General features: G+C 53.5%; 25 protein-coding genes across 25 annotated transcripts; 9 read left to right on the forward strand and 16 right to left on the reverse strand.

Moving 5' to 3' along the window:
* Positions 1-3,522: 3,522 nt before the first annotated feature.
* BDP55DRAFT_375850 (uncharacterized protein) lies at positions 3,523-4,781 on the reverse strand. The gene has a single exon (XM_060567129.1). The coding sequence runs from the start codon at positions 4,503-4,505 to the stop codon at positions 3,765-3,767; it is 741 nt and encodes a 246-aa protein (XP_060433395.1). The 5' UTR covers positions 4,506-4,781; the 3' UTR covers positions 3,523-3,764.
* Positions 4,782-8,560: 3,779 nt separating this feature from the next.
* Positions 8,561-11,230, reverse strand: BDP55DRAFT_651285 (threonine synthase). The gene is made up of 4 exons (XM_060574042.1): positions 10,827-11,230; positions 10,321-10,693; positions 10,014-10,219; positions 8,561-9,947 (listed from the first exon to the last, which is right to left on the reverse strand). The coding sequence occupies exons 1-4, from the start codon at positions 10,917-10,919 to the stop codon at positions 8,970-8,972; spliced, it is 1,650 nt and encodes a 549-aa protein (XP_060433396.1). The 5' UTR covers positions 10,920-11,230; the 3' UTR covers positions 8,561-8,969.
* Positions 11,231-12,476: 1,246 nt separating this feature from the next.
* BDP55DRAFT_691194 (uncharacterized protein) lies at positions 12,477-14,474 on the reverse strand (the record flags this gene model as incomplete). Its single annotated transcript, XM_060576939.1, has 1 exon — positions 12,477-14,474. The coding sequence occupies one exon, from the start codon at positions 14,472-14,474 to the stop codon at positions 12,477-12,479; it is 1,998 nt and encodes a 665-aa protein (XP_060433397.1).
* A 384-nt stretch (positions 14,475-14,858) lies between these two features.
* Positions 14,859-17,664, reverse strand: BDP55DRAFT_691195 (uncharacterized protein; the record flags this gene model as incomplete). The annotated part of the gene is made up of 3 exons (XM_060576940.1): positions 14,859-16,999; positions 17,053-17,465; positions 17,522-17,664. The coding sequence occupies 3 exons, from the start codon at positions 17,662-17,664 to the stop codon at positions 14,859-14,861; spliced, it is 2,697 nt and encodes an 898-aa protein (XP_060433398.1).
* Positions 17,665-20,395: 2,731 nt separating this feature from the next.
* On the forward strand, positions 20,396-21,964 carry BDP55DRAFT_725137 (uncharacterized protein; the record flags this gene model as incomplete). The annotated part of the gene is made up of 2 exons (XM_060578976.1): positions 20,396-20,706; positions 20,767-21,964. The coding sequence occupies 2 exons, from the start codon at positions 20,396-20,398 to the stop codon at positions 21,962-21,964; spliced, it is 1,509 nt and encodes a 502-aa protein (XP_060433399.1).
* Positions 21,965-27,141: 5,177 nt separating this feature from the next.
* Positions 27,142-28,379, forward strand: BDP55DRAFT_376045 (uncharacterized protein). Its single transcript, XM_060567130.1, has one exon. The coding sequence runs from the start codon at positions 27,531-27,533 to the stop codon at positions 28,218-28,220; it is 690 nt and encodes a 229-aa protein (XP_060433400.1). The 5' UTR covers positions 27,142-27,530; the 3' UTR covers positions 28,221-28,379.
* A 9,688-nt stretch (positions 28,380-38,067) lies between these two features.
* On the reverse strand, positions 38,068-39,097 carry BDP55DRAFT_376245 (uncharacterized protein). Its single transcript, XM_060567131.1, has 2 exons — positions 38,440-39,097; positions 38,068-38,385 (listed from the first exon to the last, which is right to left on the reverse strand). The coding sequence occupies exons 1-2, from the start codon at positions 38,902-38,904 to the stop codon at positions 38,326-38,328; spliced, it is 525 nt and encodes a 174-aa protein (XP_060433401.1). The 5' UTR covers positions 38,905-39,097; the 3' UTR covers positions 38,068-38,325.
* BDP55DRAFT_544927 (helicase associated domain-containing protein) lies at positions 39,064-41,659 on the reverse strand (the record flags this gene model as incomplete). Its single annotated transcript, XM_060568528.1, has 3 exons — positions 39,064-39,180; positions 39,390-41,259; positions 41,325-41,659. The coding sequence occupies 3 exons, from the start codon at positions 41,657-41,659 to the stop codon at positions 39,064-39,066; spliced, it is 2,322 nt and encodes a 773-aa protein (XP_060433402.1).
* A 907-nt stretch (positions 41,660-42,566) lies between these two features.
* Positions 42,567-45,068, forward strand: BDP55DRAFT_725140 (PRMT5 arginine-N-methyltransferase; the record flags this gene model as incomplete). Its single annotated transcript, XM_060578977.1, has 4 exons — positions 42,567-42,680; positions 42,744-43,326; positions 43,383-44,818; positions 44,889-45,068. 4 exons carry the CDS (start codon positions 42,567-42,569, stop codon positions 45,066-45,068), a joined length of 2,313 nt encoding a protein of 770 aa, XP_060433403.1.
* Positions 45,069-45,443: 375 nt separating this feature from the next.
* BDP55DRAFT_725141 (LSM domain-containing protein) lies at positions 45,444-45,986 on the reverse strand (the record flags this gene model as incomplete). The annotated part of the gene is made up of 4 exons (XM_060578978.1): positions 45,444-45,513; positions 45,595-45,750; positions 45,870-45,907; positions 45,981-45,986. The coding sequence occupies 4 exons, from the start codon at positions 45,984-45,986 to the stop codon at positions 45,444-45,446; spliced, it is 270 nt and encodes an 89-aa protein (XP_060433404.1).
* An 890-nt stretch (positions 45,987-46,876) lies between these two features.
* BDP55DRAFT_691199 (lariat debranching enzyme domain-containing protein) lies at positions 46,877-48,672 on the forward strand (the record flags this gene model as incomplete). Its single annotated transcript, XM_060576941.1, has 2 exons — positions 46,877-46,930; positions 46,990-48,672. The coding sequence occupies 2 exons, from the start codon at positions 46,877-46,879 to the stop codon at positions 48,670-48,672; spliced, it is 1,737 nt and encodes a 578-aa protein (XP_060433405.1).
* Positions 48,673-48,834: 162 nt separating this feature from the next.
* BDP55DRAFT_651317 (Skp1 family protein) lies at positions 48,835-50,153 on the reverse strand. The gene is made up of 3 exons (XM_060574043.1): positions 49,805-50,153; positions 49,363-49,502; positions 48,835-49,276 (listed from the first exon to the last, which is right to left on the reverse strand). Exons 1-3 carry the CDS (start codon positions 49,978-49,980, stop codon positions 49,254-49,256), a joined length of 339 nt encoding a protein of 112 aa, XP_060433406.1. The 5' UTR covers positions 49,981-50,153; the 3' UTR covers positions 48,835-49,253.
* Positions 50,154-50,494: 341 nt separating this feature from the next.
* On the reverse strand, positions 50,495-51,282 carry BDP55DRAFT_651318 (uncharacterized protein). Its single transcript, XM_060574044.1, has one exon. It carries the CDS (start codon positions 50,916-50,918, stop codon positions 50,748-50,750), a length of 171 nt encoding a protein of 56 aa, XP_060433407.1. The 5' UTR covers positions 50,919-51,282; the 3' UTR covers positions 50,495-50,747.
* Positions 51,022-52,077, forward strand: BDP55DRAFT_725144 (ras family protein; the record flags this gene model as incomplete). Its single annotated transcript, XM_060578979.1, has 3 exons — positions 51,022-51,303; positions 51,407-51,610; positions 51,700-52,077. The coding sequence occupies 3 exons, from the start codon at positions 51,022-51,024 to the stop codon at positions 52,075-52,077; spliced, it is 864 nt and encodes a 287-aa protein (XP_060433408.1).
* Positions 52,078-52,998: 921 nt separating this feature from the next.
* Positions 52,999-54,228, forward strand: BDP55DRAFT_628271 (uncharacterized protein; the record flags this gene model as incomplete). Its single annotated transcript, XM_060571879.1, has 1 exon — positions 52,999-54,228. The coding sequence occupies one exon, from the start codon at positions 52,999-53,001 to the stop codon at positions 54,226-54,228; it is 1,230 nt and encodes a 409-aa protein (XP_060433409.1).
* Positions 54,229-54,334: 106 nt separating this feature from the next.
* Positions 54,335-54,805, reverse strand: BDP55DRAFT_725146 (DASH complex subunit Dad1; the record flags this gene model as incomplete). The annotated part of the gene is made up of 3 exons (XM_060578980.1): positions 54,335-54,472; positions 54,555-54,617; positions 54,698-54,805. The coding sequence occupies 3 exons, from the start codon at positions 54,803-54,805 to the stop codon at positions 54,335-54,337; spliced, it is 309 nt and encodes a 102-aa protein (XP_060433410.1).
* A 490-nt stretch (positions 54,806-55,295) lies between these two features.
* Positions 55,296-57,147, reverse strand: BDP55DRAFT_544850 (histidine phosphatase superfamily; the record flags this gene model as incomplete). The annotated part of the gene is made up of 2 exons (XM_060568523.1): positions 55,296-56,568; positions 56,630-57,147. The coding sequence occupies 2 exons, from the start codon at positions 57,145-57,147 to the stop codon at positions 55,296-55,298; spliced, it is 1,791 nt and encodes a 596-aa protein (XP_060433411.1).
* A 1,751-nt stretch (positions 57,148-58,898) lies between these two features.
* BDP55DRAFT_544795 (uncharacterized protein) lies at positions 58,899-59,915 on the reverse strand (the record flags this gene model as incomplete). Its single annotated transcript, XM_060568516.1, has 2 exons — positions 58,899-59,482; positions 59,564-59,915. 2 exons carry the CDS (start codon positions 59,913-59,915, stop codon positions 58,899-58,901), a joined length of 936 nt encoding a protein of 311 aa, XP_060433412.1.
* A 69-nt stretch (positions 59,916-59,984) lies between these two features.
* On the forward strand, positions 59,985-61,747 carry BDP55DRAFT_651326 (aminotransferase class I and II). Its single transcript, XM_060574045.1, has 3 exons — positions 59,985-60,615; positions 60,670-61,480; positions 61,557-61,747. Exons 1-3 carry the CDS (start codon positions 60,316-60,318, stop codon positions 61,670-61,672), a joined length of 1,227 nt encoding a protein of 408 aa, XP_060433413.1. The 5' UTR covers positions 59,985-60,315; the 3' UTR covers positions 61,673-61,747.
* A 739-nt stretch (positions 61,748-62,486) lies between these two features.
* BDP55DRAFT_544651 (hydantoinase B/oxoprolinase) lies at positions 62,487-66,841 on the forward strand (the record flags this gene model as incomplete). Its single annotated transcript, XM_060568497.1, has 9 exons — positions 62,487-62,555; positions 62,611-62,773; positions 62,832-62,923; positions 62,983-63,199; positions 63,255-63,726; positions 63,782-64,159; positions 64,222-65,233; positions 65,293-65,773; positions 65,832-66,841. The coding sequence occupies 9 exons, from the start codon at positions 62,487-62,489 to the stop codon at positions 66,839-66,841; spliced, it is 3,894 nt and encodes a 1,297-aa protein (XP_060433414.1).
* Positions 66,842-68,640: 1,799 nt separating this feature from the next.
* Positions 68,641-71,903, forward strand: BDP55DRAFT_628276 (uncharacterized protein; the record flags this gene model as incomplete). The annotated part of the gene is made up of 6 exons (XM_060571880.1): positions 68,641-68,891; positions 69,449-69,619; positions 69,655-69,804; positions 70,071-70,417; positions 70,474-70,507; positions 70,559-71,903. 6 exons carry the CDS (start codon positions 68,641-68,643, stop codon positions 71,901-71,903), a joined length of 2,298 nt encoding a protein of 765 aa, XP_060433415.1.
* Positions 71,904-74,601: 2,698 nt separating this feature from the next.
* On the reverse strand, positions 74,602-75,084 carry BDP55DRAFT_725152 (uncharacterized protein; the record flags this gene model as incomplete). The annotated part of the gene is made up of 1 exon (XM_060578981.1): positions 74,602-75,084. One exon carries the CDS (start codon positions 75,082-75,084, stop codon positions 74,602-74,604), a length of 483 nt encoding a protein of 160 aa, XP_060433416.1.
* Positions 75,085-85,381: 10,297 nt separating this feature from the next.
* BDP55DRAFT_651347 (uncharacterized protein) lies at positions 85,382-88,106 on the reverse strand. Its single transcript, XM_060574046.1, has 2 exons — positions 85,690-88,106; positions 85,382-85,588 (listed from the first exon to the last, which is right to left on the reverse strand). Exon 1 carries the CDS (start codon positions 86,017-86,019, stop codon positions 85,732-85,734), a length of 288 nt encoding a protein of 95 aa, XP_060433417.1. The 5' UTR covers positions 86,020-88,106; the 3' UTR covers positions 85,382-85,588; positions 85,690-85,731.
* Positions 88,107-92,591: 4,485 nt separating this feature from the next.
* On the reverse strand, positions 92,592-92,897 carry BDP55DRAFT_628278 (uncharacterized protein; the record flags this gene model as incomplete). The annotated part of the gene is made up of 1 exon (XM_060571881.1): positions 92,592-92,897. One exon carries the CDS (start codon positions 92,895-92,897, stop codon positions 92,592-92,594), a length of 306 nt encoding a protein of 101 aa, XP_060433418.1.
* A 10,310-nt stretch (positions 92,898-103,207) lies between these two features.
* BDP55DRAFT_651360 (uncharacterized protein) lies at positions 103,208-104,346 on the reverse strand. Its single transcript, XM_060574047.1, has 3 exons — positions 103,947-104,346; positions 103,732-103,818; positions 103,208-103,671 (listed from the first exon to the last, which is right to left on the reverse strand). The coding sequence occupies exons 1-3, from the start codon at positions 104,156-104,158 to the stop codon at positions 103,641-103,643; spliced, it is 330 nt and encodes a 109-aa protein (XP_060433419.1). The 5' UTR covers positions 104,159-104,346; the 3' UTR covers positions 103,208-103,640.
* Between the last annotated feature and the right edge of the window lie 3,359 nt (positions 104,347-107,705).

Genomic DNA, 107,705 nt, shown 5'->3' on the forward strand with positions numbered 1-107,705 from the left:
GTTCGCCGACTACGTGCCTCTAGCGTAGGAGTCCTTCCGTTTATGCTAGTCACCATCCTCGTACCTCGTTCACGTTCAGACACGGGATGTCCAGGGCGCGTTTGTGCTCTTGGAACAAACGAGAAAGAAAGCATTGCGTGTTCTGCCCAGGCATGTAGATCCTCTTATGAGCCCTTCCAAGTTTCGAGTTCCCACAAGGCTTCCAGACATTCTTATTGTTCGGGGGTCGGATCCGGTCGGCCCACTCCCCCTCGCGTGTGACTCGGCTTCCGGCGGAATATCGGGCATGCAAGCGATGTGTTGATTTGTTCTGCAGCAGGAAAGTTTGAATTGTCTCTGAAAAGTCTCGATTCGACAGCTCAGTTGAAAGATGGAGTGTAGGTACATGGGGTACGAATCTCGCCTGGGAGGATGTATGCTTGGTACTTTTTTACATTTGCCTCGGCAGACTGAGACTTCTGCTGTAATTTTGTCATTCTAATTATTGCACCTTGTTATTTTCATCTGGATATCAGCACAGAGATGTTGACTTACAACAATAAACGACACGCGCGTTCTCGTATTCTCACAGGTTGGCGGGCTCCAGTCTTATGTGGTCAGCTCGCCTACCTTAGGGAGAAACTATCATTTAATCAGGGCAATATGTTTGATGATTCGATACCTCAACACACAGAAGGGAGAGAGAGATTATTGCTACAAAAATAAAGTTGTCTCCCATCATGCCCCGTAGTCCCAAAACGTACGCAGTCGGACCTCGTCATACTAAAGCGTCTGCTGTGTCTTGTCTTCGAAGCAGAGAGTAGAAATCAACGGCTAGAACGGAAGGGAAAGAAAGGTGGGAGTATTGTGGAAAGCGAAGTGACTTTGATATTCCCCGGGTGCTTTGGAGGTATTGGAATTTCCAATTCGCTTTAGAACTCTGTGGAAGTGGAGGGACGGGGAAGACGGACGGCAGGAAAGGTGTAAGTTGATTTGTCGACGGAAGCAAAGTGGAGTGCCGGGCAGCCTTGACCCCCCCCCCCCTGCCTGCCTGGGGAGCCCATGGCGGTACGTACTTGGGGTGTCCACTAAACGTTTCCCATCTGCCCACAAGCGATGAAGATGGTGAAGATGGCTGCCTATTTTGTCTTTGTCACCTTTCAGAACATCCGTCTTCGGACTTTGATGTATCGACCACGCAAGGCCGCTATCTACCAACATTATGGCTCTCGGCGGGTTTTGGTCTCTGCATCGGCTGTCATCGAAAGAGAACCCACATCCAGCAACTACATCCCTCCCAACCCGGTTGTCCGTCCTTGACATGGGAGGTAAGCGGGAGGGAGCCCAGCTGAACGTCTGCTCTTCAAACAAAGCCAGGAACAGACATGAGATACCAAATAGAAAGGAGTTGAAGGGGTTCGTTTCCTCAGCCGCAGACCATTTTTGGGTGCTTATCTCACTCACCCTCCCTCGGCTGCACCCCTCCCATGTTGATTCTGTGCCTCGCGGATTACCTCCCACTTCTGGTCCTTCACGCGCTTGCTGAAGCGAGAGACGAGCGTGTGATCTTTTTGCAGGGAAGTTTCGATGGTTCCGATGTACGGCTGCGGCTGCGGCTGAAGCCCCAAGGATGACCGAGTACGCTCACCTCGGTGTCAGCACTCTGGCAAGGTGAGGGGGGTAAATTCACGACCGACGCACTCGGGCGCATAACTTGAACTGGAATACCCTACGCAACCCCGAGTACACCCCGAATACCTACCCATCTACTTACCTCTGTTTGTATTCTATTTCCTACCTTATCGTTGATTGCTCGTGCGTAGGGCGGTACTCGGTACGTCTTCCACATTGTGTTTATACATGATGGGTGGATGCTTCCGCTGTCTCGATAAAAGTACTCTTTTTGGGGTTGTTGACACCTGTTTGGCCCCTTCTTCCCAACTACGGATCAATCCTGTCGACGCTTCCTTGTGAACCTGCGCCTGCCTACCTCTATAATTCAAAATTCTGTTCAATACTATCACCAAGGCCTGTGACGTAGCGGAGAATGTCTCTTTGACGGAATAGCCCCGCACTCATAGGTCCCGGGTTCGAGTCCCGTATATCTTCTTGTAACAATCCTTGCATCGCTACACCTGAGGCTGGTAAGAGTCTCCTCGGATCTTTCGTAGGTTCCCTAGTATGGAGGCCGAGCTTTTTGCACTTTTGGCAATCTATCTTATCTGTCTTATCCTGCGTCGTGGAAGGATTCACCTTACTGCATTGGGAGAATGGTCTCTTGAAAGAAAGGGGAGGTCTAGGTGAGGCCAACAACAAGGATATCGATCCTGTGCCGTATGTAGCCCGTTGCAGACTCGCATACCTGGTTGTGCGCAACGCCTTTTTTGCGCAATCGCGCATTCGCGCGCTGCCACGGCTTCTGTAACGCCAGTTTCCTTTGCCTCCCCCCGGCGCCAGGGTTATGCTGCAGCCTTATGCTGCGCACCATTACGTCTGTTTTGACGTGGCCATGGGGGGGGGTTTACAGCTACAGCCTACACAAATTGAAAACCCTTGCATTTTGACAGGACTTTCCTTCGTATCCCCCAGAGTGGTATCCCGGGCTGTTGGCTGTACCTAGGTACTCCGTCCTGTATTAGAGAGTTGCGTGTGCCAAATTTGGAGGTAATCTTTGGAGGAGGGACGAAAGAAACGGGATGGCGTCATGGGGTCTAGTCTGGCCCATTGTCTCGGTTCGAGACAGCTGACTTGGTGACCCGGTGCCCGTCGTTCGTCTCACCCCCCGACAGCCACCGCCGCATAATGAGATTGTTTTTTGAGAGACTCTTGGTTGATTGTTCAATTCTATCGTTGATAGTGATTCTCATGACAGCGTAAAGTGAAAATGGCATATGCCGCGGTAATTGTTCTTCCACCTAATCCATCGACCCAAGCCTAGAGATCTAGGACGACAAACTCAAATCAAGATCTCGTTAACTCTCGAATAAATCAAACCATTCAAAATTGTGAAGTTAGTAGTGGAAAATATGTGTTCATCTCAAGTGGCTCCAAATATCGGATGAGGCGCAACGCCGGTTTATTTCGGTGCAGAGAGATTCGGCCTAGGCTGAAGTGGAACATGGTAAAAAGTGTTGGAGAGAGTTCTCGGCTTTCATGCTTGGAAGATGAAAAGAAAAGGCTTTGGGTGATTGAGTGATGTAGCTAATACGGGCATAACTACAACATAAATTGAAGAGCAGTGTGAGATGACAATCTATCTCTCCATTTGTCCATCATCCACCTCAAAAATACCCTTGATAAAATATCTCCGAGCTCAACCCCGTGTAACCATGCCGGTCAAGCCGTTGTCAACAAATGAAAGGTGTCATGAGCGAATGTCGGGAACTGCGATGCTCCAATAAGCGTACCCGATAGCCATCTTGCAGTGCCTGCATGACGGAGTATCCAATGAAGCATCGTCAGCAAAAGTCTATCTCGAATCGCAATCCAATAAGAATGATGCCCTGCAATTTCTGATGAAAGCCTATGAAGATGCAAACGTCAGTACTCTTTTCCAAGGCATGATATCTCGAAGAGAGGGAAAAACTTACAATGAGGCTTCCTCATGAAAGATTACCCAACCAAATGGTCCTACCAAAGAAAGAGACTCTCTTCCGACTGTTGAAGACACTTATTCTCAACCGCGCTCAAAGTCCACATCTCCCGGAGAGACGGAGAAGAAGAAGAAGAAGAAGAAGAAATCCAAAGGAGAAAAACGTATATCCCTCACATCCATCCCATCCCCCTCATTCATACCGTATAAACCCATGCCTCCTCAGAATCCTCTCATACTCCCTGATCCTCTCATCCCGACTCGCAATAACACACCGCTGCTCATTCAAATCCCTCCTCAACCGCTGATTCCGCTCCTCCACAACATCAAACTTGCCCTCCCACGCCCGCACAACCCTCTTCAGCTCCTCAATCCGTTCCGCCACCCCGTGACCGAGCCCATGATGATGATGATGCAATCCATGCCTCAACCTCGCCGCCAGCTCACGCTCCACCTTTTGCAGCTTATGCTTCAAGCGCTCCACCTCGCGCAGGTACTTGCCCGCGTTCCCGCCCGAACTCTCTATAGTGCGCCGCAAGCTGTCGTTGTCCTCACGCAGGAGCTGGTTCTCCGCCTGCGACGCGATGAGGAGGGCCGAGAGGCGGCGGCCTTCAATGTCGGAGGCTTGGAGGCTGCACTTCAGGGCATAGTTCTCGCGGGCGAGAACGTCGTTGGATTCGCGGAGCTTGCGTTCGCGGTCTAGGAGGTCGTTGTACTCGGGCGCGGTGATGTGTGCGCAGTCGTCGCGGCAGCAGTGGTGGACTGGTGGTGCTGGTGTTGGGGTCGGACACGGAGCTGGGGCAGGGGCTGGGGCTGGTTCTTCATGGTGATGATGGTGATGGCGGTGGTGATGGTGGGAGCGGGAGCGTTTGAGGGAGACGAATTGGTATTTGCCGTCAGGAGAGGTCTCGAGGTACCACCGGCGGGTGGCCATCCGGTCTACGGGGACTTGTGGCCGCGAGTTCGATGTGAGGCTGTTGGTGCTGCGTTCTTGAAGTGGTTGTTGAGAGTGAGAGAGACTAGGGTGAGTGTAAGTCGTCTGTGTAAGTCAAGGTTTGTTGTGAGGCTGTTGAAGTTGAAGTTGAAGTTGGACTAGAATGTTTCGTAAAAGCAGTATCGAGATTTCGGTTCAGACTATTGACAAAGACGAGAGAAGGCCGGAAAACCGACGGGAGTTCAAGAAGGGCAGATCGAGGCCTTGATATGTAGATTTGTGGGATAAAGACAGCAGACCACGAGAGCTTGGGCGACATGCAGGTGATCAAAGCAGAAGACTTTCCGTCTCGCAAACCCAAATGAGGACCGGGTGAGACGGGCTGCATGGCGGAGCGGGAGCGGGTAGGGCTTCGTCTTGCCTTTGGTCTATCTATCTAAAAGAAAGGGGAGGCATCCTGTCAAGGAAGACCGTTTCTGTAGAGTGTGCCCTGGCATAGGACTCGGGATCCCAGAGCTCTGGGTACGTTCGTCACTAGACTAGATTCTCTCTCACACACTCTCTCTGTTTGGATACATTTCGTAAAAAGTAGGCGCAGGGAAGAGGCAGGAACGGCTGCGAGTCATCGAGAGAGGAGGCAACAGGGCACGAGTCTCAAGCGCGTGGGCAAGAGAAGGGGATGAGCGGCGACTCGGTGGCTGACGCGCTTCCGTTTGGAAGGGGTGCGGCACGATGATGAGACTTGGTACGAACTGGACCCTTTTGAACGGGTAGTAGGCATCACAGACAATAGCACCTAGCACGTTTGTGTCTTGGCTGTGGAATGGACGACTTTCTTTCTCCCTTTCTCTTGGTTTGTTCATACTAAGGCAAGGTACCCTGCAGGGCAGAGTATGGGGACCAGGGAAGAGAGAGGTGTGTGTACAAAGTTGAGGCGCCCCTCGCCGACCTGACGTTGAAGAGGTTTAGAGGTTGTCGGGTGCCCATTTGGCTGACCTAGGTGTGAGTCCGAGGCAAGGTCATGTAGACGGCCTCACAAGTTGTGCGCGGTGAGACTTGGGTGGTCGTTTGTAGTGAGCGCATGAGTGGCATGTCTCACGCGCCAGAGCCAGAGGGGGGGGTGGACGATGGAGGAGGAGGGGTCATTCGGGGCCAGCTCCGGGGGGCAGGGGGCTGTGCTTTGACCCGGCGGCGGTTCATCCCGGGGGGTTTGCTTGCGGGCATTGCGGAATACTTTACTTAACTAAGTCAAAAGGCAGAGTCTGAGTCTGGCTGCCTGTACGTTGCATGAAACGGAAAAATGGCACGGATTGAGGAGAGCACATCGGCGCGGTTGGTTCTTGGTGGTCTAGATGTTGATCCTTGAATGATGTCGTGTTGGAGGTGTGACAGTTGGGGATGGGAATTGGAGATCGTAGAGGCACGTGGAGCAGGCGCATTGCGGTAAACAGGCGCCGTCATCGGAGGGATACAGTGCTTAAAGCGCCTATCTACCAGCACATGTACCGGTGTCAGAGCACTGTACGACCCCTGTTAGGTCACCGCGGCTGCGCTTGGGCTGCCTCTCCACATCCCACGTCCGCCAAGCCCCGGGTCCCGGTACGTATCTATTCTTCATGACCACCACCACGAACAACCTTCTTTGATAATGGGCATAAACGTCTTACACGGCCGTATACACCGCCTCCACGAGGCTGCCACATTGAAACTCGCGAATTTGGTCAGGCACCTTGTATTAGGATTGTACACTTTGAAGCTGGTTGGTCAGCCTCTTCCTTGACTTGTCTTTCTTGCCAGTCATGCCATGTCTCAAAAGCAGTCAGGAAGGATGCTATTCCTGTAACTTTGCGTGAAGAGTTCAAGTCATCTGCTCTTGTTTTTCGAGTGAGGCAGCCAGATAATAGCATTCTCTTCTGTTGCCCTGTATAATGTTCCTTTGCTTTCCCCTGTCCTGAGTCTCGTTGCCTGGCGCTGAGATCCTGCTAGTCCGTGGCCTTATTGGCGGTGGCAAATACACCGTGACAAGTTCCTACATATTTGGGGGCCGTACACGGCTGAAAGTACCCTACTGGACGCGAAGAAACTGGTTCCATGCAGAGGGGGGGAAGCGAACATGTGGTTATTGCTCACTTTTCTTAGAAACCTCCACGCAGGATAAGATCTCGTCTTCGCGATGATGTCGGGTCCCTTTGCATAACTTGAGCCACTTGAGGCATAAGTATTAACCGTCAAGTTTGTATCTGCCTCCAGCTTAATCCTAGGTTGAAAGTGAAGTATCCCCAATTTGACCAAGTTGTGGGTTGCCTCTTCCTTGATAAATCCATGAGAGAGTAGAAGACGAAAGGATTTTACTCTCAGGCAAGCTCGATCGGGACCGGGTCACCACAAATCGTTTCTATCATTCACCACTGGGAGAAGAGTGGAAAGGGTATCTTCATACACAAAAGTCCAGCCGCCTCAATGTCGCCAGGTCTCTGATTGCAGAAAAGATATCCCATCGGCTCTTTGGCCTACCCATCCCCAGAGCACGGTAGAAAAGGATGCTCTTCAGACATGTACAATTCACCGGAATAACAGTGCTATTTCTCAAAGTCCACTGCATGAAACAGCCTCTCTAATATATCACGTCACATCGTCTCGGACCGCCAAATTTCCTAACTCCAATCTTATTTAAGAGCTAGGTAGATAGATGAGCCATACATGTAACTTCCACTATTCAAACGAGTGTCGAGAATAGAAATAAGGTGCCCTTCCCAACCCCTCCTCGGCCACCTGAACCCCTTGGAGCAATCGTTTATCCGTGAGAGGCCGTCCTACTTCTTCGCGCCAGTCTGCTGACCTCCCTGACCGCCGCCCTGACCGCCGCTCTGTCCATGGCCACCGAGCCCAGCATTGGCGTTTCTGTCGCCCGCGCCCTGGGCTCTGGCGGCGAAGCCACCGGACGACATGTCCTTCCCGCCTTTGGCCTACATAGAAAGTGGTGGTGTCAATATCGGGAGAGACAGCCTTCACTGAGATCATCTACCCAGCTCATCTCTCTAATCATGCAAAGAGTAAGGGAGAGATCAAGGGGGGAAAGTGACGAACCTGGGTGCTCTGGATGGTAGACGCGGCCTCTTTGGTCATCTGGTTAGGCATGATGAGGAATGTTTCGTGAAATCGCAACGTTGAAAGGTTGATTGGGATTGTTTGAGTTGAGTGCGAAGACGAAGTGTGTGATGTCTGGATAATGTTTCTAAACCCTCCTTCCGTTGGCGAAAGAACCTCCTTCTTATAGACTTTTCGTCCGCCTATTATCACATGATATCTACCTCAAGCACCCAAGTCCCCAGCACTATCCCGTCACCGTCATCGCCATCACCATCCCATCATCATCGGCATCCCAAACCAAGTCTCAACACAAACGCAAACAAAAAGAAACGAAGAAGTCGTCCACCGCCCCTTTACTCCGCTCCCCCTCCTTTCCCTCAACCCCGCTCCTCCTCCGGACATGAGGATCCCAGATCGACCGTCTGGCTCCGGGAGTGCCTTCCCCTCCGGCGTGACGCCACCACGGTGGCCTCCGGCGTCTCAACGAAACGCCGTCCCGCGATCCGTTTGGCCACTAGGAAACACAACTTCCCCAACGGCATCTCATATCACACAAACAATGTCGAGACGGCGGAGACAAGGTTGGAGCATGCGAGACAAAAAAGCCCCAAAAGGACCTCACGATAGGGTTTGACATGTGCTGTTGGGCCTTTACGGTTTGGATGGCAACACTTCCGACGGCGGGCATCTAAACCTACCTTAGATACCTACCACGCCTACCGACCTACATACCTTACTCTCCCCCGTTCGATAGCCCACCCAGACGTCGTGTTGCCATCAGAGCAAGGTATTCACACAGCAAACCTTCAAAACATTGCCCATACTTCAAACGGAGTTATCCGCCACTCGAACGAGCGCGAGCGTTCTTTGGTTTGCTTTTGTAAATATTGTTCAAACATTTAGTGTGGGAAGGCAATGGCTTTCAGCCAAGGCAACGCCCAATGCAAGTACCTAGTGCGCGCCCACTCTCTTGCTCTCTCTCTCTCTCTCTCTCTCTCTCTCTCTCTCTCTCTCTCAACCCTTTTTGCCATCCGGACGACACCACCGCTTCTTTCCCCCCCTCTCCAGCATCCATGCCAGTCTCTTTAACCCCCCCTCTTCCTCTATGGGCACGACGAAAGAAACTAAATCAGGAGAGACATCAATGCCGTAACCGAAATGCCCCAATCGCAAAACCACAGTAAACCATACCGAAAGAAAAAGCGCCTTCTCTTGTTTTGTTTGTGCCTGCCTTGTATGCTCTGGCTTCCTTCCCAACAAATCTTTTCATCCCTCCCTTACGGAAAGAGGAAAAGCCCGAGGGGAAGTCAGGCCAACAATCTGCATGCTTCTAATGCTGCTTTATGTGCTCCCATTCATTGGTATTCCAAAACTTCAGCTCTCGGCGGCCTTGAGCTCCTCGTCGACCTGCGCCCTGACAACCTCCCGCACCTTTTGCCAGTCGTTGACAATATCCGTCACCCTCTTCTCCTTCTCCTCCAAGCCGATGAACTCTGACGGCAGGACCTTGGCCTTGAAGTCGAAGCCCTCCTCCTCCTTGAGAGCCAGGTCAACGGCGCCGGCAAACTTGGCAGGGTGGGCCGTGGAAAGCGAGATGTGCGGCACCTCGGCGCCCGCGCGGCCGATGGATCGCTCGGAAGCAGACACGCCAATGGCGGAGTGAGGGTCCAGGACGTAGCCAATCTTGTTGTAGTAGCTCTTGATGGTCTCGACGGTCTGGGGATCGCTGACGCGCTCGCTCTCAAAGTCACGACGGGCCGAGTTGAGCACGTCCTGGTAGACGGGGCCGAAGCCGCCCTTTGTCTTGAGGTCCTTGAGCCAGGAAGATACCTCCTGGCCAGCCTGTCTCTTGTTCCACTCGTCGTCCATGCCGGCGCTAGAGGCGAACTCGTAGGCCAGGAACCACAGCAGGCGCTCAAAGTTACTTGAGACGAGAATGTCCATGGCGGGGCTGAGAGTCTCCTTGACGCCATCCTCGTGCGCCTTGACGCCGTCCTGAGCCAGGCCGCCGGCGGCTTCCGCGGGGGAAGCGGGCTGTTTCTCGTACTTGCCAGTCGTCCAGAATCTGTGCAAGATGTCGTTCTCGTTGGTCGCGATGACGAGCTTGTCGACGGGCAGACCCATGCGGTAGGCAAAGTAGCCGGCGAGGATGTCGCCAAAGTTACCCGTGGGCACGACGAAGCGGACCTTGTCGCCGAGCTTGAAAGTCTCGGAAGACTTGACGAGGGAAAAGTAGGAGTGGAAGTAGTAGACGATCTGGGCCAGGATACGCGCCCAGTTGATGGAGTTGACGGCACCGAGGTTGTGGGTCGAGTTGATGTCGGAATCGGCGAAGAGAGCCTTGACGATATCCTAGGTCACTCGGGGTTAGGGAATGCCATTCGGCAGGGGGTGTGTAGGCGCGCGGGCGAGACTTACTTGGCAGTCGTCAAAGGTGCCAGTAACAGCAAGGTTGTGGACGTTGTCGTCCAAGACGGTCGTCATCTGAGCCTCCTGGATGGGGCTCACACGGCCCTTGGGGTGAAGGATGAAGACGGAGACATCCTTCTTGCCTCGCAGACCGTAAATGGCGGCAGAACCGGTGTCACCGCTCGTGGCACCGACAACAGTCAGATGATGTCTGTCTGCGCAACGTGTTAGTTAGTCCCACATATCCCAATTGGCACAGCATAGTATCTTTGAGGCCGTGGCCCGCATGGTCCGGAGACGAAGGCGCATAGCATACCCTTTCCTGTCTTGCCCTCATTCTTGCGCACTAAGAAGTACTCAAACAGGTTGCCGAGGAATTGCAGGGCAACGTCCTTGAAGGCAAAGGTGGGGCCGTGGAACAGCTCGAGGAGGTAGAGGTTGTCGTTGAGGTGGCGGAGGGGGGTGGTCTCGGGAGCTCTGAAGGTGGCGTAGCTTCGGTCGATGATGCCCTTGAGGTCGGCGGAGGGGATCTCGGAGGGGGAGATGTAGAGAGACAGGATCTTGTGGGCGAGGTCGGGGAAGGCCAGGTCCTTCCAGGACTGCCAGTCATCGACCTGGGGGATGTGCTCAGGGATGAACAGGCCGCCGTCGCTCGCGAGGCCCTTGAGGACGACCTCTTCGAAGGAGAACTGGGGTCATGCGGTCAGCAATTGCGTGGCCTCGAGTATGGCATCCAAAAATGCGCGCGCGCGCCAAGGCTTTGGCGGCTTTCAAGGGGAGACACATGCGCAAGCGACAGTGGGGAGAAGGGGGATATCATACACCGCTGTCCTCTCCACGGGTGCTGAGATACCGCTGGGAGGTAGTGTGGGTGGTGTCGGCGACGGCCTCGCCTTTGGTACCGTTGGTGGCCATGGTGATAGCTGCGTATGCGGTATGCGGTATGCGGTATGCGGTATGCGGTGAAGGAGGGGAGTTGAGGTGCAATGGGCAGAATCACAGAGAGGGGGATGGAAGAAGCCCAATTGCAGCACAGGCAAAAGGGGAAGAGAGGGAGAAGACGGCAAGAGAACGTCGTCTCTTGTCTCTGCAAAAGAATGCAAGATCTCTGTTAGCTAGAGTGAGATAGAAGAGAGGATGGCGTCGAGATCTTGGAGTAATCGGACGAAAAGGGCAAGAAAAAAAAAGAGAGAGAGAGAGAGGGCGAGTCACACACACACACACACACACACACACCAGTGGCAGCGGCACTGCGGCAGCAACAGCGACAAGCGGCCGAAGGTCGGTCTCGACGAGTCGGTCACCCCTCAAAGTGGCCCGGTGTTGTGGGCGGTCCCGTTCTCCTCCTCCTGCTGCTCCGACGGGAGTCCACCTCAGTGTAGGTACCTTAGGTAGGTAGCTAAGGTGCTGTGGTACTGTGACTGTGTGCCCCTCCTCTCGTTCAATTGTGAAAATTTGCCCCGCACCAAAAATGAAAAGAGCCAAAGGGGCGCGGGGTTGCCCATGTCCACACCTCTGTCACCAGGTAGTCGCTCCGTAGCGACCGCCGACTGACATAATTCAACGATGACGGGACGCCAAGGTGCCGGGATTGGTGGGTTGTGGGATGCTCAAATCGCGTAGTCTGATTGGCCAATGACTACCCTGTCGTTCCTTTCTAGATGGCGCCTTCATCTTTCATATTCGACGGGGACCAACCGCTGGCCGTGCGTGATCCTGAACATCCAATTTCGGTCCTGCCCATCACGTCGACCATCCGCACGCTCCCAAGAGACTAGAAGCATTTTGCCTTTGAAGAGTGGCATGTCGGCGCCGCGGAGCCCACCCGTGCCACATCCCGCCATGCAATCAAACTGCAACATGCAATAGCTTATGCCAAAGGGCGGCGACTACTGAGTCCTGACACTTGTACCCCTCCACCAGACTGGATGCCCCTCCAGCACCCCTCTTTCCCAATGGGGCTCATGGCATGTCAAAAGTCGATAGAGCAATCGCCCTGCTGCACGGCGGCTGATGCTGCCATGGCTTTCTGTAAAGGTGACTCAGCTGGTATCGCAGCCACACGTACCTATCCGTACCCCGTACCTTACCGCAAGTTGTATTTGCAAAAACGTTGATGAGGCCTTTGGAGCACTCCGGAAAGGCATATTCATTGCTTCGTTTTGTGATGCTCCAAGACATCGTGTCTCACTATCTGGTACTCGACTGCGCACTTGCCCTTTACATCACCAAAGGCGTGCCGCATCACCCGATAATTAGCCAATCGGCCTAATTGACCTTGACGAATACTCCCGATCAATAAGGTACTGCGTGTCATCCGGATACCATCCGAATACCCATCATATCGCTTGCCTGCTAACGCCTGTTGCCCATGTCATTGGGTATCTCGTGAGAAAATGAGTAAAAATGTCACACACCATGGCGCCGCCCATCCAATTCAGTCCAGGACCCCTGTAGAACTTCCATCACTAGTCATTTCTTCAGTGACTTGAGCAACGGCGCAATCCTCGACCTCTTGCTGAGTCCCACCCGATAAATAGGCTTCGTCGCCGAGGAAGATGCAGGCGTCGACAACCTCTGTTTCCCCTCACCTTTGCCTGCCATCCCAGACTTGTCGCCATCTGTCGTCGACGCTACTTTCCCCTCTGCTGCTGCCGCGCTCTGCGGTCCCAGTCCGTCGGAACCGGACTTGCTGAGCGCCGCATTAGGCGTCACTGGCTGCAGCACCCGATCGTTGCTGCCCTTCTCTCGGGGGCCGCTGCCCGCGTCTGCTGTGCAACCTTGCTGGGTAGCGACGTGCTCGCCCTTGCTGCGCTTTGCCGCCTTGCCCGATGAGGCATCGCCCGCATGTTTCCCCTCCGTCGTAGGATGCTCCACTTCAGGTGCATGATGTGGCTTTTCAGTCGCTTGCCGCACGCTTTCTACTGCGTTCTTGTCCGCCTTCTTTGGCCGCCCGCGCTTCTTCTTGGTCGATGGCGTAGCCGCCGTTGCAACTTCTGTTCCTGTAGAATCCTTCACGACCTCGCTTGCGTCGGTGGTCCGTGGCGTGGCCGAGGTCTCAGTGGGTGCCGGACTTTCCACTACAGCGGTGTCCGACTTTCTCGGCCGTCCCCTCTTCTTTGGTTTCGTTGTGCTCGTCGAAACGGGCTCCTCCAAGAGCAGTTGCGCGGCTGGGCCCATATCGGCGACAGGAATCTCGGCGCTTTCTAGAACCTTAGCGTCGTCCTGCCGGCTAGTGTCACTACCTCTGCGTCGGCTAAGACGAGGCTTGTATGATTCTCGAGGGAAGCCGATGGCGTCTGAATCCCAGCCGTCGTCTTCTTGGCGAGACTTTGTCGTCTTTGGGGATTCCTCCCTCAAGTTCTTCCTATTCCGACGTACTGATGCTGCAGATATTATATCTGGTGAAGATTGTATCTCTATAGTCGCCTCTGGATCGACTGACACTCCGAAACCTTCCTGAGCTTGCTCGTGCACTGTGTCTAGTGTGAGATGACCTTCGGCTGGTGCCGGAGGCAAGCCAATCACTCGAGTCTGGCTCGGCGTGGAATATGCAATAGTCGTAGCCCCACTTGACCTAGCCGCAGCTTGAAGAGTCGAGAATGGCTGAGTAGGAGTGAGTGCTGGATCCTCTGGAGACGGGCCAACTGAGTGATATTCATATTCCAACTTTTGACTCGCACTCAGTGTTTGGGACTCGATGTACATCGAGACAGGCTTCTGACCAGAGACGAGGTCGCCAAATGAGGGTACCACAGCTGTATGTGGTACCACCACCATATCAATGTCGTCCTCCTCGGCCGATAAAGATAAGTCCGGGTTCCTGAGTCGAGCCCTCTTCCCGTTCTCCATCCTCGCTGCAGGGGTAGCGTCGAATGGTTGCGTGGAGCCCTGCGAAGGCACTTCGATAGCCACCGGTGATGTGAATTCCACATTGTTCGATCGCTTCCTTTTCGTACCACTGGTTGATGCTCTGCTCTTCGCGAGGCTGGCCAGAGGCGCTCGGCCGCCGACCGGGCTGCTGGGAACATCCCACATGTCGTCGGGAGTCGCATGGGCGGCGAGCATCTTAGGCGATGCGACTTCCGTGAGGTCCACCACCTCTGGTTCCTGTCCCTCGGGACTGTCCAACCCTGCGATCAGATCGCTGGCTGAGGTGAGCGACGAGGTACCAGTGTCGCTCCTCTCCATTTGCGCTTTGATCTGTGCTGGCATGGAGCTGAGCGCTGCACCGTTTGATGCGGATGATCCGTCTGGCCTTGGTAATGTGTCGTTGGCTGCCGCACGCTGCTGCTCGGTGTAGATCGCTTGAAAGAACTTGGGGTCTGTCGAGTTGGTCGCGACGCTCACGGGGTCGGAGGAGCGGCCTTGGCTCGGTATCACGGAAGTCGTAGGTTTCGGGGCAGTGTCTCGTGAGTCGAAATCGTCGTCGGAGTCATCCGAGTCCGCGATGATTCGAGCCGGCGCCATTGTCGCGGTGTGGCGAGTAATTCGCGACGTGGGGAAGGTCGAGGCACGCGCCTAGCTCGGGGGCGAATTATGAAAGGTACTGTTGTGTACATGAACGGGTCCCCCAACAGGTTAAAGTGCCTATCGTTGTTGCGCGATGCAGTAATCGGATAACGCGATATCACGTGATTCATTAAAGTATGTATTATGTTCGTATGTGAGCTCCGTAAGTCGGGTGTCCGGTCCCACTATTTTAACCGGTGTGGCCCGGATCGAATAAACACTTGATCGAAACTCTGAATAGGGTCTTAAGATAGAGCAAGTCCGAACCGCTCAACAGGTCATTCAACACGTGATTATTCCTTTTGTTCAAGGAGTAGTTAGTTTGGGAATCCCCTGACTAAACTACTCAATTTCTTCTATTCTAGGACGCTTCGTATTGACAGAAGGTAGTGATCGGTTTTGGTCAATGGTCAAGCCTGCCAATCGTCCAATGCTTGGTTCTCCGGTATTGACTCCCGAAGCGACCATTGAAGACAATTGCCAATTCTCCAAACTCTCAATCACATCTCGAGCGTGCTGCTGGACTAGACCGTCGTTGTCCGTGACTGCGACGTACTTCAGGGTCCTAGTGATATCCTCCCGACTCTGGTCAGTTAATCCGAAACCGAGCTTCCGACCAGATTGCTTGGCAGAATCAAGTGCCTTGACGAATCCTAGAACAACCAAGATTGCTGCACGCCGAATGATGCCCTTTTCGATTTCTCGCTCCAACGTTAACACATTGATGCAGAGATCCACCGCAATGGAAACGAGGTCCGGCCCAATGCCCGCAATATTGGTTTCGAGACCGACGGAGAAGATTGAAAGAGCAGATGCTCGCATTCGAACGTCTTCGCTGCCTCTCTTGCTTTCCCAACCCTCGACAATCTGGGTCAGTATCTCGCTCTTGGCCAACTCTTCTTCGGTCATATCATCACTAAGATCTGGAACATCTCCTCCCCAGGCGTCTTCTGCCTGCTTCTTCTTCATGTCCTGCAGTCGCTTCTCCCGGGACTGCTTTGCCTCCGTCTTTGGTCGATGACCTCGCCTTCCAGCAATCGACAGCAAAGTTTCAGACACGCGCCTCGCAACGTCACCAGCAAAAGTCTCGCCGAGGCGCTCAATCACTTGAACCAAGGCCTCTCCGAAGCGCAGACGAACATCTGTTGACGATGTTTCCTTCGAATCCAAGTAATACTCAAGGATCTCTTGTGTGGTTGCTTTAGGGTGTTTGTTTGCCAGCTGGGTAAGAAGCTTCACAACCCTGAGATTGATGAAGTCCTCGCTGTCTTGAAGGAGAGACGAAAGGAGAACGAGAGTGGCTTGTACGTCCAAGACGGAACTATCAGAGGCCACTAGGCCGGATAAAAGATTGATCCCCTCGGAGCGGATCGGCGGAGGATTATCTGCTTGAGTGATGTACTCCAGCGCAAGCTTGTACGTTCTCCTGTCCTCAATCTGCTTATCGCTGGGCACAAATGCACCCTCCTCTGTGGGATCGATAGCCTCACGGTATCTCAGCAAGAGCGTTAGGTTCTTGGCCGTAGGGGAAACCTCAGGGCGTCCCGCCGCGCCAAGTTTGGCAAGGGATGTTTCAAGAGCTTGTAGAACCTCAGCTTTCAGACTTGACTTTTTGAAGCTCGGGGCTGTGATGACTAAGTTGAACAAGCTTAAAGCAACCGCGATGATATCGTCAGACTGGTCCTGGAGGCCGCTGGGATCCAGGATCTGAGCCACAAGCTCCGTGACTTGCGTTACACGACTGATCAGCTTGTCTGGGATTTGTTCAAGCATTTTCTGCAAGATTGTAATCTCGAGTAGTTGCTTGATATCATCCTGAGCCTGGCTGTCTTCCATTTTGGCGAGAATCTCTGGCCTTCGGGCTGTGACTGTTGACTGGAACCATCGGCCGAGGAGTTCCAGAAAGAATGTCGATGTCTCTTCTGGTGTGCAACTCGCCGTCAAGAGACGTATAAGGGCTTCGGAGCGAGTCTGGATTTCGGCCCAGTCGAGTTCTGGCAACTGTGATCCCTGGCCAAGCGGGATGGCACATATTTGAAGGTCACCATCAGGGGTTGACTGATACCGCCACTGTGGCATTTTCGTATACTCTCCTTGATACAGCAAATTTTCGACAACCTCATGTAGCTTCGACACCGAAACACTCAGTTTCAGAAACGTATGAAGCAATGATCTCGAGGTCTTCGAGTATCGGTCCTCGGTCCTTTTGTTGCCCTTACTCTGACATGAAAGAGCCCAGAGCTGCGCGAGAACCGGGTCAAGGATTCTTTTGGTCTGTGCTGGGTACGGTGTGGAGTTTATCATCGATGACATGCGGCGCAGTGTTACGAAGAGGTCGTCGGCAGTAACCAGGACGGCCTTTTTACTTAAATCAACAATCTCGGTTTCTTCAGCTTTGATGTGGGGCGTAGCACTTTTGCTGTCGCGAGATGGATCCAAGTTGTGCAAGAGAGGCTCAACGAAGACATTCCAACCGGGTGTTCCTAAAGCAGCGTCAGCATGGCTCCTGGTTTCTGAGTGAAAGCACAGTTGTTACCAGGCGCGCCAAACTGCTTTCTTCCCAGTACCCCAAACATAATAATCTGTGCCGCTGCTACACTGAGCTCTGCGCCTTCGGTTCCATCCAACAGCACGATCAACTGGGGCGCAACCTTTGAGAACCAATTTTCAGGTGATACAATTGCTGGTGGGGAAGTGAGAATGCGGGTGACCACGGCCATGGCCTCCTGCGTGATGTTGGCGCCCCGTTTCTGGGGAGTGGCTGCCTCAGATACTTTGAGGGTGCTGCTCGGGTGCACTGAGAAGATGAACTCCATGGTTCCCCTCACGCCGTCAGGCCGAAGGGGAACCAGGATCAGTATCTTCATGAGCTCCGGACGTAGCCATGCTGGCGCGATTTTCGGCTTGATCAAGGCGTTCAAGACAGGGAGCAAATTCCAAGAGCCGTTCCTAGTACCTCCGTCAGAAGGATTCGCCTGATATGGTGCCGCACAGCACCCACGTACCCGTCGATGAGCTTTTGAAAGTCTTCTTGAGCGGCTGCTCGAGAAGCAGCGTCGGATGATGGATCGAACGCCCGCTTACCGACGCTGAGAACTTCGTCAGCTAATTTGGAGCGAGGGTCCTTTTCGGGTGTGTTCGGTTCCATCGTTGCTGGATGCAGAGTTGAAGATCGTGGGCTTACACTTGCTTTAGTAATTCAGCTTTGAGGACCGAAAGAGATGTATACAGTGTGGCGAATTTTCTCACTGTTCTGTCAATTCCATGGCGATGTCACGTGCCTCCGCGTGCGCGAACACACCTCAAATTGGACGCGACGTGTCAGCGCTCCTTCCCCTTCGCCTGTATCCAGCGCGACCTCAGATTTCCACCTCACCCTTACAGCTTGGTTCCTTCTCAACACCTGCTGAAAAACCTAGCGTGGCGCGTCTTCGACAGCAAGAATCACCGCCGGATATGCAGCTTCCAGAGAACCATTCGAGATACGACATTGGAAAGCAGCTGCATGCGCCTCGCCGCAGTCGGCAAAAGGAAGCCCTCTCGCCCGACGTTCACTGTCTCTGGACAAGGGCTCGCCTTTGCACGACACCTCTCTCTCAGTTCTCCGACTCTCATTTTCCTCGGAATGTCTATCGTAGACCTCTCATTTAGGCCTGACAGCCCGTGATGCGTCGCACCTCAGCCTGCATCAGGACATTGAGCTTGCCGCGGATGGAATCATCATGGCCTATGGTTGTCTACACCAGACAATTCAGTCCAGCTGAGAGAATGAGCTTCGGAACTTAACCCTAAGTATTCTTTTGGTTCAAGTCTTGCGCCCGCAGTCGTCGAACCTGTCTTTTAAATCCGCCCTGGTTCTCGATGTAACGCCGCTGAAAAGTGGTATCGTGCTCGAGGACCGCGGTGGATGGACTGGCAGGGAACACATTCCAGTCATCATTTGGTGCGCGAAAGGGGGTTACTATGAGTCGTATGGGTAAGAGCCTCTGGTCCGAGGCCGCTCGTCAGGACCTATCCGCTGGAACCAGAACTCTGGCCAAGAATAGGTCGCCCGGAGAAGATGGCAGACATGGCTTGCAGGGTCGAGTTGGCAACAAGCTGCTATCCTGGGGTGTTGCTACGGACAAGTGGTAGGAGCATTGCGTTTGCCACGAACGGTCAACATCGAAGTTTCAATCCACCCACAATCTGCCTTGGACTCGACTCGCCGGGTCGTACCACAGTACTGCGATGTTTCCAGGCCTACGAACAGAAACTTTTCGATCTGACGAATCCCATCGCCACGCTCAGCTCTCGGTACCCACTTGTCCAGTACACCACCCCCGGACTCAGTTCGCAGCTAAGAAGTTGCCAGTATCGGACTCGGCAGCCAGTCGGCTTCTCTCCGAGCCACACCCACGGCAATTGCCACGGATGTGACATGTCCGCATGTGATCTGGCCAGGCGCATCAGCCTCCGGTCGTGAGTTCTGTCCCATGGCATTGGAGGACGCCAAGTCCACGTTGATCCCACTGGGAATCAACACTTGCCCGGTGATCTCGCCCCAGCGAGAAGCACCGGATGAGAGCGCGATTTTTCATGGATGTTTTTTGTCCGCGCGGAATGCCCTCCACTGCGTCTTGCGAGCAAGGAGAGGAAACAAAAACTAGTCCAAGGAGGTCGTGCGATTCAAACAGAGAGAGCTTCTTCGAGTGCTCGAGAGTACGCAGACTGGGATCCAATTCGCCGAACTCCGGATGGCTGTGTAAGTGAAGGCTGTGGCTCATAAGCGGGAGACAGCTCAGGCGACACGCACGCAAAGGCTCCGGGTGGAAGGGCCAGACTGGCTGAACAGGTCTGAAGCGATGCCGGGACCCATCTCGTGTTGGAGTCAAAGTTTTGTGCTTGACCGGGATCGTGAAAGACCCAAATTGCTGGCCTATCCCCTGCCACCGTGAGCCTCGGCGCTCGTTGGACAAAAAAGGGCAGGCCTATGGGCGGCAGTCCTGGTTGCCATCTTTCCAGAAATGGCGAGATTGGCAACCCCCTAGCGACTGGGGATAAGTCTTACCAAGTTCCCCCAAGAATCACTTGATATGGGTGCTAACATGGCTCAGGTAGCGGGCGGATGGGCAAGGAGTGGATGCACTGGATGGCAAAGCAGTTGAAATGACAGTTGGTGGATGCTGTGCGCTTCGGGGTTTGATGGTTGACCACAAGAAACAGAAGATTGGCCTAGAACACGGCGCACATGCCTCAATTCAAAAAGTTGTCGAAATATCACAGCAGAAGCTTCACAGGCAATCCTTGAAACAGACGCACTGCCCGAAGAGAAGCATTTTATCTGACCAAGGGGCACCCCAAATGTTCCCGTAGGTTACGCGAAGCTATTCGCTAGAGCATGTGCTTGCAGCCCCACCTAAGAAGCTTGATTCGCTGCCCCGTCGTAGATCTGAAACCCACCAATGTGTCAATCCCGGACTATGCCTCTTCCCAGCCTCTTGACGTCACAATCTGCAAGCTAACCAGAACAGGGTCATCTCACAGCCAACTCAACTAGGAATCTGGGACAGGAGAAACAATGGGCTTTGCTAATTAAGCACGGCCAGCACGGCCAGCACGCCCAAAAAGACTAGCCGGGAGACAACGACCGTCGATCCTGACATTTCTCCCACCCTTTTCCTCTTTCTCCTCTTCGCGCCACAGCCGTTTCTTCCGGACAACCTCAGAAGCCGATTTTTGTTTGCTGGTTCTGGGCTGGTGCCTCGAGGCATTGCGTGTTCATTGTTGCTATTGTTACATATCGAGTCGCTGTCAACGCTCGGGACTGACATCATCGTCACTTCCAAACGCTGTTCTCTATCACAACAACATCACACAAACCACAATCTCGTTCCGCCATGGCCCTGTTGCGTACAGCTCTGCTGCCTCTGGCGATCCTCCCAGCCATTCTGGCTGCACCTGCACCTGCACCAGTCGATCCCGCCCATCCCATGATCACAACCCCGCCGACGCGTGTGAAGAGAGAGCCTAGCTTGACGGACGACATCGACAGCTACGTCCATAGTATTATCGGCGATGCCTCCTCGTGGGTCGCTTCTGGCATCCCTGCATTCTTCCAGGGCTTCCCCACTGGCACCGCGGTCCTCAGTACTCTTGGTATAAGCGATGGTGACCTTGATGCAAAGCCTACCCAGATTCTGAATCTGCCGTGAGTACCGACTTCAATATCAATGGGGTTGTTTACACGAACTAATCTTGGGGTTTGCAGGGCCTACGGAAACTGGACCGACGAAGGCTGGAATGTCCGCATTCACGGCAACGTCTTCAAACAGCCCAATATTAGCCAGTCCAAGGTCGACGACTTGGCCAATGTTTTCCTCATCGATGTCGACATCAAAGATCTACCGGCCGACCAACAAGCCCAGGCTCGCAATGTCACCGAGTCCATTTTCGTCGTACAGCAAGATGACCAAAACGTCACGATGAACTTTGTCAACGATGTTACCGTGAGACCCGGAGCCAGCGGAGGAGCCGTCAATGCTCGCGGCGGCGCACAATCGATCAACTTGCCCTACTTGACAACAGCCGAAGGTGACTTTGACGCATTTGTCAAGTTGCAAAACACCACAGGCTCGACTGGCGGCCACATGTTGCCAGGCAATGCCACATCATCGATCCAGACTCTCAACATGTACGCCAACGGCACATTGACGGGCAACGCGACAGCGTATCTTGTCCCTCCCACGGGTTTCACCATCATCTCTGACATTGACGATATTCTCCGTGTGACCAAGATCTATGAGCCTAAGGAGGGTCTGCTCAACTCCTTTGCGCGCCCTTTCACGCAGTGGGAGAATATGCCCCAGATCTACGCCAACTGGTCTGCGTCCATTCCTGATTTCCACTTCCATTACTTGACTACGACCCCCGAGCAGGTCACACGCAACTACATGGAGTTCATCTACAAGACGTACCCCTTGGGCAGCTTCGATACTCGTCCTCTCAACTTCTCTGACGTTTCAGCGACGCTGTCCATTCGAAGATTCCTGCTCGATAAGATTTTCCAGACTTTCCCGCAGCGAAAGTTCGTCTTGGTAGCTGATACGACCAACTCCGATGTCATGAAGGCATACCCCGCGTTGTACAAGGACTACCCGGGTCAAGTCCAGTGCATTTTCTTGCGAAACACCAGTGCCACTGACTCTGGCAACAAGTTCCCTTATAATACCGCGGGCTTCGAAGGCATCCCTCAAAACAACTACATGTTCTTCAGGGTGCCGGATGACCTGACAAATTTGGATATCGTTAATGGGCAGTGTTATAATGCCACCATCCCGCAGAACGTCACCTTCAAGACGCAGGGTCTGCCGTTTGGCTTGGGCAACGCAGCTGGATCTCTGGCGCCACCGAGCACTTGGGCGGTGGCCGTCGTCATGTGTGGTATGAGTTTGGCTGCCTTCTTGTAGCGGTAAGAAAGAAAGAGAGAGAGAAACGAACACGAGTAATGTTTCAAGATCAAGAATTCTGGTTTCATCATGTTGCGGTCTAGGCCTTTCTTTCTTTGGGATATGCACCATCATGACACGAGCGCAGGCCTGTCTTTCCCCCCAAGTCAAGCTGAAGGAGTGGCCGTAAACGTCAGTCTGCCGCCAGTAGCACTCTTCGGACTTCAAGCCGGGCGATGTGAGGGGACAGTTCTACCAGCCGTATGGCACATGTTCCACGGCCCGGCCGAGGAGCTGCAGATTTTTTTTCGAAGTCCCGGTTAGGAGGAAAACGGTGCTAGTTGAGTGGACGGATCGAGACCCGCATGGTTTTTGTGCGAGAGTCCGACGACTAAGCATCAGGCTATCTGTCACTGCCTGAGAGGGAACCCTTCCAGGGCCTTCCAGGCTGCAACTTTGCGCCGTCGTGTGATTCGCATTTCCGTGGTAAGAGTCCTGCGGGCCTGTAGGTCGAACCAACGCACATATACGTGCATGCATACAAACTCCATAGACATACATGCGACACCCTCTAGGATATCGTTTCCTTTTGCCTCTTGTATGCCTCCCTATAGACCCATGCGTAGCTGATGCTTACTCCCTTACTCCTCCTTTGGCTATATGTCGCCCCCATTCTCATAACAGAACCAATGAAGGTGCACGCGCAACTCTCTCAATCCATGGAAACAAACCCTCGACACTCTGCTGACCTACGTGCCAGCGAATACCTGGTTTTTTTTATTTTATTACTAAACATTGGCGAGGCTGCGTATAATACAGTAATACGATGTTGGTTTTCTTTGCGCCGAGGTCACTTTTACCCGATATCCTTTTTTTTTTCCTCGGCGAGCCACATGTGAAAGAGGGGAAAGACGCCCGAAAGGGATTGAAGGCGCGTCCAGTCCAGCCCAGAGAAGCGATAGCTGCTTTGAGGATGAAAAGCAGCATTATCCATTCCGAGCGAGATGCCTCGGGCCATATGCTCCGGGCCGATAAAATCCACTTGTAATCCCGGGGGAGTTGATTCGGGACGAGGGGAAAAGACCAATGTGGAAGCAGGATAAACGGCCTCGCATATCGCCGCCACCTCCACCGACGCGATTCTATTATGTCAGTGGAATGAGATTAGTCAGGCGGTAAAAAGAAAAAGAGGCTGACAAGCATCAGCTGGGTAATTGAGGGCAACTGTAGACGACAAAAAAGGTGGAGAGACCTTTCCGTCCAGGTTGGGGCGGGATAGGATGTCATAGGTTGGATTGAAAGATGTACGTAGGGTTTGACATCAGATGAGATTGTGAAGGAGGCGGAGTCCGGATACCTCGTCCATTCCCTTTTGCCTGTCCAGACTCCCATCGAGAGAGAGAGAGAGAGTCATGTTAGTCATCTGGTAGACTGTAGACTGTTAGATGTATGGTGCCTTCCATCCATAAGGCACCATCCATCGCGTACACGTAGACCGCAATGCGAACGAAGCCCGCCTCGTATAGAAACGAAAACGACGTTGCCGTCATCGATAGCGTCAAGTGGCTGCTGGTCATCGCGCGCATCTCACCTCACCTTTCGCCTCTGCCTCGTGGCCGCACAGTATCGTGGCCCCGCGCACGCGTAGCCCGCCCCCCTTCACCTCCCTTTCTTTCCCCTTATGATCTATCACAGCCACAACGCGCGCTGACATGGCTGTCTGTACTGCGTAAAAGTTCACCGCATCTTGACGTCCCACCTGACCTTATCGCGATTCAAGTACGTGGTTTGCGGGTAAGATTAAGAGAGAAAGAAAGAGAATGCTTGGCCGCCACCCGGGGTCCTGGTTTTGCCATGTACATACCATACAATTTGACAATGTCTGGGTACGGTACCTTTGATGGAAAGGTACACAACCGTACCTTCGTACGGATACACACGTACACACAGATACCACCAATGGGCCCCGCCTTACGGAAAGGCGGGTACCGGGCGTGGAACCATTTCCTAACGGTCGCGCCCAGACCAGACGAGATGCGCGCAAGGGGGGGGGGGGTGTGGTTGAACAAAAGGTACGGCGAGGGAGTGGAGGGGAGGGGAGCAAATGCTTGACGGAAAAGGGATATCAGGTCGCAACCGAAAGGGCGGGTTCCGGGGGCCTTGCGTTGGTTGCGCGTGCTGCCGTGTACTGTTATAGAAATGTACGGATTGTGTGTGTGTGGGAAAATGGGAAACTTGGGAGGGAGAAAGAGGTTACGGAGGGGTCCAGGAATCTCGGTCCAATTGTGAGCTCCGTTGACATTGCGGGTCCGGGTTGCCGACCCCACCCGGCCGCATGTGGTCTGTGTCACCTCAACTTCACAGTTCCACCGTTCCGTCTCGTCGTTTCTTTCCCAGGAAACGTTGAAACAAACCACCAACAACCACCAACAACCACCACAAAGTCTCTAGTCCAGGACCTCTCCAGACCAGTCTACCACGTCCATCACCCTCCACCGGACCCGGCTCCTGACCCCCCCTTCCTCGAATGAACCCCCGTTGCGTTCTTTTGTGGCTTGGCCAAGCCCAGCAAGCCCAGTTACGACCTGCCCTTGCAACCCCCTTCCCTGTTCGGTCTCTGCCTGCTGGGTGGTGGTGGGTAGTTGTAACTTGTAGCTTGCGCGAGTCGATTATCTTGCGGAGCTATCCAAGCCGCACTTGAGGGTCTTCTCCAGCATCCTTGCTCGTCACTGTTGACGATGTCAGTTGAGAACTTGAAAGCGGAATGGCGCTGGCTGTGCGCATCAAGGCGATGCCGATACAGCGTCACTGATACCAAAGAGACCCAGTACAGTACAGCACCTGAGCACCTACAGTCTGACAGAGTCGTCGGACTTGAGCGCATAATTGTTGCTGTCCATCCCTTTCGTCCCTTTCGTCGCTGTCGGTCCCTCACTGCATTAGCATCCGTACATGAATACATACCCCTGCTTGTGTCACCATAACAGTGTTACCGCCTTGAGTGTGAAGGAAGAAGCAGCCCCCAAGGTCCGCCCTTCTACAGGTATCTGGCCACCTGGCGCATCCAGTGACATATCGCTAGTCGACTTACCTAAGTCGGTAGCGATCGGCTTACTCTAGTCTTTGCTGTTCATGAACATCATGTCTTGGCATGACTAGATGGCTTCCCTACTGTTATGAGTCGCTCTGCTCTTCTCAAGCGTTATTTTTTTCTGATATGCATGGTCAACGGGCTGCAAGCGCCTCCTCAGATACCAAGGTAGTCTTTCTGATTCAGAAGGCAGGTGATATCGGTGGGCAGGTCTCACAATGCATAGCGCTCGCTTGTCTCTCGTCTACGCGCAAATTTGCCCCTTGATATCTCTAATCTCCAACTCTCAAAGGGCAAGCGAGACCGAGACGTAAGCGTAACAAGGAAGCAAGACTCACTAACAGTTTCCGAAATGGATACGGGTTTAAGACAATAGTACCTGAGGCCACAGATAGCAAGCATCCTGAGGAGTGAGCTTGGCACCTTCCGTGCCGCCCTATCCTTGTCGTCTTATTGCATTTCTGTCATCCATGGATGCAGTGCAGTTCTTGTCCACTGCCCAACTCCAACTCCAATCCAACACCAACACCAACAACAATGCCTGACGTCGAAACGGCCAACACAAACCCGTTTTTAGCCCCGAATCGTCGTCCATGCCTTGCCTTGCCATCTTCTCTAGCATCAGCATGAGGCAGGCGATCTGTCACAATCCATGACTTGTTCGCCACACCAATAACCTCGGACATCGCTCGCATATACTGCAGCTGCGTTAGAGGCCAGCAAGCTAACGAGCATCAGCATGACCATTGCGACGACGGCAAGGAAAGAAAAGAAAAGAAAAGCGGTAGCCTCGGAGGCAAAGTTTCTTTCACGAGCAGACTCGTTCACTGGTCGGCCATCTCCAATCACGTCTTGGCCATTGAGCATATCCCATCGGCAGGCCGACTTCTAACACACACGGTCATGCCATCGAATGACTTGCCTCACCGTTCAACCCTTTGCCACGAGATACACGCCACCGAGCTTCCGCTGCAGGTGCTCTGATGAGATCATCCAGCCGGACCAGCCCAACTGAGCTCGAGTCGTACAAACTTGCCGAATTCGGCACCAGCCTCGGCTTGTATTGGTAGACGACAACGACAACTTGCTGTGCAATTCATGGTTCCCAGGCGAAGACCCTGGCTTTGCTAGCCTGCCGGCATGAGTTGGGATCCTTCGCCTGCTACCTACCTACCTATTACCACCCACTCGTCTTGGGTAGTGCCCACCCGCCGCGAACGTTGGTTATGGTTTCACTGGCGATTTGGTTACCCATTCGCAAGGCTCGAGTCGGGCCAATGCAGGCGCCCGTTGACCGCTGATGTCCGTTTTGCTCGAGTCGCAACGGGATGCGCTGACCCCGGCCCTGCTGACACCGACGCCGCCTATTTCCGACTTGAGAGACGACATCCGATTCCAGAACCCCGCTTACCCGCGAACCTGGGCCCATGGCATTGGCTGTCTTTGCGGTATTGGAGTAGTTCTTGTCTGTCCAATCAAGACCCTCTCACTCCACAATCGTAGGGCCAGGATCACGGCCACGATCGTTGCCCATGCAAGGCCGCACCCCAGTGCCTGCGCGCATGCCTTGTCCTGGTCGTTGCCACAGAGTGGCGAGCTGCTGCTGTTGCTCTTGGCCGTTAGTAGGAGTTTCAATCGGTCTCACCTAGCTTCCAGAGGGCCAATGTCCCCGACACCAGTCCTCTGGCACTGCTTTATCGGTACAAGGCCGACTTGACAGGTCGCGGACCGCTAGGAAAGGCCTGCACTATTGAGCATATCCTCGGGCGGTACCACATGGCTTTTTTCCCGACTCATGTTCGACATGGAAACAATCAGCCACACGCCGGATCAGGCATACACATTTGCATTAGTCTCGTCGATCCGAGAAACATCCAAGAGAAAGAGCGTTTATTGCTGGCTACTGATGACCACTCATTATGCTTTCAAGCATTGGAAACTCCTGTCGATGCCAAAATTTACTAGGAAAAATTCAGACTGGCCGAAGGCCTTGCTTGAGACCTGCCACGCCTGCGTCTACGCCGTCCTGTCAATTGCCGATCGCCTAGTCTGTTCCATCGGCTTTGCGACAGCCTAGACAATGGTCGAGACCGTCCATTCGGGCCCACACTCGGTGGTGGCAGACTTTGTGGCCTTATTGCGGCTCTATTTCTGGAATATCCATACTTCGTCGAGCATGACGGGGTGAGCTTTGAACCGACTCGGAGTTGACGATCTACCGGTTGTACTGAGAGTTTGTCAGACGTTGTTTCCATATGCATGGTTCCTCTTTGACTCACGACGACACAATCTTCGCAACGTGCTCCATGGACGTTGACCCAACCAGGGCAGTCGACGCCGTGCTTGTATCTGTTGACGCAGGGGTATCGGTCCATACTGAATGATTCTTCGGAGACGTTCGAGCCTGAGAGTGTTCCCGGAACAGCTGAGAGTTGTTGGTACTGAAATCTGGCAGAAGCCCGAGTCGTACTGCTGGATGTTTTTTTGTGATTCGAAATGGGCAAGCCAAGTTCAGCAAAGAGTTGCGAGAGGGTCCTCTTTATACTTTCGAGGTCGGACCGTCGGCTTCTGGAAACCACCCAAGGTCTTCTAGTTGCCTACGTCTGCCTTGCACACTTGCAGGATCATCTTCACAAGAACATCGAAATGGTTGCAAGATGCATGCTTACTGCAAGCAGACTGCTAATTACGGCAGATTCTCATATGGATGTAGAAAAGTCAATGACCCTCGCCTTGGAGCGCCCTACTCCTAACCCACTTGATACTATACACCCGCACGAGGCGAAGCATGACTTCAACCGTGGCCCATGCTTCCAGCGAAAGCAAATGTCGCGGATTGGCTGCTTCATCGACGTGGCTTGCAGAGAGCAGAAGAGGAAAATGAAAACTGACAGGAGAGTTACAATGTCAGTCAACAGCTTTCGCTACCCGGGTTTCCCGGTGGAGGGTAGTCCTATCCCCTCCTCGGCGACATGCTGGCCCCTCAACCTTCTGGGTGGATACGCCAAGTATGTCTCCCAAGTCAAAGTCAGACAGGAAACTGCAATATACGCGAGCTCGAAAGAATCCTGGCCGCTGGATCTCAATTTTCGGCTTGCTGCAGGGTATCGTCCTGAGCGGACCCCGGAAGCTTCGTGCGACATGAGACGCATCCGGACGCCCATGAGGCTCAAAGGGGTGCAGTGATGGGCATCGTGATCTGCAGGAGCCCGCGACCTGACAGGCGGGGAGGGACGGATGTGAGCCGTTGGCACCACCAAAGACGCGGGCCAAGGTGTATAACAAAGTCGTCTTACCAAGCACTAAATCAACCTTCGACAACGTTCACGCGGTCATTCTAGGGGTCCTTTCTGAACTATATCCCATAAGAACTCAGCCACTGGACGCCGTCCCGAATAACCGCAGGTTTGGATGGTATGCTGCGGTACGGTACAAGGACGATGCGGAGTGACGGGCGGAGGGGTACCGGCGGCATATGCAGAGACTAATGTACTATCTTCTCCATGGCACCACAGCAGCTGCATGCCGGCCTTTTCAGTCTCGCTGACCATCCCGGTTATTCAGCTAATGCAGAGTCGTCCCGAAAGAGTCGAGCCGTCGAGGATCCTTCGCAAGAAAACCACGCGCCACGTTGTATCAGACAAGGCAACGCCGCCGTACTTCCCCTCATTCAAGGTTTGGAGCACGCAAACGTATGCACCATGAACTTGGGATCGAGAGCGGACGTAAGCAATCAGGAGACTTGGGGACAAGTCAGAGCCGATACAAGTTTCCTGGATCTCTGTTGCCTTGTTAAATCAACTCGCCTATAGAGTTGGCTTGTACAGCTCCATGTTTCACTGACGGTAACCTCGATTATGTTTTCCGTAATTCGAATTGGCACGAGACCAAGATGATGCCGACCAAGCGATGTTTGCCCATGGATAGGGGAGCCTACTGGGTCGTCCCTCAGAGACAAGTTTCAATCAACCTACCAGGTAGTCAGCTGCGCAAATCGGTTCGACAATCTCCATCGCGTATCTGTACCTGGGTTCGACACGATGATCCTCGTACGAGACGACCACGTCGCTACACATGGAACAGCGGATACCTATGATAGTCTGGCGGGAAACAGTGGGACAGAGCCCGTTGAAGGTATGCGTGTGGGTGTGAACTGCTTCGAGGGATACTTTGGGTATCTCCAGCAAGTCGGGTGGGACGACTCACCTCCGGGTACTGCGCAAAGCATCGCGAGGCTTGGACTCCGCTTTCACCTTCCCTCAAAGGCGAGATAATTCCATGATAGACGCCCGGACTCTTCTCGGTAACGTAGCCTCGAGGCGGGAACTAAGTTCCGGGGAGTCTAAGCCAGACCCGTCCTGAGCTGCTTTGAGCCGCCGTGGAAACTCATAGACGGCCCCTGAAATTACGATTTGCCCGTTCCAGGTATACCGGACCAGCATTGACAGAGAGAAGATTGTCTGCCCAGCCAGCCATGGCGGATCGGCCGAGGCTTTGTCGGCTTTGAGTTACGGGGCGGATGCTTGGGGCAGTTCGCGGGGCGCCTCAACAACTCGTCATCTAAGAAGCTTTCTAGTATGTAAGAAGCCTCCCAGGAAGTGTTGATAAGAACAACTACATGAGTAACAACCGAGGCCATCGCGCGATGCTCTTGACCCATCTCGGGATATAGTCTTGGTAGTTGCCAACTTCTCCACAGGGGGCTGTTCCTGTGTCACTGGCCACCGGAGCTACCCACTGACGACAAAGGGGAGTATAAGCTATCACCAATGTCTTAGCTGGCCCGGGGACAGAATGGGACGCTCTGTCGTTGAATGGCACCTTGATCCGTTGGCTCAAGCTGTGGCGGTCCCAATGTGCGCGTAGCTGCATCAAGCAAGCTATCCTAGCGGTGGCGCCAGAGCAGCATGGCGTAAGTCATTAACTTGACGGCAGGGTGACGCCCCCGCAAGATAAGAATGCAGTCTTTTCTGAGTTGGGAAAAGAAACTGTGATCTACGACACGTAGCATCATGCAGATATGGTCTCGACACCTTGGCTAGCATGCCTATAGGCAGACTTCTGCGCATTTCTCCAGATCAGGACGTAGGAGTAAGTAGGACTTGTATGCTTAGACATCTGGCGAACAGGAGCATGGGGAGAACGGGCGCGATGACACTATTCCCAGTCGGACTTTATTTATATCTCGGCGGTGATTCGCTGACACCACTTCAACCCCTCTCGTTGAACGTTGCCTGGATGTCGAGCTCTTTTGTTCTTGAGCAAGTGGGCAACGTGCGTGCCGTATGGTTTGGCCGCATACTCCGGGGCTTTCTGCAGATTCTCAGGCTGACGCGGTAGACTCGAATACTTCAAAAGTTGCCGACAAAAAGAATTTGCGGATCGCCCCTGTACGAATGGGTCGCAACTGTCGGCAGACGCTCTGCTGGCTCAGCGTTCCCTAGCCAAGTGGCCGTGAAGACGGGATGCAGACGGCTTTACCCGAAATCGTGCCCGAAGGCTTCGACAACGCTAGTCGGGATGTCACAATGACATCGCCTAGTGTTGTGGCTCTGTGGAAGTCATAAAGAGCGTTCCTGGCGTTTCAGTGGACAACCATCAGGGATAACCTCTGCTTTGACTGGACTCCTCACTCTGGCCCCGTTCAAGTTTCAACTCACGGGTCCCCGAGTTCGGTGCCAGGTGCGTGTGGAAACTTGAGTAGTTTGAATACAGAAACCTTAGGCGCAGTTGAACAGAGACGCGGGGCCGCCGTCGAGACAACAGAACAGAGCCGACTTGGCGTCTTCTGCCTTCTTTCCAGAATGTCCAGCTGACGTTACATGTGCAGCAAGCGGCGGCATAGGTGCCCACGGCTCAGCGAATGGACAGAATAACACTGGGTTGGTGTTATCCTTGAGACGAAGATTGGGCTACCGGAGCATCGAGTTCGTAATGTCCACAACCGGTAACATGCCCGTCGTCTCTTCTGGCCTCGCCAGCAATGGCCTCTGATTAACTTCTGGGTAAACTCGCCCACCCCTGAAAGTAGGAGTACCATAGTCTTCGGCAAGTAGGCGAAGACGGAGCAAGCGGCCAACAATCGAGAGGTTCCATTGTTTAACAGGGCGCCAAGTTCACCTGAAGAGTTGCCTTCGATGATACATCTGTGGAAGGTGAGCAACCAGGTTCACAGGCTTCCAGTTGCCACTCGTGGCCACGGCGGTTCCGTCTGCGGTTGAGGGCATAGCCTAAGCAGTCTAATGGCCAGTAGGACGCCCTACAGTCCGTAGGAATCCGGGCGCGGAGGACCCATGCATAGGCGGTAGTAGCAGCAGGACCTACATTGGTGCGGCCCACGGCTCCCAGGAATCGTCCAGCACGCACGATGCGCAGGACTGGAAATGGTGTCAAGAAAGACTTTTCACGCCCCTTCCCTTGCCTTATCCCCGCCGCCTAGAGAGGATCCGCTCAGTCTCGTCAACCTCTCAGAAAGTCGACGGAGTATACCCCGACCCTAGTATTTACCGAATAGAATTTGAGTTGCAAAGAGGCAAGAGACAAGCAGGAGACAAGAGCCTAGCTTCAACTAGAGCGGCTTCGTTTCTGCAACCCGCAAAGTATGTCGAGGTGCCGAAGCGACTTGGCCTGGCACACCTAGCAATTGCAGAGGATCACCGGGGCTGTTGGGTCGTCCGCTCGCCTGTCTGACTTGCAGCGGAGGAGGAGCAGTGTCCCTACCTAGGAGAAGGGTCAGAAAGGCTGAAGGGGCAAGGAGGGACCCATTTGTCGACGACCCCGGGACCCGGGGCTATGTACTGCGTGCAGCCATGCTAAACGGGACCAGAGACTTCCTACTTTAGCGGCCGCTGCATCCTGGCCAAGATTTGGGACGACTAGGCTGGCGTTGGTATCTCGGATCCGGACGGACGACAGTGGGTTCCAAGAGACATGGAGACTCCGCCGACTCTATGTCGCAGTTGCCAGGAAAGGGACAGATTGAGTTGATCATTGACGTGGGCAACCAAGAGATCGAAGAGTTTTGACACTATGGAAATTCGGTGGGGGCTTTGAAGAAAACCGAATATTGCCCATGTCTCCAGTGCTGTCCAAGCGATAGTTTGGCGGCCTCTCTCATTCAGCAGCAGGAAACGGAGCACAGTCTCTCTGAGTCTCTCCTAGTCCAGCTGGCCGACACCTGGATACCCTCTCGATTCTGTTCGGCACCTTTACGGCCGTGGATATCAGGCGTTTACGAAGCGCCGTGGCTGGCACTTACATCAACACTTGACGAGACCATCGAGATCCCCGCGCGCAGGCGTTTTTTGTCTTCTGCAGGCTTTACCTGGCAAAAGAGGGGAGAGGGAGTCGAGGAGGATCTGCAACGCAACGAGGGAGGGAGCGAACGCGAAAAAGGGGACCTTGCATCTGCCCAGAATTTGATGCGTGCTTTTTTGTGCGCTTCCCGCTTCCCTGGAGTTTCTCGCCTGAGTGGATTTCGTTCCAACGTATTATGGCCCGCCTCAAATGTGGCTCGACAGCGTTGCTCTTCTGACTGTCCTTGGTCCGTCATGGGACGCCGGCCGGCGGATGGATGGACGGTAGACGCGGCTCTCTCGCTTCCCTCGCCGCACCCACGTCAGACGGTCAGATGCGGGCCGTCTCCGGAGCACCATCAGGCCAGCCTGGAACGATGTGTCGCCTACTCTCGGTCTGCGTTATCGAGATGAAACGGGTTGTTGAGATGGTCACCTGCGATCGAGCACGTGTCTGGGTTCGAGGAAAACGACACAACAAGTGGATTTTGGCGTGATATCCACAGTTGCGAAAAACCTCGTTTCTTTTTTTTTTTCATCTTCTCCCACGAAAGACCAGGACAAGCAAAGTGATACCGTTCTACGAGTCAGACTGCGAACCGGGGGCAGATCTTCTGCCTTGTTCCGACCCAAAAGACACCCATGGTCAGGAGAGGATTGTGGATTTGTGCCAATTTCATCACAGTTTTCTCTTTGATGTTCTTGTCACCGAAGCATTGCCAAGTGCCCACCCCCATCGCCATTACATGCAGAGACAGTTTGTAACTCGTCTGGACGGATACGCATGTTGGCTGCTGCACCCGCACGCTTCTGTATTGCCTGCCGCTCAACCATGGCTGGGAATTGGCTTGCTGTATCCTTACGGATACTGTCCCACAGTCATTAGAGGTAACGACATGACCCTCTGATTCGCCGGGGCAAGGGGATTGGCCGCTCGGCACCCAATCATTCGGTGCCCCCAGACGGAGATGCTGCCGTGCGGTGTGCCCCAAAGTTACACTTCGTCCCAGCGAGCGGATTCAACGACGGCAACTGGAGTAGTTTTTTTCACCATCAGGAGACAAGGACCCAGAGGGGAGGTGGACTGGAGTTGACGTAGGTAGGTCACAGCCTGCCGTTGCATGAGGTGAGGAAATGGATCCTCACAACAGCTGTCGGCTTGGCCAGAACGGGCAACGAGAATCGCGCGGACGAGAGACGCCCGCCCACCGGGCAGAAACTTCCTCGGATTCTTGAGACTGCCGTGGTGGTTCCCGAGTCCCTGATACCAGGGGGCGTGTTCTTTGACCGCTGGCAACGACGACACGCGACGATGCTGTCTGATGGGTGTCTTCCGCAGTATCGGCATCGTTCCACATCGAATGTGGGCACCTTTTGATTCATTGACGATGGTGTATCATGTATGTCCATGGTGCGTACAGATACATCGGCCTCTACATACCGTTTAAGAGCTTTACGTAAGTCCTTGAAACAGAAGGTGATACGATTCTCAACGTTCTAGCCTTCTAGGTGCTTGAGCTTCTTCGACGATTGAGCCTAGACTCTATGCCGGTTGGCTTTCATGGTTTCTTTTTTCTTGCCTCTTCCTGCATAGGTACTCGTTCGTGTAACAGCCACGCGAAGCGTCCGATGCAGTTTCTCAATCCGCCGAGTAATCTAGCGGGCCGTCTTGAAGATTCAGCCTTTTCTTTCCTTTTTTTGTCGAGTGCTTTGAGCCAACGCCGAGCATGCCCTGGTTGAGAGTGAGAGGGAATAGCACGCGGCATTGGCAAATCGCTCGGATGCCGTCAAAAGACGGCCCTCCGCGGTGCCTCGGTGAGATTTGATGCGCTGTCGTCCAACTCGAGTTTAGACCGGACGATGTGGGAACGGGGATTCGTCGGTCATTCCAAGTGACAGGCACACGCTGGGCCCCCGGGTACGTCACCAGCATTTCCATAATTTTCTTGTCTTGCTCGTTTCCGATTGCTTCCCGACCAAAAGTACGGATACCACCCCGCCCCTCCTCTTACATGTACTGCAGTAGGTACCATCGAAACCTCAATCCTCAATCCCTCATCAGCCCGTCTGGACTCTGGAGGACTGGGAAACGGAGGTGGTCTGTTGAGAGATACCATTTTCACTCCGAAGAAGGGGGATCCTTTCGATGGAGCCACTAAACCAGTAGCTTCTCGAACAGGGTTTCCACTGCAACTTTGACCTCCCTCCCTCTCTCTTTTCCTTTGCCTGTCCTCCCCCCGGGCTAGATGCCCACGGTACGGGACGCATATGTGGACAAACAAACTATGTTCATAAAAGCCCAGTATTGCTTAGTCAGGTTGCAGTTCGTCAAGGGACCTTCTTAGCCGTACCAAGAACGGCGCAGAGTCTATCTGGTTTAACCAAGCGCATGGTACTTTTCGTCATGAGCTGGCCCTCCGATGGGATGCTTGTGTAACCGAGGACCCCCAAAAGACTAAAAAGACCCAACCACAAGGTTCGAGATGGGCAATGACTGCAGGACTGCAGGAGTAGACTCCAGTCTACTTATCCCCCCCTCCCGTGTCTCTCCGTGTCGTGCGCCGACGTTTCTCTGGATCGCGGGGGGGGGGGGGGTGGTGGGGGATAATGATACAGCCAGCCCAGCCAGCCACTTCGGCCCCCAAAAGGTCTTTTGGTTTGATTCCAGAAAAGAGAGGTCCCCCCATCCGTCCATCCATCAATGCGGACCATTATAGCGCCGCAGCAGACGGACGCAAGAAAACGTGTGGTTAGGAGGAAAAAAAGAGCCAGCAGCCGCCCAGCTGGGTTTGTTCACACCGATTCGATGTCGCTACTGCTGCGGTGGGAGAGGTGTGCGCCCACCTAGATCTGTCTGGCCATGTTCTCATCCGTCATCATGGAGCGGTTGCAGAACGGAAGAAGAGCAACCCTCTTTCCTTCTGTCTAGGGTCTTGTAGGTAGGCTCGTTTTTTGTTTCTTTCTTCCATCCATCCCATCCCATCCCCCTTGAACCCCTGCTCCTTTTCGCCCTGCAACACGCTGGACGCGACCTAGTCTCCTGCCCGCGCCATGCCTTTCTCTGATGCCAACCTGCCGGGGGGGGTACTCTTGCACCCTTAAGGGTCCAAAAGTCACTCGAAGGTCTCTCCCTGTTCCTGTGCCTGTGCCTGTGTGCCTGTACTTCGTAGTGAGACAACGTCTCTCTCTGACTCTCTCTATCCCGCCGGCGCCGCTTGCTGCTGCTGCTCTACCACACTGGCGGTGGCAGTTACGATGGTGTGGTCTAGACTCTTCTATTTCGCGCAGCAAATGTGCCGCTACTGCGCGAAAGCTGCCACCGCGGGAGCCCGGAAGAAGGGGCCCTGCTAGGCGCTCTCTCTCACTCTCTCCTATGGAGTGGCCTTTTCCTCTCTTTGGTCCAGTTGTGGTATGGCGAAAGGAGACTGGACGAGAGGGAGATGCAACTTTGCGTCATGATACATGATATGTGGCTTATGTGCCTTATTTTTCTCTCTCTTTCTTCACTGTTTGCTCTCTCTCTCTCTCTCGCAGCTCCGCTCAGATCATATGCGATGCGGCTGCGGATCTGCTATAGCCGCACATAATCAATAGTACGAAATCCTCCTCTCTCTCTCTCTCTCTCTCTCAATGGAAAATGTCTCAGTTGCTTCTCTACTAGTCAGTAGGTAGTCAGGCTAGAAGGGGTCGCCGGCGTATACGAGAAGAAACCTGTGCATATACCTATCTTGTCTGCTATTTCACTCAAAAGTCTGATATAACCCGTTGCCTCTGGGGTTTTTCTTAGAGGCTCAGGACAACTTAACAAGTTCAGCGTTTTGCCGTTTCTCTCACTTCTCACTAAACCATCGTCTCACACCACCACCACCACCACACCGCACCCCTTCCCCCTTCTTCCCCCTTCTTCCCTCCCGGCCATCGCGCCGCCAACTATTCCTAATATTGCTCTTCTTGCGGGATGAAAAATTTCGCCCTATTTTATTTCGACTGCCAGGGCAGAGGAAACTCAGATGCCGAAGCCTCGTAGTGAATGAGTCTAGTCTAGCAAGTCTTGACTTAAAATAGTGTGCAGTAGGGTAGGCGGCTTTGCTGGATACCTGGGCAGCTGGAAAAAAAAAACCACGAGTAGTCTCTCATTCTCACATCAGATGTAGTAGATTGATACTCTTGCGCTATCGACAAGATGGGCCAAGTGAGTCTTTTCGACCCGTGCTCACGCACCGCAGAGTTACCAGTGTGAACCACCGATGTCAGTTTTGCTTACCTTAGCTTGCCTCACTTTTTTTTTTTTTTTTCCAACCCCTAGTTGCTGAACCCTTGCTTGGCGTGGCCTTTTTTCTGATTTATCAAGACTGGGGGATAATAAGCTCGACTCTCACACACACACACGCTCTCTCTCTCTCCCTTTCCCTCTCTTTCCTTCACAGCGCTAGAATTCTGCAGAAGGTGGTCTCGAGACTCTCCGAAGGTCCGAGAGGGGACAAAGAGGCTTTTTCCCCGGCGGGTGTGGGAGAGCTGAAGCACCATGTGAAGAAGAATGCTGGTCAGCTAACTGCATAGAGGCCTTGCTCGGTTGGCGGGTATGTGGTGTGTCTCGGGAATCGGGATATGTCGCGGTAGAAAGACAATGTCGACCACTGGCGACACAGTAAAACTAACAGACAGAACTTTTTGTGCGTCTACGGAGCACCTAAGTAGAGGGGGGTGTGTGTGTGTGTGTGTGTGGTTGTGGTGGTGGTGGTGGTGGTGGTGGTGGTTTGTGGTTGTGCGGATTATTCCCGATACGTCGTGCTGGCCTTGTGTAACCTTTCCCGCGACTAGCGATCGGTGGAACCGTCGAGACCACGCGCGTGACACGTGTGCGGGATCCGGGTCGGGGATCGCAGCCCGCGCTCGCATCGCCCGTACCGGATGCGACGCTCTCTTGCTTCCTTTTGCTCACTGGGAGGTTCTTTTAGTTTTAGTTTTAGTTTTGTCGGCAGAGGCCAGAATCTGATATGTTTCTCACCAAGAAAAGAGTTACATTGAGTACATTTACAACTACAACTACAACTACCGCTCATAGTACAAGCGCTATACCACTGAAAATTTTCTTGCTAGCGTCTTTCGTTGCATCGTCGGGTTCTCCATCTGCCGTCTCATACTCGTAGATGATACATCATACGGATACCCTCTCACATAAACACAGACGTTTCTGCACCTCTCTTGTTGGGCATAGCGTGCGATCTGCGGTGTGGCGTCCCGTGTCCAGGGGTTTTCTCGCCCAAGCCTCCAAGGTCCTACCTAACTGGTCTGAAGGTTTATTTTTTGTTGTCTTTGATTCTTTCTTGGGACCCAGATCCGGAAGCGCCGCGCCGTTGTGTTCGTTGCGGGAGCTTGCGCCGACAAGGTTTGGCGCCGTCCCTCGATCGTCTTACACGCTTCGTTCGACCCTGTTTTCCCAAAGATACGGTCTGACGTTGCTTGGTCTGATCGGATAAAAGTCCGGGCGTTTGCTCTTTTTGCCGTGCGTGCACCAAATGACAAATCAGCTCCGACATCATGACTAGAGATACATGAGGGGGGGAAAAAAGAAAAAAAAAACATGATTGTCTTGCGGTCCGAAGCGGCCCGGCTAACTGAGATCTCTCATTGCAAACCTTCGCTCAACACAATGAACAAAAGTGTATGTTGTATGATGTAGAACTTGGACCTTCCATTGTCGGGCGATCGGGGGGCTGTCTCTTGTGTTTCCTCAAGAGCCTCGCAACCTCCTTGCCGTTTGGACCTGTCTTTCTTTTTCAAGACACCCCCTGGTCATACAACAATACCAATGATGCCAATGCTTTGGGAGAAAAAGTTGCTGGATTCAGACGGGCTGGAATCCACCCTCGATCACACGGCACATCTCACAGAATTTTGACAGAAATGCTGCATTCGTGGAAGTGGGCTCCTCCACTCCTTTTCGATAACCGGCTACATCCGTCTTGTTCTGCATCTGCACCCATCTGCCGGGACTACAACCTATGGATAATTTTGGCTCGTAAGATGGGTGGAGGGAACAAAAATGTGGTCTTCTATTTTGCACACGATCACTATGTGCCGTTGATGATGCTTCTCTTTTGTCATACCTGGGACGCCATACCACTATGAAAAAAAATCCGGTCCCAATGAGCCCCTGCCAAGCCCGCCCACACCTCTTTTCCTGTTGGATCATTGGGTTGGAGAAAGAGAGCGACGGGCTGACCATGACATCTACTACTAAAGTGATATGCCTGCCGTGTGCCCGCCCTGGTCCTGGGCTGTGTAAAATGATAACGACGAGAGTTAAAAAAAATTGCTGAAGTTCGTAGGTCGCAAAGATGGGGGAGAAATTCTCCCCATCGCAACCTAAAAAAACCGAGCCCCAAAAGGAGGCTTTCGAACAACACGCGCTCCAAGTCTTTCCGCACCCCCCCTGGTCCGGTATGCCGGTGCCCCCGCCGCGATGGAGGCGACCCTCGCCAAAAGTTCACGATCGAACTGGGGGAAGGGGAGGGGGGCTTTCGGGCCTCCAAAAATCCCAAAATCGGATCACTCTGAGTTTTTCTCTTCATTAGGTCCCCAGGGCCTTAGCGTAATCGCAACCTTGGCGAAAAAAAGGTAGGGGGATGGTTGGGGTGGGTGTAAGATTGTGAGAATCGAGAGCCCTTGGGGGGGTTGCTGTTTCTGCGCTCGAATCGAGCGGAGTGCATTACCGCGCGCCCGCGCTGTGCTCACCGACCATTCTTCATGGCCTCCTTTCTGCGCTTCTTCTCCGAGGCCCGGGTCAGCGCGGTCTTGACGATTCCATCGTCGAACTCTCCAAGGTCGTAGTAGGCGGGTGCGATTTCCTGGTACATTCATATTAGTTATGGGGTTTTCCGATGCAATGGATAGGATGAGGCAAGTGCCGAAGAATGCAGGACAGGGGGGGCTGAAAGCAGCAAGAGATCGATCGTAGCAGTCCATATGGGGGTAAGCGGCAAGAGGAAGGGAACAGGCAAGTGGTATTTGTTCGGGGGGGGGGGGGGGGGGGGGGGAAGGCAGGGGCATTGCTTACAAACAGCCACTCTGGCCTGATTCCGGTGCATGTACGGATGTACTGCTTGGAGGTGAGGACGAATTCGTTGTAGAGGACCCATTCGTAGTCGGTCTTGAGAACCGTGGAGGGATGCATCATGACTGCCTGATCGTCCTTGATGGTACGGTAAACCTTGCCGGAGCTCTCCTTCATGGCGACCTGCATGAAGAAGCCCGAAAGGAGCGCGCGCCGGATGTTGGTGTAGTAGTTCTTATCCTCAAAGGGGGTCGATACGAGCTCGAGGTCAGACTTTTCCATGATGCGCTTCAGTTGCGCACGAACGTTGTCGGCACTGCTGAGATGACGGAAGGAGAGGAAGTGCTCGTGACACCACCTCTTGGGGTCCACGTCGGGCTGGTTTGCCGTGCCCTTGAAGGCGTGGTAGGCGTTGAGGAGCGTGAGATGATCGCCCTCGGGGTGTGAGAACTGCGCCTTCATCTCGTCGGCACGCTTACGCTGAGCGGCAGGGCGGACCCAGATCTGAGGAATAGAGAGGAGAGAGACGATGGACAGGATCTCGTTGGAGCAGTAGAATTCCGGCGAGGAGATAAGCATGACGGCCAAGGCTGGGTCCAAGGGGAACTCGGAGGCGAGACTTCCGAGGGTGGTCAGCTCGCCAACATCGTCAAGGCAGGCGAGATAGTTCAGCTCCTCGAGCGCACGCATCATGGTCTCCGGCGCAGGAGGGTCCATGAGATCGAAGTGGACGAGATCCACGACACCAAGCTTCTTCAGCTCCAGGACCGTGTTGCACAGGTTGGAACGCAGAATCTCAGGATGGGTCTGCTCGATGAGCTCCTTCTTGAAGGCCTGCTCAGTGTAGAGACGGAAGCACTTTCCGGGCTTTGTACGACCAGCACGACCAGCACGCTGCTGGGCGGAGGCCTTGGAAATAGGGGAGACCAAGAGAGACTCGACACGGATTCGTGGGTTGTAGATCTTTTGCTTGCTGAAGCCGGGATCAACGACATACACGATACCGTCAATGGTCAAAGACGTCTCAGCAATGTTAGTAGACACAATGACCTTGCGTCCTGGGCGGCCGCCCTTCTTGTACGGGGCCGGAGCCTTGTCGAAGATCTTTTGCTGCTGGTGCGGGGGCAGAGTACCGTAGAGCGGGTAAACCACCAGCGGGCCGGCGTCGATTTCTCGTGTCATTTCGTCGGCCTCGAGATTGATCTTCCGGCAGGCATCCTCAATCTCTTCCTCACCTGTCAAGAACAGTAGAATATCGCCTTCCCCTTCAGAGGCATGGATCTGCAACACTGTCCGAATGGCAGCCTCGACGTAGTCCCTCTCGGGCTCGGGGGTGTAGAAGATCTCGACGGGGTGCGTACGACCGGGGACGGCGAGAAGAGGCGCATCGTTGAAGTAGCGTTGGAATTTTTGCGCATCGAGGGTAGCGGACATGACGACGATCTTGAGGTCGGGGCGGCGTGCGGCAATCTGCTTGAGGAGAGCCATGAGGATATCGGTGGCGAGAGTACGTTCATGGGCCTCGTCGAGGATGATACAGCTGTAACGCGACATCTCGTGGTCGTGGATGGCTTCTCGGAGAAGCATACCGTCGGTCATGTACTTGAGGATCGTGTTGGGGCTGGTCCTGTCCTCGAAACGAATGCTGTATCCGACCTCCTCGCCAAGTTGAACGTCCATCTCGTCGGCGACACGCTGCGCAACGGACATGGCAGCAACACGACGGGGCTGAGTGCAGGCAACCATCTTGCGGTTGAGCTGAGGGAGCTCGTCAAATACGACATATTGGGGAATCTGGGTCGTCTTTCCGGAACCGGTCTCACCGACGAAGACGAGGATTTGGGTAGAGTGGTACTTCTCGAGGAACTCTTCTCTGTTGGCAAGATGGTCAGTGAGGTTAAAAAAAAGTTTGTGGGAAAAACTCTGAGATAGACGTACCTCTGCTTCGTGACGGGAAGGTCGCGACGCGACTGCAGAATCTGGAAGTACTTTTGCGAGTGAGGGCGACCGGTGAAGGCGTTGTCGTCGAGGTCTTCGATCTTCTCGTGCTGCTTCGCAGTGGTGGCGCGTTGCTTGAAACCGTAAAAGGGCGAGCTGGCATCAATGACGCCATCCTCGGATTTGACGCCGTTCTCCTCCTTCAAATGCGCCAAGTAAGGGTTGTACTTGGACTCATCCTCTTCCTCCTTCTTGACCTCCTTCTTGATCTTCTTCCGGCTTCCCTCTCCGTCGGCGCTCAGGCGCTTCGATCCCTTATCCTCGAAGTCGGCCATTTTGGTCGCAGATTCCGCCATTCGGTGCGGGGGTGGTGGACGGGAAATGGGTTGAGAGAGATGATGGGTTGAAGTTGCGGCCCGTGGATTCGACGTCAACGAAGACAATCTTGGGAGGCGATTCCAAGCGAGGCTCCCAGAAACTTTTTGTTGTCGCGGGAAAAATTTGGGTGGATTCAAGCACGGGCCAATAAGAAGGTGGGATGATAAGATAAGCTAAACTCATGCATGAGATGTACCGTACTGAAAGCTCAACACACTGTCCACGAGACATTGAGTGTCTAGGAGAATGAGACCATCTGTGGCTAATCAACATTACAGGAAATCTCTATTATCTTGCTAGAACTCATTCAAACTCATCATATGTGTGTTTTCTATCCAGAATTTCTCACTCCGAGTCAGTTACTAGAAGTAATTCTCACAGAAAAAGATCTCTCATAATCTCATCGAATTGAGTGAGATGAAGGCTTGCAAAGTATACTTTCCTGACAGCGGGCACTGTCTCCTCTCGCGCTCTCTCCAGGGTCCAGAGTGCAACCAATGGCACCGAGTCGCAACTCGCAAAATCTGGTGCTTTTTTACCTCTTGGGGGGGTAACCAACAGCCTGACTTCTCAAATCATACAACATCAGGTCGCAACTGATCTGAGTGCAACTCCTCTGCTCTCCCGGACGATTATTTTCCTGAGCACAAACAACCTACCAAGAATGATTTGCTGACCACAAATCGTCTATTTTCCCCCTTGTCATATCCTCCTTTTTACCGAAGCGCCAGGGTCCTGACCAGCAGGTAATCGCTTTTTGCACAACCATCGCGTGGGGTATTTGTGCGCTGAGCAATTACACCATTCACAAGTCCTCTTTAGGCAGCACAAGGTCCTACAGCCCGAACACACTCAACATCCACCATGGACGGCGGCAACTTCAACCAGATCAGGCCCGTTTTCAGCCTCGGTCAGCATGATTCTGAGAGAGATCAGCCTCTTGATGATCTTCAGTATGGTCAAATCCTGAACGCTGGTGTAAGTCCACTACCGAGACCCTGATTTTCTCTTTTTTGAATTGTTACTAAGCTTTGACTTCAGGTCAACTTTGTGACGGCACCCATCACCAACAGGCACTTTCATGCACGAGTAAAGGAACTTGTTTCCCAGCATCTCGCCAAGGAAAAGAAGGGACTTGCTTCATTGGCAGATGCCGTGGTGCCTCCTTTGACCCCCAAGGACACCTCACTCTTCCCCAGCCATGCCGTCACCACTTACATCGCCTATGCTAGTCCCTGGATCGACTTGGCCTCAGTCGATCCTGCCGTTGCCAGCATTTCTCGGCAGGTCCTGAACCTCGAGATTGCCTACGCCAACTTTTGTGGAGTTCGAAGCATCATCATCCCCGGCCCCCGGAAAGACGCTTCCAAGAATGGCGGAAACCAGGGCCTGTCTCAATATGCCAGAGCTGTACAGGAGGCCATGACCATTGCGTCGCGCCTCAACTTCATCATCCACTTCCCAATGTATCGGGAACCGGGACTGGAGGAGAGCGTCGAGCTCCTGTCGACTTTGTCAGAGGTCCCTCACCCTGAGAATAGCAAGGAGATCGATATCTACAGCGCATGGGACTCTTGGCACACTGTCCGTTCAGTCTGCGAATATAGCATGCGTCTGTATGTTGGTAAGATATCTCCTCAGTCTCTTATCCTAGAAATAGGCACTGATCATTTTCAACAGCCATTCGCGTCCCCCGAGCTCTGCCTGAGAAGTCGCTTCAGGAGAAGTGGTTCGCCGAGCCCCTGCACTTCCTGTCCCTCAGCGGAAACGCATTCTCCAAGAACAAGACCGGACACCCTGCCCTGCCCAAGGCTCACCAAGAGATGATCTTCAACTACATGCGTCTCAAGAACGCGCCCTGGCTGCTTCTCAGCGACGTCGGTCCGGACGCCGCCTCGTTGACAGCCGAGGCACAGCTCCAGGCCGTCAGTCTCGGAAACCAGGTCCCCACCTCTGCAGACTTTCCTCCCCTGGGCGAAACTCCCACCCTCGCCACCGACTCCCTCAAGTCGTTCCGCACCTACGTGGTGTACCTCAAGTGGCTCGAGATGCAGCAGCGCCCGCTGTCGTACCTGGAGCAGACCACGCTCACCAGCTTCCAGGACTGGCTCCAATCGCCCCTGCAGCCTCTGTCCGACAACCTGGAGTCAGCCACGTACGAGGTGTTTGAAGGCGACCCGGTTAAGTACAACCAGTACGAGGCCGCTTGCACCGAAGCTCTGGCCGAGTGGCACCAGCTGGGCAGAGCCACCTCTTCCAAGGACGGCGCCGTCGTCATTGCCGTCGTCGGCTCTGGCCGCGGCCCTCTCGTGACGAGAGCCCTCAAGGCCAGCGAGGCGACCGGCGTCCCCGTCCAGGTCTGGGCCGTGGAGAAGAACCCTAATGCGTACGTCTATCTCCTGAGACAGAACGAGATGATCTGGGGCGGCAAGGTCACCGTCGTCAAGACGGACATGCGCGCCTGGAAGGGCCCCCTCATTTCGGGCACCCCCGAAAACAACCCGGTCTACGGCAAGGTGGACATCCTGGTCTCCGAGCTGCTCGGTTCCTTCGCAGATAACGAGCTCTCCCCAGAGTGCCTAGACGGCGTCCAGCACGTCCTGGCGCCCGGCGGCATCTCGATCCCGGAATCCTACACGGCGCACATGAGCCCCATCGCGACGCCGCGCATCCACGCCGACCTCCTCACCAGGGTCCCCACGGAGCCCAACGCCTTCGACACCCCTTGGGTGGTGCGCCTCTTCGCCCTCGACTTCGCCGCTATGCGCGTGCCGGGCCACCCGCGTTTCCAGCAGGCGTGGGAGTTCTCCCACCCGGTGTCCGAGGCTACGCTGAAGCAGATCGAGACGAGACGCGCCGGCGGCGTCATGGGCGGCGGAGGCGGTAGCATGGCGGGTGCCGTCGGCGCCAACGACCACAACTCGCGCTTCTGCCATCTCACGTTCGTCTGCCCCACGAGAGGCGTCATCCACGGTTTGGCTGGGTACTTTGAGTCTGTCCTCTACGCGCCCCAGACCGGCGATAGAGAAAAGGTGGAAATCAGCACGCATCCCGAGCTGATTGACCGCAAGAGCAAGGACATGATCTCGTGGTTCCCCATCTTCTTCCCCATCAAGGTAAGCAAAAAAAAAAAAAAAAAGGCCCCAATTCCTCTGTGCAATATGGACAGATCACTAACATTCACAGCAACCCATCTACTACCCTGCCGACACGGAGTTGGAGGTCACCATGTGGCGACAGACGGATGATTCGCGGGTGTGGTACGAGTGGCTCATCGAGGCGTACACGTGGGTGAGCGAGACACAGCGCATCAAGGTAGCGTCATCGGATCTCTGCAGTAGTCGCAAGGTTGCTTGTCTTATGTAAGTATTTGCGAAGGAGAAAGAAAAGTAGTACCATAAGGGGAGGGCACTGGAGGCGCCGACAACGGTTTGCGCCCCCTTTCTCTTCTTCTTCTATAGTTGCTGCGAAAGGGGGAGGAGGTAGATGGTTCTTTCTTGCGCAGCGCGACCTGGCGATATTCATCCTGACTTTGGGGGAAAAACTGCAATTTCCGTTCCGTCGCCGGCCTTTTTGGGGATTCCTTTTTTGTTGTTCTACCAAGCTCATCGTGAAGATCGTGTCCATCCCCGCCGCCCCTTGCCTCCTAGTCAAACCAAAGTGCGTGAGGGCGGTTCCCAGGCTGTATTGATGCTTTTCCGCTCGTGGTCTTTCCGCTCGTGCTGAGGGAGGTCTTTCCGCTCAACCTTCCATCCTGACATCGCCGTTCTCGCCTTGTTTCGCGCCGCGGATCCAGAGGACGTTGTTACACCTGTAGCGCGTCAGTCAGCTCTCTGCTCGAGGTCATGGTATGCGACGGTGGGAATGTCATTCGTCGACGTTGTTCGCGTACCGGATCAAAACCTGGCCCAAAGCTCCCGTCATCTTCTGGTCAATGTACTCCTCGGCGCCGCTGAGCTGGACGTTCATGTAGCTGTCGATGCTGACCAACTTTCCCTTGTACTCGGTCTCGCCCCACTTGAGTCTGATGACGACGTCCTGGTTGACACTATGGTTGAAGAAGAGGGATGTTAGCAACGCTGGGAAGCTTTGTGTATCGCGTAAGGGGTATGTGGTCATCGCAGATGGCGTTGGAGGAAGCGCGTTCGGTCGGGATGAGGGACGTACAGGTCTTGCAGCATAGGCCGCGGGTTAATGGGCACGAACTACAGGAATAACTTGTTAGCTTATTCCATCCTAGAAAGTTTTCGAAATGAAGAGAAGAAGGGGTTTGCATACGCTCATGGTGGGCGATTCGAGGGTGAGGAATGGCCCATGTAATGTGTGGATTGGGGGGAAGTTTGCGCGGGAATCGAGCCTGCGATGCGCGAGGCTCCTCTATCTCTCAATTGGGGGTCGGGCTTCCAGGAATGACAATTTTTAGGCGGGCACAGTGCACCTGAGGTTGCTTCAGTGGTGTGAGGCTGTCGGAAAATCATCGGGTCCACTGTAAGGTACCGCCTGGCGATGCAACCCAAAAAATCCGGGGGATGGAAGCACTGGCCTCCCTTTGTTGCTCATGTGAATGTCCCAGCTGTCCATTGCACGTTCATTGAGATCGTCTGAGTCTCATTCGAGCTTTCATGACTTATGTCAACTCCATCACATCGTGTTATCTGAGACTAAGTCTTCATACTTAGTGTTTTAGAAAACATAAGAGTTAGGAAAGTGTATTTTAGGTCTGGACGATCGACGTCTCTCAGTCCAAGGCACTGCTATATAAGGAATGAGTGAGATTGGACATTGATGTTGGCGGCAAAAGCTTTCTAGTTCGATGGGCAGCTACATTAATCGAAGTTGAGTTGAGCAATTTCACCTGCACAACGTGATCTGTGCCTTCACCTGAGATGCACAAAGGGCATCGACTGGGTATACTCAAATCGGGACGAAGGTCAAACAAGAGAGCAATGTGAGGATTCTTGTTTCTTAAAGAGAAATGTCAAATCTGGTTTGATAAGTAACTCTCAATCAATTGACATTAGGAAATTTGGTTGGTGAACATTTTGTAGCTCATGAACTCCAGTTCAGCATCATTTCGTGTCCTGATGCTGCTATGAAATTTTCGCGGGTACAACCGAACGCGAATCAACCTCCGCCTTACAACAACAACAACGCCCCCAGTGACCACGCAAAGAATGGCCACACAAACATTTGAGACCAACGGCGCTCGAATCGCCGTTGAGGGATGCGTAAGCCGTTCAATGAACCCATCTTACACACAATGTTCTCCCACTGACAATCCCGCCAGGGCCACGGCACCCTCAACGCCATCTACGCCGCCGTCGAGGCCTCCTGCACGGCCCGCGGCTGGGACGGCGTCGACCTCCTCATCATCGGCGGCGACTTCCAAGCCGCCCGTAACGCCGCCGACCTAACCGTCATGTCCGTCCCCGCCAAGTACCGCGAGCTTGGCGATTTCTGGGAGTACTACGCCGGCCACCGCACCGCGCCGTACTTGACCGTCTTCGCGGGCGGCAACCACGAGGCCGCCAGCCACATGTGGGAGCTCTTCTACGGCGGCTGGGCCGCGCCCAACATCTACTACCTCGGCGCCGCCAACGTCCTGCGGCTGGGCCCGCTGCGCATCGCGGGTATGAGCGGCATCTGGAAGGGCTTCGACTACCGAAAGGGCCATCACGAGAGGCTGCCCATGGGCCCGGACGAGATCAAGAGCTTCTATCACGTCAGGGAGGTGGATGTGAGGAAGTTGTTGCTGCTCAGGGAGCAGGTTGACGTTGGTATCAGCCACGACTGGCCAAGGGCTATTGAGAGGTGGGGTGACGAGAAGGCGTTGTGGAGGATGAAGCCGGATTTCGAGAGGGAGTCCATGGATGGTACGCTGGGCAACGTTGCGGCAGAGTATGTTTGCGATCGGCTTAGGCCACCATACTGGTTCTCGGCGCATTTGCACTGCAAATTTGCGGCGTTGAAGATTTACAAGGATGAGGAGACGACTACGAAGGAGGCAGCAGAGGGAGCCACGGCCCCAGCTACGGCTCCGGCTACGGCACACGAGCCGGTTCAAGCACCGGATAACCCAGACGAGATCGACCTGGACGGAGACGAAGAAATCACGGACGCTACTGCCGTTCCGGCGCCAGCACAATCGAACCCCAACGAAATCGATCTCGATGACGATGACGACGACGAGCAGCCCACCGCACCTAAGCAACCGCAGGCCAGCAAAGAAGAAGCAGCTCCCAACACCAAAACCTCGGTTCCGGAAGACATCCGCGCCCAACTCCCCGCCTCCTTCGCCAGGCCCCAACCTCAGCCGAAGAGGACACCAGGCCAGCCCGTCCCGCCGACAATCACAAACAAGCAGGTCAACTTCCTTGCCCTCGACAAGTGCCTCCCCCGCCGCCACTTCCTCCAGCTCCTAGAAGCGCGCCCCCACAATATCCTCCCCGCCGACCAACCGGCCCCGACGCGGCCCTTCCGCCTACAGTACGACCCGGAATGGCTCGCCATCACGCGCGTCTTCCACCCCACGCTCGTCATCGGCGACGACGCGGCGTCGAGCCACCCAAGCCCGGACCTGGGCGAGGAGCACTACGCGCCGCTCATCGACGCTGAGCGCCGGTGGGTCGAGGAGAACATTGTCAAGAAGGATAGGCTCGACGTCCCGCTCAACTTTGAGATCACGGCGCCGGCCCATGTGGAGGGCGAGCCCGAGTCTGTGTCGCAGCAGCCGTTTGAGTATACCAACCCGCAGACGTCGGCGTACTGCGCGCTCTTGGAGGTTGGGAACCTGTGGGATGCTAGCGAGGAGGAGAGAATGGAGAGGAAGGCGAGGGGTCCGCCGGCTGGGGAGTTCCGGGGACACCGTGGCGGTGGTAGGGGCTTTCATAGAGGTGGTGGTGGACGCGGTGGTGGACGTGGTGGTAGGGGCCGGGGTAGGGGCCGTGGCAGAGGCAGAGGTTGGAACTGAGTTTTGTGGGAAGTGGGTGAAATACTTCATGGCAATTTCAAGATCAAAGGGTAGCCACCATTGTGAGTTCTATAGGTTTAAGAGTAGTCTGGAAGTCAAAAGATACCTGCGTGGACAATTCAATACACAGCTTCGCATGATATTAGAGGCCCTTTAGAAATATTCAAGAATTCAGTTTATTCAGCTATACAAATGTGCATGTTTGTTTTTGCATTGGTTGATCTGTATCCCAACAGAAAAAGCGTAGATCTCAATGGTAAGAAGTTGAGTCAAGCAGAGTGAGTGGAATATAGTTCTTCTTCCATCTTTAATAGACGTTCAACCCACGGAAGAGTAAGGGGAGGAACGCATATGCTAAGATGGGGGTCGGGGGTTTTTTTTTTCACCAATGGGGTGATAGCGTGGGTCACCATCAATAGAAAGATCATGGCGAAGGATAGGAAACATGCCTTCTTGGCATGGAATTTCGTCATCGTGTCATGGCAATGGTATCTTGTAAGGTTGTACCACCCTGAACGCTCAACGCCCCAAACTCCGTCGTGAATAATGCAGCCAAAATGCAGATGGTCATCAAACGTCATTCAGACAGTGCCTGTATTTTGCTCTGTGAAAACGTGTCAGAACGTTTGGGTGATTCCCGTAAGACAGATGCCGTCGCTCTGGGATCAGAGGAGGTTGGGGGTGTCTTACTGTCCAGGCCCAGGAAGTCGGCTGCGACCAGCAGTTCCAGGCACAGCTCGACAGGAATGTCCATGTCAGGAACATCCTCCCGCTCACGGTAGCGGTACCAGTATTGAAAATACTCGCAGACCTTCTCGAGCACAACGCCACTGCCGGGAGAAGACGGTCAGACGTTTCCAGAACTTTTTGGAAAAAAAGAGACAAAAAGGAATGAGGGTGGCCTCTTTTGAGGTGGCTGGGTAACAAGAAGGGAAAAAAAGGAAGAAAAAAAGAAAGAATGTTGCTTGTTTCAGATCAAGTGTAGTTGGCAATCAAGCAGACCGGCCGTTGTAGCGGCGGTCTGTCAGTAAGACTCATCGATATAATCGGAGTTCATCATCGCAACAGCCGTGTGGTGTTCTCTACTTGAGAGAAAGGGTGGCAGTGAGAGCGCGGGATTGTGCTGGCTTACCTGATCTCTTCAAACACGCAGCGACCCAGGGTAGCCTCGCGGAAGTTGTTGCGTGTGTCCAACATTCCTTTGATGGCAGGGCTGATCATGGCGGCGTCCCGCAAGACGACAAACTCGTAGCCATCACTCGAGACCAGAGTCACGTACTTGCTGTCGGTTGTGCCATTGGTATCCATGATTGCAGATGATTGAGATGTGCTGCGTGTTCTTGTTCCGAGGGCTGAGCAGAGTGAAGAATGAGATGAATGCTTCCGTATGTGTCGGAGTATCCGTGTCTCTCTGAGTGTTTCGCAGGTCACAGCGGTGATGCTCGTGGCGAAATATGAGCCTTCGATGAAGGTCGACGACGCGTTCGTTGAAGGATGAGAGACAGAAAAATTCACTTCGCGATTTTGAGGGAGGCGGTGGTGGGGTTGGAGCTTGGGCCACCTCTTCGTCCCGTAGTCCCGCCGGTGAGGGAAGGCACCGGAAAAACTCTGAGCTGTCTGCTTTCAGAAACAGCAGGGGCGCAGGGGTTTACCTTCCTTGGTCAGACACTGCCAGGGGTTCGATTGATCCGCCTTAGCGCGCTTTGAGAGTGCCCCACTTTTGCGTTGTCGTTGTGGCTCCTCTGGGCGCCTGCCGTCATCACCCCGGCAAGAAGTGGCTGGTTGCCCCGTCGACTTGTTTACAATTGCCCTCCTTGCTCCCGCTCCTTCTCCTCAAGAACACAGCACAACCCGCCCATCCACCTCGCACACAAACCCACCCCCATACAATACACCATCCAAAGCCAGACCAAGCACCTTTCCAACATTCCTCAACTCAAACACGCCGCAACGTGCCAACGTCTCTTCCCCCGTATTGCATGCCTCGCACTTAACCATATCTCAACGGCATTCGACTGAACGCGGCAAGTAGCTGAACACGAAGCGAGGAGGCTCGTTGAGGAGAGGCGGCGATATCAATATCGGCAGTATTCGTTCATCGCAACAAGGAACAAGCAGCATACACAGAACCCGGGAAACATCGCATAAAAGCACAAACCACTCAAGTCTCCCCAACAACAACAACCCCCCTCCACACCCCCAGACGAGCGCACGCACCGGCCCCCGGTATCTATCTTAACCATCATCACATCAACCCATCTCGCAAACACGCACGAGGGGCTACGCCGCGAAACGACCTCCTCGTCATCGCATCACAACATCTCAAACACAGCTCGAGTCTGCCGCATTATGGCGTCCTCATACCAATACCGCAACTCATACCACAACTCGTCTCAGAACATCAGCGAAAAGTACGACGACGGCCGCCCGGCCACATCCCGCCGCAACACGCGCCTTAGGAGTAGCGACGGTACCGTCAGTACCACAATGAGCTCCTCAACAGGGCGCGAGAGCGCCGCAACCCACGTCACCGAAGGCCCTGCCTATTCTAAGAAGATTGTCGTCGTTGGCGACGGCGGCTGCGGCAAGACATGTCTCCTCATCAGCTACAGCCAAGGTTACTTTCCAGAGGTGAGCATCCAAACGGAAAAATACCCCCGACTCCTTTCGAGCGCAAGATTTGCGTGTCGCCAAAGAGCGAAATGAGCCAAAACAATGCTGACTTTGGCGACAGAAATACGTCCCCACTGTGTTCGAAAACTACATCACCTACCCGACGCACCCACCGTCCGGCAAGACAGTGGAATTGGCGCTATGGGACACGGCTGGCCAGGAGGAATATGACCGGCTGCGACCGCTCTCTTACCCCGAGACCGACTTGATCTTTGTGTGTTTTGCGATTGACTGCCCAAACTCGCTCGAAAACGTCATGGACAAGGTAATTTAACCACCGCCCCTCAGATAACATGCCCCTCCTTTTTTGGGGCACCACCATTTGACACTAACGCTAATTTCTTCTCTTACCAGTGGTATCCCGAAGTCCTCCACTTCTGCCCCTACACTCCTCTGGTTCTCGTGGGCCTCAAGTCCGATCTCCGCTTCAAGAAAACGTGCATCGACATGCTCAAGACACAAGGCCTCACGCCCGTGACCCAAGAGCAAGGCCGTGCGGTTGCCCGCAAGATGGGCGCTCAGTACGTAGAGTGCAGCAGCAAGGAGATGACTGGTGTGGACGAGATCTTTGAACAAGCCATCTTGACGGTCGTCGCCAATGATCGGAAAACCCAGGAGGCCCAAGCCGCCGTCTCCTCGTCAACATCCAGTGGTCCTCCTGGAAGCAGCGCAGGATTCCCTGGCGTCGCTCTTAAGAAGAAGAAGAAGAAGAGGAATTGCAAGATCCTGTGAGATACCTACTGAGGACCTCGGGCTTGGAAAGGAGAGGCATTGGGCACCGGCGGAGGGCGTAATGAATGACTTTTGTTTTATCTGCATGATCTCGTCACGACCTGCTACTATTACGATCTGGAGAAAGCATGCGCCGCCATTAGCGAGGGGGGGGGCGTCTCCTGCTCTAGGGCTGGATGAACTCTAGACCAGAGACGAAAGTTTTCCCTATACCAGGGATATTGGGAGAGGATTTTGTTCCTGATTGACGAAGAAGAACGGTATATAAGTGGGAAACGAAACAAAGGAAGTGGGAGGGAAAGTGAGTGGTTTTCTCATCCGAGTCTCTACCTTAGACTCATCCATACCCTTTATTTTATTTTGACGCCAAACACACAAACACACAAACGGAGCGGGTACAGGGGAGACTTTGATCAGTTCTTTTCTGTAACCATCAGGTAACTTTTTGGACCCTGAGGGGTAATTTTTCTTATTTCTTTTTTTTCCTTTCTCTTCCTCTCCTGTAGCAGCATGGGGTTTTCTGTCTTGATAAGAGCATTCCCAAAGGGATAGGAAACATGAAATGTTAAAAGCATCAAAATCAAGTGTCAAATCGTGCCATGAACGTGATGTATGTATGCGATGAAAGCGACCAAGTGAGTGAGTAAATGTTATCCAATCTGGCGAAACTAAGCTGCACACAATTTTGAGTTTCCCGGTGCCGTGGTTGAGGAGTTCGTGAAAGGTCAATACAGCCGGCAAGGTAACGTTGACATCTACTAAGAAAGGCATCGGAGAAAGGTCCGATGTGGATTTGATATAGAATGGGATTCTCCAGAACAGGATGCAGTTTTGAATTCCGTCGTAAACCCAAATCCTAAAAAAAATATCTGAATTCATCCGGTTTGCAATAAATTGATACCCAGCCGATCGTTACGTACCATGGACTCTTCTGCCCAGGCACGCCAGGTTCTGATCGCCGATCTCCCGCGAGAAGGTGATCTCGCGCATCACACCAACAACGGCCGACCCACCACACGGGTCCGAACCGACTCAACCGAGGGCAACGTTCCCAGCCCAAACCCAAATCCGAACCCCGATCGATCCGAAACGTCGTCCTCCGATAATATTACGAGCCTTACTGCCCAACTTGCCAAGCTCAACGACTCGCTCGCCGCGCTGGAAGATGAGGCGCGCGGAGAGCCCTACGAAACCTCAGAGGAAGAGTGCCGAGGCGCTGCGGGCGATGTCGAGGCGCTTCTGGCCAGCTTGACGCAGTGCGCTACCGAGAAGACGTTTTTGGAAAAGTGTTTCCCGTGTAAAGGGTGGAAGAGGAGGGATCTGCTGAGGAGGCATGTCGGTGTTGTGCAGGAGACGTTCAGGACTGTCGGTATGACGCATCTTCGGGTTGCTAGTGCGTTTGCTAGGCTATGCCAAACAGCTGATGGTCTTGGTGAGGATGCGGAGAGACTGGCTGGCGTTGTCGAGGAAGTGAAGAATGCGTTTCAACGGGAGGGAGTAAGACGCAAGGTCCTTGGGTGGCAGAAGCGGAATCTCAAGGCGGAGCTGGAGTGGGCTGAGGAACGTATGTCTGCCGTGAGCAGCAGCAGTAGCAGCAACGATGCGCCGTTTCATAGGGCAGATGAAGAGGGAAATGTTGAACATGAGTCCACGGCTACGACAAGGGAGCGAGAGGCCGATGTCGCGAAGATGAGACTCGAAAGGGAGCAGATGGCGAAGCTGCCCTCAGAATCGACAGACGACGCCCATAACCCCACGGAAGCTGGTATCCATAATCCTGCCAGGCAGCTCAAGCACCTCAAAGACGATCGTGACGCTAGGGCCGAACACGACGTAGACAACGTCCGTTTGGAGATTTTGGCGGCCTCGCTCGAGTCGGTGTTTCTGGTGAAGCACGAAGATCTCAGCGTCGATTTGCGGAAACGACGCGAAGCGCTGAGAGAGGAAGGGGAGAGATGTCTCGCCGTCTCTGAGAGATTGGAGAAGCTCCGGAAATCGAATTATGGCGATTTGGCGATTGGGTTGGGCGAGCTTGCGAAGAAGCCAGACGCGGAGGCGAGGCGTAAGCTGGTCAAGATTGTGGACACGGCTGGGCGTCTAGCTGCTGCTCGTCGCGGGGTGATGATGGTGGAGTACCATAGGATGAGATGACGCGGGCAGCTCGGCAATCTCCAAGAGAAAGGTATGGCAATGATGCGCGTGTAGAAACAGTATCATCATTCATAAAACAGTAGTCATTTCGTTGCTTATGGGGGTATCATGATCTTTGCTCGTTCTTCGTCTCGCCGTCGCTGCCTTCCTCGGTATCGCCCTGCTTGTTTTCCTCGGGCTCTTTTGCCATTACATTTTCGAACTGCGACCACAGCGCTTCGACGGAGGAGAATTCGTTTCCGACCTGCGAATGGTGGTGAAGACCCGAATTAGTGCTCGAGTTCTTTGGGGGCGGGGCGGCATATTTGGAACGGGAGACTGCATACCGTGATGACTGCCTCGAGCGATCGATTCAGCTTGTTGATGTTGGCAAGCACTTGCTCAAAGTTCTGGTTGACTTTCGAATCAGCATTCTCGTTGTTTGTTTTTTTGTTGATGCTTGTCGCTCTGGGGAACCAGGGGGGCTTACCATTGCGATCTCGCCGATGAGTTCTTCGCGCTGCTGCTCAAAGTAGGTCTTTTCCCTCGTTGCCGTTTGGGATTGTGAGTGGGAGAAGGTCCGTTGATGTGACGACATTTTTGTTTCTGGCTCGGTGATGTCGTTGGGAGGTAGAGGAAGAGGTTGCGAGTCGCGTTGATAGGTTTGTGGTTTTGGCGGCGATGGCGGGGTCTGAATGGAAAGGAAGGTCACTGCGGTGGGGTTAAGATACAGTTTCTGTCGGTGTTTAAACACTGTGAGGAGCACCACAATTTCCAAGTATCCACGGCGTATTGTGGTTGAGAACATCAACACTCGAGCGCAGTAATCATTCTCAAAGGCCAAAGGTGAACAGGAGATGATTTCAGTATCTTGCTACCACGGCCATAGAGCATAGATCAAACAATGAGTATATGAATTCGCAATTCCTCACATCAGAGATAGAAGAAAAAGCTGTATCCATGCAAAAATGGTTCCAGCAAATGACCGTGAGGAAGGGTATCGAAAAAGGGTATCATAAACGAAAGCCAGAAGAGAGTTCCATATCCATCATCCCACCGCGGAAAACCCTGTCTACTTGACTCTCCAATCAGACGCTCTCCCTAGGCTTCACAGGCGAAGCTCCCATGACGCTCATAGCATCATCGTCAATAGGCTTCGCCTGGAACGTCGACGCGGTCTTGTCCACAGCGATACCCGCCTGCCCGCCGGCGGCTCCTGAGACCTCCCGCCCGTCACGCAGCTCCCAGCTCCCCTGGCGCTCGTGGCGTACCCCGCGCCCAGAGACAGCCAGGTCCGGGTCACTCGCCATCTTCTCGGCCGCCCTGAACCCGCCGAGCCCGGCGATCCGGCCACTGCCACCGTCCTTGCTGCCTCCCGCTCCGCCTCCGGCACGATGAATGCGGAAACCGCCCAGAACGGCTGCTGAGAGAACGACCAGGCCCAAGACGGCGAGGACGATGATGGCGCCAATGATACCCGCGACAGCGGGCTTTTGCACGGCGGAGCGGATAGCCTCGCCGACGGTCGGCGTCGTTTTTGTGGTCTGCCAGTCACAAAAGGACTGAATCGAGCCGCAAATGCTGCACCACGTCGCCGTATCAATGCCGAACTTTAGCATTTCCTGCTTGAAGTAGCTGTACGTCACGCGGGTGTCGCCCTCGGCGAGGCCAAAGAGAGGGTACTCCAAGAACGGTGTGGCCGGGTCCGCGTTCTCGCGGTAGAGGAAGCGGACGTAGAGGTTCTCCTCAGTCGGGTAGGTGTCCGGCTGGTTGGGCTCGTCGCCGACGAGCTCAAAGACCATGGCGGCGCCGTTTTCGGGGAGGCTCCAAAATGGTGTTGCATCGAGCGTCTGGTTCGGCTTCTGGAGTCCTGCGAGGGAGAAGAAGGAGAGGAAGGGTTCCTGGGAGCTGAAGAGGAGCGTCATCTTGTTGGAGTAGCCGGCGAAGTTACCGTTGGCCTCGAGGGCGTCGACGACCTTGCGCGCGAATGTCCTGCCGGCGATGGTGCGAATCATGTCGCCCTTTTGGAGGCCCGAGACAGCCTGGTTTGAGGTCATGTTGAGTTGCTGGAGCCGGGCGTACATTTCGAGGAACTCGATGCGTTGCGCGTAGACGTCCTGCAAGCCATCGTAGACGGCCTGCTCGTGGGAGTACCGGTAGCGGACGTAGTCGTAAATGTCGTAGGCGTTCCAAAAGTTCACGTGTGCAAGGGAGATGTCGCCGTCATTCAGTGGCGGCGTGTTGAAGAGGGATGTGTAGCCGGGACGGGAGACCTGCTCGAGTGCTTGCATGTACGGGTCGAGCTGCATGACATATGTTGTCGAGATCTTCCACTGCGGGCATTCCGTGTTGCCCCGAATGCTTAACGATTTCAGGTCAGTTCAGTCTGGAGGAGCGTCTGTTTGCGGTAATTGGCACGTACTCAATCGATCTATCGTCGGACAGTCCCAACGTCTCAATGATGGGGTATTGGTAGCCACCCAGAGGATACTGCGTCGTGTTTCCCGAGATTGTCGAGTACGAGATGTTCGTTCCGCCAGTATCGGCAGCAAAAGCCTGCGTGATGGGCGGATAGAGACCCTGCATGAAGGCAGCAGCGCCAGCGGCGATGTGAGCATCGGGAAGGGAGAGAATCGAGAGCTGCTCATGCTCGTAGACGTTCCGCGCAATGCCCTTGATCGCGGCGCGGGTCGTGATACGACCCTCGGAGACGTTGGTGGGCGTTCCGCTGGCCAAGTAACGACTCCTAAAGGCGGTTCCCTGGGCGGACATTTCTTGAGCACCCAAGGGGGTCAGAGTATCTTGAAGCCCACTGCGCACAGGTGTGCGCTCCCCGTGCATTACCAATGCGACGGACGCCCATACTGAAGGAGTCGAGGGCGCGGCCGAGGTCGTCGCGATCAGGGTCCCAATGAAAACGATCAAAGATAGGGTAGACATGACGGGCGAAGCCTGAGTCGAGTGTCAAACGCTTGCGAAATTTGGGCGGGCAACTGAACTTGCAGCACGAGCATACACAGGCACAAGGAAGCTCAAAAGGAAGAGATCAATCCAATATAAGATGGGCACCTGTTCGGCAAAGGAGATGGAGGGGAGAGCTCGGCTTAAAAGAATAAAGCGACCACGACTCTAGACGCAGAGGAGAGAGCTTGGGAGGACCGGAGCATGCAAGGCTCGCATGCAGCAAGGCGGCGGCGGTAAGCTAGGCCAGACAGCTGGGCTTACACCATCTTCACCTCAGAGGGGACATGAGTGACAACCTCTCACCGCATCGTATCGATAAGCCATGGAGTGTCTCTCTTCCACCCCAGGACGCTTGTCTTGGAGGGGTAATGTAGGCAATACATGACGTGCTCGAGGCCCAGTGCAGCAGAACGAGTCAGGGTACAAGGCCGGACATGGCAGACGGGCAGCATTGTCCTTCTTGGCTACCGTTGCGACTCCAACAGATGCTGGCCGACGATGGCGGTGGTGACGGATGGTGCCGACGCGGGATGGCGTGGGAAGCGCAGCAAGGATCTACAGTGTCTGCATGCTAGCGGAGTGGAGATGGCGGCACATGGCTGACTGTCATGGTAAGCCGAGCCAAGTGAGTTGTCGCCCACAAACAGGGAGAGGTGAAGGAAGTTCGAGGCAGTTGAGGTGATAAGGTGAGAGAAAGAGAGAGGAGTCGTGAATGGAGGACCGAACTCAAGAGGCCAAGGTGCGGGGTGACTGCATGGCGCGATTGAGCTCCTAGCTACGTTATCAGCTGTCCTCGATAGCTCCGGCCAATGATGGAGCAAGCCACTCATGCATTTGGCGCTTCAATGAGAAAAGGTGAGAGGGAGCGATGAGATGCCGCAATCGGCTGCACCGACCGGAAGAAGCTGGTTGCAGCGGCCGTTCTTAACGTGCGGTAGCGACGATCAGGCGGGGGAATTGGCTGAATTGAGACTGCCTGACATGACTGTTGATCGACTTGCTTGTCATTGCTCTCTTGCGGTATGTCCTGGATCTCTCTCGATGACGACCCAGCCTTTGCCGGCCAACGCAAGGTAGCCAAGGTATTGGGCTCTAGGCAAAAGAGTATGACCCGAGGACTTGGTTCTAGATGCCGCCGACAAATACCCAGATCAGTTCACATCAGTGAGCCGTTCTGCTTAGTCTGGAAATGTGAAAATGAAGGAAGAATCTTGGGTGGCTGGGAGCAGAGCAATGGACATTTGGAGTGCTGTTTAGCTTCCAGCGTCGGTTCGTGCTATCAGCCACCCCCGGTCGAGTCTGTCCAATGGGCTTACACCAAAGTGTTCACATGCCTCGTCGACAAGGGACGGATAAGGAACTCTTTGGAGTTGGTCCAGTAAGCTTAAAGTCTTTTGGTCTAGCCGGGCGTCGCGGGCTAACAAGTCGAATCTCAGACATTGAGCAAAGAACGGATCGAATCGAGATCTGCGGTGAACCAAGTGGCTTCGTGGAGCAAACGGGGCAGGAATACGTTGGGCAAGATGAAGAGCAAACAAGATCAAGACGAAAGAAGTGTGAACGGAAGTCGAAAGAGAAGAGGACCGGAAACACATTCATTCGGTGGGCAAGCTGGTCCAACAGCCCTGGCCAGCTGGTCTCCCAAGATACTCTATCTTATCATGAAAATGGCATTATCTAATCTTCATCTTATCTACATCTTATCACATCCCATGTATCAGGCACGTCTACAGCGAACTCTCCAAATCAACCAAGTTCTTGAGCACTGCATCCTTTTCTCCCTCAAACTTGGCGCTCGCAACGAGGCCAAGCGGCCGCCTGCTCCGTCCACCGCCGTATCCGAAATATCTGTCTAGTGCAGCCTTCAACCCGGCGACTCCCAGCTGCACCAGCACCCAGTCGGCACGGCTCAGCTTCGTCTGCAACTCGGTCGCCTCCTTGAGCTTGCCCGCGTCGTACAGCTCCAGCAGCTTGACGTGCACCTTTGGCGTAAAGTTGGCCGCCGCCGCAATGACGCCATTGGAGCCGGCAACGAGCCCGTGCAGGAAAAAGTCCGACTTGCCCGCGAACGCGGCGAACGGCTGAGGGATGCGCTCATCGTGCGCTACGCGGTGCAGCTTGCCCAGGTTGCCACAGGTGAGCTTGCAACCCACGACCTTTGGGTTCGACGCCGCCAGATCGGCGATGAGGTCTGAGTCGAGGTCGATGCCCGATGTTACGGCGGGGAAGTTGTACAGGAGGATGGGGATGGGCGATGCTGTTGCGACGTCGTCAAAGAACTTTTGGATCACTGGCTTTTGCATTGCGCCGGCTGACATTGTTCACAGAAAGTGTCAGCAATCTGGATGCCCATCTCATGGTTCAACATTCGCTTCAGGTTGAGGAAACTCACTCCAGTAGCTCGGGGACAGGACGAGAGCGTAGTCCGCTCCCGACTCCTTAGCTTCAGTGCAGAGCTGGATCGTCTCCCGCGTGCTCTGCGCGCCGCAGCCGGCGATGATGACGGCCTCGGGCTTCCCGTGCTGCTTGAGCACCTCGGCCGCCGTTGCAATGACCTGCTGTCTCTCCGAGTGGAGCAGATGCGGCGCCTCTCCGTTGGATCCCTGGATGACCAGGCCGGCCACGCCCGACTTTGCGAGCCGCGTAATATGGGTCTTCAAGGCTTCGACATCGAGAGTCTCGTCTTCGTGGAAGAAGGCTACGACGGGGGCGTAGATGCCGCGAGGGGGTGCACGAGGAGCCATCTTGTCTGAGGTATGCAGTAAAAATGAAATAATCTTCACAATATCAATCTACGCCTACGAAATCCTACACACAAGAGGGATTGCTAGCTACTCTTATTTGGCCCATTCGTCCCCATTATCGTCTCTCCGCCGAAATGACATGCTTCGGTCATGACCCGTAAGTTTCGGAGCATTTGATAATCTCAGATGGAGCACTCCATCAAAGTGGACTACGACCCCGCGGGCCCCTCATCCGAGCTCGACTCAGGCCGGTGCCGGACCCTTGACCGGGTTCCAACTCCGAGTCGGCTGGGGTCCCGAGATCCCTGGTTTACTCATACCCGCGTCGCGACCCTCGTCTCTCGACGAGAGATTGCAGCTTCACTTATTCGCATCTCACAGGCATTACACGACATTCACAATGGGTTCAGTCAAGCAGCAAACGTCAGCTTTTGAACAAGCAGAGTTCATCCCGCCCGACGCCATCTTCGACGTCACCAGGCGCTATGTTGCTGACACAGATCCGAACAAGGTCAACCTCGGTCAGGGTACCTATCGGGATGAGAATGGTCAACCTTGGATCTTGCCATCTGTAAGACTGGCAGAAGCATCCCTCGGAGAGCCTGGCCACGAGTATCTTCCTATCGCGGGATTCAAGCCCTTCCGCGATGAAGCCGTCAAGCTTGTCTTTAGCTCCACGAAGGCATTCACAGAGAACCGTGTAAGTGCTCGCATCAAGCTCTCTAAAATAGATATCACCTAACCCTTTCAATAGGTCGCATCATGCCAATCGCTCTCCGGAACAGGCGCCCTCCTTCTCGCCGGCCTCGCCCTGAAGAAGGCCGCCGCCCACATCAAGACAATCTACATCACCGACCCGACATGGTCCAACCACGAACTCCTCTTCGCCTCCCTCGGTTTCGAAGTCAAGCAGCTGCCCTACTACAAAGACCGCGCCTTCGACTTTGACGGCTACATCTCGACCCTCAAAGCCGCCGAACCCTCCACCTCGGCCGTCATCCTGCACGCCTGCGCCCACAACCCCACGGGATGCGACCCTTCGCAGGAGCAGTGGAAGCAGATCGCCTCAGCCATCATCGAGAAGAGCATCTTCCCCGTCTTTGACTCGGCCTACCTCGGTTTCAACTCGGGCTCCGTCGACGACGACGCCTGGGCGATTCGCTACTTCATCGACGAGCTCGGTCTCGAGGCCGCCGTCTGCATGTCGTTCGCCAAGAACATGGGCCTATACGGCGAGCGCGTCGGCGCTGTCACGTTCGTTGCTGATACGGTGGAGAGGACCAAGACGGTCAACTCTATTCTGGAGAACGTGCAGAGGGCGACGGTCTCGAACCCGCCCGCGTACGGCGCGCGCATTGCGGCTGCGGTGCTGGGGACGTCGTCTTTCAAGGAGCAGTGGGCAAAGGACCTCATTACCATGTCTGGCCGCATTCGCGCCATGCGGAAGAAGGTTTACGATGAGCTTGTTCGGCTGCAGACGCCGGGTGACTGGTCGCATATTGTGAAGCAGAGCGGCATGTTTGGGTACACTGGTATCACTAAGACCCAGGTTCAGCATCTTGAAGGTTTGTCATACCCCTCTCAGGAAGTGTCGTTTTACTTTACTTTACTTTACAAAATACTAACGTTTTTCCACTACAGAGAAGTACCACGTTTATATGGCCGACACATCACGAATTTCAATTGCGGGGTTGAACGAGAAGAATGTAGAATACTTTGCAAAGGCTCTTGATGACACGGTCCGGAGTGTGAAATGAGCGTGTATTAGCCATAACGTAGTGCCATTAGCATAGCTCATAATAATCACATCACAATGTCATAACAGATTCTCATGCAAACGTCCGAAACCGCTGAGTGATTGAATATTTGCAAATGAAGAGGCGCCGAATCTACAGTCCCAACCATCTTTCAGACCAATTAGACCAAGGATGATGCTAACACAGGCGCGAGGAGGCACCGTCGCCCGCAGAGCGGAGCTCCGCCCTTCGGCTGCCCCTCCCGAAGCTGATAAGCCGAACCACCGACCCCGCCGCCTCCTAACCGGCCCTCCTTGTTCCCCTTCTCTCTCTCCGCGGGGACGCTGAGGGGGTCGATTTGGCCCGCGCATCTCATCGCTTATCGGATCTCCAATTGCGATGACCGGGGGGGAGCTCTCCATCCCTCCTTTACTCACTCCGCCTCCACTTCGTCTATCCGTACCTTTCTAGCTTGACTACGATATGCACCAAGTGGAGCGTCCACAACAAACGTCAAGTGGGAGTAACTCAACGACTCTCTGGCTTTCTCTCCGAGGGCATCTGCCGAGGGAGCTCCGGCGATGAACTGTGGGGGGAAGGCTTCGGGTGATTGCCGTTTTGGGCTTATCGAGAGTCTGGCCGCGACCTTCATGGGAACTTGTATAATGATCGCGAATTCCAGCTTCACTGAATCACATCTCAACCCAATAGAACCCGTTTCCATTTAATTCATCTTCACTGTGTTCTTTGGTCCATCTGAGACTCTGAGCCTTACACTCTCGGATACTTCTCTATTTTAAACAATACCATCACAACCTCAGGGTCATTAATCAGTATGGGTTCACTTCCGGGCCCTGTGGGTGGAATCAGAATCTCCATCGACCGCGGTGGCACGTTTACCGACGTGAGTCTTGGTTCTTTTGGAAATTTGATGCGGCGATGGGAAACTAACAGCTTAGTGTGTCGCATCTGTCCCCGATCAAGATGACATCCTCGTCAAGTTGCTATCAGTCGACCCCAGCAATTACCCCGATGCCCCCGTCGAAGCGATTAGGAGAGTCCTGGAGAAGGCAACAGGAAAGGAATATCCCAAGGGAAAGAAGATATCTCTGCGAGGTGTTGGTACGTAAAAGACGGGTTTCCCTTGGGCTATTGACTCGCCACTAACAGTGGAATACAGAGTCTATCAAAATGGGAACGACAGTAGCCACAAACGCTCTCCTCGAGAGGAAAGGAGAGCGCACAGTATTTGCGGTGACCAAGGGCCTTAAGGTGAGCCAAAATAGATAATTCCAAATTCGGGGACTTCTATACTTACAGTTGACTTTCAGGATCTCCTGCACATCGGCAACCAGTCAAGACCGAAACTCTTCGATCTCGCCATCCGCAAGCCCGACGTACTGTATTCCAAAGTCATTGAAATACCAGAACGTGTGACATTGGAGGCATGGTCAGAAAACAACAAGCCCGAGGCCATCGACGTCTCTTCGGACCCCGCGCTCGTCACTGGCGTCACCGGTGAAGCAGTCCGGGTTCTCGAGCCTCTGGGTAAGCTCATCCCCTGAACACACAAGTAAGTGCAAACTAACGCAATCACACCCAGACCTTGAGGCATCCAGAAAGGCCCTCCAAGAAGCCTACGACGAGGGCTACCGCTCCATCGCCGTCTGCCTCATGCACAGCTACACCTTCCGCGACCACGAGGCAGCCATCTCCCAGCTCGCCGCCGACATCGGCTTCACCCACATCTCCCCGAGCGCCGAGCTCTCCCCCGTCGTCAAGATTGTGCCCCGCGGCAACTCCTCCACGGCCGACGCCTACCTAACCCCCGAGATCAAGCGCTACATTGCCGGCTTCGAGTCCGGCTTCGAGGACCTCGCCAACAGTGGATGCCGGTGCGAGTTCATGCAGAGCGATGGCGGCTTGGTCGAGTTTTCCGGCCTGTCTGGCCTGAGGGCCATTCTGTCTGGTCCCGCTGGCGGTGTCGTTGGCTATGCGAGAACGTGCTATGATGACGCGGATAAGACGCCCGTTATTGGATTCGATATGGGCGGTACGAGTACTGACGTTTCAAGGTATGAATGAAGGAGAATCTCACTTCGTGAAGGTGATACTGACACATTGCCCTAGATACGCCGGTGAGCTTGAGCAAGTCTTCGAGACCACGACGGCCGGAGTCATGGTCCAGACCCCCCAGCTAGACATCAACACCGTCGCGGCAGGCGGCGGCAGCATTCTCAGCTGGCAGAGCGGGATGTTCAAAGTCGGCCCCGAGAGTGCCTCCGCACACCCGGGCCCGGCTTGCTACAGGAAGGGTGGTCCCCTGACCGTCACCGATGCTAATGTCGTTCTCGGCCGCGTGAGGCCCGAGTTCTTCCCCAAGATCTTTGGTCCCAACGAGGACTTGCCCCTGGATGTCGACGCCAGCAGACGCCTATTTGAAGAGCTCACGGCGAGCATCAACAAGGACGAGGGCACCACTTTGACCGTGGAACAAGCCGCAGCTGGGTAAGTAATACTATGACCAGTGCTCTCTCCACGAAGCATTCTTGAACTGACACAACGCGCAGCTTCCTCGACGTCGCCAACGAGTCCATGTGCCGGCCCATCCGCACCCTCACCGAAGCAAAAGGCTACGACGCAGGCCTCCACAACCTCGCCTCCTTCGGCGGCGCCGGCGGCCAACACGCCTGCGACATTGCAAAGACACTCGGCATCTCCCGCGTCCTCGTCCACAAGTACTCCTCCGTCCTCTCCGCCTACGGCATGGCCCTCGCCGACGTCGTCAGTGAGGAGCGCAGCCCCTGCGCCCTGACCTACACCGAGGCCAACCTCGCCGTCTTCGCCTCGGAGCTTGACAAGCTCGTCCAGAGAGCCGGCGACGTCCTCCTCATGCAGCGCATCCCACATGAACGCATCGTCTCCGAGCGCTACCTCAACATGCGCTTCCAGGGCAGCGATACCCCGCTCATGATCCAGGAGACGGCGGCCGCGCCAGGCGGAGGGTACCTCGAGGCCTTCAAGGACGCTCACCAGAAGCAGTTTGGGTTCTTGCCCGTCGGCCGCGACGTTATCATCGACGACTACCGCGTCCGCGCCATCGGCAAGACGACGGTCCAGCTTCCCGTCCCTTGGCCCAAGGAGCTCGCTTCCGCAGAGGCCACAGCCGCGCCGCCGGCAAAGACAACTAAGCAGGTTTACTTCAAGGGCCTGGGCTGGTCCGAGACGCCTGTTTATGGTCTCGCAGGTTTGACGCCTCATACCAGGATCGCCGGCCCGGCGCTCATCATGGACGACAAGCAGACGATTGTCGTTATCCCCGACGCGGCGGCGACGGTGCTCTCTGAGACGGTGGTGATTGACGTTGCCGTTGGAACCAAGGAGACCATCTCCACGACGACCATTGATCCCATTCAGTTGTCCATCTTTGGCCATCGCTTCATGGGCGTCGCGGAGCAGGCTGGTCGCGCGCTGCAGAAGACGAGTGTGAGCACCAACATTAAGGAGAGACTGGATTTCTCGTGTACCGTGTTCTCGCCTGATGGAGGGCTTGTTGCCAATGCTCCTCACGTGCCTGCCATGGTAAGTTCTTCGGGGACAGAACATAAGATACGTTGAAGATGAATGCTAATGTAGTCTAGATCGGAAGTATGGCATTCGCCGTGAAGTGGCAAATCGACCACTGGGGCGCCGACCTCAAGCCAGGAGACGTCATTCTCTCCAACGCGCCAGTCTGCGGAGGCACCCATCTACCCGATCTCACAGTCATCACTCCCGTCTTCAACGCCGAGGGCACCAAGATTATTTTCTGGACTGCCTCCAGAGGCCACCACGCCGACGTCGGCGGCATCCTCCCCGGCTCCATGCCCCCCAACTCCAAGGAGCTGTGGGAAGAAGGCGCCGTTATCAAGGCCTTCAAGGTTGTCGAGGGCGGTGTCTTCAAGGAGAAGGAGCTGATCGACCTCCTCATGGCGCCGGCGCATTCCCCGGGCTGCTCCGGTACCAGATGCCTCCGCGACAACATCTCCGATATCAAGGCGCAGGCTGCAGCGAACCACCGCGGAAGTCAGCTGATCCACTCCCTGATCGAGGATTACGGTCTCGATGTCGTCCAGTTCTACAGTAAGTTACTTCCCTTCAGCCATAGAAATAGAATCTCCCATGCTGACACCCCAAACAGTGGAAGAGATCCAAGGCGCAGCCGAGCGCGCCGTCCGCGATATGCTCAAGACGATCCACAAGCGCACGGCTGGCAAGCCGCTTGAGGCAATCGACTACATGGATGACGGCACCCCGATCCAGCTCAAAGTTACAATCGACCCCACCACCGGTGGCGCCGTCTTTGACTTCAACGGCACCGGTCCCGAGGCCTACGGCAACTGGAACGCCCCCATCGCAATCTGCAACTCATCCATCATCTTCGCCCTGCGCTGCATGGTCGACGCCGAGATCCCGCTCAACCAGGGCGCCATCCGCCCCATCGACGTGCAGGTCCCTGAGGCATCCCTTCTGAAGCCGACAGAGTACGCCGCCGTGTGCGCCGGTAACGTCCTAACCTCGCAGCGCGTCGTCGACGTAATCTTCAAGGCCTTTGGCGCGGCCGCCGCCAGCCAGGGGTGCATGAACAACCTTACCTTCGGCACGGACGACCCGGAGACCGGATTCGGGTACTACGAAACCATCTGCGGCGGCGCCGGCGGCGGACCGACGTGGGACGGCGTCAGCGGCGTGCACACCAACATGACCAACACGCGTATCACGGACCCGGAGTCGCTCGAGAGGCGGTATCCCGTCATCCTCCGGCAATTCTGCCTGCGCGAGGGCAGCGGCGGGAAAGGAGCGCACACGGGAGGCGACGGCATCATTCGGGACATTGAGTTCAACATCCCGATCAAGGTCAGCATCCTCAGCGAGCGGAGAGCGTTTGCGCCGTACGGCATGGCGGGCGGCGAGGACGGGCAGCGAGGCCGCAACGTGTGGGTTAAGAAGAGCGGGCGCGTCGTCAACCTCGGCGGGAAGAACACGGCGAGGATGGAGGCGGGCGACCGCATCGTCATCATGTCGCCTGGCGGCGGCGGCTATGGAAGACCTGAAGATAGGGTTGAAGGGGAGGCGAAGCCGGCGGCTGCGTTTGTGGGTGTTGCGAATGGTACGGTTGATATGATTCAGAGCATGGGAGAGTCTGCATAGAAAGCATATTGGGCGGCGTTGGGTTTATGAGTTTATGTAATATCCGGGATGGTCTTCTTTACTGTGGCTTTACGAAATATTTCATCGCACATTTTGAACGTTCAACCACGGTTACTCGGATTCCATCCTTACTTTCATCGAATGACTACATTCCCAACATCCCCAAAGCAATACAGGCAGGTTTTCCAGAGGGACATCATTAGATTCATAGTTGGATCAAACGATGGGCTTCCCCCGCATTCTTACGTTGCACGAACTGTGGTCTTCTATCGATGAATCTCAGTCACCTACGCTATGGAAGCTTAGGTAGCCAGAGGTAGCACTATCAAGGTTGGATATACGCAGCTTTCTGCAATGCTCTTCATCTATTTCCCGCACAACCTACCTGCTACTCAGTCATAATACTCAAATGACGCTCGTTGCCTTTGCGAGAATGATCGGTCCCCCAGTGAAGAGAAGCCTTGCTCCTCCCCCCGTGTCTCAATGACCTTCGACGGGAGACTGCGTAACCACGCATCGATCAGCTAACGCCCTCTTCAAAAATCAAGGACTATCATATTCGCTACCCTCCGGGTGGATCGGAGCTGAGCCAGCAAACATCACGGAAATCCGTCGGTTTTACTGCAGCCTCCCATCGGTGGCGCATCACCCTTTTCACCACCCTGTTTCCTACGGTTGTAAGCTCCGGGTGAAACTACTTATTGAGTCAAATGTCCGGATCCGCATGCGCTTTTTTTCTTCAGGTTGTGTGATTTGAGGGGCATGCTAGGCCTTTTGTGCTTCATCGCGGGATCCAAATTCTGTAGACGAGCCATAACGCTGAATTTTGATATCGAGAAGACACAAGATGCTATGGTCAGCAGCCACTTTACGGCGTGAAATTTGAAGCCCAGAACAGCTTGTAAGTACTGGGTGGCGCGACCTGGTCGTAAATCCGGCTGTAGACCTCTATGTCATCATGTGATGAGAAAGCAATACGAGGCCATTTGAGGGGACCCATGACGGCTCATTCACAACCGAATGCGCAAAGTGCCATCAACCTCTAGAACGATCTACTCGTTCCCTTAGAAGCTGAGACTGAGTATAGAATAGGGGGCGCAAGTACCACGCTTCCCAATACCAAGGCATGGCCGCCCGTCGTGCATGTCAGCCACCCCGGGTGGCTTCAGATATCTCTGAAAATCCCTGCAGCCCTCGGCCATCAATCTACAGCCACGGAACGCCATACCAATGGGATATCGCCGTTGATTATTCTCCCCAGTGTTCGACCTTTCAGCTTCCTAGGCAGGTATCACGGAGAATTTCCCACGTGAGTTGTACAGCCCTACCTTGGCCAACCTGCGACATGCTGCCGCCACCTGCACCTGATCTACAACCTGCTAGCGATCACCCTCAGTCACCCCTTTCTGAAATACTCTTTTTCAGTCCTACACGTAAAATCGATGGAGGTTGAGGGAGAGTGAATGCTGATCATACTGGTGTAGCATTCGCAACTCTAGACTATGTAGGTATAATCTCCGTTCCACGCTGCATGTTTCTCTGGTTCCTCAGTGTAGCTGCTGGTTGATTGCTTTCCGCCGAGACAACGTCAAGGCAAGGACCTATATGACGCGAGTGCGACGGCTACAGACATGGAAAGCTGTCTCAACCCGAGAAACAACTGTTTTCGACACGATACCCAGGCTTCTAGAAGATATTGAGCTACTTACCCGTGACGAATTGCTTTTTCCTCCCAGTCTTCTCAGAAGAGGATTCTTCGACTGAAAGAAGATTAGGATACCAGCCCTCCTACGAATTCCATGTCAGTATCGCAGTCCATACTGAGCCTTGCCGCTCGCGTCGTGGGCAATAAGCTTGTGCGACCTCATTCTACCGATATACTCTCCTCCGCACAACCGAGACACCCGAAGGGATCAAGAGTCACCAGAATTCCATCGAGCTCGCATGTAAAGAACAAGGATATTCCCAAGTTGAACAACGAGTACAACGACGCTAGCTCATCCTGGAAGGCATCTCGCGGAAGTCTGACAACGAACCCGTGGGAGCTCGCGTAAGATGGAGATTCATTGGTTTCCGACCCGGTGATACCATGGTCTGTGTTCTTCAATGAACGCCGCCAGAAGATCCCTGGCCCAGTTTGTGGTACCCTCGCTACACTAGTCCCGGGCGGAGTAGCCAGAAAGATGGCTACACCCATCCTATATAAGCTTAGTACTTTAGTCGGCTGGCTGAACGGGCCGTCTTCAAAAAGAACTGCCGATCAAGAGAGGGGGAAATGGGGGACATATTGTTGCCGTACCTAGCGTGTATCCTCCGTATGGATGGAATTGCGAATGCGGTCCCCGCCGCGGTGCTTCCTGTTGAGTTTCGTGCGAAGTAGGGCCGTTCGTGACACGGAAGCCTTACAAATGCAGGTCCAATCGTAGAGTCTATGAGCTTCTCGTTCCAGGACCGACCCTCGAGCGAAATGAGGTGAGAGACTTTCGGGTGCCATCTCAACGAGCGGAACGCCTTTCGTTGAGAGACTCGAGGAACACGAGCTTGGTGGACGCCGAAATGGACTTCTCTTCTCATAGGGATGTCAGCTTCCACCCCTTGTTGATGCAGAATCTTCAAGCACGCCCATCACGGAGTTAAGATCTCGAAGCCAGTAGAGATCATGGCATCCAAGCCAATAGAATTTTCTTTAGTTTCTATTTGCGGCGGGTTCACGGCCTACCTTACGTCAACTGTCCAAGTCCTGGCTTACTTTCTCTCCAACACGTTACGGCCAGTCGGGTGCGTGCAGGTTTCTCTTCCAACACTCTCTGCAGGCTGTGCGACGTTGACTACATACGAAGACCACTTCGATCCGGGAGCGGGCAGATACAGTGCGGTGTAGCCACTACGTTGATGCTTGACCAGCCTCTTCCGACCCCTTATCCGCCTCTCAATTTCGCCGAGCCTCCCGTGCGAGCTGCCCGGTATGTCTAGAAATGGACATGGTATATATCGACGATATGGACGTCTTTCTGGAGATGTGAGCACCTCGTTAAATCTTGCATTTGAGTTCCGTCGGCTTGATACCACACATCATCATTTCCACGTTTGCCAAGACCATTTTACACGAAGAGGCTTCTTGACTTCAGCTGAAGCGCACTTGGTAAACTTGGTTTTTGTATCACTTAACCTGGAAAGCCTCTCATCCACGGACTCACACGGCACTATACCTACGGTTACACTCACCAAGACGAGGTAGAAATTCACCCCGCCGTTCATCACAGCCCTGCTTGACTGGGGTTCATTCATCGACTATGGGAATGGGGGAAGATGATCATCCAGACCTGGACAAGAAAGAGGAGGCATGGGAAACAGTGGCGAGCAATGTTTCGGATCCGCAAAAGTGCATCGAGGAGTGCAGAGCTCAGGTCCTAACAAGAGTGGTACCGGGCTTTAACGGATCAAGGTACAATGAGGTGTGCAAGAAGCTACTGTCGGAAGGAGAGGACGCGAAGAACACTTTATGGGAACTATATTGCTGCGACGCGACTGACTGCGGGGTTCGCTGGAGTGAGAAGCTAGAACTGGGACAGGATCGTGAGTAGAGAGAAAGCCTTCATCGTGTGGTCTTATGGCTTCTGATCCTAGCTCAGCCAGCGTAAATATGGTTATTAATGTATGCCAAAAGTGAGTCGTCTCCTTCAAGTCTCGACATTCCCTACTAACCTCAAAACTCAGCATCATCACACCAGCGATTAAAGACCCAGGCCCTCCACCAGACGACCGCTTCTGTCCGATATCGTTGAACGGACCATATATCAATTCGGATCCAGTCCCGCGGTACAAGACAGATTCAAGAGGAGAAGGATCAGTACTCACCGACTTCGAGATATTGGCCACCGGCTTATCAGAAGAGATGACACCGACTATGTCATCGATTGTATCATCGGTCTCAAAAACGTCGACACATTCAACAACTTCAGCGACAGTAACTCCGACAACCTTCGTTCCACTTGCAAATCAGTCTCAAAGCCACCGAAAAGTCGGGCTGTCTATGGGAACCAAAGTTGCCATAGGCACGTCGTCTGCCATAGCCTTCCTCGCAATCATGGCCTTCGTGATATGTCTTTTCCGTCGTCGCTCGCAGGACGATTACGGTCATAGCCTCAAGAGCGAAATCGGGCATCCTAACCCCCGACCAGACACGTCGCCCACGCCCCTTTCGGGCCACTTGTATGCTATACGCGAAGGCATCCGTACGCCTTTGACACCTCCACCCCGTCTTCAGCAACGAAGGCTGCTTTCCACCCATGGGAGCACCGGAAGACCAAGCATCAACATCAACGTCTCCATCCCAGGAACTCCGCTCGGCGCCTCAGTCGAAAAGGCAGGTGGCTTTTCACCGTCCCGCTTCTCGCCAGGCTTAACACCTACGCCTTCGACAAATAGAATCCCTCCGAAATACGACCGCTCCACAAAGCCATACTACGGCGTTTCTCCACCACCGAATGTATTCGGTGGTGGCGCCGGCCTCCGATCCTCCGGAAAGACGTCGAGCATGAGCAGCGCGGCCAGCAGTCGCACCGCCACCACCGTATCCAACGTATCAAGCATATTCCCGCACATCACGCCCTCATGGCCGATACGGCCTCCGCGCCCTCATGAGAAGCCGCTACATATACCAGATCTGGTCTGTCCTGGTCCTCCTCCGGCTCGCTCGCTTCCTCCGGCACCTCCTGGGAGTCCCGCGAGTCCCGTGTCATTTCACAAGAAACTACTACTGCAGCACCAGCAGCAGCAGAAACGAGGGGACAGTTTCGATAGTGTCAGCGCTGCTGTCAGCGATGGGTGGGTTCCGCCTCGGAATCCTGCCCGGGGCGTGGTATTGGGGAAGGAGTCGAGGGACTTGTGTGAGTTGACAGAGACTTGTGCAAGAGAGTCTCGAGAAAGGAATAGCTGGGGTAGCTGGAGTATAGGAGGTGGTGGAACAGGTGTTGGGACGAGTTCGGTGCAAAAAGGGGGTGGTGTCAATAGTCCCGTGTTGGAGGAGGCGGATCTAGAGAGCATGGGCGGGCGATACTGAGTCTAGGATGTTATCGATAATGATTTAAAATGAATCCAACCTCATTGAGGTGAGTTATATTAGTTCACTGTTGTCATGTCATCGCGCTGGGAGGTGGACATCACAAATTGCGCGTGGTCTGGTCTCGGTCAGCTGGCTGATCGTTAGCTGGGGGGAGATCTCGGCGTGGTGTTGTCAATTGTATTAGATATGTCTTATTTCATTACGTTTTGTTATTAAGTTGAGAGTCATCAACATTGACACCGAATGGTTTGATGATATAGTCAACATTTCTCATTAGAGGTGAGAGTGGAGCTTGACACTTGTTTTGAGCGAGGATCGTCCATCCACGCCACACCCTATTCTAAGTTGATTCCCACTGTTTTGAAGCTATTCGCTGAGTCTAAGAATGCAATGATACAGTTCTCGTATTCTTGTGTTTGAGCCACTGAGCCTGTCACGCTCGTCATGGCCTCTAGCGCCTTAGACATCACGATGCCCTCATTCCGCCACATACGACCATACTTGTTGAAAAGTTCGGGATCCGGTCCGCTCTCCCATTAAAAAAAAAGCTAATAAGCGCCGGATATCATATCAGCAATTCACGAAAAAATGTAAAGCATATCACGCATAATAACATATTGCTTAGTTGCGCATAGATTCACATCGTGATAAGTTTCAGAAGTTCCTATCCAACCTCGCCTCCTGCATGCAAGAGTTCGCCTTTGACGGCGTCGAAATTGACTGGCAATGGCCAGCGGCCGGCAATGAGTCCAAGAACAATGCGTTGCTGATTCAAGAGATGCGACTGTACTTCAACTCGCGCTCGGCGACGTCGTCGGCCTGGGGTATCTCTTTCACGGCGCCAGTTGAAGAGGAGACTCTCGCGCGTCTCGAACTCGCGACAATGGCGAATTCCGCCGGCTGGATCAACCTCATCGCCTACGATGCCGACAGCCAGGATCAGAGTGTCACGCGCGCCATGTCGGACCACAAGTCCATCGAGGCCGCCGTCGACGCGCTGGGCAGCGCCGGCGTCCCGGCGACCAAGATCAACCTCGGCATCGGCTTCTTTGACCGCTCATATAAGCTGGGCTCGACATCATTCTCCGGGGTCGGATGTGCTGCGGCGGACGCCGGAATCTCGTGACAATGCACCGGGAGACCAGGCTTCATGTCCTACGACAAGATTAGTTCAAAACCTTGGTCTCGGCAACAGCAAGGTCGATGAAAGGCACCGGCATCAACTACCTGAGATATGTTTTTTGTGTTTACGCTTGTTCTCGCAGGCTTTATTTCACGCGATCAAGACGTTCATGATGGCTAACTCGCTTCCTCAGCTACAGTGAAGACAACAAACAGTGGATTTCCTACGAAGACCGCGGCCAAGACGCCCAAATCGGCCGACGTACGCTCGTCGGACCCGCAGTCGGCGCTGCAGGATGCCAAGGTCTACTACGACGTGGACGCATCTGGCGAGTTGACCTAATCGGTGGTGCCAAAGGTCACGCTCGGCATCGTTTTCAGCGACGACTCGGTCTCAGATGCATCTGTAAGTGAAGTGGTTTCCTCGGCCGTCGATCACAACATACCTTCAAGCCCTCGTTCTGCCACTGACTGACTCCTCTCACAGATCGACTTTGGTGTCAATGGTCGAGTGACCTTGTACGGATCCGCTGGTTCCAGCTCCAACTTGGCGTGGTAATACTGCTACAGCGTCAATGAAGACGTTGAGGTTTTTGCCCAACTGAATGCTTCGTAAGTCCTGCGTCTGCTTTCTTTCCGTGAGACGAAGTCGCTAACCGCTGTGACTAGAACGCTGTTTGTTAAAGACATCAACACGTATTACCCAGTATGGGGAACTGGATTGGTAGTTCTCTCTCTCTCTCTCTCTCTCTCTCTCTCTCTCTCTCTCTCTCTCTCTCTCTCTAGCGGCACGGGTGGCTCAGGCCCTTTCCCCGTCGTCGAACCCGTGTGGAACAAGGGGATGCGGGTGTCCAACTGGTTCGGCCTGGTGTTTTGGGAGTTTGACAACTAGTACGCCGGACGCTGGAATAAAAGGGCCGGGACTCCTGTGAACAGTAAGGGCAGCCCTTCGCTCCGCGCTCTCTACGCTCAATTTATTGAGGATTACCTCCTGGGCATCGAGGGGCCAGCCGCTCTCAAGAACGGCAGCAAGGCCAAGACCGCCTACGAGACAAAACTCAAGAGCGTCAACACCTTAAGAAAAAGGTGGTGTGGAGCAATACCGACGACCCGAACTGGTTGAGTAAGCTCCCAAGGCCTGTGTTTCTCCTTGACCTTCTAAAACCCTTCCGACCAGTCAAGCGTGAAGAAGCATGCCCGCCTCTTCCAAAATTACCAAGTTCTAGCCTAGCGACTCTGCCCAACGGTAAAGGCGAGCAGAGGATCTATCTAGTCTGCATCGGCAAGCCCACTCCATCATCTGCTCCTCGTTCACGAGCCTTCTCTCTTTCAAAATCGAATACGCCGTCGGGGATGAAATGCTCATAGAGAACATTTACCCCATATGAGTTGGAAATCAACGCCGACTGGCCCAGCATCTCAAACGCGATCTCGAGTCAGGCGAGTGGCGGCGCTTCGTCGTCCTCGTTCTCATCGCGAAGGCGCCAGCTGACCTCCAGCCCTCTCCGCCCTTTTTGAAATTCGAATCCTGTGGGTCGCGTAGGAGAGGTTGTGTCCAGGCGAGCGTGTCCTGCTAGCGAGTAGGCCTGGGCGGGTTTTTGGGTTCATCCTCAAGCCTGTCTACAATAACGATGTGACGGGTGTAGTAGGTGCCGCAGAACAATTCTGGGAGGTACCGCGATACCGCCTCCGCCCTACCCGATATAGTCAGAGGGCTCTGGACTTCCCGCTCGTAATGGTTTATGCAAGCGGCGGCGTGCCGAAGGCAGTGTGCGTACTGGGGATCTGGCGACACACGTTCGGCAAGACGGGCACACCAGGGGCTCTCTTGCGAGAGGACGAGCTCAAGCCCCGGCTCCTCGGCGGAATACGGGCTCCCGATCTCGGACAGAGGTGGGAGAGGCACGGCAAAGACCTCGATTCTTTCTGGTTGTCCGTCAGAGCTGCGGCTGTTTTCGGTGCCGTCGAAGATGGAGCGGGCCAGATCCTCGGCGCGTCCCGGATTAAGAGTCCCCGGGCTAGTGTCGTAGAAGACGTAAGCCCACGCCGGGCGCATGGGAGTCAATTTGACATTGTATGGGGTGTCTCCGGGGACTGACTATGCCACGAAGGCCGGGATACCGTCATGGCTAGGCGCCGAGTGAACGACGGTCTTGGGTCCCGGTCGGAGCTTCTTTCAAGGCGGCGCCGGCCTGTCAAAGTGCTGTGGCTGCGGCTGCGGCTGCGGCTGCTCCCCTTCCTCCCGGTCGTCTTCGTCCTCCAGGTTCTCTTCTGGGTCTGTCTGGCGAGGGCGAGGGTTCCGGGGAGCCGAGTCTGCGGCAGCCAGGACACATTGTTGTGAGTTTCCAGGCCGTAATTGATGAGGAAATGGGTTGGAAAAGATGAGCTGGGCAGAATCAGTTGGAATTCGTATCTTTCATAAAATGCTGATTAACGAAAAGGATATGTATCTTCGAGTGGCGGCAGCATAGCCAGTACAACCACCAACTTTTCTTTAAGTCTGAACTGTCTTCTTTCGCGTCCGTGAGTTGACTGTATGTTGTATGAAGGCGTGAATTTGGAGATGTCATGTTTCTGCTGTCGTCTCCTATCGTGTTTTCTGGTCACATAACTGCTGACTTTGAACACAAACCTGCTAAGTTCCACTTAGCTATCGGTAAATCAGATTGCTTTATCCTCAAATATGAGCGGAAACCACCTCACAAGGCAACGGCACTGCGAAGTTACTTGTTGACAACATGGAGCAAGTGTAATTCGGTTGAAGCTTCGCCAGTGGCTCCTCTGTCACTATCTGAAATCCTCATCTCATAGCCATCCTGGTGTTCAATTCACAGCCTCATCAATCCCTTATCCCGCTGTAAGATATCCCCTGTTACCTCGCTGAAAAGCATGCCCCCTCCCCCTTCTCGTCATGCTATGCGAAACGCCCTTTCCATTCTCGCAACCCTCCTGGCAAGATGGAGGGCAAGAGTACCCACGTGACGTAAACTGGCTGCCGGTGTCTACATCTACGTCGCATTGGAGCAGGCACAGACGAAACCGTGGCTTGCCTCACGAACTGTAACTGCCAACTTCCCCGTACTCTTCTGCTTCTTCCTTGACATCATTCAACATCACCGATCACAACGCCATCATTATCTGTACCAAGTAAGTCTTTCTTATCTCGACAGAAACACCCCCAATGAGCCAACCCAGTTTCAGCCCGAGGACGACGGAAGACTCGCCGAATTACCCAGAACAGGTTTGGTTCCAACTTCCAGCATGCTATCCACATCCCATGGCAACCAGCCGTTGGGGCCAAGTAGCAGTACAATCGTGACTTCGTCCTCACCAAACCATAGGAATTGCAAAGTTTGTTTTGCTTTTTCAGCAACAGCTCTTCTCGTGTCCAGAAGCGACAAGTGACAGGTCAGCAGACATGAAGAGACATCATTGAGACAAATCAACTAATATCAAGCGGCTTTAAAGGTCTGGCCCGGGGCCAAAAAAGCAAACATTGGACAAGCAGTCACCAACACCAGATCACCGCTGTCGTGGCACAGTGTCGATCTAGAAGATACATACGGGCATTATTTCTTTTTCTACAACCAACCACCATCTCAACGAACAACGGTCCCCGGCCTGTCAGATTCCCATGGTACGATTCTGTGGCTCCGGACGGTTGGCAACGGTTTTCGTCAGTTTGACAACACCTTGTTCAGACCGGTCCGGCAGCTTCCCCGTGGTGACCCGAAGCAGCACTGGTGACAACGTTGGGATGGCTGCTGAACCGCGTCCGGTCTGCCACCGGGATCATACCTCCTTGCATCCAGAAATCCGACAGCTCGTCTCCCAACGACACAAATAGTTGGCACCGAGGAGGTGCGGTTGATCTGCTAGCCTCTGCGACCGGGGTTCTTGACAAGCAAACACACCTATCATGAGCACCCGTCTTTCATCACATGGAAGAGGTTCTTTTTTCTCTCATATCTAGTCCACAAGTCGCATCTTGGAACTGTAATCGACTCTGACCCGCCCCCATCGGCATCATGTTTGCTTACGCACTGCAAGATTGGCTCGATCGCCACCAAAGATGAGCCCTGTTGGACGGTAATCTGCAACCATGGTACTGAACCGATCGAACTCAACATCCGACAGACACCTCGCGTATTTCATACTGGGCAGCCAATCGACAGATCCCCAGCTCATGGTTTTGCTTTTTCTGACTACCCAGTGGCAAGGATATCCGGAAGCGAACAGGCTAATGTGTTCCAGATATTTGGTCAGATCTCAGTTCTCCATCCTCACTCATCAAGGAATGAAGTGCACACGACAAATGAGATTTGAGAGACAACAACCTCACAACTCTTTTCGTCACATCATATATAGCCTGTCGCAGAGCCTAATATATACCCCCTGCAACCCGAGTAAAACATACCCACGCAACACTGCACTCGACCGTAAAGACACGCTGGGCGTAAGACGGCTTTGGAGAGGACGTTCACTTCTTCTGCAAGATCCTGCAGGAGGATCTGTTTCCTTTGCATCTGCAATGCATCATGGGAGTGTCGCCGTCATGGTCTTGCTTCTTTCTGCAAGGAGTGGACTTTGATTGAATGGGCTCATCAAGCACGATCGGCCAGGGTAAAACGAGAAACATCGCCATTGGAGCCCCAACACACATCACGGGTCCTGCAAGCCCTTGTCTAAGAAACTTTGCTTCCCGTCCACAAGTCTGGACCAGAGCCATCTAAAAACACTTGAAAAGCAAAATCTCAACACAGCATGGTGGACCTCGTCGTTTCTTTGGCGGCTGTGAGAGTTGGTGACCGACTCGCACGTCTCGACATGCACGACCAACAGGTCTCTGTACATGGTCATCGCACGATACAATATGTAGATTCATCTACAGACGAGACACTCATGCGACTGTTTTGCCGAATTGGGGGTTTTCTACTAGGGAGAATGGACAAGCAAAGACAGAGTCAAGATCTTCATCAATTTGCTTCTGCAGGCTCTTTTCCACAATACCAAGAGGACTTTCCCCGCCTCTAGCTACGTTATTCAGTATTCACATGTCCTTGATTGACCCATCAAGCGGGTTCAGCACTCTGTTGGGGGTCACCGGACTTCCCTCTGATGATGATCGGCATGCTCCGGCTCGGCAACACGGCGTGAGGTCGGTCTTGGCTGGATCCGCCGGCCGAATCAGCCGGGAGCCCACTGCAGAACAGTTATGTTCAGGACTGGATATCACACTACTGGTCGGGATCATGTCAACCGATTGAGTCGTAGTGTTCTTCGGATCAGTCAGCATGCGAGAACCATGATTTGGTCTAGTCTTCGGTGGGCTCGGGCGATCGGAAACCTACGCAGCAACCCCCCCTTCTGCAACTTGGGATGAAGCTGTCTCACGGTGCATCTCATACCCGAGTTGTTGCATTAGGCAGCGTCAGCCTCGCCTGAGAAATCATCGGCTTAAACTCGATGACAGACCCGTCAAACAACTTTTGTCATGACCAACAAGCTTCTCATGCGGGTTTCCCTGGACCAATCTGCCTCCAGAATCGGCTCCTAAGGAGTTCGCCAAGCGTCACAGCATAAGCGTCACAGTTCGCTGGCCGTAGTCTCAATGGGGAAGTGAGCTGAGCTCTTCAGATCTGGCACCGGAAAGTAAACCGCCACTAAAATGTTTCCCAGAGGTGTTTGACCTGAGACGGACCCGTCCGAAACGGCTAGCGACCTCTTTGAGAGGCCTTCCCACGACTATTTTGTCATCGTTTCCGTCTTACCAACTCGTTCGGAGCTTAGCTCGCGAAACTCTCGACTCAGTTCCGAATCTGACGAAGTCCGTCACCCAGACCAGCCTAGTGCATTCTTCGCATAATTGCAATTGATAATGATGGGCGACTTTAGAGATGACGCAGTCACGCCGGACTTCACTCTAACAGATTAGCTCTTCCAGTCAAATCTGCAGCTGCGGCAATGTGCTTGACTGGCATTCACCACAAGCTTCGAAATTGGCCATGGAATCCTTGACGCGGTCAATAAAAACCAGGTAACAGGAATTCGGGATAGCACTCATGTCCGCGTCGAGCCCGAGTTTGCCGGACTCAGTCGAAAGCTGTCTAAAAGCTCGGCCGAGTGTCTTCATGTGAGCAATCAAGCGATCGGAAGGCATATTCATGGAGCAAGCACGGCAACATGGTGCGGTTAGCCTCCACTTCATCGTCAAGCTTGGCGAGGATACTGGCTCGGATGATAGCCTCCACTAGGAGACCCCAGGGCGCCATCGTTGAAGTGGCATTTCAGCAGGGCCGTCCTGAGCCTCTCACGATGAGCAAAGTCGGCTTGCTACGTTATGGAACCTCGATGGTCCAGGTACAAGCAGTTTGCAGAACGGAGGTACGGGTACATGGCGAGTCTGGCCAAGTGTAGCGTCTCGTCATGGCTACGATGGCCTGGCTAGGCAGGTGGCTGAGATGCTCATCTACCGCAACAGCCGTGAGCATAGACGTAGGAAAGGCCCCCCAACGTCCAGGCTGTCGAGCCCCTCACGGCGACGAAAACCATCACGAGGTTACCATTAGTGTATGGGGCATCACGGTGGGCATTCGTCCCTGTAAGCAGGGCATTTCATAGCAACCGATGCCGCTAGGAGATCTGCTCTTAGCACGTCGATCATCTACTGCCCAGCGAGGCTTTGTCGTCACTTGCCCCCAAGAGACGACTTACAAACGCTGTGACGCTCGAGATTGCGTCAATTCCCGGCTTATAACAGACAAGGACAAACAGGGGCGTCGTAGGTGAGATGATTCGCTGTTTGGCTGACACGTGAAATTGTTGTGCAGGGCATAACGGATAGAATGGAAGGCTGATCTCGACAACAACATCATTTGAGCTGGTCAGAGTGAGACACCGGATCAAGGCACAAATCAGAGCCACAGGTACAGGATATTGCAGAGAAGGGATTGCCTGTCTCCAGCTGGTCAGCCAAAAAGGGCACCTAGGTATGCAGGCCTCTGCCGGCCGGAGAGGACCTAGGCTCTCCCAGCCATCGTTGGGGGCGAGGATCCCTTGAGTCAGGAACCTTGCCAGTGGCCTGGATATCCGCAGGGAGCTTGCTTGTTGAAGATTTTCATAGTGGTTTCGGGCCACTCTGCGACTCGTGTGCTCGACACTGGAAGACGACGATTTGCAACCACTTGGGGGAAGTCTAAGACTTAACCTGAAGCGGTTTTCCTACGCGTCTATTCGCCGTCATTTTGGCCAACAGCCGATCATCAGCAGACGTCTAGCTTCGGAGACAGAACAGCCATATCCGGTGGACTGCGCCGAAGCGAGACGATTATGGCGGAAGTTGCCTTGATCGTGATGCCTCGGCACTCAGAGTTCGCCCTCACATGAAAGCCGCCCGCGGCTGCGCAAAGTTGCATTATGGCAGGCTGCCTGACACCACATCTTGACCAACCGAAGCAACACACCATACCATTCGACTGCGTTAGACACTGAGCCCTTGACACCGGGAAGCCTTCCGGACACGTGGGATCTTGTGGGGTGTGCCCTCCTTCACCTTCAAAGTAACATCAGGACGGTGGGTGGCCAGGGCAAGCCTCCCACCCTCCTTGCCTCCCTTCTTCCCCACCCCCCCTCCTCCAAACCTACGAAGTACTACGTACTCCGTACAGATGCTGACAACAAGTTCTACGGAAAGATACTCCAATAAGTCTAGCCAGCTGTGCTAGCATCAGTTCGACAAAGGAGCCGATCTCCAAACTCTGAGACATTGACGGATAGCCCACGAATCCACTGCGGAATTATCACAAGCTCTTCACAGTCGGTGAAGGACAGCCTTCTAACTACCCCGGGAGGCCGGGGTGCGGTGCGGGTCTTGCAAGATGCGGCGTTTCTGAGACCATGCAGTGGTTAGTCTCCGGATGTGAATTTTGAAGCAATGTCACGAGACCCATGGTTGATGTTCACACCTGGTCGATTATCTTCGGATATGCATGACAACAACAAAAACCTACATAGTAGGTGTTGCCATCCAGAAGTTGCTATTTTGGCTCCGCAGGATCCCCCTTGGACGACCTGGGATGTTTGCTGAAGCTCCTGGTCTGCAGTGCTACACTACTTGGCAAGTCGACAAGGGGGTGTCAACGAAACACGCTTTCAACAATCTAGCACATGCACGAGGCTCAAAACAGACAGCTACCCAGGTCAACTCTGAATACCGAGACAGTCTGTCGCCAGAAGCGCCCTGCGTATAGCTTCCCCTTGATGATGGAAATTGCACAACGGGTCTTAAGCCGACAGGGATTTCACTAATGCTACTGACTGCCGCCAAATGACTCGAAGATGGTAACCTAACAGCGCCGCAGTAATGCCACGAAGGAGTTAGTGTTCACAGTCAGTAAGCAGCCAACGACAATCGTTATACACCGCTAGAGGGGGATGGGAATCTCCTTACTTCCGTTTCGACTAGATTTTTATTTTTGGGGGATTGAGCTAATCACGATAATTGGCAAAGCTAACCTTGGAGCGAACTATTGCTACCAATGCTATGCAAAACTGACAGCTGCTTCACCGGGTTCTAGCTAAGACAAACATCTTCGCACCGGTTTCAGGCACCGGTGAAGAAGAGTTGGCAGCGTAAGGGTGTGGAAATTGCGTTGGACAATCGATCTAAAAAGCCACGCCAGGAGGCATTGTTCCCGAACTGCCAATCCTAGACCAACTCCCCGAAAAAAGTCATTCCAACATTACTGACAAAGGTTGCGAGAGGAGGCAAAAGAGGCTGTGAGTTTCGCTTCCCGCATGAATATCCAATACTCTACAGCGAGAGGGTTCGGAAGATTTCTTGGTTAGACTCGGGCGTTGCATGGATTGAGCTTGCGGCATAAACGCTAACTGTGACGACCTTTTCTTCGGAGCTTATTTTGGCCGGTTGTGGGCGAGACATGGATGAGATCTGCAACAAAATGCTCGTCAGATTCTCAACGTCCACCATCTCGACCTCGGGGTACTTAGCCAAAGCATTTTTTATCTTATCTTATTTTATTTCATTTTGCCTTCTAGCCCAAAGTCGTTGAAGCGTCTCCAACGAAGTCTTTCGGCAGCCCTAAGGAAAACGGCCATGGCTTTTGGAAAACCATATGAAGGACTTTGAGCTGAGACACGCAGTACCCACGGACGAAGGGTAGTGTCTAACACACTCCCTGCGACGCACAGTCTTCCGGCGAACAGACGTGCTGCGATGGTAAGCCGGGTGTGCTCCATCTACGCCCAGCAGCTGAGTGTGGCTATGGGTTGGGTTGTTGACCTGTGGCCCTTCTCCCTCTCTACTCGACGGCCAGCAACTGCAAGCGATGGGACGAATCTAATGAACGGTGTCAGTGATGGAGAAAGAGAGAGAGGGATTGCCCGTCATCAGTTTACCAGCGTCGTGTCCGAGCCATCCGGTTTCGTAGAGAAACGAAAAGAGGGGGAATGACAAGACGAACATGAGGCCGAACACGCCTGGCTGGCTAGATCGTTGCCCTCCCCCCGCATGGCTTGCGAGCGTTCCTGGCACTCTCTTGTGCCAAACTGCGCCTCTCCCAAAACCTAGCTCGCACGGGCGTTTTATGTCACGGAGCAGAAGGGAGAGAGAGACACGCTTCCGGCAGATACGATATCCTCATCACTGATCAGTATCGGTCGGTTAAGCCTATTTCAGGTTTCCAAAGGTTGCTGTGGGGGTCCAGGGTCCTCGAGCGTTGCAGAAGGGGGCAATTTCGTCGAAGCCGGCAGAGAGATACCTCGTCTTCAGGGTGATCAACGCAGATGATGGGCAGAGCTATGTGAAAGCCTGCAGCAATGGTTGGGGAAAAGCTTGGCCCTATGTCGGTCCGGCTCCTGTCAGCATACTACGTACTTACATTTTTTTTGCCCAGCCCTAGTGCTAGTATCGACATTTTGGCTCACGGGGGGAAGCCAAAGACTCACCCCCATTATCAAATTCATCCCTATCACCGGAGATCGGCACCGGTGCTCGCTGCCTCGACTTGCTTCGACGGAGCCAAGTTGCGGTTTTGCCAAACGAACCATGACCGAGCGGTCTGCACCTACCGGACGAATTCGTGCAGCGGCATTAGTCGGACGAGCTAACGCGAGCTCTACCGTAGAAACTCGAGCAACTCGAACTTGCGCTAGCCCGTGCCAGCCCTGCTAGCGGCCCACACTAAGCCCTTTCGAGGGATCAGTTTTATCCGATTATATAATCGACTAAACCGTATACGGAAGGTAGTAAGTGATTATTTTCCATTTTTTACTCCTACCCAACTACCCACTTCCACCAATTACATCACCGATTTAACCACTAATTATACTATTAATTATACCTCTAATTATACCTCTACTACGGGCCTTGTTAACGTGCCTACAATACCCTTATAACGGGCCCTTATTAAGAAGGATTTAAATATAGTAAAAGTACTAATTATACCTCTAATAGCTAAGCGCCACGGGCCTACTCCTACCCCCATTAAAAACCGGAAATATATACTATAAAATAGCCTAATTAAGCGCCGCTAGCATTACTATATTTATAATATTAAAGTTAACGTCCTGATATTTTTAGAGCATTACCGTATAAGGAAGCTCGATAAAAAGTCGATTTACCCCCCAAGGCTGTACTAAGGCAAGACCGAGCTCCTAGGGATATATAGACGTCCTATATACTAGGAAGCTATAAATTAGTTCAAAGTCCCTTAAAATATAGTTATCTCCTAATATTAGAACCGCAAATCAATCATTAATCAGTCCTCTAACTACACCTACTACCCTTAATAGCCAGAGCTCGAGACAGCGCTATATAGCACCTTCCGCTAACAACGAAGTAAAGGAAAGTTCGTTAATACCAATTAATTCAAAAGGACCGCTAAGCGGATTTTCGCCTAATAGAACCCGAATAATAAATATCTTTGTATTTTTTCCCCCGGTTAGTTTTGTAGCTTCTAGAATTATATAAGAATTACCTAATATCGACTTACTAAACAAGCAACGAAGTTACCTACTAAGTACTTTAAAATTATTAATAGCTTTCTTTCTTTTATCCAATAAGTTAATTAAATAGCCCTAGCTAAAGTAAAGCGGTCTAATATCGGAGATTTATTTAAAAATCCAGCCCGTCGATTTCTTAACTCGCAAATTCTTAACCTTAATAAGACCCTAGTTCCTTTTAAATACCTAGATAGTTACATATACGACAACATCGGGGCTAAAACCGTAGCTAGTAAGAGCGACCGTAACGGTTAGGGTAAGCAGTAGGCCATATTAATACTCTATATCTTCGCCAACGGTATATAACAAATTAAACCGAAAATAATATTCCACAGTAAGCCCGTAAAGGAAGGGGGTTAATTATAGAAAAAAAAGGGCCTATTATACATAGAAGGAATAATAATTAAGTTTAATAAGACTACCTACAATAATGAGTACTTATTTAAAAGATAGATTAAAAAGGAATTAGTAATACTAATTAAAGGAGATAAGTACTTATTAATAATAGATATCGCTTCCTTTTATAAAATAGATTCTATCCTTACATTATTACGTTAATACTATATTATACCCTGCCTTATACCGCTAAGGACTACTTCCCTTCTTTAACCTTTCGATACTACAATTAATAAGCCCTTTAAATAGTAGCTTTTAAAAATAATTAACGCTTACATACTTAATAAAAAAGAAAAAGCACTAAATAAATAAGAAGAGCTTAAATAAGAGACGGGTATAAAGAAAATAATAATCACTAAAATAGTTAAAATAGTAGCCGCTAAATTAGCCTATAAGAAGGGCTTAATAATTAGCTAGGCCTTCCTATAATACGGAATATCTATTCAGCCTGATAATAGCCAGGTCGATAAGATCTAAATTAAAGACGTACCCGCCAAGGCCATCGATTATACTAAGTAGGAGCTCTTTAATATAAAAGCCTACATTAAGTAGGAGACGCTATAAAAAGAAATTCTAGACTTTACTATTCTAAACGACGGGTTAAAATACATTTTTATAATAAAAGAAATCCGTAATAGCATTAATAAGTAGTTTATTAACCCAACAGTCTAACCGCTATATAAATAAGGGCCCGTTAGAGGCAGTAGGCCAGGGGACAATTAAGGGCTCGGTTACTTACATATAACTACTTCTAATTAATACTTTTACCCTTTTTACTAATTCGACAAAAAAAGCTCAAAACTAACGAGAAAACCAAAATAATTATTGAATTATATTAATTATAGGTCCGGCCTTAACGGCAAGCTCTCATTAATCAGATCGATCAAAATATTAACCTACGCTAAAAATAGGTGGCGGCCGCATTTAACCACTTTAGGCAGTATTACGATTCTGCTAGAGCGCTAGCAGGGCTGGCACGGGCTAGCGCAAGTTCGAGTTGCTCGAGTTTCTACGGTAGTGTCCCCTCACGCAAACCCGAAGGTGGCCCCCTTTGGCGTCTAGCCTTGCGCACTACTCGGGAGACATTATAGGACGTATCCGAATGATTCCCAACAGGCCTAGCGAAACCTGCCTAATCGACACTAAGGGAATAAGCAAGGAGAAGAGCAAGGGGTACAGACTACAGAGAGAGAAAAAAAGGTTTAAAAATGGAGAAGAAAAGCAACCAATTGGCGATACGTACCCATCACCATCCAGCATACCGACCGACGCTAACCATCGAAGATCAAGGCACGAAGAGGGCGTATCTGTAATAGCTGGATGAACAAGCATAGACAATGACGGCTGGTGAAACCATCCTGCCTCGTGTTGCCGGTTGTCGTTGTTGTTTTTCCTCAGCTCTCATCTTTTTTCTGTATAAGCAACAAAACAATGAAGGCAGCATGATTAGGATCATCCATGACCAGCTGTAAACCGGGGTCATGACTTGGTTGAGTATGCAAGTCCAGCCTCTCCGTACCGTACCGTAGGTTAGAGAAGGGAGCAGTCGCAGCAGACCTTGACGCTCACACATCGGATGTTTGGAGAGTGAGAGAGAGAGGAACGGCGTGGGCCCAGAACACCAGGAAGAAAAGGAAAAAAAAAAGACGACTAACAAGATTTGAGTTGTGAGTAATTAGGTACTGCGCCTTGCGGGTTTTGCGGAGTCAGCTTTCGCACAATAGCATTCGGATGAGGGAGGCGACAAACTCGAGTCGTGCAACGACAATCGCCGCTCCGCCGGTTCTTCCGGCATGCGGAGCTGGGCAGAAGTTGAGGAGATTTGCAACGTCGCGCGAACTCCAGTGACGTTCGAAGAGGGTCACGTTCGCGATTCAAGAAGGCCAATTTTCTTCTCTTAGTTAGGAAACTTTTTTTTTTTTTTTTTGCCTATCCTGGGACCTTTGCCTTTGATGGCAACATCGCCGTTAGCTGCAACTCCCCCGAGGGAGCCCCTATTTTTGTTCTAGTTGTCGATTATCTCCATCTTTCATCTCCATCGCTCGTCGCCCCTCCCCATCCATCCATCTCCGTTCGGTCGAGCTACACTAGACGTTGCGGTCGGCCGATATGCATCCACGTTTTCCCACGTTTTCCTCCTTTCCCTTTCTGAGGTAGTCCCTCAGCCCGCCCGCTCCGTGCCTACGGAGGACCACGGAGCTGTCCTTCACCAAATCTCCACCGTCTGAGCGTCTTTGGTCACGCTGTCTTTCCGTAGCTTCGCCATTGTGGCTTTCCGATAGGGGAACATGGTGCAAAATAGGCAAAATAGAAGAAGGAGGGGGGGCGTCGTATTAGTCGTGGCCATCAGATTCCGCGCGAGAGCGCGCGCGCTCCTACACGGTACCTACCTTACGCACAGGTGCAAAATAGGGGAAAAGAGAGGCTAGAGGGGGAACCACTTGGTGTCGTCTCACGATCTTCTGCCGCCGGCAAGACCCTGCCAAAGGACCATCCAGGTTGAAGGGTACAAATATACTTTTTCTTCTCTTTCCCATTAGGTATTTCCTTATTTTTCCCGTGATGGGCGTGGGTAAGGATTACGGCATATCCGGATGAATTATTCGGAGTATTTCGTCATAATCCTAGTAAATTAATTTGGTCACCATCTTTACCCGATTCATCGACGAAAATACCTACTCCTTTCTGTAACTTACTTACCCTGACCGCCTGTCTTCTCACCATCATCAGTGATCAACCACCCCGTGATGCTATCCGGGGCGGGAACCCACTCCGATGGGGGGTCCCTCCCCCCTTTCGGCGCTCGTGCCCCGTCGACCCGCGTTCTCGCCCGCCGTCGCCCGCAGTCGAACCCGCGTGGGGGAACTATGTACGCTGTACGGTTAACGTAAAAAAACCGTCCCTGCGAATCTTCGGTCTTGGCAAGGCAGGGCCTGAAGTACGGTCAAGCGTGGGGTTTAGGTAGGCGAAATTCGTGAATCCAGCCTCACTTTTGTGACTTTTGCGATTCATTTTCCCTCGGAGTTATTCAGGACGTGGGGAGTGACAGAGGGAAGGGGTCCAAGAGGGAGAAAGGAAAGATCACTGCCTGTTTAGGAGAGTTGGACATGGGGAGCAAGGGATCTAGGGTTGAAATGAGAGCATTTTACCTCATAGCTAAGCTTTTGGAATCTCGTAAGATGGCACGATGGGATAAGGCGCAGGTTGACATGGAGTGTTGTTGATCGGCCGGTAGTCCCAGGTGGGGGAAAAGAGAGGACAGGCTGACAGAGAGAGAGGGGAGACAACAAAGAAAAAGAGAGTTTGGATCTATCTTTGGACTAGAACCATGGATAACGTATATCGTGACTCTGTGAGTGGTAAGTAAGTTTGGTGCTTACTCGGTTCGACTGTCTGGTTCGCCCGTTTCGTTTTTGATATTGGCTCTGGCTCCCTTGGTTCTCACTGGTTTCCAGGCCTCAGAAGGGCCGAGCAAATACCTACTTCCCTTTTGCAGAAGTATCTAGACTATACAGGTGAAGATCACGGAAGTTGCGAGCTGAAAATGTGAAATGTTGGTTGATTCCCGCAGGGAGGGGGCGTGTATAGAGACGATACGAACGGACTTTACGGAGCACGGAGGTGGAAGAAGGGAAGTCCAGAGAGAATAGAGACACGGAGGAGGAGGAGGAGGAGGAGGAGGAGGAGGAGGAGGAGGAGGAGGAGGAGGAGGAGGAGGAGGAGGAAGATCCATCGAACGATCCATGGAAACCTAGGCATCTCAGGTGGCACGGAGATGTTCAAAAAGGGAACAGACATTGTGCTGTGTCAAGGGCGAAGAGCGGGAGAAAACAGGCAAAAGTGATGATGAAGCACGGAGAGAAACAACGGGCACGGTAGTCCGGTAGGGCATAAACGGCGCGGGAAAGCAAGGACAGAAGACGAACGAGAAAGGTCGAGGCGTCTCTGTCACAATTCGTCAAGAATGTAGTTTACAACTTGGAACCCAAGATCCAGAAAGACCGATATAGTTCAACTGTCGAATGCCCGTTGATGGGACGACCGAAAAGGACCGAGTTACGAGAGAGAGAAAAACAAGGGCCGCGCGCGCTGCGTGTTGAACAAGTTCGTCAACGAACGCAAAGTCATTGCTTTGATGCTGTCAAGAACGGGCTGATATTGGGAGGGAGTGTGGGAGGTTGATTCGATGTTCTCCTCGCGGTCGAGCAGGAAGGTGATGGAAGCCCACGTAATCCGTGCCTCACGTCTTTCTATCTCTCTCACTCTTACAAACACATCTCACGCTCAGTCCTCTTTACATATCCGTGTGTATCCCGTAAGCTAATTTCCACTATTCCCACAAAGTAGGTGTACGTGTGTGTGAAGTCAGTAAGGTATATTTTTGGCGTCAGAGCCACGCACATCGCGTTCGGCGCCGCACGTACAAAGTAGTACGTGCAGTAGTAAGGCAGTTCCCTCCTCCCACCCCCAGCTTAGCGGCAAGCCAAATCTAATCTTGCCAACAAAACGGAAGATCCATCTCTTGTTCGTCGTTCTGTTCCTGGTTTTCGAGTCTGAGAGCGAGACCCTCTCGGTCTGAGCCCTTGCGGCTCGTTCCTTCGTTCGTTTCTTCTTTTTCTCTCGCGCCTTCATTCACGCGAACACCATTAACGAGCACAAACCCGGTTCGCTCGAGCGCTCGAACGAAACGCCATGTTCACGCGCGGGACGGGACAAAAAAAAAAGGGGGGGGGGGGGGGGGGGGACTGGAATTTTTGGAACAGACACTGCCACATGGACTTCCCCAGATCTGAGGCGGCGGGAAGCAAAAGAACAGCAAGATGCGTTTGCTCGTAGTCACCGGGAGCTTTGCTTCTGTTCTGTGCGTAAAATGAAAAAGTAAAATGTGAATGAATTGTCCGTGACGCCACGCCCATCAAGACAAACCCACGGCCATTATCGTCCTTCGTCGTAACGTAGTAGTCATCGAATCCCCAGCCGCTTCCATTCTGGCTGGCCTTGCCCCCAACATACGTTCGTTTTTGTCATCGCCGTCAAGGCAACCACAGACACACACACAGACACACATACACGCTCACGGGTGAACTGTTCAACACCGGCACCACGGTGAACACCACCATCTAGCGTGGCGCGAACAGACGGCGTTCGTTCGCAGCCAACGGTCTTCCCCCGAGCGAGCGGTCCCGGGACCTAGGGCACGGCATCGCCAACACCAACACCGTGAAAGGTGCGAACGGGGGGGGGGGGGGGGGGGGGAAAGGGTTCAGACTAAGACCCGAAAGTTTTCCCCAGGAATCGTGTTTTGTTGCCCACTGACCTCTGAGATCTGGACGTCCGTCCCTCGTAAACCTCACCTATTCTGTATGTTGTGCTCTGCTCTGTTTGTTTTGTTTCCATCTGGACAATAAACGCATAAACAAGACAAGACTCTTTTGTGATGAACGGTTCCCCTTTGAACCCGTTGTCCTGACGTTGTCAACCCGCACCCGGCCGGCGGCCACGTTGCTTCCCGTTCGCTCTCGGATACATGGAGATAGATCTTGCTTCTACCCGTAATCGATCTGTCTCACAGACACACTTTCGTCTGGTGGAGTCCTGCTTCGTTTACGCCAAGATAGCAGCGAAATCATGAAAGAAGAGTTCGTGCGACACCCGGCTCGGTGAATATCGATTACTTCCGTTCGATGGCATGAGATACCGTAAGGACCTATTGGACAGAGGGCGGGGGAATCTTCGATAGCATCGCCGAATATGAGCAAGACTAGTGGACTGGCGGACTATGCAAGCCATTGGCATGTGCAGAGAATCTTGGATCGGGGGCTTGATGTCGACGGACTGCTGGAATCTGTCATCCTTCTGTTTCAGTGACTTTGCTCCTCCTCCAAAGTATTGCAGACGCTCATCTGCCGGTCTAGAGAAGTAGCCGAGAAGAAGAATAAGCAATTATTTGGGAGGAGGCGAAAGGAGGGTCAAAAAAAAAGGTCCAACCGGACGTGATACCGTGCGCGCATGCTCGATCTGCGAAGGGACAGACCTCTTTGCATGCATCTCGCGACACAACCTGCATGTAACTACCAAGAAACCTGAGTGTGCAAAATAACGATGAATGAGTGAGGAGACTTGTCCGAGTCTTGTTGCGAGTCGAGCGGCAAATGAGTTTCTCTGTAGATGCCTCTTCAATCGCTGCTTTCGCTCTCATATCTGGTGTTGCAAGGAGGTTGTGTAAGATAATTCGACCAATGGCATCGCTCTCGCGGCTTCCGGAGGGAGTTTACCCATCCAGCGTCGGCGAAAAAGTGTTTATCGTACCCGTTCTTGGGCAAAAGATGGGCAAAAAAAGGACTAGTCGACGGCATGCAGGCGTCGATCACGACACTACCGGGACAAGTCTGAGAGAGAGAGAGAGAGAGAAAACCCTCGCAAACTGGCTAGCGGAATGCGGAGGAAGCTGCAGTAGTCAAAGAGCAGCCATTACTGTGTACCTGCTCGCGACCCTGTTTCGACGATTTCAACGTTGGACGTTCGGCTCATTCGATGCTGTTCCGGAGCCTGCACACACAAACTCTCCTGGAGCCCAGCCCTCCGCGGCCACCAGCGTGCGGCATCCGGACCCAGTGTTCGTCTGTAAGGACGAAAGACTTTTCCCTCCCTCTCTCGGAGGCAAGGAGGACACAGCGCGACAGGCATCGTTTGTGCCTAGACATGACATCAACAAAGTGACTGGTCGATGTCCGGCCCAAAGAGAACTCGCCATCGTCCCACGACGTCCGTCCGGGACTCGGGAGACCGACCACCAGGTTTGCCTGCAAACACCACAGCAGTCAGTGCAAGTTTCCGCAGGCAGGAAACAACATCAATCCATCATGGTCACTCCGCCTCGGGAAAATCCGTAGGCCTGGGGAGGATGCAGTGGAATTTGAATATCATGTTGGCTCAACTGACACATCGGACGACGTCTGCCGTGGCTCACACACAGGCGGCGGGGGGCTCAAGCGAGACACGCAGCGGAAAGCGTCATTATTCTGACCGACAGACCATTATGACAAGTCGTGAGTTGTTAGGAAAGATCTCCGGCGCCGCGCCATAGATTCGCCATGCCGGGCACCGCAAAGCCATGCAGCATGGTGATTGTACGGTTTTGGTTCGCGTGCACGCTGGCCCAGTCGACGACCCCTCCCGAAAGGTTCTCCTCGGCCGACCGATGCACCTTTCCTGCCAGATTGTTCGACGTGCATTCCGATCAAGTGACGGCCGTTGCATGGTCGATAGGACCGCTGTTCCATGCTGTTGGAACCCCATCGCACCAGAAAGTTTGTCATATTTTCCCCTTGCGATCCGACTTGCAGAAAATCATCATCCGCCGTAACTCATGCGAGATTGAGAGGCCTCGGGGAAGGCGAGCCCCTTTCGCGGTAACAATGCCTTTCGTAGTAATAAGTTGGAGGGGGCAGGAGATGGGCTCTCTTGACCGACCCGCCCAGTCGAGCGCTTTGACTCCTTATTTCGGGCGCGGCATGAGTCTTTTTGATCAGTCAGTCTCGTCCGCAAGCTGTCGGTTTTATGTCGAAGATAGAGAGAGTTCCTGCGAGCCCCTGGCATGCCGCTACCAGACTTAATCCAACGTGTTGATATCCAAAGGCCAAGGGTGGAGTGCCCGATGCTGGTTCCAACGAGAGCCGGAGTTCGCTCGTATGGTCAAAGGAGGAGAAACCCCTCTGTGATGGCAGTCCCTCAGTCTCGTACAAGGGCATCTGCAAGCGATAGGTTCAACTCATCTTCATTAGGAAGCGCCCTGGATAACCCCAGGCTTCGCAGCATTATCGACAAGTCGGCAGTTGTCATTCAAAATGACAAGACCGAGCAGTCATGCCTCTTGGCCCGTGTTGATATTCTGACCTGCCCCGCTTTGTCCTGCTGCGAACGCCTGCAGGACATGACTGGGAACCGTTGTACTTGTGCGTGAAGCACACTATGGCCAGCGAGGATTCTCCAGGTAAGGAAGCCAGTAGGTCGCTTTTGCCGTCGTCCTTTCTCCGATAGGCTTGATGCTTGACGGTGTATCCGTACTGTTCAGCGTCGACATGGACTCCAAGCCTCCAAAGAGTCCAACTTTGTTAGCAATTCTTCTCCGTCAGAGTGGGGGGCTCAATAGTGTCTCATGACGACTCGGCACCCGATATATCCTAACACCCCTCCCCCTGCAGTTAAAAAGATGCAGGTTGTAGTTATCGGACGTGAATTAATAATCGCGACGTGATATAGCCGTATTTCACGGCACGTAATCTTATCGTCCTTCATACCACCTTGGCCCCGCCTCTGCAAGACGACGTTGACGTTGATCATGTCAATACAAGCGCCTTCTTGTTTGGATTTCGCTAGCGCGCCTCGTGGGTAGTCAAAATCAAGCGGTGGGTCGGCATTGTCCAGTTGTGACGGCCCTTTGGCAGCCATTGGGTACGAAGTAGTATCTCTCCCACCTACAGGCTACAGCACATTCTCATGCGACTGAAGCTTGCGAGAATGACGTTATCCATGTCGGTACACCGTACAGAGGCGAGAAAGTCCCCGCGGAACACATCCGGCAAGAGTGGGTGCTTGCCCGCCGTTGAAGATGTTTCAATCTTTACGGATACACATACGTCAACTCCCTGACCACTGGGCGATCCGCGTTTGATTTCCGCTTGACAGCTGGGGCCACTGTGGCCAGTTCGATTTTGCACACAGATTTGTAGCAGTAGCAGTGCAGTGTAGTCGAGCAGTGGTGTATCCGTACGGTAATTGTGTCTCCTGGATAATTGATTCATCTCGGCTCAGGCTTTTGCGGCGTCCAATTCTTGGCAGCCTTGGGGCGCGGCTCATGTTCTGGGAGCTGAAACCGTGGGCATCTCCATCTGTTCTGGTTAACCGCGTCGTGGCCTGGCCCCAGCATCGTCAGCAACCTTGGGGGCTTCATCGTCGAAACCAAGTTGAGGCTCAAGACGATCTCCCTGCCGTCCGGCAAGACTGATCCCGGATCCTCATACTTGATCAATGCGCCAGAGGCTCTCGTCCAGGATCCCTTTCACCCCCCGCGCAACTCGTCTCATACGTGGTTGACGCCATACTTATTTATTATGGGCCTTGCAATACCAGAGTGTCCAGTCTGGACGTGCTGTCCCGAACCTTAGTCTCGACTTTATCCGCGAGAATCGACGCGAGTTTGCCCAGCAGGCGTGCGCCTGATCGACTTGCCAAGCAGTCGATAGCCCAATGCAACTGTAAAATTTGGCATAGGCTGGCAAAGATGAGGGCCATGATCGGTCAGCTGCCGAACGATGTGATGAGATGTGACCCCCATCGATCCGCGTATGACCGCGTATGAACTAGTTTGGCCTAGAGTTGTATTGTAGCCGCGAGGCGGTCGTGATATATTTTCCATTGATAACAGTGTCGCAGTACACTGTAAGGGCAACCAAGGCTCAAAGCCGCCAAAAGCTGGCTGCCCCTCCTTACGCTGGCCCTGGCTTGCGCGCCTCACAGCTTCGGACCCGGGCTAGTCCGCTCGTTCCTGACTAGGAGCTAGTGTGCGGGGGTCGGAGGACCCTTTCAGACCACTGGCTAGTGAGAGAAGCAGTGAGAGCGCCCCTGGGTTAGGGATCGTCCTCCCCCAACCTCCTCGAACACCATCCCGTCCCATCATCGCCTGTGTCTCTGTCGTGGGTCACATCGACTTCAGTCTCTCAGCGTTACTTCGCGCTTTCTGCGATGGCCGTACGTACCGTTGCGGACGTCTTGAGCCCGCTAAGTTTCCCCGCGACTGTTCAGATTTGTGTTAGACTCGGCCGTGGAGCTATATCTCTGCTATCTGGGGTGCCTCCGGAGATTGTGCTGCGCATCTCATGACGGCTCTTGTGTTGATGGCGTTAGGAGCATCAAGCACATGTGGATGATTAGCCACCGGAGCCCCGTTCGAGCCACCCAACGACAGTGAGGATAGGCTGTGCTAGTACCCGTAGCCTACTGGAGCGAGGTAACTAAAGAAATCAATTGAATGCGCTGCCTGCCGAGTCGGGACTCAGTGCCAGACGTCTCTTGGCATTGATGATTTGCACACTTGCCGGCCCGATACTTAAGAGTTGCCATTGACAGCGTATTAGTTCGAGTACGGGGAGGAAAGTCAGGGAGTACACTGTACAGTAGGGACTGGCGTGGGAGTGAGGGGTCTTCGTATCTTTCGGGTTCCATCGATGATACATCGGCCGCGTTAGACTAGACTCCCCGGCCTGTAGCGCCCGTGGTGTAGTGGAAGCAGCCACCCTTGGGCAGGGCGTCTGAGACAGAAGAGCGTAATTGTGCCGCTGAACCGCCTCGTTTTTTTGGCACACGATGCCGGCCCTGGGCTGTCTCTCAAAGAGATCATCAACCTGCGTAGTGTCGCAGAGGCGGAGACCATGGGGTGGATTCCTGCTTCCCAAGCAGACGTGTTTGGGCTTCCACTAGTGCATCTCGGCCTGCAGCGCCGTTCCCTAGGAGTGATACTGTGGAAACCATCTCTCACTCTCGTTGAGACACTGCGACACCGCTAGCGGAGGGTCGCGTAGACAACGAGTCAGTAGCGACTGTGGACTTCGAAGGACTCTGCGGAGAAGAACCACCAATGTCCCCGGGGCTGGCCCCCCGGGCTGGCATGAGTTCAGGCACGCGGCGTGTGAAGGACGACGACGGAAGAGGCGCGGTATGGTGCGGACTTGCGAGTCGCAGTTCGCATCTCGCAACCGAGCTGCAGTTATCACCGTTGTATTTTCCAACTTGACACCCATCCAAGGTAACACGGTGAACCTGGAATTTAGTGGTCGGTGGCAGGCCTTGTGTGTCAGTCGCCCGGCGGGCTCAGGCCACAATTTCCACGGCAAGAAGAAACACACCGGGCAGGGCATGCTGCGCTGTTTGCTGCAATGACGGCAAAGCCCGCTGTCAGGTCAGGCGAGAGCGGCGGTCAATGGATCCGGTTGGAAATGAGGGCGGATCATGACAGGCATTGCCTGCCTCGCCGGGGTGAGAAGACGATTCTTCAGGTGAAGACCTGAAGCAAGCCATATACGGATAGCAAGCCCTTGACCGATGAGGCCGGGGCAGGGCCCGGCAAGGCTTGTCGATGGTGCAAGCTGGGTGTTTTCTGACTTCTGAGTCTTGACAGCCAGTGGCTCGAGACGAACAGGCCCGGCACCGGAGTCGGATGCGAGATTCGAATTGAAGGCAAAGAACTGGGTCGCGGCTGACAAAAGGAGGCAACTACGGTAAACGTTCGGTAAGGTCCTGTGTGAGGTATTCTGTCTCCGTCCGGCTGTCAGCCCCCTTCCAGAGACCCGAAGGAATGGAACTGCGCGGCACAGGTGAGCAGAGAAAGCCAAGTCGGGCCTGGTGTGTCCCCTGGGGGCCGTTGCTCACTGCCTGCTGCCCGTCGACATGGCTCAGGGCTGGCACGCCGCACAAGGGCAGCTTGCTTGCTTGATGGTCGTGGCGTGGGATGATGCAGCGGTTTCCATTGGCTTGGGATCGGTGTTGCCCGGTTGGCAGCCATTGTCCCTTGCCATTGGATAAGACCTCGTCCACAACCGGCATCGGAAATTTCCCTCATCCTCTGCCCAGGCACGTCAGGTTCCCAGCTTGAGGGAGCCAGCAAAACAGACTGACCAATGGACTACCCGTGTGTCGCTCCATTTGGACATGGCTTGTTTGGTTGTGTGCTTCCCACGAGAGCTCCCCCTAATCTGTAGCTTTGCAACGGTTGTGGTCGACGTCACCACTACTCGAGACCAAGCACAACGGCTCAAGCACACTAATCGTTACCAGCGTCTTCGTTGGAAGCCAACATCCGACCGTTGCTTGGCCATCAATAACCAGCTCTGGTTGGCGTGCTTTGTCGTTATAATAGGCGATCCCTTGGTTTAGGCAAGCCCTTGCACCCTCCCTGGCTTGCGACGTTCCGACGGCTTGTCACACTCACAACTCGCTTCTGACCAACAATGCTCACAAGTGAGTGACTTGGGCAATGTTCAACTGCCGCAAGCCCACAAATCCGTTCTCGTTCATCGTGCCAACTCCAAACTGCTCTTTTTCGCCGGTTGCCCAACCCACCGCCCGTCTCGGAACACCGCGGCATCGTATAGTTCAATATCGCCGTGCCCGTAATTCGAAATCTGTTGCTGTACGCGCTTCAATAGGAATTAACCAGGGAGTGCCCCGGCTCCATGCCCCAGCCAGTCTGAAAAAGGCACCGTCCTGTCCCACTGCCTGCCGGCCACGCCCATACTTGTACTTACATGTCGTGCGTTGAAGCCAAATATGCTTGTCATGACGCTTCTTCTGAGGTAGTTAGAAATCTGTAATCCTTGAACCATGAACACTACCCTGCCAGCCAGTGGCCGTAGCGCTGGAGACATGAGTGCCTATCCTTGCGAGAGGTTCATGTTTTATCCACAGACGAGGTCATGTTGAGGAAAAGAGTACCTATCTCCAGGAGTTCCTTCCGTCCATCCTCGTCAATGAGTATCCGTACAATATTCAACACGGCAGAGGGAAGTGGGCATCGAAAATCGAAACCCCCACAAGCAGTCCAACGTTGCCCTGGCATAGCTTGGTATTTCCAGGACCGGGTCGCATTGAATAGGAAGAAATGCCACGGCGGATACCAAGAGCAGGCAAAAAAGGCCAAGGGGGTTGCTGTCAACGTTTGATGTGCACTCACGGATGAAATAAGCCTGGGCCAATTGCTGAACTTGACTGTCGAGGACCAAAGCCCACCAGCCTAAATGAATTGGCACTCTTGAATTGCTGAGGGGTTTCCCGGGATGGTGTCGTCGACTGTATGAAGATCTCTTTGAAGCCAGTTTGAACGACATGTTGGGCCGTCGTACTTCGGTGCCGGTCTCTTCCACAGTCCGCCTGACGAGACCTGCGGGCTTGATCCTTGATGCCTTGGTTCTGCGGCCGCCAATATGCACTAGTGGCTGTCCAAACCCGAAATATTCAAAACTTTTTCTTCTTTGATAACTTGCCGGCAACGAGCGATTCAACGAAGATTCATCCGGTAACTAGGATGGAGGTTCGCACTCGGCTTTGGAGTTTGAGGTTATTGTTTGAATGTTCATTGCGATATTGAAGTTGAATTTTCGTGCAGTCAGGCCAATCCCAGTGAAGTGAGTCCGCGAGTTGTTTGTTTGAGAAGGGATCTTCAGGTAATTACAGCCACGGACCACACAAAAGAATAATCCCAGACATGCCTGCGGCCTGCGCTGGCCGGCGATCCAGGTTTCATCAGGGTATATTCCATTCTTCTGCCCACACAAACCCACAGAGACTCCAACCACGGCGGGGATCCGGTGTCGGCATATCGTGAGAGAAAGGGTTGTGATTGCCCTCTTAGTTCCTGTCGGGTCTTTCTTTGTATGCATTATGACAAGTTTCTCTCAACCCTCCCCCAATCATTTCTCTGGACAATTCCCAGACGTCTGGTATTCAGGTTGGCCAGCATGCCAGATACAGCTTCGAGAAGATTGGAATCTCGTTAGACCCAGTGTATTCTTCTTTCTCAATCTTCTTCAGGTCCTTGTCTCCGGATCGTGGCGGCGAAAATTGGAGCAAGTCCGATGCGTCCCTGTCCAATTTCCCCATCCCGAACAAGGATTGTCTTCGGTGCTGGGTGGCTCGCTCTGGAAACAACGGCTCGATATAACAAGCGGTAATTCGGCCTCAGCCTCGAGAATACGCAGCGAAGGAGCAATCTAGTCCAGCCGAAGCTTGGAAGATTTGAATATGCCTTTCCCCCATTCCGTGTCTCGAATACGCAGACTTCCGCCGAGACGGGGAAAGTAACGCTCTTAGTTCTCTTTAATCGACGAGAGACATGTAATGCTTTCGTCTGATACTCCAATTCTCATAGACCACCCCCACATGGACTAGGCGGTGGCACGCGGGTGCTTTGGGGGCTTTCGAAGTATTCGTACGGATATCTCTTCAGCCCCTCGTCAAGTTATACACTGCCTTGGGTTCCAACTCGCATCGCGAGTCACACGCCCTGCATCGCGATATCTGCATCTCTTGGGGCTCACAAACTTTGTGAGCACTATCTCTTCAGCCGGGGCCTGCTTTCGTAACTATTGCCTCGGTCTCGCAGGGAGACTCAAGCAACAAACCTCGGTTTGGCAAAATCTGGGACACCCCCAGGTGAGAGTGTTGTATATCTCATGAACGACCCTGCAAAAAGATGATATGAAATCACCTCCTTGGCCAATCAGTAATTGACTGGGTTCCGTATTCATGCAGATGGTGATGAGGGAGACGCAGAAAGATGGAGGCAGGTACGAGTAGACGTGTCAGTTGTGTGACTGAGCGTAGCTGCAAGCTTTGCCCCATGAATCCCACTCGCCGCTTGGCTATTATTTTTCATATCGGCCCCTGTCAGATGCTTGGGACCGCACGTCCGTTGCGATGGGCGTGTATCCGTATGGACTCTCCGTATGATGTTGGAAAGATCTCCCACGAGGGTTGTCCAGATTCGTGCGAGGGTAGAGCGGGCATGCTGCCGAAGAGGTTATCCCAGAGCATCGCGGCAGACGAAAAATGGCGTGATAGCTTGGGGGGTTCAGGGCGGTGACGAGCTAGTCGTTGGCAGGGTCGTATAGCAGAGGACGTGCGCCGCAGGAGCAGTCCAGGCCCCCTGGGTGACAGACTTGGGATGGGCGGAAGACGATCTCTGCGGAAGCAGAATTCCAGAGCCTGAGTTGGCGGAGGCCTGGATGAGATGTGGATACACCCACTGGCAGACCTGGGTCCCTCGAACACTCCAACAAGGGAGATCCACGGTAGAGAAGGGGTGTTCCCTTCCAGGCGGAAGGAACAAAGATGACTGGCAGCAGGGCCTATCAACATCGGAATGCTGGGCAACGTAGAGGGCTGGTCTGGTCCGAACTGAAGCGGTGCTGAGCGAACTCCTTGAGCACGGTTGCCGATATCAAAGTACATCCGTAGGTAGTAGCCCGTGACACAGATGATTGTGCCTGAGGAATGTATAGTCTCTAGTCAAGACCCGAGACCTAAAAGAAGCTTGCAATTTGCGACGCCGTTAGTTCATTCTGAAATGAAAGAGAGTGTGAAACGGTCAGTCGAATGCGTGTGGCTGACGCCGATGCTGACGGGGCACCGGCTTCGCTGCGTGAAAGCCATTGGCCGAGCCAGTCGTTCCTGCATAGGGGCGGAACCTGCATGAAGGTACGGATACCCCTATATTTGGTGAGTGCTAAGATTCCTCTCCCCCCAGACAATGGCGGGCCTCTGGAGCTCGTGGAAGATGAATCCCAGCTCGGCGCAACCGTGATTACCAGGTGAAGAATCTTCGTCCCATCATTGTATTGCGGAATACTGGCCGTATTCCATGTCTACTCTGCAATGAGGGCATGATACGTTGATCCTGAATCTGGACGGATATGCGACAAGTCGGTGGGCGGAGGCAAGAATTAGAACACGGTTGACGATGAACCGTAAAAATGGCCCAAGGGAAAGACCAGGAAGCTGCATGCAAAGGGCTGCCAGGCCGTATGGCGCGCGCTGTGGAGAATAGACCGTTTTCTGAAAGGTTTCCTGTTCTCGCTCCTCATCTCTTCGTGTGAGGCAACGCAGGCGACAGGTGAGATTCAACGGTTTAATTAGCAGGCATTGCTTCTGAAGACCAGGACTAGGACCGGCAATGAGCTGATGATTCCGATATGGCGATCCTTGGGCAATTGGTTCTCCGGACGGGTGCAGCATCTCCTTGCTATGGTTCGGGTCGACATGAACGGCGTAAAGTTTGCTGTTGAGACCGGGTGCCGGAGTTGCGTCCACCTCAAGCTAATGCACGCCCTTTCACACAGTAGAGGCGAACGCATGGTCTGTGGCAGTGGCCGTCGCAGATCGGGCAGTGTTTCGATAGCAGTGCAAAGCCACAGTTGCACTCTACGGGTGTGACTGATGTGAAGTTTGAGAGGTGATTGACAAATGCCATGTCATGTATGTGATGGCAAATGTTGTCGAGACGTCTCGGACAGTGGAAACGTGAACGAGACCCATGGCGAGCAGCGAATATCGACGCCATTGGAACATGTATCGTGCCTATAGAGCCAAAAGCATGTGAGGTTTATGGGGATCTGCTCTTGTCGGGTGTGAATAGATGGACAGGTGCCAGGCTCCAAGCATTGCCGTACTCTACAAGTAGATCACGTAAAACTGTCGCATATACGCATCTCAGTTGGAAGAGACAGTCGTGGAGTCTAGAAGAGAGGGGTATAGATCCGAGTCGAGAGCGAGTAGTCGCGGAGGTCTGTTCGCGGCTCCTGTTCCCCAAGACCGATCGGGATGTGCGTGGTGTCAAGTCTCGAGGGATCAATTTTCTGCTCGCCACGTTCCTGGTCTCCGACGATGATAGTGAAAGAGCTAACCATGACGGGGCGCTACAGCCGAGATGACGAACGGAGAGCATTCGCCTTCTTTGGCAGCGTCGACGACTCCCAAGTGGACATTGGTTGACTCGTTCTTGGTGGTGTTTGGCCAGGCGGTGTCCGTATCTTGGGCATCTCGGATGATGGATCATTGTCTGTCACTAGCGGGTCTGGTTATTTTCAGGACACGGCACGGCACAGTGGTGGGCCTCGCCAATGCAGTGAATAGACAGTCATCAAAGATGGAGAGGGATGGTCTGCAGTCTGCCCCGAGCAGAGGGAGAGAGGATGGTGTCCGCATCGGTTACGGAGATGGTGGATTGGTGGTGGTGGTGGTGGTGGTGTGTGAGGTTGTCGAGTAGTGTTCATAGTTGGGGAATCCGGTCGTTCCCATCACGTTGGTGGCCTCGGGGAAGAAGCCGCTGGTTGCCTGCTCAATGCAAGAAGAGGATGAGGGGGGTTCCGTGGCAAGCACTGCCTTGGGAAGCTGCGTCTAACAGAGTTCCTACCTCAGGTAGCGCAGGCCTAGTCAAACCTGCGCGGAATACGGAGTAAGATCACATCCTTCCTCTTAGCTTGATAATGGCCGGGGATGCCTCTACTGAGAGTAACCGCGACGGCTTACATCTCTTTCCCAATTTACCTGTGTACAGAATGCAAGGCAGGTGTCGAGCCCATTTAGGTAAGTAGGCCCAAGGGGCCTGACATGACGAGACCTGTCTACCGTAACTCAGGTACCTTAGGTAATAAGGTAGGTGCTCCGTACTTACTCTAGGTATCTGTACAGCTCACAGTACGTACCTTCCTCACAGAAATGTTCCGGAGGTAAGGTAAGTCGAGGCAGATAAGTCAGCCGGTGATGAAGATGACGGGACTCAACGACGAGAAACTTAAACATGTCCATAAAAAAGATACGTCCCGTTTCGGCTCCGTTTCAGATCAAGTGATTCTGCGGGGTCTGCTCATTGGCCCGCCGGATTCTGGAACGAGTGGGAGCTCACCGGTGCTCCGCCCCAGTCCCCCCCGACTGCAGCCTGCACTCTGCAGCATCTCTCACGCAGTTGAGCCACCAATCTTCAAGCTCGCAAGCAGGCCAGCGGTGGCTGGGAAAGTCAAGGGGGGGACGGGACCCCGAGTGGAATCATGGTGATGATAGAGAGGTCAGTACGGACACTAACCTCGTTCTTGAATTTCCTATTCTATTCTTTCCAAACGAATAGAACCATCCGTGACAAGGCCACCAAGCACTAGTGTCCACGGAAGAAAGAAGACCAATCCAACATCCATCCAGGTCATTTCACAAAGTGTTAGTCAAACCAACTTCAGGGCAGCTGAACCACCAGGCTTCCAGCTCCTCTCCCCAGCAGAGTTGCTGTTTTACGCAGTACACTAGCAGCAGCCACATGGGGCTTTCGAAGGCCGAACCTAGAATAGGTCCCACGTTTTATCCCGGACGATCATCATTCCCACGTGAGGGCTGGTGGCTAATGTCCTCTCCGGTTCCTTCTTTTTTGCTTGCTCATGATGCTCCTCTTCCTCATTTGGGACTTGATCCTAGACCCCACGATGATCCTGTCAACTCTTGACCCGAACAATTGCCACCCAAGACTGAAACGAAAGGTAGCGGTGATTGGCATTGCAAGATGATTCAACCCCCGTTTGTAATAAGTGGCAAGTCTAGCAGGTGTTGATGGTGTGAGCCAGCCACACCAACCTGCATCCAGGATGCCCAAGTAAGGTCGAGCCACTAATATCCTACGCAGGCATCATTGTATACACATTCTACCTAGGTGATGGTGTGTGTGTCTGTTTGTGATGCCGCATGTTCTTACCGCACCTATCGCCTAACCTGAGTGAGCATGAAGCCGTGTGTATAGCAGTCTGGGTTCGTGCTGTTTTACTTGAAAGTGTGGCAATTGCGCACACTATGCCCCTCATCGCGGATGAAGTTGAAGGGACCTGCCCCTTGTAGCATGACGACCTCCATCAACTCGAGTCACCAGACCAGACCGCAAGACGGCATGTCCCGTTGCGGACTATTCACTGTATATCACCCACAACTAAGATTCTCAGGGACCAGAGTCCGAATAGTAGGCGTTGATTTGAGCCTTGCGGTTTTGTCTGCGTTCTGGGCGTTTGATGTGGTAGCCGGAGCAATTGCCATGCGACGCAAAATCAAGGAACTGCACCAGTGGGACATGCTTAGCACCTGCAGTAGTTCCCCCTCATGGATTTGTTACCCCATTGGGATGGCATGGACGTGACCGAGGCACACCTCGCCCGGTCCAATTGTCGAATTGCGTAAGAAAGTGGTACGAGACTACCGTATTGTGTTTGTTCAGCAACGACCCTAAACGATGGATTCCTTTTGAGTCTAGCCATTTTCTCCACGGGTTCTTTACCTGTTTTGACGAGAGACTGGCGAACGTACGGATAGGGTACGGCGGAAGGACCGCTAGGAACTTAGGAGTTTTTACTTTATTTTTATCCGCACTGGATTGTGTGATCCGAAGAGACGGGCTTGCATGATAGCCACTTGCAAGTACTTCGCAGGTGAGTCTGCGAAGTGGGCTGTCTCTACCGGTTGGCGAGCTGCGATTTGCTTGTCAGATGCGTTATAGTACCTATACTTCGTACAGAACTCGGGACTGAAGATTGGACGCAATTGGTGATTGAGTCCATGTAGAATGCAACCCCCACAATCGGCCGGTGGCACGGGCAGGAAGCCAGCCAGGTACGCCTAACACATCAGAACAGGGCCGGGAAACAAGCAGAGCCAGGCCAGGCATGTTAGCCACATTTCGTCAGCATCTTGGTCGCAGATCACTCACTTGCGACTCAGTGAAGTGACAGTTTTTCTCTGGGCCCCCTTTTTCCCAACTCTCTTCGTCCCAGGACCGTGAGGAAGCGGTGCGGGTCTGTGCGCAATGTTAGAGGCAAGCCATAAACTGGAGAAGAGGAAGTGGTGGTGGATGATGGTCTCAGTCCACAAGCCATGGAGACGGGACGGGAACAGGTGGATGAGGGAGAAGAAATGGACAATCACCGCATGGTAAGGAGTACAGTATTGAGCCAGAGTCGGACGTAATGTGGTTGAAAAACTCGACTATCTGACGATACATGATGCAGGTAGACAATCGAGAGGGGCTCTTGGTAGCATTCGGGAATTTCTTGTCTGATCTGAGAGGGTCCAGGGGCATGGCATGCAATGTGGAGGATTGCTGCTGCTGCTGCTGCTACTGCTGCACAACGCCACATGAGGAGAGCCACAAGTGGCGTCTGCAGTTTATCACAAAGACGGTCAAGAGGATTGTAGAGGAAGTAGTAACACAAGCTAGCCCGCCTGCATTTGTTTCGAACCAAATGTTGACAAGATTTGGTTCAGTGACACTCTGAGGGCTTTTTCTGGTGATGCAAGTCGACGAAATACTTTGTAGATGCGTGGAGGCGTTGCAGTCTTCAAAACATGTGGGGTCGATTGGAAGACCATCATTTGCTCAGTCACATTTGAGGGTGTTGGGAAAGCGTGGGAAAGCGTGGGAAAGCGTGGGAGGGTTGGGGTTGCCCGAGGGCGGTGAGGCACCGAGGTGCAATGTGCAATGTGCTCTTGCCGTGCTTGCCTCGATGATGGTCGCCTTGCTGCAAGGAACCGAGGGAAAGAGAGACACTGGCCCTTTTCGGCCCAATGTGGGACAGGAACGATATCGATCACCGATGGATTGACCACTAAGAAGAGGGTGGGCACGGCTCAGGGACGGGTCATTGCGGGGAAGTCGCGAGCCACAATAGGGCAAAAGCGAAAAAGGCAAGAGGGAAAAGGAAGGCATGTAAGTCAGACTTCTCTCCCACCGGCACTCGAAGAGAACGTGGCAGATCTTGTGATGACGATGGCGTTTCTGTTGATGCAGGTGGTTCCCAAAAGATATCTTTCAGAAGACTGGACGCAACGACACACGGAAGGATACGAAATAGTAAAAGGGAGGAGCATTATCACTGTCAAGCGCAAGACTCTTGTAGGTGCGGTTAAGATAATGAAGCCGTGCCTTCCCTCCACGGCGTCAAGAGGTGGTGACTTCCTACCTGCCTTCGGTTCCTTGCAGCGCAGCCATTTCGGAGCTAGAAGGCAAGAACGATAATGGGGGTCTTGCTGAGGCAAGAAGTTGACTCAGTCTCGTAGTGTCATGAGCCACATCCAAATATCAACAACGTCCGTCTTATTGTAATTACATCTTTAATCCCGGAGAGAAGACGATGCACATACACCACAGGAAACACGAGGGACGACCATGATGCTTGTCTTCCCCCCCTCTATTGCCACGTTTTTTTTTTTTGGCCCCAAAACGTACGTGCAAGCCGCCAAATCCCTGGCTTCTTTCCCGTGTCTAGACCAACTTACCCTCCCGCTTCCCGCCTCCACCCGTCAACACGCAACCGTCAACGAACATCGCGAACTTCGTAGAGCGGCAATATTTCGTACACGACCCGGCGACGCTCAACATCGGCCCCTCCGCCCGTGCACCACCACCTTGTGCCCACCGCTCTTTACGTCTCCAACTCAATTGATCGACAACCCTTTTCATTACGCATAAGAGTACCATCCCAGGAACAGCTATCCCACCCCACCCCACCTACTCGCCCTCGGGTCCTCACCGTGTTATTGACGATGGAGTGGAAGAGCGTCTTTTCTCGCACTGAAGTCTGTAGCTGCCAGGTTGTCAAGCGATGCGTGTTACAGTACACTTCACCATCTACGGATACACTCCACTTCGTCGCCTAGTACACACCCTTCTCGAGCAAAGGCCGCTTCGTCTACTTCGCTATCGGGCTGTGGGTGGTACATTGGAGGCCATCGCTGAGACCTCTAGATGTTTGTACCTCCTTCTCGCGCCATTCAAGCCTCTTTGCGTGGCGGAGCCGGCCGGCCGGGGCCGTTCTTGCCGTGACGTCTGGTCTGATAGCATGGTGTACCAAAAGAAGTACTTCTTGGGCCGCTATGTCTGCCACACCACCATCCCATGTCCGAACTGCCCTATCGATAGCAGTGAGACCCAAGAGCCTCATGACGAGAGAGTACGGATACGCATCAACGGCACAAAACAATATGGCATGGTTTCTGGCAGGCGAGAAAATATCATTTTGCGAATAGGGTGCAGGTCAACGGTACTGGGTCATCTTCAACAGTCGTGGGGGCTTCGGCGACGATATCCTGCCTTCGCACTCTTTGCCCTGCTGACTCGGTTGCGACTGACGTGCATGGCACTCTCCAATGGCCCAGTTTTGGCCAAGGCCCTCTCAGCTCTCCACCAGCGACTGCTCCGGCTCCGAAGTATGGTTCCCCGGCACCTCTTCGTCGAATCCCGCATTGCGCTATCATCCTTGTCCACTAGGGTCGGCCTGCTACTCAAAGCCCCGACCTCAGGACTTCTTACGGATGGACTCATGGAGGACCTAACCTGCAAGGAACTGCCAATGGGCTCCATCGGAACGGGGCCTTAGTATGCCACCGACTCCTGTCAGGAGAGCGAGGCCGCGATGTGTAGCCAGGGTTGATAAGGCAGGCCACCACCGGGCGAAGAAGGGCCGCCATTGGTGAGCCGCTCCTCTGCGACCTATCAAAGCCCATCGCCTCACACCACCCACCTTCTGCGCACGGGCACCTACCCGTACTGTCGAAAATCTACTGTAGGACGACTCTCGATTCGTCTCAGACAAGTAGCTGTCGCCTGCGACTTCTCAGATGCAGATCCAACGCACGACGGAAAACACGAACAGGGGAAACGACGAGTCTGAGCCGCTGTTTGCGCCAACATATCTGACTGGGCATAGCATGCTTTTGTGGCTGGTCGACGAAGTCACTCTGACCTGATAGTGCTTATCTGAGGCTTCCAATCTCAAGAGTAGCCGCGATTTGATAAGCCGCCTCTTCTCTCCCGACTTCTGAGGGAGATTATGATTATCAAACCTATCGTGAGCAGCCGGCAAGCCGTTGGGGCGTTCAATCCCCAAAACTGCTGCGCTTGGCCTATCAGAGTTCGTCTTCGAGACTGGTGACTGGCGGACTTTGCAATTTCAGAGAGGGAGAAGACGAGAAAACCCAAGCACAGAGCAGTGGATGTACGAAAAGACACTGGGACAGGCCAGACAGCCCCGTTATGGCCCGTGCAACCTTAACGCCCACTCAGCGGCGGGATGTGGCCGCGGTGACAGGCAGTCTACCATGGGGGTTTTCGGCAGCAGACGAAAAAAGCAATGTGAGGCTTAATCAAAAGGTTGGGATAAACGCACGAATCCATTCTCCAAGCGGCGTAGGTTAGAAATCGCTGACGTGCGATTACGACCACACCAGTTTGCGACTGAGTCTCGCACAATCCATCAGCAGCCGCTTTGATGCCGCTTAGTACGCAACTCGTTGGCAAACCAAGACCGAGGGCATGAATGAGAGGTTCCCAAACGAGCACCAAATCTGACTTATCATTGGTGGCCAGGATATGACAGCCTTTGCCCAATCCAGAGACCTACAAGTAGAGTCTGGGGTAACTCTAAGGCATCGAAGCTTGAACCAAAACGGACCGAACGACATGATGATCCGCAGATTCAGATGGCTTCCCACTAACGACAACGATTAAATGAGGCCATCCAAAGTACGTGAAGGTTAGCCCAGGGCAATGGAATGCGACACAAGGGAACTGCGACAGGCGATGGATGGCGTTGTTAGGGCTGCCAGCCTAGCCTTCAAGCTCACCCCTGAGAAATTGGCATTTGAGTTCAAGACCCATGGACTTGCAACTTGCGAAAAGTGGTCAGC

The sequence above is a fragment of the Colletotrichum godetiae genome (genome assembly GCF_030913485.1).
Source record: "Colletotrichum godetiae strain CBS 193.32 chromosome Unknown BDP55scaffold_7, whole genome shotgun sequence".
NCBI lineage: Eukaryota > Fungi > Ascomycota > Sordariomycetes > Glomerellales > Glomerellaceae > Colletotrichum > Colletotrichum godetiae.

Bases quoted from the DNA above. Each gene is read 5' to 3' on its own strand.
- BDP55DRAFT_651347 (XM_060574046.1), bottom strand. From the start codon at position 86,019: ATGTGTGAGCGTCAAGGTCTGCTGCGACTGCTCCCTTCTCTAACCTAC.
- BDP55DRAFT_376045 (XM_060567130.1), top strand. From the start codon at position 27,531: ATGGGCAAGCCAAGTTCAGCAAAGAGTTGCGAGAGGGTCCTCTTTATA.
- BDP55DRAFT_651317 (XM_060574043.1), bottom strand. From the start codon at position 49,980: ATGGATACCAATGGCACAACCGACAGCAAGTACGTGACTCTGGTCTCG. The intron at 49,503-49,804 runs GTAAGCCAGCAC...TTCTCCCGGCAG, and splicing joins TGCGTGTTTGAAGAGATCAG to TGGCGTTGTGCTCGAGAAGG. The intron at 49,277-49,362 runs GTAAGACACCCC...ACGTTTTCACAG, and splicing joins CGACTTCCTGGGCCTGGACA to AGCAAAATACAGGCACTGTC.
- BDP55DRAFT_651326 (XM_060574045.1), top strand. From the start codon at position 60,316: ATGGGTTCAGTCAAGCAGCAAACGTCAGCTTTTGAACAAGCAGAGTTC. The intron at 60,616-60,669 runs GTAAGTGCTCGC...CCCTTTCAATAG, and splicing joins AGGCATTCACAGAGAACCGT to GTCGCATCATGCCAATCGCT. The intron at 61,481-61,556 runs GTTTGTCATACC...TTTCCACTACAG, and splicing joins CCAGGTTCAGCATCTTGAAG to AGAAGTACCACGTTTATATG.
- BDP55DRAFT_375850 (XM_060567129.1), bottom strand. From the start codon at position 4,505: ATGGCCACCCGCCGGTGGTACCTCGAGACCTCTCCTGACGGCAAATAC.
- BDP55DRAFT_651285 (XM_060574042.1), bottom strand. From the start codon at position 10,919: ATGGCCACCAACGGTACCAAAGGCGAGGCCGTCGCCGACACCACCCAC. The intron at 10,694-10,826 runs GTATGATATCCC...GCATGACCCCAG, and splicing joins CCCGTGGAGAGGACAGCGGT to TTCTCCTTCGAAGAGGTCGT. The intron at 9,948-10,013 runs GTAAGTCTCGCC...CGAGTGACCTAG, and splicing joins GCACCTTTGACGACTGCCAA to GATATCGTCAAGGCTCTCTT.
- BDP55DRAFT_651360 (XM_060574047.1), bottom strand. From the start codon at position 104,158: ATGTGGCGTTGTGCAGCAGTAGCAGCAGCAGCAGCAGCAATCCTCCAC. The intron at 103,819-103,946 runs GTGATTGTCCAT...CATTGCGCACAG, and splicing joins ACTGTACTCCTTACCATGCG to ACCCGCACCGCTTCCTCACG. The intron at 103,672-103,731 runs GTGAGTGATCTG...GGCCTGGCTCTG, and splicing joins GTCACTTCACTGAGTCGCAA to CTTGTTTCCCGGCCCTGTTC.
- BDP55DRAFT_376245 (XM_060567131.1), bottom strand. From the start codon at position 38,904: ATGAAGAGAAAAACTCAGAGTGATCCGATTTTGGGATTTTTGGAGGCC. The intron at 38,386-38,439 runs GTATGACAAAAG...TGTGCAAAATAG, and splicing joins ATAGTGGTATGGCGTCCCAG to AAGACCACATTTTTGTTCCC.
- BDP55DRAFT_651318 (XM_060574044.1), bottom strand. From the start codon at position 50,918: ATGATGGTTAAGATAGATACCGGGGGCCGGTGCGTGCGCTCGTCTGGG.